Genomic DNA, 120,465 nt, shown 5'->3' on the forward strand with positions numbered 1-120,465 from the left:
GAAAACGGGTGCCCCATCAACTGAACAAAAGACAAATGGAAAACCGAAAAGTCATCAGTAAAATGTTGCTTCAACGGCACGAAAGAAAGTCTTTTTCTCATCGAATTGTGACTGGCGATGGAAAGCGGATTTATTTTGAGAATCCCAACGCACAAAATCACGGGTTGATCCAGGTCAACCATCAACATCGACTGCAAGGCCAAATCGCTTCGGAAAGAAGACAATGCTCTGCGTTTGGTGGGATCAGGAAGGTGTGGTGTTTTATGAGCTTCTAAAACGAGGTGAAACCGTTAATACTGATCGCTACCGACAACAAAGAATCAATTTGAACCACGAACAGAATGGGCCAGAAGGCACGGCAAAGTAATTTTGCTTCATGATGACGCACCATCACACACTTCAACACCAGTTCAAGACACGTTAAAAGATCCTGCCTGGGAGGTATTAACCCACCCGCCGCATTCACCACACCTCGCTCCTTCAGATGACCACTTGTTCTGATCCATGGCACACGCACTGTCTGAGCAGCCCTTCAGAACGTACGAAGAAGTGGGAAATTGGGTCTCTGAATGGTCTGCCTCAAAACAAGGAAAGTTCTAACAAGTGCCCAGGTGCCACGGATGCTGCTGGTTGGGGACCTCGCTTGCAGGATCGCCTCCCTACCTGAAGGGGGCGTTGGTTTCCCCAGCGCCAGCCTGCAGTTAGTTGCCTGGGGGAATAGGACCTAAGGCCGCCAGCTCTCCCAAGTTTTGGGGGGATTGTCTTAGGGCAGCAGGCAAGCGCGGCCTTACACACGGAAAAGCCGTCTGACCACTGGAGATTGTAACCAGCGCTCCTTCCCTGTGTCTCCGGACGCAAAGAATCTGAAACTCTGTGAACACGGGCAGTGACAGCTTCATGGGGCTTTCACCCGCATTTCTCTCACGGCTGATTGTGCGAACTGTATTTTCAGGTGCGTGTTGCCACGCCGATAGTCTCTTAGGTCTGTTCCTGCCTTTTGTCCAAATTTTAAGGAGTTGTTTGCCTTTTTTTTCCTGACACTTTCGTTGGGGAGGGTCTAAAAAATTATACCCAGTTGCTCCAGGACCCATTTCTTGGTATCCATGAACATGGTATATATCTCTCCCTTTCTCGCATATACCTCTGTGTCTTTTACAGAAGTTTCGTCTTTTTCCTGGAATAGACTTGGGTTATGTCTCACTAAGTTCACACCCACGATTTGCTTTTTCTCCCTCTTTTGGATGAGGTTTTTTTCCTTGTTTCCTCATAGAACTGTAGGCCCCTAGCTCTTGCGTGTTGATTTGTATAACCTGCAACTGTACTGAATTCTGTGATGGTGTGTGTTCCTTGTCACGTCAATTTTGGGCAGCTTTTCCAATATATGATCATCTTGTTTGCACAGAGGTAGCTTTTTTTGCTATTTCCTTTCCCCAAAAAATTCTTTTGTTTGCAATGATTTCCTTGTTTGGTTGCTTTGCCTCATACTTCCAACACAACTTGATACCATTTAGGTGATGGTGGGCATCTTTGTCTTGGTTCTAGTTTCAATGAAAAAGGATTTTTAGCGCAAACGAGAGCCGCACTTCTCCAACGATTGTGTGACGTTTACCCTTCGCTCTGGTAACATGCGGAATCGTATTGCTGTGTTTTCAGAACGGAACCACACTGCATTCCGGCCACAAACGCTGTTTGCTCGCAGCGCGTTCTCTTTCGTCGGTTGTTCGATTCCATTGGGCAACATTTTTCTTGAACATTTTCATATCAGTAGGAACGAGGGAGATGGGTCTCTAGTTTTAATGTTTTGTACAACCTTTGTCAAATTTTCAAAGGGGTGAAAGTCTCGGCTTCATCAATAATGGGAAGTTTTCTCTCTGTGTGTTACAGAATAGCTTATGTCGCTAACACTGGTATTGTCTGATTTTAAGGTTTGCTATCATTCCCCCAGGAAACCATTAGGGTTTCATGCTCTTTGGGGGTACTGGGGGGCTCTAACGACTTTCTCTATGGCTTCTGCATAATTGGTCCGTTCCGACTTTTTGAAGAAAAGGGGCCGTTTCTCGTGGATGATGACCTGCAGGAACTTGAAGGGGGGAAAAATACTAATATTGTTTGTGGTTCAGAAACTATGAATATTGGTTTTTATCGGGATATGACTTTGTTTTTAGGTTGCAAACACCGAGAAAGAAGAGTTAATTCTTCCTCGCAGCTTGCCTTCCATCATCTTGGAATTACAATATCATTGATTATATGTGGTGAGATAGGAAGTATTCGCTAAGCCCTCTCTTTCCTTGGGCACAAACATCTGCCTGAATATTTTGGGGTGCACATATCACAGAACAGTTCGGGTCCCCAAACTACTCATTGCATAGTTCAATATCATGTCCCTGCAGGAGTTAGACTTAAAAAATGTAAAGGTTTTGCCCAGCCTGCATGGCGCAGTGGTTGAGCGTCCACCTATGATGAACCAGGAGGTCACGGTTGGATTCCTGGTCAGGGCACAGGCCCCGGTTGCAGCTCGATCCCCAGTAGGGGGCGTGCAGGAGGCAGCCGATCCCTGACTCTCTCTCATCATGGATGTTTCTCTCTCTCTCTCTCTCTCTCTCTCTCTCTCTCTCTCTCCCTCTCCCTTCCTCTCTCTGGAATCAATAAAAATATACATGTTACAAAAGGATTAATAATTCATTAAAATTGACCTTTTGGACTCTCTGGTTGGCATTTGCCGAATGAGGATGGTTTCCTTTGGCTCGGGGTTTGCAGTGTTGCACTGAGAGGCACTTTGTGGGACGCCTGTGCCATGCCTCTGCGTCCCACTCCTGAGAAATCCCGCCTCTCCACTCGTCCTCCTCCGGTTTTCTCTGGGTAATATTTTCCACCACCGCTTTGGGGAGCTGAGCAGATGTATTTGGATCCCTTCGTCCAAACGAATGACTTGTTTCTGGACAGGAAAATGTTACCATCAACAGGATTTTGGGGGGAAAAAAGTACATATATATGTATATATATATATGATCCCGGGTTTGGTCCCGGCCAGCAGTGTGGGATGGCTGGGCCTCCGTCTCTGGTTTGCCAAGATGTTTCCGCGGCAGGAATGTGGCTTATGTAAGCCTGGAGGTGCTCCCAGCGCCCCCCCGCCCTCTCAGCTTTTTTCCATTAAGAAGTTGCTCTTGCCCTGGCCGGTGTTGCTCAGTGGATAGAGCGTCGGTCTGCGGACTGAAGGGTCCCAGGTTCGATTCCGGTCAAGGGCATGTACCTTGGTTGCGGGCACATCCCCAGTAGGGAGTGTGCAGGAGGCAGCTGATGGATGTTTCTCTCTCATCGATGTTTCTAACTCTCTCTCCCTCTCCATTCCTCTCTGTAAAAAATAAATAAAAAAAATATATATTTTTTTTTTAAAAAAAAGAAGTTGCTCTTTCTTTCACGATACCACAGTAGGTGGCTAAAAAAAAGGGGGGTCGTGGCTCAGTGGTTGAGCATCAACCTAGGAGCCAGGAGGTCAAGGATCGATTCCCAGTCAAGGCACATGCCCGGGTTGCGGGCTCGGTCCCCAGTAGGGGGCGTGCAGGAGGCAGCCGATCCATGATTCTCTCTCGTCATGGATGTTTCTCTCTCTCTCTCCCTCTCCCTCCCTCTCTGAGATAAATAAAATTGTATTTTAAAAAAATAAACAAAAACAAATAAATAGGAAGGTGCGGTCGGAAGGCTGGGCAGAGACCAGCGGTCACTGGGGCTGGGGCGTAACCCATGGGCCCTGCCCATTGCTGGCGGGTCCTCTCTGAGCCTCCCAATCGGCCCCTTGATCTGGGGGCCGGGGGGGAGGGGGCGGCGTGGGTCGGGGGGGTTCCCATTAGCACCATCAGGGGAAAGAGCAGGTGGGAGCCGAGCTGTTCCAAAAGTAAAAACGCACCGTCCGACTCAGGTGGGAGGGGAGACTGCGAAAGGAGGGTGCGCCCCCCGGGAGCCCCCGGACGTGTGCTGTTGGGCGAATAAGGAAGAAACCCTGCCCGCTCTCCCACGGACACTAAATCATTCCGTGCCACTGGGGACACGCGCGGCCGAGCCTAACTCTTCGCAGCTGTCCTGGGGAGACGGGGCGGGGTGATGAGAGAGAGGCAGAGAGAGAGAGAGAGGAGGAGGGAGGGGAGAGAGAGAGAAGCGTGGGGGACACGGTCACAGAGGGAAACAGAGAGAGGAAAAGAGACACAGAGACAGCGAGAGACACACAGCCCAAGACAGCCCTAGAGCAGGCGAGAGGGGAGCCCGGCGCACGTAGGGAGACGTGTGATATTAGCAGATTAAGAGGAGGCGGAGCCCTAGCCGGTGTGGCTCAGTGGAAAGTGCGTCGGCCTGCAGACTGAGAGGCCCCGGGTTCGAGGCCCCGAGTTCACCTCTGGTCAAGGGCGTGTACCTGGGTGGCAGGCCCGATCCCCAGCCCTGGTCTGGGGGGGAGCCCGTGCAGGAGGCAACCCATCCATGTGTCTCTCTCACATCGATGTTCCTGTCTTTCTCTCTCTCTCTCTCTCTCTTCCTCCCACTCTCTCCAAACGTCCATGGGAAAATACCCTCAGGTGAGGATTTAAAAGAAGGAGGCGGGAATGAAGAGGATCCCGCGGTCTGGGCGTTCCCCATCTGGGAGGCAGACAGCGGGCGGCCTGGCTCCGGCCTGGGGCCCCGTGTGCCCGGGCAGGGAGCCCACCAGCACGGCCCCTTCCCGCCCCACGTCCCCCCACGTACCAACCACGCGGCCTGTGCTCTCGGCCACTCAGGCAGGGCCTCGCCACTCAGGCTCCGCGCAGGCCGCCCTGCGGACCGGGAGCGTGAGAGTGGACAGGGACGGACCGGCCCCCCGGCCTCGGCCTCCCCTCTCCCAGGGCACGGGCCCGAGGCCCAGCCCACCCCTCCCTGGAGACCTGAGAAATCCCCCTTTCAAAGTGCAGTAGCCCGGCTGGCGTGGCTCAGTGGTTGAGCATCGACCCGTGAACCAGGAGGTCAGGAGATCTTTGTGAGTTTTTACATATGCCTAGATTCTTTAAAAAACAAAAAAATATACATTTTTATTGATTTCAGAGAGGAAGGGAGAGGGAGGGATAGAAACATCCATGATGAGAGAGAATCATGGATCGGCTGCCTCCTGCACGCCCCCTCCTGGGGATGGAGCCCACAACCTGGGCAGGTGCCCTGACCGGGACTGGAACCGTGACCTTCTGGGTCTTAGGTCAACGCTCAACCACTGAGCCACGCCGGCCGGGCTGGCTTATATTTTCTTAGACACCCAGAAAAGGACTGTGATCATTGGGGGGCTCAGGGAGGAGGGGACCCCCCGCCTGGAATGCAGGGGTGTGAGGGGATCCCACCCCTTTCTGATCTCTTCTGCCCTGTCGTCGGTCTTGCTCGTTGTTTTGGTCCGGACGCGTCCAGCACGCAGGCGTGAGGTCAGCATCTGGGCCCGGGCCGCCCGGCCAAGTCCATGACAGCATCGCCCTCCTGGGAGGGCCCGCAGCCGCCCGGCCCACGGCCACCCCCACACGGCCTGACCATCGGGGGCTGCCAGAAGGGCCCGCCCAGTCCGTCAGAGGCCAGTCCGGGGTGCGAAGGACTCCCCTGCTGCCGGCCCCACGCCTTCCGGCCTTCTCCCGTGGCCGGCCGGCCTCCCGGGTGGAGTGATGGTGGGCGTGCCCCCAGGGAGGGAGCCAGGCTGGTCTGAGGCTCAGCAACGGGCTCCAAGGCCAGCTGACCCGGCAACCAGGAAGTGGCCCAAACCCAGGGGATACTCAGGACTAATCAGGCCCTAACCGGTGTGGCTCAGTGGATAGAGCGTCGGCCTGCGGACTCAAAGGTCCCAGGTTCGATTCCTGTCAAGGGCATGTACCTTGGTTGTGGGCATATCCCCAGTGGGGGGTGTGCAGGAGGCAGCTGATCCATGTTTCTCTCTCATCTATGTTTCGAACTCTATCCCTCTCCCTTTCTCTCTGTAAAAATCAATAAAATATATTAAAATAAAAAAGACTCATCAGACTTGCCCAGTCGGTGTGGCTCAATGGTTGAGTGTCGACCTATGAACCAGGAGGTCACAGTTCGATTCCCTGTCAAGGGCACATGCCCGGGCTACGGGCTCCATCATCAGTAGGGGCCATGCGGGAGGCAGCCGATCCATGATTCTCTCTCATCATGGATGTTTCTCTCTCCCTCTCCGTCTCCCTTCCTCTCTCTGAAATCAAAACATATATATTCTTTTAAAAAACACCCCTCCTCCGACTCGTCACTTCCTGATTAATTTACCCTGTTTTATGATTGTATGAATTTATGTCTATGTATCATCTATGCCGGGCTTATGGGGTGGAAACACCATGTAGCACGTGCCGCGGCCACTCTCCTCCCAATTCCCAGCGCAGTGATGTCTAGTTGGCAGGAGTGTTTACACCACAGGCATTGGCCAAATGCTGCAACGCAGGGGCTCGCCCCTCCGCACCCTGGGAGCGCTGGTTATGAATCACGTATCGAGTTCCCCAGCATGTGGGTTCCTGTCTGACGCATCCGCCTGCCTCACACACGGCAGGCGCTCCATACGCAGCTCACATCCGCCGTGTGGAGGTATGGACCCAGAAAAGCGCAGTCCGCATTCACGGCAGCTCTTGGAATGCTCCAGAACAGTCTCCATTTAAATATTTGTCCCTGTGGCCAGAACAGAGGGCCCAGGTCGGTTTATTTTTTATTTCTGTGAATCCTCACGCAAAGACAGTTTCCCATGGATTTTTTTTAAATATATTTTATTAATTTTTTACAGAGAGGAAGGGAGAGGGAGAGAGAGAAACATCGATGAGAGAGAAACATCGATCAGCTGCCTCCTGCACACACCCCACTGGGGATGTGCCTGCAACCAAGGTACATGCCCTTGTCCGGAATCGAACCTGGGACCCTTCAGTCCGCAGGCCGACGCTCTATCCACTGAGCCACACTGGTTAGGGCTCCCATTGATTTTTAGAGAGCGTGGTAGGGATGGCAGCGAGGTGAGAGACAGAGAGAGAAACATGGATGTGAGAGAGACACATGGATTAGTGGCCTCCTGCACACGCCCCAACCAGGGCCGGGGATTGAGCCTGCAAACCGAAGTACGTGCCCTTGACCAGGCCTCGAACCCGGGACCCTTCGGTTCCCAGGCTGACGCTCTATCCACTGAGCCACACCGGCCTCGGGCCCTTCATTTCGCTTTAAATCCTCCCAGTCTAGGACACCTCAAACTGCCTTCTTATTGACAGACCTCGGGGCCTACTGTTCAAACCTGGATGGTACAGAGCCATCTGTTCCAGGGCCAGATCTAAAAAAAATTAATAATAATGATGATGATGATGATAAACAATAATCATGCAGCTCTGAAACGTTCAACATTCCTTGCCTCCGTCAGGCAGTGCAGAGCTGGGAATTCAAGTGACTCACAAACCGTGCAGCTGCCGACCCAACCCCGCTCCCCAGCTAATTGAATTAAAAAAGAGGAAAATCATAAAAACAAACTCGGAGATGCCTGGTCTCTCCAAGAAGCAAACCCTCTCCACTTCCTCTCCTGCAGCCCCCGGTGCGCTAGGCCGCGCGGGGCGCATAAAAACCCCATTTGGAGACTGACTCGCTTCCCGGGGGGCGCTGCCCTCAGTGTCTGGCCCGCCCAGACTGGGAAGTGGGGGTCTGCACGCACCTGAGAAGGAAACTGGGGGGAGGGAGGGGGTTTGCTCTATAGTGAAGTCCCTGAGACTCCAAACATTTCCTTTTTAATATATTTTTATGGACTTCAGCGAGGAAGGGAGAGGGAGAGGGGGAGAGAGAGAGAAACATCAGTGATGAGAGAGAATCGTGGATTGGCTGCCTCCTGCACGCCCCCCACTGGGGCTGGAGCCCGCAACCCAGGGCCTGTGCCCTGACCGGGAATCGAACCGTGACCTCCTGGTTCATAGGTCGACGCTCAACCACTGAGCCACGCTGGCCGGGCTCCCTTCTTCTCTTTCTAAAGAAAATAATAGTCATTAATAATTAATTACACTCTGTTGCCTAAAAGAAATGGGGGGTTGGCATAGTTTTGCTGCTGCTTAAAGCAGTAACTACACACACACACACACACACACACACACACACACACACACACGGATCTCTGGGAGTCAGACCCTCCATATTAACCCTTCCGTTTATTGTCCGTGGGAAGAGAGTCCGAGTGGAAAGATGTGGATTTCTGACCCAGCTGGTGTGACTCAGCGGCTAGAGCGTCGGCCTGCGGACTGAAGGGTCCCGGGTTCGATTCCTGTCAAGGGCATGTGCCTTGGTTGCGGGCACATCCCCAGTAGGGGGTGCGCAGGAGGCAGCTGATGGATGTTTCTCTCCCATCGATGTTTCTAACTCTCTATCCCTCTCCCTTCCTCTCTGTAAAAAAATCAATAAAATATATATATTTTTTAAATAAAACTTCCCGCAAATGCTCTTGTTTAAAATATATATATACATAATTTAAAAAGCGAAGTGGGTTTCCTCCTTCATGCACACAAGCAAGGCGCTCTGCTTTCTCCTCTCAGACCCCAGGCACGTCCACCAGCAGCTGCCCTGTCGCTGATGACCCAGGAGAAAGGCAAGGACACTGTGCCCAGCAGCCGCCACGGGGCTGTCAGGGTAACCCCGAAGCCTAAAAGACCTGGAACAGGCCGGATAGCCTCTGCCTCCCCTCCTTCCCCCCTCCCCCCCCCCCAGGAAGTGGGCTGCACCCCGCCAGGTGCTCCGTCTCCGGGGTCAGCGCTGGGCTTACACGAGGGCAGACGTCCAGGTGGGAAGCACGGCGCCCTGGCGTCCTGGGGGCCTGCCCAGAGCTCCAGATGTTTGGCGTCGACAGCCCGCAGGCCTGCGCGATGGCCTCTGAGGCTGCTCTGCGGGGCGGGGGCCCAGCTGGCCCCGGCAGCGCCTCTGTGCTCGCTGCTCTCCAGGCTGCAGCGAGCTTGGGGTCCCTTCTGAACCCCGCGACCTTGGGCAGCCAGGCCTCCATTCCTCGGCTGGGAAAAACCCGAGAGTCCCCCCACCCCCGCCCCCAGGAAGCGGGGAGAGCAGGGGCTGGCCTAGTTGGTGGAGGGGTGGGGGTACAATAGCGTTATGGGAGAGGGGGGTCCTGCACTGGATGGGGGTCCAACTGGACAATCTTTTTTAAAAATATATATATTTTTTTTATTGATTTTTTACAGAGAGGAAGGGAGAGGGATAGAGAGTTAGAAACATCGATGAGAGAGAAACATCGATCAGCTGCCTCCTGCACACCCCCCACTGGGGATGTGCCCGCAACCCAGGTACATGCCCTTGATCGGAATCGAGCCTGGGACCCTTCAGTCTGCAGGCCGATGCTCTATCCACTGAGCCAAACCAGCCAGGGCAATCTTTTTGTTGTTGCTGTTAACGTATGTTTATTGCCCGGCCAGTGTGGCTCAGTGGTTGAATATCGTCCCGTCCACAGAAAGGTTGCCGGTTCGATTCCTGGTCAGGGCACATGTCCGGGTTGCTGGCTCCATCCCCAGTAGGGGGTGTGCAGGAGGCAGCCGATCTGTGATTCTCTCTCATCATGGATGTTTCTCTCTCTCTCTCTCTCTCTCCCCCTCCCTTCCTCTCTGAAATCAATAAAAAGATATATTTAAAAATAGAATCTATGCATATGTAAAAACTCACAGAACTGATCGCCAAAAAGCGTTAATTTTATTGTATATAAATTAAAGAATTAAAAATATATATATACATTTCAAGTCATTAGATATGATAACATAAAAGTCTAAGACCGTGGTCGGCAAACTCATTAGTCAACAGAGCCAAATATCAACAGTACAATGATTGAAATTTCTTTTGAGAGCTGAAAACCAACTTCTGTGCGTGGGCCACAAAGTTTCAATCGCACTGTACGTGTGCGCCCGCACGTGGTATTTTGTGGAAGAGCCACACTCAAGGGGCCAAAGAGCCGCATGTGGCTCGCGAGCCTCAGTTTGCCGACCACTGGTCTAAGAGATAGGTGGTAGACAGGTAGGTACATAGATGGATGATTGGTTGATAGATAGATGATAGATAATAGATGGATGATAGGTGATAGGTAGGTAGATAGGTAGGTAGGTAGATAGGTAGATAGATGCTAGATAGATAAAAGTTTCAAATCTCTAAAAGCCATTATATAATACGAAATGTTCACCAATCGGCCAGACATTTTTTAAAGAAAGAAAACAAATTTAAAAAGTCATTGCAGCCCTGGCTGGTGTGGCTCAGTGGATAGAGCAGCGGCCTGTGAACTGAAGGGTTCCGGGTTCGATTCCGGTCAAGGGCACAGGCCCGGGTTGTGGGCTCCATCCCCAGTGGGGGGCGTGCAGGAGGCAGCCGATCCATGATTCTCTCTCGTCATGGATGTTTCCATCTCTCTCTCCCTCTCCCTTCCTCTCTGACATCAATAAAAATATTTATTTTTTTTTTTAAAAGTCATTGCAGAATGCTTCGTTACACGTCCCTTACTGAGGAGGAAAGTCTGTGGGGTCCACACTCCTTCCGGGGCCTGGCTTCCTCCCTGCCGGCCGCCCCCCTGGGTGTGATTAGAGGCCGGGGAGCCCTCACGGTGCTGAGAGAGGCATCTCTTTGCCGTGGGGCTGAGATGATAGCTCAGGACACGCAGCCATCCCTCTGGTTTTGGAAACGGGCGTTTGGGCTCCGACGGCCCAATTACTGAGGCCTCAGCCTCCAGCCCACGCCGCCCGCCCGCCCGCCCGCCCGCCCGCCCGCCCGCAGGGACGCTTTCCAGACCCGAGGCCAAGGCCACTTAGGCAGGACAACCCTCGCTGACGTCAGCAGGCCCAACTGGAGACAGAGGGAGGGAGAAAGGGAGGAGGGAGGGAAAGAGGAAGGGAGGAGGGAAAGGGGGAGGGAGGGAGGGAGGGAGGGACCCTCTGGGGTCCCTGGCCGCCTCGAAGGAGCTAGGTGACCTGTGGTATTCCATGTTTCTCTCTCCCTCTCTCTCTCTCTCCCTCTCCCCCTCCCTCCCTCCCTCCCACTCTCTCTAGAAATCAATGGGGAAAATATCCTCCGGTGAGGATTAACAACAACAAAAAAGTCTAGAAGGATCTCTAGCCATCCCCTCAGTCTCTCCTTCAGTTCTGGAATTTTCCTCTTGCCTCTGCAAGGGAAAGCCCCTCATTTTGGTGAAAATGTTCCCATTGGTTTATATATGTGTGTATGTATATATAATTGAATTTTTTTGAGAGAGAGAAAGAGAGAAACATCAATGCGAGAGAGCAGCATCCGTCGGTCGCCTCCCACAGGTGCCCTGACCGGGAATCGAACCGTGACCTCCTGGTTCATAGGTTGATGCTCAACCACTGAGCCACCCAGCCAGGGCCCCATTGCTTCTTAATCCTACTCACTGACGTGGCCCATGGACGTGCTCCTGTTCAGTTCAAGATAAAATTCCAAAAAGAAGGGGGGGAAAAAAAGGGAAGAAAGTGGGTTCAGGGCCAATCACGTGCCATCACTGATGCCTGAGGTCCCACCCCCCTCCCCCTTCATTTTGGGGGGATAAGTGGTTCCCACACTTTGTGGGCAGCGTGTCTCCTCGGCAACCTCGGGCTCCCTTTGTAATCACCCATGTGAGACTGCAGGGCTGCCAGCGACGGGAACGTGAGCCCCAGCCCCAGGCCCGGCCGGCATGGGGATAATTTGATGGGGTAATGACATAGGACGTGCACTCAGATGGCCCGGCTCAACCCGGGCCGCCAGACCCTGGGAGAGGCCCTGGTCTCTGACTGTGGTCTTCCGAGGGTCGCCTCGGGCCATGGCGGCAAGACTACGAGCCCCCTGGCCGCCTGGGACCCAGGTCAGGGTGCGACCCCTTCTTCCATCCTGGCCAGGACCACAGCAGAGGTGGCTGGCAGAACAGGACCCCACCTGGTAGGGGGCACATGCAGGGGGGATGCGTGGCAACTCCTGTGTGTGCCCGGCCGGCGTGGCTCAGTGGTTGAGCGTCAACCTATGAACCAGGAGGTCAGGGTTCGATTCCCGGTCAGGGCACAGGCCCGGGTTGCGGGCTCAATCTTCAGTAGGGGGCGTGCAGGAGGCAGCTGATCCATGATTCTCTCTCATCATAGATGCCTCTCTCTCTCTCTCTCTCTCTCTCTCTCTCTCTCTCTCTCTCTCTCCCCCTTCCTCTCTGACATCAATTAAAAAAACATTTTAAAAAAAAGAAAAAGAGAGAGAGAAAGAGAATTGTAGAACTTCCCAGGGAAATATTTCTAGCCTGTCCTAAGCCCCATGCCTCCATTTGAAAGAAGGAAGTTGGGTCACAAATTGTGAATGCGGGGCGAATAAATAACGCCTCGTCTCGGCGATCCACGTTTTAGAAGCCGGCGCACAAGCCGATGTCAGACACGAACTTGCTCTTTAAAGATGTGATCGCTTTGACGGCACATTGGAGCTCAGGGGGCGCGGTGTGCAGGGTTCGAGACGCAGCAGGAAGGAGCATGAATGTGGACAACCCCTGAGTGCCGGCTGCTTAGCGATGGGATCTGCGAGGAAACAGTATCAAAGCTGAGGCTCAGAGCATCGGATTCCAGGGGAAAGGCTCCGAGCAGCCGGAGAATGCTCCCCACCGAGGCAAAGAGGGTGGGAGCGCACAGGCAGTCAGTCTCAGTGTTTGTTGAACAATGAGCAGGAATGCACACCGACTGTTAGCGTGCACACCGACTGTTAGCGTGCACACAGGCTATTAGCATGCACACCGACTGTTAGCATGCACACAGACTGTTAGAGTGCACACAGGCTATTAGCATGCACACAGACTGTTAGCATGCACACAGACTGTTAGAGTGCACACAGGCTATTAGCATGCACACCGACTGTTAGCATGCACACAGACTGTTAGAGTGCACACAGGCTATTAGCATGCACACAGACTGTTAGCATGCACACAGACTGTTAGAGTGCACACAGGCTATTAGCATGCACACAGACTGTTAGCGTGCACACAGGCTATTAGCATGCACACAGACTATTAGCATGCACACAGACTGTTAGCGTGCACACAGGCTATTAGCATGCACACAGACTGTTAGCGTGCACACAGGCTATTAGCATGCACACAGACTGTTAGCGTGCACACAGGCTATTAGTATGCACACTGTTAGAGTGCACACAGGCTATAGCGTGCACACAGGCTATTAGCATGCACACCGACTGTTAAGGTGCACACAGGCTATTAGCATGCACACAGACTGTTAGCATGCACACAGACTGTTAGCGTGCACACAGACTGTTAGCGTGCACACAGACTGTTAGAGTGCACACAGGCTATTAGAATGCACACAGACTGTTAGCGTGCACACAGGCTATTAGAATGCACACAGACTGTTACCATGCACACAGACTGTTGGCATGCACACAAATTGTTAGTGTGCACACAGACTTTAGTGTGCACAGAGACTGTTGGCATGCACACAGGCTGTTGGCATGCACGCAGATTGTTAGCGTGCACACCGACTGTTAGCGTGCACATAAACTGTGCCCGTGTTTATAGGATTTTCACGCCAGGCAGGCGCTAGTCTATCCCCACCCCCGCCCCCAGGTACAGGTGTGGGAACTGATACTCCCAGGGGCTCCTGTGCCCACCAGCTCACCGTGCGGCCCTGCTCCTGGTCGCACAGAGCCACGGTCCTCTCAGAGGCGGGGGTGGGGGGTGAGGGGGGACTGCAAAGTCCCTAGGTGGCCAGGAGCCCGGGTGAGCGCCCTGCCCGCCCCCCAGGCCCTCTGTTCTCGCTATGACATCAGCCGGAGCTCTGTGATGGTGGTAACCCTATCCGCCCGCGCTTTCCCTGGGAAAGTAAATGAAAGGGGCCTCTCCTTCCCCAACCCGCTTCCCTGCCCCGCCCCCTTCACGGCCTCTGCCTGAGACGCCGCCCCCACGCCTTAGGGCCCCTGGAGCGTGGACCTGCCTCCCGTGGTTCTCTCTGGAACCCAGGCCTTGGACACGCCACTTGATGGACAAAACCCGATCGGCCTGCTTCCCGGGCTCACTCACCCGTCTACGCTCAGGGGCCCCTCTGTTCAGAGACGCTGCCGGCCAGTCTCCCACGGGGGACTCGGCCACAGGCCTTGTGGGGACCCCACAGCCTTCATGCAGGTCGGGGGACGCCAAGGGTTCTAACTGTTGACCAACATGAACATGGATTTCCCCCCATTTTATATTCACGTTCCTCTCCATAAATGGAAGACGGTTTTTTCTTACCTAAAATGAGAAGATGCATGTGGATGTGTCTGCCCTGTAGCTCACGGGGAAAATGAGGAAACAAATATTAGTTTTAAATGCACACACGTGCCCGGCCGGCGTGGCTCCGTGGTTGGACGTCGACCTATGAACCAGGAAGGAGGTCAGGGTTCGATGCCTGGTCAGGGCACAGGCCCGGGTCGTGGGCTCAATCGCCAGTGTGGGGCGTGCAGGAGGCAGCCGGTCCATGAATCTCTCTCATCATGGATGTTTCTATCTCTCTCCCTCTCTCTTCCTCTGAAATCAATAAAATATATATTAGAAAATAAATAAAATAAAATAAAAACCAATGGAAAAATATCCTCGGGTGAGGATTAACTAATAATAATAATAATAATAATAATAATTACTCTATAGCACTGAAGTCAGGCATGGGGGACCTTATCCTGAATGGAACAAGCTGCCCTAAGATCTATACACAGCTGTGTCGGCTCTAAGGAGAGGAAGCTGTGGCTAGAGAGAAACAGCCCTGGCCGGTGTGGCTCAGTGGATAGAGCATCGGCCTGCAGACCAAAGGGTTCCGGGTTCAATTCTGGTCAAGGGCACATACCTCGGTGGCAGGCTCCTACCAGGCCCGGGCCCTGGTCACGGTGCGTGCAGGAGGCAACTCATCGATGTGTCTCTCTCACATCGATGCTTCTCTCTCTCTTTCCCTCTCTCTTCCTCTCTCTCTAAAAATCAATGGGAAAAAAATAGCCTTGGGTGAGGATTAGCGAAAAAAAAAAAAAGAAGGAAGGGAGGGAGGGAGAGAGAGAGGAAAGAAAGAAAGAAAGAAAGAAAGAAAGAAAGAAAGAAAGAAAGAAAGAAAGGAAGGAAGGAAGGAAGGAAGGAAGGAAGGAAGGAAGGAAGGAAGGAAGGAAGGAAGAGAGAGAGGAGACCCCCAAGGCCACGTACAAGGGGTGACCCAGCAGGTCAGACGCTCCATCCTGACCTTGAGGCTGAGGGACGGGGAGGACCCAGCCGTTCCTTCCAGCCGGCTCCGGGCATCTTAGGGGCCTTCATGGACACCCCCTCCGCCCCCCCGGAACTGGGGTGGCTGCCGTGATCGCATGTAATCCAAAACACATTGGCCACGTCCCCTTATAACCTAACCCAACGCACACCGGTGGGGAGGGAGAGGGGGGAGAGGGGAGCTCCCCGGGGTGCTCGGGACCCGATGATGTGTGTCCGGAAAGAATGCACACCCAGGGGCTGGCGGGGCCGCTGCGGGGCCAGCCACCGGCCAAGGGAAACAGCGCGGGGAGACCCACCACGCCACCAGGTCGAGGGTGGAAAGGGCCGGGGCTGCGGGGAGTGGAGCCCCGCGAATCCCTCCGGAGCTGCATCATCTCTCCCCCCATTGCGTCATCGAGGGGGAGTGTGGGGGAGCCGTCAAACCCCATTACCTAAGGGAGCGCTCAGGGTTTATAGGTTGTGGGTGCACGGCCAGCAAAGCCACGTCGGTTTTCGGTTTTCGACGTCACGTTTCTTTACGATCAGAAGCAACGCCCTCCCCCGGAGACGCCGAGCAGAGCAGGGAGGCGGCTCGGAGGGTAGGATCATCCAAGAGACTCTGGACATAGAAAAGATAAGGGGGCGGGCCTGGCCGGCGGGGCTCAGTGGCTGAGCGTCCACCTAGGAACCAGGGGGTCACGGTTCCATTTCTGCCAAGGGCACATGCCCGGGTTGTGGGCTTTATCCCCAGTGGGGGGCGTGCAGGAGGCAGCCGATCCATGATTCTCTCTCATCATGGATGTTTCTCTCTCTCTCTCCCCCTCTCCCTTCCTCTCTGACATCAATAAAAATATATTTTTTAAAGAATTTAGCCCCAAAGTAGAAAATAGGCATGTGCAAGCCCAGAATTCAGGAAACTGGGCTCAAAAGAGGCATTGAGCTTCCCCTGGGTTTAAAGGCTTTTTTTTTTTTTCTTGTGAATTCTCACCCGAGGATATTTTTCCATTGATTTTTATATTTTTTTAATTGATTTTTTACAGAGAGGAAGGGAGAGGGATAGAGAGTTAGAAACATCGATGAGAGAGAAACATCTATCAGCTGCCTCCTGCACACCCCCCATCGGGGATGTGCCCGCAACCAGGGTACATGCCCTTGACCGGAATCGAACCTGGGACCCTTCAGTCCTCAGGCCGACGCTCTATCCACTGACCCACACCAGTCAGCGCTCCATTCATTTTTAGAGAGTGGGAGAGAGAGGCAGAGACAGAGAGAAACATCGATGTGAGAGAAACACATAGATGGGTTGCCTCCTGCACGTGCCCCGACCAGGGCCAGGGCCGGGGAGGAGCCTGCCACTGAGGTCCGTGCCCTTGACCGGAATCCAACCCGGGACCCTTTGGTCCACAGGCTGGAACTCTATCCACTGGGCCACACTAGTGGTTCTCTCTGGAATCCAGGCCTTTGATTTCCTGGGTTCGAAGGGAAAAACCAAAGGTGCTCACACCACCCCAGATAACCCTAACCTCGCAGCAAACGCAGCGCCAAGTCCCGGGAGGAGACCGTGACTTCCTGTCTTATCTCCGCCATCCATCTGGCCTGTCAGGCCTGTCGCACACCTGCCGCCCACAGCCTGGGCACCGGGCACTTTGAAGTCCCGGGGGCCGCTTTATCTCGGGGAATTTTCGCCAATTCTTACCGCTCCTATGTAGGACGCTCAGAGATCCCGGGAATGAGCGAGGGCTTTGTCTGCCTGGATCAGAGCCATTTGCAAGCTTCCCTGAAGGGACACGGTGGAAGAAAGGGACTGTGGGCTGGGGTCTCTCAGCAGCACGGGACCTGGCCCCACAGCACACTCCCCCGTTCCGGATGGCCCAGGCCTCGGCGCTCAGGCAGGAGCGCGGTGGGCACGTGGAATTCCTCAGAGCCACGCAGGAGAGCGGCCCGCATGTGACTGGCTTCATCCTAGATTTATTCATTTATTTTTGATATCGTTTTATCGATTTCAGAGAGGAAGGGAGAGGAGAGAGAGAGAGAGAGAGAGAGAGAGAGAGAGAGAGAGAGAGAGAGAAACATCCATGATGAGAGAGCAACCTGGATCGGCTGCCTCCTGCGCGCCCCCTACTGGGTATCGAGCCTGCAACCCGGGCATGTGCCCCGACCTGGAATCGAATTGTGACCTCCTGGTTCATAGGTTGAAGCTCGACCATGGAGCCACGCCAGCCGGGCTGGATTTGTTTAATTTTTTAAATTAAAAAGGTAATTCATTCATGGAGAAGAAGAAAGTGCAGTTGCACCATCAACCGTGTCTCTCGCTGTCCTGGATTCCCCGTCGGGTCCTCCCCCTCCTCCTCTGACGAGTCATGGTTGCCCAATGTGTGTGGGTGTGACTATTCTAGGAATTCGCAAAGAGCCTCACCCGCCTTCCCCAGCAAAGGGAGGCCGCCCACCTGCTCTCTGCGCTTGTCTGTGTGTGTAGGTTATGCCTTCACTGTAACAATGGCCAACTCTTACCTCTTCTAATGATGTACTTGGCTATAAATATAGTATATATACACACACACACACACACACACTGAGTGGCCAGATTATTATGATCTCTGAACGCATAATAATCTGGCCACTCAGTGTATATCCTATATAATAAAAGGCTAATATGCAAATTGTCCCCTCAACCAGGAGTTCGACCAGCAGGCAGGCAGGCCAACTGCCCATGTCCCCTCCCCCTGGCCAGGCTGGCTGGACCCCACCCATGCACGAATTCATGCACCGGGCCTCTAATATATATACACACACATTGAGTGGTCAGATTATTATGCGTTCAGAGATCATAATAATCTGGCCACTCAGTGTGTGTGTGTGTGTGTGTGTGTGTGTGTGTGTGTGTGTCTAGGGAAATGAGCAACCTGATTCTCCCCCGGCTGCCCTTTCAAATTAAAAGCCCCCTGAGACGCCATTCCAGAAACTGGGCAGCACCCCTGGCAGCAGGCGGGTGGCGGTGAGGAAGCCTAGTTAAGCGGATTCACCAGGTTCCCAGGGTCATAGCGGCCTGCGCGCTTCTCGGAGACACGTAACTCGGGGACGATGATCGTGTCCCGTGTGTGGTTGCGCCGCCTGAGCAGCACGCGTGGGAGCGTGGAGTTTGTATGTGATGCAGAGAGCGGTGTGTCCCTGGCCCTGACCTCCGGGTCCCCAGGCATCTCACGCTGAACCTGTGCTGCGTAGACACAACCGACAGGTGGTATCCATCCAAAACGGGGCCCTCGATGAACCCTGCTGTGTAGGTACTGGGGTTTCTTCACAGAGGCGCCCGCATCTGATGGTTGATGTTCTCTGGCTAAATGCATGCTTTTTCTTTTCTTTTTTTCTTTTTCTTTTGAATATATATTTATTGATTTCAGAGAGGAAAGGAGAGGGAGAGAGAGAGAAACAGCAATGACGAGAGAGAATCATGGATCGGTTGCTCCTACACGCCCCCTACTGGTGATGGAGCCTGCAACCCGGGCATGTGCCCTGACCGGGAATGGAACCGCGACCTCCTGGTTCATGGATGGACACTCAACCCCTGAGCCACGCCGACCGGGCTGTATGCGTTTCTTAATGCTCTTGATCTCCAATAAATCTTCTTCTGATAAATTAGATTAACAGCCATTCCTACCCATTGCCGGCTGAGTATCCAATTATATACATTTCATTCTTACAAATCTTTGTTAATGCCTAGTTACTTACAGATTTATTTAGTTGATAGAGTAGTGCTATAATATAAATCTTTACTAATGTGCAGTAACTTATAAATTTATTTCATTGATATAGTAGTGCTATCATATAAATCTTTATTAATGCCTGGGTACTTATAGATTTATTTAGTTGATATAATAGTGCAATAACATAAATCTTTATTAATGTGTAGTAACTTATAGATTTATTTAGTTGATCTAGTAGTGCTATAATATAAATCCTTATTAATGTGCATTAACATAGATTCATTTCATTGGCATAGTAGTGCTATCATATAAATCTTTATTAATGCCTAGTTACTTATAGATTTATTTAGTTGATATAATAGTGCGATAATATAAATCTTTATTAATGTGCATTAACATAGATTTATTTAGTTGATAGAGTAGTGCTATAATATAAATCTTTATTAATGTGCATTAACATAGATTTATTTCATTGATATAGTAGTGCTATAATATAAATCCTTATTAATCGGTAGTAATGTATAGGTTCATTTAGTTGATACAGTAGTGCTATAAATTCAAAAATCGCTGGAGAGATATGAATTAATACAATATGTTTAGGCAAAACCTGTCGGCACTTTTATGCAATTATGTTCTCCAAGTCCCCAGTTCTATGGCCCTCCCCAGTAAACGTGGAGCCATCGATTTCCAACACCCTTCCCTGATGGCCTTCGTGCTCCCCCGCGGACCTATTTGTTCTGGCTTCAGCGTCGCACACACTGACAGCCATTAGGAAGAGGAACTCGGACGGAATCATGTGGGGCATGGAAACTGTCTGGGGTGTTATCCTTAGAGCAGCGCCAGCAAAACTTGCTGGTGACCTTGACCTCGGAGGTGGCTGCGGCCGGCAGCCTGTTGTCTGCGGTTCTCAGAGGGCTGAGCGCTGCATGAACGAGCTGGGCCTCCCTCCCCCCATCCCCCAGCCCCCCCACTTCCTCCCCCCCCCCCACCCCGCTTTGAGTTTTCCCAGTTACTCTGCGAATCAAATTACGGGCACCTCGGCCGGTTCTCCCTGAGAAACAGCAGATCGTACTGTAACCAAATCGGACCCTCTCGGAAAAGCCGCGTGCGGCCGCCGAGGACTCTTCCTTCTCAGGCCGAGGAGAAAAGGGCCTTTGTTTTGAGGATCAGCACCTGGAACACGTTATCCAAGAGGGGGGTTGGGGCGGGGGGGGGAGCTCCCCGGACCCAATCACACCCCTGCCTGTGGAGGGCCCGCCCGCCCAGAGCGTCCTCCTGGCTCTGGCTCCCTGGGGCCCAAGTTCATCAGACCTTGCAGAGGGCAGAAGCCACGTGCAGAGGGAACCGTGCATCTACACGGGAAGGATGGCCCGGCCGCGGTGGCTCAGTGGTGGAGCTTCGACCCAGGAACCAGGAGGTCACCGGCTCGATTCCCTGTCAGTCAGGGCACACGCCCGGGTTGCAGGCTCCATCCCCAGGAGGGGGCGTGCAGGAGGCAGCTGATCCCTGATCCTCTCTCATCATGGATGTGTCTATCTCCCTTCCTCTCTGAAGTCAATAAAAATACATTTTTTATTGATTTTTTTTTCTTTTTTTAGAGAGAGGGAGGGAGAGAGAAACACCAATAATGAGAAAGAAACTTCATCCATTGGCTGCCTCCTGCATGCCCCCTCCAGGGATGGGGCCCACAACCTGGGTAAGTGGCCTGACCGGGAATCGAACCGGGGACCTCCTGGTTCATCTCCTCAGGGCGATGCGGTACATGAAAAATCTTCCTAATTCTATATTTTAGCAGGAAACCAAAGAAAGGACCAGGAGAGTCACCGTGCCAATCTTGGGGATAAATAAAAGCCAACGCGTGGGCGTGGGCCCTAAATAAACGGGTCCTATATTTTAAAACGCCTCATCACATATTTGCCGAAGGGATTTCTGCACCGCGTGGTAAACATAACAGACGTCATATATGTTTTCCTCTGAGAGCTATAAACATAAAATTAAATATAAAACACTCAAATGTTTGTTTGTTTGTGTTGCTATTAATCCTCACCCGAGGATATTTTCCTATTGGTTTTTAGGGAGAGTGGAAGAGAGAGGGGGAGACAGAGAGAGACATCGATGTGAGAGAAACACATCGATGGGCCCGGGCCTGGTCGGAGCCGGCAACCGAGGTACGTGTCCTTGACCGGAATCGAACCCGGGACCCTTCGGTCCGCAGGCCCGGCGCTCTAGCCACGGAGCCACACCGGCCAGGGCCAAGCACTCCATTTTTTAAACATGGTGTAGGGAGTTCCAGTCCCTAAGGTTCATTTTTCTTGGGGTTTGTGGCTTGTGTGACCCGGTCTAGGCACCGGGACTTCGTGTAAGAGTTCTAGTAACAAAACCCCAAGAAACGAGAGGGGCTTGTCTTTGTGTCTGGGGGTCCCACCTCCCAGCCGTCCACCCAGCGCAGAGCACATGCCTTCCGTGGGCACGGGGACCGCGCATCGCGAAGCCGATCTCTCATCGTCCTTGTCCCATCCACGTCCCGCCCACAAGCCCAGGGACCCGGCCCCCTCCGAAGGGAGTCCGCGTCGCCCGGCCGCCAAGCTCGGTGACACCGGATCTGGAAACCGAGCAAGCGAGGCCGGCCGCCCGACGTGGGCTCGCTGGGAACGCAGAGCCGCAGGTTCGATTTCAAAGGGCACGGCCTCGTGACCGTCTGTGCCCGGCCCTCTCGGCGTCCCGTGAGAGTGAACATCCTTCTAACCCAGGGACGAAGCCAACGTGCTTGGAGGCAGGATAAAGCGTCCGAGGTGTGTCCTGCTCGTGACACCGGCTTAGACGGGTGAAAAATCGCACCAGGCGCCTGGAAGCAGAACCCTGGGCAGGAAATAAATAATAGCACCCCGGCCCATGTTGTTTTACTTTATATTCTTTACTGATTTCCGAGAGGAAGAGAGAGAGAGAAACAGCAATGATGAGTGAGAGAGAATCATGGATCGGCTGCCTCCTGCGCACCCCGACCTGGGGATCGAGCCCACAACCCAGGTAGGTGCCCTGACCGGGAATCGAACCCGAGACCCTTCGGTCCGCAGGCTGATGCTCTATCCACTGAGCAAAACCAGCTAGGGCTAAAGTCTCCTTTTAAAAAATATTTCTTTATTGATTTCAAAGAGGAAGGAAGAGGGAGAAAGAGAAACATCGATGATGAGAGAGAATCATGGATCGGCTGCCTCCTGCACCCCCCCCACCCCCCATTGGAGATGGAGTCCGCAACCCGGGCATGTGCCCTGACCAGGAGTCGAACAGTGACCTCCTGGTTCACAGGTCAATGCTCAAGCACCGAGCCACGCTGGCCGGGCATCTCTGTGGGTTTGAAGCGCCTACGTTTCGGGTGTTGGTTACTGCAGCAGAACCAGACCTATACTGACTAACACGGGATACGCAGGCATCTCCCATTCCGCCACCTCCATCTCGTCCCACTTTGGGGGCCCCAGGAAAGCCAAGATGTTCCTCGACGTCGGGGGGATCCCACCCTTCCTGTGGGTCGCCTCGAGCCTCCTCCCGGAGCGGGATGGCGGGCTGGGCACTGTGCCGCGGCTCCTGTGACTTGCTCCCCGGTGGATGGATGGGGAGAGCTTGCCCCCGAGTCAGAGGAGCGGGAGGTGCTGGCTGCGGGCGGGACCCAGCTCCCAAGGTGCACGTCGACACGGACTGACCCTTTTGCTTTCTTTTCTGGAACCTCCGAGGATGCGAGGGGCGGGGGGGCAGGGTGGGGGGAGAATTCCTACGTGGCCGCCCAGCACACAAAGGCCCGTTAAGATCCGTTCTCTTTCCTTTCCTTCCCCATCCGTCCCCCAGGATCCGTGTGGTTTCCCACTTCCGACTCCGCGGGTCCTGCCCTTGTCCGCACGCCCTGTGGCGGCCCCTCCCGGCCCCTCCGCGGCCCCCTCGCCCTCCCAGCCCCCGCAGAGCCGCAGCCTCCTCGTTAAGAAGTGTCGGAAAACTGCGGGCGTGAGTAATGAGCCTGTGGACGCCCGTGTCCTAATTCAAGGTCAACGGGGAGAGTGATGAGAGGCGGCGGGGAGGAAAGGGGTGCCCGGGCCCTGGGCCCTTGTGCCCTCGCAGAACCAAAGCCCCCGTCGGTGGGCGTGTGTTCAACCCGATCCACCGGCATGGGACCCGGTGCCCAAAGCCCAGCTCCCAGATGCCATCCCGGCTCAGGCCACCGTTTTTTTTTTGTTTTGTTTTTGTTTTAAACCCTCCCCCAAGGATATTTCTCCATTGCTTTTTAGGGAGAGTGGGAGAGAGAGGGAAAGACAGAGAGACACAGCGATGTGAGAGAGACACAACCATGGGCTGCCTCCTGCACGTGCCCCAACCAGGGCCCGGGCCGGGGAGGGGGTCTGCCACCGAGGTACGTGCCCTTGGCCAGAATCGAACCCGGGACCCTTCGGTCCGCAGGCCGGCTCTCTATCCACTGAGCCACACCGGCCAGGGCTATGCCACACCTTTTTCTGCAGCCCCGTCCGTCCCAGCCCAGGGGCCCCGCTCAGAGCTCAGGGCGCCCCATCCCAGCGCAGTTCCTCCACAGACACCTTCTGCTCTCAGACGCACTGTTGTGCCCGGCCGCCTTGGCTCAGCGCTGGAGCGTCGACCTAGGAACCAGGAGGTCACGGTTCGATTCCCGGTCAGGGCACATGCCCGGGTTGTGGGCTCGATCCCCCGTCGGGGGCGTGCAGGAGGCAGCCGATCCATGATTCTCTCTCCTCGTGGATGTTTCTCTCTCTTTCTCTCCCTCTTCTCCCTTCTTCTCTGCTATCACTTAAAAAAGTAATAACAGCCCTGGCTGGTTTGGCTCAGTGGATAGAGCGCTGGCCTGTGGACTGAAGGGTCCCAGGTTCGATTCCGGTCAAAGGCACATGCCTGGGTTGCGGGCTCGGTCCCCAGCAGGGGGTGCGCAGGAGGCAGCTGATCAATGATTCTCTCTCATCATTGGTGTTTCTATCTCTCTCTCCCTCTCCCTTCCTCTCTGAAATCAATAAAAATATATTTTAAAATAAAAGTAATAACAATGATAAGATGCATTGTTGTGCCAACTCCCTAAGCTCAGGAATGAGGGCACGGAGCTCCCCTGGCATGGCCGGTCCCTGCGGGCATTGCCGCTAACGAGCTGGGCGGGGCGGCCGCCCCAGGCCCAGCCGGGCCTCACCCATGCATCGAGCTGTTGCATCCGAACGGGGCCGAGTCAATTTCCCCCCGAAAGCGACCCGGAGCCCGCTTCCTGGGAGAGACACAATGCAGCCATTGTCTCTGCCCTCCCCTCCGCCCGCCAGCCCCAAGCACGGCCACCACCCTGTGCAGAGCCGGGCTGCTGTGCCCGAGCCCCCCCCCCCCGCCCCCCCAGAAGCAGGCTCTCCCCCAGGCTCTGTTCCCACACTGGCCACGCGGCCCGGGGAGACTGTCTTCCCATCTTAGGAAGGAGGCCGGCTTGCGACACGGGACCCTGGCGGCCGGGGCATCTCCGGGGGAGGCCACAGGCACCCCTGGGTCTGGGCAGAAGCCAGGCTGCTGAAAGCCGGGGAAGAGGCTCCGGGGGCCGGGGGGCCCTGGATGAGGACAGAGAGCGGGCCCCCAAAGCAAGCTCCCTGCCAAGGCGCCGGGCCGCTTACCCAACCGCTCCCTCCTAACCATCGCCCGGTCCCAAGGGCGCGGGCCGGTTTCCCAGAAATGGCTGAGACGAGAAGGAAATTCCTTTCACACCCATCCGATGCCCCCCCGCCTCGCCCCTTATCTCTGGCGCCCTACTTGGCGTCCTGAAGCATCAATGTGGGGAGAGAATGGGCCAGGGGAGCCCCGAGGTGGGGAGGTGGGCAGAGGGGGGCCTGGGGCAGGCGCAGAGCCAGCACAAGGTGAGAAATGGGGGAAACCTGCCCTGGCCGGTGTGGCTCAGTGGATAGAGCGTTGGCCCTCGGACTGGGGGTTCTTGGGTTTGATTCTGGTCAAGGGCACATACCTTGCTTGCAGGCTCCCCAGCCCCGATAGGGGTTCATGCAGGAGACCACCCATCGATGTGTCTCTCTCACTTTGATGTTTCTCTCTGTCTCTCCCTCTCCCTTCCACTCTCTCTAAAAAAAAAAAAATCAATGGCCCGGCCGGCGTGGCTCCGTGGTTGAGCATCGACCTAGGAACCGGGAGGTCACGGTTCGATTCCCGGTCAGGGCACACGCCCGGGTTGCAGGCTCGATCCCCAGTAGGGGGCGTGCAGGAGGCAGCCGATCCATGATTCTCTCTCATCATGGGTGTTTCTCTCTCTCCCTCTCCCTTCCCTTGTGAAATCAATAAAAAATATATTAGAAATAAACAAATAGATAAATGGAAAAATATCTTCAGGTGAGGATTATCCACCAGTCGATGCTCCATCACTGAGCCACCCCGGCCGGCCGGGCGGGGGGAAGGGTTTTGCGGGGGGAAATGAAGTAGACACGAGGTGACGTCTCAGGCAACGTGTTGCTTATAACAAGGGTAGAAGCACCTGCTACCTTGCAGGGTGGGGTTGGCCTGTCTCTCTGCAGCCGTCCCACCTCCTCCTCCGCCCCCCTCTTCCCCTCGCCCACCCCCCATTTTGCAGCCCGCTGTGCACGGTGGGCACTCAGAAAATACTTTGACAATGAAGCCATCCCGAAGGGGCCGGCCACCCAAGGGCCCGCTCGCTCAGCTCACTCTTGGACGCTGGCAAGGGTGAGGTCAGCCGCCAGGCATTCCTCGCCGTGTGTTTCTCCTTAACGATCTAAGGGAAGGGTGGACGCACAAACGCAGCCCAAGAATCCCTTGGCTCCGGCCCGGCGAGATGAAACTTTACAAAGTGATTTAATGCGGGGTTCGGCTGTTGCCTGTTAAAGCCGTGTCCTGCCTCCGCGGAGACGGGAATCAGACCCCGATCGCGACGGCGTGGACGCGTGTTTAGGGAGTTTCAGCTCACCGTGCAAAGGAGACACAGTAAGCGGCTTGCCCGAGACTGGACAGCAGCCCAGACCTTTCATGCGAGTTGGAAATACAGCCCGGCCGGCGTGGCTCCGCGGCGGAGCGTCGACCGATAGACCAGGAGGTCAAGTTCGATTCCCTGTCAGGGCCCATGCCCGGGTTGCAAGCTTGATCTCCAGGAGGGGACGTGCCCGAGGCAGCCGATCCATGATTCTCTCTCCTCATGGATGTTTCTATCTCTCTCTCCCTCTCCCTTCCTCTCTGAAACCAATCAAAATATTAATTAAAAAAGAAGAAGAAGAAGCAGCTAGTGGGCTTTGCGGGCTAGCCTGGGCACGGGTACCAGGTAGCGCTGGCTCTGTGTCTGTGACCCAGTGGGAGTGGGGGCGGTTCTGATGCCAAGGAGCTTGTGCAACGCCCCTGACTGTCCTGGGGGAATTCCTGCTTCTCACCTGGGAACCAACTTCCCAGGCCATTTCCTACTCAATTTGGTCTTGCGACACCTCGTGGCCAACCGGAGAAGTGCAGCGGGATGGATCCCTGGGCTTTGCAAGCAGGTGCAAGGGCTGGTGCTGCCTGGGGTCGAGGGTGGGCTGAAATTCAGAGGATCTGAGGGGTCCGTGGGATCTATAAGACGCACGTGGGGACCACGCACAGTCTGTGATTCTGGGTTGTGTTCCTGATATTGATGCTTCTTTAAAATGACCGGCGAAAAGCCCACCTTGTCCAATCCATTGCCTTTAAATTGATCAACGATGTTTGATGATAGAATAGAATAGAACAGAACAGAATAGAATAGAATAAAACAGACTAGAATATATAACTAATGTAATATTATATTATGTTATGTATAAGTAATATAATATATAAATAATATAATATATAAGTAATATGGGATAGATTACAAACTCAATGCTTCCAAGCATGCTCAAAATAAAAAGCACTATAGATTTGAAAATGCTATATAGGTAACTAATTAATCTATTCCCTTGTGGGTGGGTGGTTGTTTTAAGGTCACCCTAATGCCAGATCAAAAAAAAATTATATAAGCCCAGCTGGCCTGGCTCCATGGTGGAGCATGGACCTAGGAACCAGGAGGTCACGGTTCGATTCCCGGTCAGGGCTCATGCCCGGGTTGCAGGCTTGATCCCCAGGGGGGGGGGGGCGTGCGGGAGGCAGCCGATCCATGATTCTCTCTCGTCATGGATGTTTCTCTCTCCCCCACTCCCTTTCTCTCTGAAATCAATAACAATATATATTTTTAAAAACTGGATGAAAATGGACATAAGTTGGCATCCCATCTGTTATGCCTCCATGTATGATAAAACGTGTGATGTATAGAGTCTTTCTGATGCCAGGGGACCCTCAAGAGGACTGTTTGGGTGACTCTGACCCCACAGAGGCACCACGACATACAAAAGCCACACACACACACACACACACACACACACACACACACCAGGCTGTCCCAGGAGAACACAGATCTTAACAGCTTCTCCACTCCCCACCCCGTGTCCACCCCAGGCTTGGAATCGGGGCAAACGTCCAACGGAGATTATTCGATAATGGACACTCCTTTACAAGGCGTCCGGCTAGGAGGCAGAGGGAGGTCTTGTCTCTGTGGGGCTGGGGTGGATGGCCAGGCCCAAAAGTGATTCTCCAGACGAACACACTCAAATTTGCTTTCAAATATTTGGGGTTTGGCAGTGGCTATCTTGCCACGCCCCCTTCCCCGCCGACACGTTCTCGGTACCCTTGTGGATTCCCAGGGAAATGGAATCTGTATGTTTCTGATTCCCTTCGGCTCCCCTCAGCACAATCTGTTTAGCGAGAGCCACTTTGTGTCCAAAAGAATCTTCTGGAACTCTTTTCTCGGCCCCGAAAAGGACTTCCCTTCTAACCAGGAAGTGCATTTTGTCCCGAGTACATTGAACTCAAACCCCAGGACCCGTGGATTTTGAAGAGGGTTGGAGAGTTTGCCAACACCTTCTCGCATCACTGAGAAAGTCCGGTGATGGTCTGGAGAAGGGGGAGGGGGGCGTGTTACATTTAGGGAGCTTCAAAATGGAAAGTCTGGCCCTGCCGGTGGGGCTCAGGGGTTGAGCATCGACCTAGGAACCAGGAGGTCACAGGTTCGATTCCCGGTCAGGGCCCACGCCAGGGTTGCAGGCTCGATCCCCAGTAGGGGGCGTGCAGGAGGCAGCCCATCCATGATTCTCTCTCATCATTGAGGTTTCTATCTCTCCCTCTCCCTTGCTCTCTCTCTAAAATCAATAAAAGCAACTTTAAATAAAAAAATATAAAGAGAGTTCACCTGGGGTTCATTTTATTTTTTTAAAGGTGCAGCGTGGAGGGACGCTGCTAACATTTTGTACCGGCACCTTCGCTGGGCTCGGCCCTGCCCCCTTGACCTGGGGCTGCAGGACAGGGGGCTCCCCGCGGTGAAAGAGGGGTGCAGAGGGAGGCAAGAGACGCCCCTGCGCCGCGCCCTGCGCCGCCCACCCCCACGCGTCTGTCGGGCCTAGGTTCCTCCCCTCGCGGGTGGTGTCTGGGGCAGGTGCCCACACGCCTCTGCTTACTCACCTGGAAAATGGGCAGAAGCGCCTCTTGCATCCCTCCCACCGCGGGGCCAGGCGGGAGCAGAGGTCGCTGCTGGTCTCGACAAGCCCGGAACCAGGCCGGTCCTCTGGTGTCCGGGGACGAAGGGAGGCCACCTGCATCCCTGACCTTCCTGGTGAGCCAGTGGCCAGCGGCTGTCCACCCCCTCGGGGCGAACAGACTCCTGGAGACCCCGCCCTGCCTGCCTCCTCCCCTCCATCCATCCGGAAGTTAATTCATGAACAGCTTCCTCTACACATGTTCAGATATTTTTCAAAAATATATATTTGTATTGATTTCAGAGAGGAGGGGAGAGGGAGAGAAACATCCATGATGAGAGAGAATCATGGATCGGCTGCCTCCTGCACGCCCCCTACAGGGGGATGCAGGCCGCAACACAGGCATGTGCCCTGACCAGGAATCGAACCGTGACCTCCTGGTTCCTAGGTGGACGCTCACCCCCTGAGCCAAGCGGGCCGGGCCCACCTATCACCCATAGCAGCTCAGGACCCTGTCACTGGGCCAGAGGGCGGGGGTCTGATGAAGGGTTTGCAAAAGCTTTTAAGCTCCCTCCTCTACCCAGAGCACCCAGCAGCGGGGAAAGGAGAGATGGGCGGGGGGGGCAGAGATGGGCACTGAGCCCCCCAAAACAAACAGGAGGAGCCTCGGACAGCAAGGAGCACCCCATCACTTGCAATTACTCCCGGAAGGAGCCGGACTGAGGGGCTGAGCATGGCTTTGTCCCCGAGGTCAGGCCCCATGCCATTGTCCCAAAAACTGGAGGGAGGACATGTATGAGACGGGCTTCCTGTCTCAGATGGGAGCTGGGGTGCATCGCTGCATTGCTGGGGCACCTCTTTCTTTTTTTTTTTCTTTTTTCTTTTTTTTAAGTGAGGGAAGCAGAGCCACGCCCTGCCCCTCTCCTGTGGCGCTTTCAAAAATGCCCACCGCCCGGCCCGTGTGGCTCCGTGGTTGAGCATCGCCCTAGGAACCAGGAGGTCGCGGTTGGATTCCCGGCCAGCGCATCTCTTTTTTCATTAAAAAAAATAATAATAATAAATGCGGTCTAACATTGCCTCCCGGCGCGGCCCCGGGCTGCAGGGCCGTGTCACCCTCTGAAGGTCAAAGGCTCCGGTCGCTTTTCCTCCGCCTTTTGCCCTCTTGGCGCGCGAAGGCCCCCGGGCCCCGGGGGAACTCCTGGCCAGCCAGCCCGCCGTCCCCGCGTGCGGATCCCGGACGGGCGCGGAGCGGGCCCCCCGGGCGGCCGGGCGCGCACGGCTCGAGCGCGGCGCCGGGACCCAAGTTGGCCAAGTGCGCGCGGCGGCGGCGGCGGGCAGGGGGCGCAGGTGCCGCGGGCGCATCCGGCCGACTTCGGGGAGCCAGCCGGGCGCTGCGGTCTGCCCTGGCCCGCTGCCCGCGCCCGGGGACTTTCGGGATCCGGTGGCGCTTCGGGGAGCTCCCTCCAGCGCAGCCGCCTGGGCGGGGGAGCTGGCGGCTGAGTGGCCCGGCTCCCTCCGGGGCGGCGGGCGGGGTGGGGTGAAGCGGGCCAGCCCCCTCCCCTCCCTCAGGCCCTCCCTCCTTCCCATCCTGCAGCCAATTAGACGGCCCCCGCGGGTGGGAGGCGTGGGGCTCTCCATAAAGCCGGCCGAGCTGTCACCCCACGAACAGACTGCGCAGCGCCCCGGACGGAGCCCTCGGTGCGGACTCGGGCGGGCGCCGGGGGCCGGAGGAGCGCGCGGGGGAGCCATGGCCACCGCCAACGGGGCCGTGGAGAACGGGCCGCCCGACAAGAAGCCGCCGGCCCTGCCGCGCCCCATCCGCAACCTGGAGGTCAAGTTCACCAAGGTGAGCGGGCGCCCAGCCCATCCGACGGCAGCCGGGCCGCGCGCGCTCGGGACACCCGGCCTGGGAGGAGCGGGCGGGCCGGGACCACCCCCGCTGCTCCGTCCCCTCCGAGGGCGCCGGGCGCTGCGGGCAGCCGCTCTCCGCTGAATTCCCCGGCGCTCGGCACCGCAGCCGGGGTCCCCGCCTGGGCCGGGCCGGCCGGGCGCAGGGCTTCCGAGGCGGGAGTCTGGGTCCCGCGCGCGCGCACGCGTCCACCGCGCACCCCGAGGGGCACCCCGCGGTTCCCACCCCCGGATGATGGGCTTGGCTGTTGGGCAGCAACGCTCAGCGCTTTCAAACTTTTTTTTCTTTTTTTTAAAGAATATGTCATTATGGATTGGGGAGAGGGAGGGCGATAGAAACTTCCATGGTGAGAGAGAATCATGGATGGGCTGCCTCCTGCACGCCCCAGCCTGGGGATGGAGTCTGTAACCCGGCTCGGCTACATGCCCTGAACCGGGAATCGAACCTGCGACCTTTCAGGCCGGCACTCTAGCCACTGAGCCAAACCGGCCAGCTTCGGCGCTTTCAAACTTTCAACCTCAAAACCGGGCAAGGGAGGGCGCCCGGCTCCGAGGGCGCTGGGCTCCCCGCAGACTCTGCTGCCGGCTTTGCGGCCTGAACCGGTGGGCCTTCGGGAGGGGCAGAGGGTGCCCGCGAACGCGAAGAGAAGGTCTGAGCCCTGGCCGGTGTGGCTCAGTGGATAGAGCCTTCCGCCTGCAGACGGAAGGGTCCCGGGTTGGATTCCGGTCAAGGCCAGGTACCTCGGTGGCAGGCTCCTCCCGGGCCCGGGGCCTTGGTCGGGGCGTGTGCAGGAGGCAACTCATCCATATGTCTCTCTCACATCGATGTTTCTCTCTGTCTCTGTCTCTCTCTTCCCCTCTCTCAAAAAAAATCAATGGAAAAAATATCCTCGGAGGAGGATTAATTTTTTAAGAGAGAGAGAGAGAGAGAGAGAGAGGTCTGAGGTCTCGGGCTCTTCTGGAAAGCTGCCACGGGAGCGAAGGAGAAGCCTCAGGCAGCTCTGTGCTTGGCTTGCACCTGGCTGGCCAGTCGAGCAGCGAGGGGAAGTGGGAAGAGGCTCGTCGGAGAAATGGCTCAGGAGCCCCGAGGGCCTGGTGCACGCCAGACTCAGATCTGGGCCTGGGGAGTCGGGGGGATCAGGGCCCCATCATCCCGCAGTCCCGAGGCGCTCTGCCTTTTGGGGAGGCAGCCGGTGGGGCGGCTGGGGTGTCAGCTAAGCAGTGAGATGACCTGCCCGGGGCAGCAAGGGAGATGGGGAGGCCTGGAGCCGGGCTGAGCGCGGCCAGGAGCCCAGCGGCCTGGACGGAGCGCGTCCCCAGAGGCGATGAGGCTGTGTGGAGGCCTGGGCGGGGGCCGGGGGGCCTATGAAGGGGCTCGGACCCAGAGTGCAGTTGGCTTGATTTGGGCGTCCCCCTAGGTCTCCTTTATCATCCCCCCTTATCCGCAGCCCCCGAGGCCAGCTGACGCAGCCCTGAGAAAATTCCCCCATCCATTTCGTTTTCCAAAGTAGCAATTACGCCTCTCAGCCCGTCTGCGTCGGGCGGGGGACGCTGCAGGGCCTCCGAGCCTGGCCTTCGGAGCTGGGTCTCCGGGCACTTCCTGTCGGCTGGGCCTCCGCGCCCATGACATTGGCATGAACCGTGTTCCAAGGGGGGGGCTCTGTCCTGCACAGAGGCGCCGCACCAATCAATGCCGGGGTCTGTTCTGTTGTTGTTGTTGTTGTTGTTTAAATACATTTTTATTGATTTCTGAGAGGAAGGGCGAGGGAGAGAGAGATGGAAACATCCGTGATGAGAGAGAATCACGGATCGGCTGCCTCCTGCACGCCCCACACGGGGGATCAAGCTCGCCACCCGGGCCTGTGCCCCGACCGGGAATCAGACTGGTTCACGGGTCCATGCTCAACCACTGAGCCACGTGGGCCGTGCTGGGGGTCGTGTTCAATGTAGTTTCCTTCTCAGGATCAGCTTCGGGGTGAAAATCCCAGCACGGATTGTGTGGGCGCGCCCACCCGTTGGTAGTGGTGATGGTGTTTTTATTTTATTTTTCTTTTATAGGGTTTTCATCAAAACAATCTAGAGATCTAGAAATTACATATACGAGCGGGGGGGTCCCATCAGGGATGCAACTACATATGGAAAGGTTCTGTCTTTCTCTGCAAGTCCATCCAGCGTATAGAAGGCAGCATCTTAGCCGGCCGGCATGGCTCGGTGGTTGAGCGTCGACCTATGAACCAGGAGGTCACGGTTCCACTCTCGGTCAGGGCACAGGCCCCGGTTGCGGGCTCGATCCCCAGTGTGGAGCGTGCAGGAGGCAGCCGATCCGTGATTCTCTCTCATCACGGTTGTTTCTCTCTCTCTCTTCCTCTCCCTTCAATAAAAAATATTTAAAAGGAGAGAGAGAGATGGAGGGGAACGGAGAGGCGGGCTCCCCAGGGGTTCCCAGGTTCCAGTACCACCTTCCCTGTGGAGGGCAGGGCCTCTGCAAGCTCCCACCTCTGCAAAGGCCTCCCCCCAGCATCTGTGGAGCCCAGCAGCCGGTGCGGTGTGGCTGAGGGTGGGCGGCCGGGGGAGCCAGGCCTGCGGAGCCTCTGGCCGGAGAGGCAGCCGGCAGAGCCCAAGAAAGAGGCGGGGAAGCAGAACTCCTGCGTGGACGCCCTCGAGGCCCCAGGCAGGCCTTTGAGATGGGGGTGGGGGGGGGGGAGCGTATGAACTGGCAACGGTCTGTTATTTTTCAAATCGGATTCTTGGCACTTCTCGCTCGTGGAGGGTGCGCCAGAGACGGTGGGCCTGAGCCCGGGCCTGGAGGGTGGCATTTCCCAGGGCGAAGTCCAAGCCCACTCTTCTGATTTGGGGTTCTGAACGATGCAGCTAGCGCCCTGGCCGGCTTGGCTCAGTGGATGGAGCGTCGGCCTGCGGACTGAAGGGTCCCAGGTTCGATTCCGGTCAAGGGCATGTACCTTGGTTGCGGGCACATCCCCAGTGGGGGGTGTGCAGGAGGCAGCTGATCGATGTTTCTCTCTCATCGATGTTTCTAACACTATATCCCTCTCCCTTCCTCTCTGTAAAAAAAATCAATAAAAATATATTTGAAAAATAAAAAAAGAAAGCTGCTTACCTTTAAAAAAAAGAGAGAGGGAGGGGGGGAGGGAGGGAGGGAGGGGGGAGAGGCAGAGAGAGAAACATCGATGTGGGAGAGACACATCCATTGGTTTCCCCCCTCGCGCAATACCGGAATCGGAGATTACTGCAACCCGGGTCCGTGCCCTTGACCAGGAATCGAACCTGGGACCCTTCCGTCTGCGGGCTGGCGGTCTAACCACTGAGCAGCCCGGCCAGGGCGCCAGCTGTATCGTTTTTGAACCCCAAATCAGAATAGCGGGCCTGGGGAAGAATCCCTCCCCCTGGGTGTGAGACAAGTCTTACAGAAGCTTAAACTGAGCTGACACTGAGCGGCGGGCGGGATGCAGGCTGGACCGCGACCCCAGGTTCGATGGGTGCGTGCAGGAGGCAACCGGTCGGGGTGTCTCTCCCAGCGCTGTTTCTCTCTCTGTGTCTCTCCCGCTCCCTTCCACGCTCTCTAAAAATCAATGGAGAGCCAAAACCGGTTTGGCTCAGTGGATAGAGCGTCGGCCTGCGGACTCAAGGGTCCCGGGTTCGATTCCGGTCAAGGGCATGTACCTTGGTTGCGGGCACATCCCCAGTGGGGGGTGTGCAGGAGGCAGCTGATGGATGTTTCTCTCTCATCGATGTTTCTAGCTCTCTATCCCTCTCTCTTCCTCTCTGTAAAAAATCAATAAAATATATTTAAAAATCAATGGAGAAAAAAAAGAAAAAAACACCCTCCGGTGAGGATGAGCCACCAATAAAAAAAATTAAAGAAAAAGAGAAACAAGGCAGCGAGCGGAACCGCGGGCAGGCCACGCCGCCCGGCCCCTCTTCATCTGTGTCTTTGTCTTCCTCCAGAATCCACAGTGGAAACCCCTTGCAAGTGGAGTCCAAAGAAAAAAACGTTGTAAATTAGAAACATCACGATGGGAAAAATACGGCTGCAGCTGAGCCGTCTGCATTTTATTTTATTTTTTTAAGTTGCTGGCTAGAGGCCCGTCTGGCGAGGCTCAGTGTTTGAGCATCGACCTATGACCCAAGAGGTCACGGTTCGATTCCCCGGTCAGGGCACAGGCCCGGGTTGCGGGCTCCATCCCCAGTAGAGGGCGTGCAGGAGGCAGCCGATTCGTGATTCTCTCTCCTTATTGTTGTTTCTATCTCTCTCTCTCTTCTTCTCCCTTCCTCTCTGAAATCAATAAGGAATATATTTTTTTAAAAAACAAGAAGTTGCAGGTTAGAGAGGACTCACAGATCAATGTCATGACCGACCAGGTGATTTCTGGGGGGGGGGGGGGGTGTAGGAACATGCGTGGAGGGGAAGTCTGACAGACACCCGATCGCTCCCTCCCCTTTATTTATGTTCTCTCCTGCCACCTTCTCACTTTCCGCCCGCCCCCTCGGAACTGATACGAGGCAGGCTCCGGATTCAGCAGTTTTCGCTGGCGGCCTCTATTATCTGAGCCACGAAATTCCCGCTGGCTGCCCTCCCCTGCCCGGGCCAGCGCCTCCCTGCCCGCTGATTAATTTCTCGCTGCTGCTCCCCGGCGAGGGCCAGGCTGGATGGCGAAAGTCAACGCTCGGATTCGGTTTCAGCTGGAAGAATAAGCCTGTAATTGAAGCCCGGCCCCCGGCCCTCCGTCCGAGGGCGGGTTTCCCTGGGGGCCTGGTGCTGCGCTCCCAAAAGTCGGAAGGGCACACTCTGGATCCCACACCGCGTGGGGGCGTGGGGGGGCGGTGGGGGGCTCTGCCCTCCTGCCCAGTCAGAGCCGGCCTCTGTCTTTTTTTTTTTTTTTAATCTTCACTCGAGGATATTCTTCCATTGATCTTTAGAGAGAGAGGGAAAGACAGAGAGAGACATCGAGGTAAGAGAAACACATGGATGGGTTGCCTCCTGCACGCGCCCTGACCAGGGCCCAGGCCGGGGAGGAGCCTGCCACCGAGGTCCGTGCCCTTGATCAGAATCGAACCCGGGACCCTCTGGTCCGCAGGCCGATGCTCTCTCCACTGAGCCAAACTGGCAATCCGGGACCCCCCCTGTGGGGTGTCGGACTGCTGGTTTAGGCCTGATCCCCACAGACCAGGCCGAGGGACCCCACCAGTGCACAAATCCGTGCATGGGGCCTCTAGTATGCATATAAGGTCTTTGGTTAATCTCCTCCTGCCTTTCTCCCTCCCCCCTTTCCTCTGAGATTCATCAGTCTGTTCCATGTTTCCATGCCTGTGCGTTGAGCGTCTGCCCCCTGGTGGTCAGTGCATGTCATAGCTACTGGTCAAATGGTCAGACGGTTGCTTAGGCTTTTATATATATAGATATAACTCAGCTATTCCTCTGTGATCCGTGCTGTTGCTTAACAAAAAAAAAGAGAGAAGATTTTAGAATTATTTTTGAATATTTTTTGCTTTATTATGACAAAAGTTATTCTCTGAACATGAGACAGTGTGGCTCAGTTGGTTGGGCATCGTCCCGTGCACCAGGGGGTCACCGGTTCGATTCCCGGTCAGGGCAGGTGCCTGGGTTGTGGGCACGATCCCCAGTACCGGGCATGCAGGAGGCAGCCGATCCATGTTGCCCTCTCACATCAATGTTTCTCTCCCTACCTCTCTCTCTCTCTGAAGGTGGGTAAACAATTCTTTGGGGGAAAAAAAAATAAAGAAAGATATAAAAACTTTGCCCTGTCCTTAGATGATTGTGCTGTAAGCCTAATGCCTGACAACTTCCTTTCTTGGGTAGATGTTCATCAACAACGAATGGCACGAGTCCACGAGCGGGAAAAAGTTTGCCACATGTAACCCTTCAACGCTGGAACAAATCTGCGAGGTGGAGGAAGGAGATAAGGTGGGTGTGCCCTACCCAACCCCAGGTAACTCAGTTCCGGAGGCGGAAGGATGAGGAGGGGGGTTGGCTCAGGTGTGAGATGGGGCTGGTCCCCTCTCAGGTAGGACCTGGGTTCGCTGCTTCTCAGGCGCAGGGCCCAGGATGGGGTCCATGAGGGACCATGGGCTGCAGAAAGCTGCTCACCTTCGATGGCCGTTTCCGCATCTCGGGGGATGACTGCATCCTCCTCACATGGCGAGAGGGAAGGTTTTGATTCCCAATTCCAACCTGCGGGCATTCAGGGATCTTTCCCCGAAGCATTGCCGGCTGCTGTGTTTCACCAAAGACAGCATTTTGGCAGGAGACATTTAAGAAAAAAAAAAGAAAAAACTTGAAGGAAAAAGACTTGCTCACCAAGTCGCAAAGCGGTAATAATGTCATGCAATTGCCAGATTTCTTTTCTGCCTTCCCACAATGCCCAGAGGCCCCAAGCAGCTGGGGTGGTGTGGAACGCCTGCGTCATCCCCATGGCGACGACGCAAGCATCCTACCCCGGCCCCGGCCGCTCGGTGCCTGCGTATGCAAATTAACCCACCATCTTTGTTGGGTTAATTTGCATGCTCACTCCTGATTGGCTGGTGGGCATCACAAAGGTACGGTCAATTAGCATGTTACTCTTTGATTAGGTAGATAGGTGTTTTTTTTTTAAAGATTATCGTTTTAAAAAAAAAAAAGGAAAGAGAAAGACCGAAGATGTAAAAAAGAAAGCTGTCACGTGAAGCCCCCAGCCACCCCCTCCCTCGTCGGTCACATGTGGGACGCAGGTCCCTGCTGCTCTCTGTCCCGAACCGCAGTGTCATTGCAAGCTGACACGCTCTCTCATTTTGGCCACTCAGCCTGATGTGGACAAGGCCGTGGAGGCCGCACACGCCGCCTTCCAGAGGGGCTCGCCGTGGCGCCGGCTGGATGCCCTGAACCGAGGCCGCCTGCTGCACCAGCTGGCCGACCTGGTGGAGAGGGACCGCGCCGTCCTGGCCGTGAGTACACGCCCACAAGGGGCACCTCAGCTTTCTTATTTTTTATTTTTTTTTATTGATTTCAGAGAATAAGGGAGAGGGAGAGAGAAACATCCATGATGAGAGAGAATCATGGATCGGCTGCCTCCTGCACGCCCCCAACTGGGCATGGAACCTGCAACCCAGGCATGTGCCCTGACCGGGAATCGAACCGTGACCTCCTGGCTCCTAGGTCGACGCTCAACCCCTGAGCCACGGCGGCTGGGCGGTTCTTTCCTTTCTTGATCTGATGGAGGACCGAGCAGGCCATTCCACACGCGGCCAGGACACGGCAACTGCTCTTGCCGCTGGCGGTGTCCTGGGAACGGAGGGAGGAGGGACTCTTGCGTGCGTTGCCTGGACACCTGAGCTCTCCTTCCTCCCTCCCTGGCCGGCCCGTCCGGCCTGCTGGCCCCGCATCCGAGCATCCGAGCGAGCGAGGGCAGCTCCCTCCCGGGTCAGGGTCAGCGTGGCTCTCCCAGGAGCCTCTGGGTGCTTCCTGCAAAGAGGGCCCCGTCTCGGGGCTCAGCTGCCAAACTGGCTTCCTCAAACACGTTTCTGTTGCCCCCATGGCGAGTGGTGAGCTCATCCGTCTGCAATGTGTGTGCGGCCTCGGAGCCCCGGGCACCCCTCCCCGTCCTGTCCTCAAGTGTCATCGTGGGGAGCGGGGACCGCAGGGCCACCGTCCCCCCCGGAGATTCCCCCCCCCCCCAATGTCTGGCAGGACTGGGTTGTGATGGAGACCTCGATGCCCACGGGATCATAAGCACCCGCGCTTGGCCACATCATGAAAGCGACAGGACGCGGTTGGCAAACACGGTTCTCCTGTCTTTGCTGTTGTTGCTGTTAATCCTCTCCCCCGAGGACATGTGTTTTCCCATTGATCTTTAGAGAGAGTGGCAGGGAGGGCGGGGGAGAGAGAAACATCGATGTGAGAGACACACATGGACTGGTTGCCTCCCGCATGCGCTCTGATGGGGGACGGGGCACGAGCTCACAACCCAGGCACGTGCCCGTGACCGGGAATCAAACCCGAGACCCTTCGGTCTGTGGGCTGACGCTCTAACCACTGAGCAAACTAAGCCAGGGTGCAAATACAGGTTGTTTTTTGTGTGTGTGTGTTTTAAGTATATTTTTATTGATTACAGAGAGGAAGGGAGAAGGAGAGAGAGATAGAAACATCCATGATGAGAGAGAATCATGGATCGCCTGCCTCCTGCACGCCCCGCACGGGGGAAGGAGCCCACAACCCGGGCCGGGAATCGACCCGTGACCTCCTGGTTCCTAGCTCCGTGGTCGGCAAACTCATGAGTCCACAGAGCCAAATATCAACAGCACGACGACTGAAATTTCTTCGGAGAGCCACATTTTTTAAACGTAAACTTCTTCTAACGCCACTTCTTCAACACAGACTCGCCCAGGCCGTGGTATTTTGTGGGAGAGCCACCCTCCAGGGGCCAAAGAGCCGCCTGTGGCTCGCGAGCCGCGGTTTGCCGACCGCGGCCCTAGGTCGATGCTCAACCACGGAGCCACGCCGGCCTCTCTTCCTGAATAAATCCTCCTCCTCCTCCTCCTCCCCCCGCCGCAGCGGCTCTAAAAGGAGACTGCAGCCCGGGGTATGCGTCCGGGCGGCCACTTCCTGCGGAGCCGGAGGGCGGGCAGGGTCGGGCCTGGGCTCCGCGGGGGCTGCTTGTCTGAGGGACAAAGGGGACCTCAGAGACCCCGGCCGGAAATGGAAAAGAATCCCCGCCATTGAGGAGCCGCGATCGCCCCCCAGAATGGCCTCCCCTCAGCGCCGAGGCCAGGGCGAGCCCGCTCCCTTCCCCGGAGCGTCCGGCCTGGCAGCCCAGCGAGGGCCATTGTGTCTTTGTGCCGGTGGCCCGGCCCTCTGGGCTCCGCCCGTCACTCTTTCCTCTACGTGCCGGTCGGTCGGCTGGGCCACGAAGGAGGACACTGTGGCCCCTCTCTCTCTCTCTCTCTCTCTCTCTCTCTCTCTCTCTCTCTCTCTCTCTTATTTATTCCATTGATTTTTAGCGAGAGCGAAAGACAGAGAAGCATCGATGAGAGAGAGACACACTGATCGGTTGCCTCCTGCAGGCGCCCCGACCAAGGGCCCGGGCCGGGGAGGAGCCTGCGACTGAGGTACATGCCCTTGACGGGAATCTAACCCCGGACCCTTCGGTCCTCAGGCCGACGCTCTATCCACTGAGCCACACCGGCTAGGGCCTCCCTCTCTGTCTTGTTAGAGGAAGCCAGCCCTCTCTCCAGCCACCCGCTCTCTCCACCTAACCTTCCGAGAGCTTCCGAAGAGGCAGGGACCCACGGGGCCGGGTCACACGGCGGAGGCACCTGTCTCCAGAGAGGAGACAAAATACCCAGGTGCCTTAGCGAGGCTTCAGACCAGCCTCGTGTCCACTGTCCTCTATGGGGACACGTCCCCATGCGCTGGCCGACCCCTCAGCTTTAGGGGTTTTAAGATACATGCATCCTGATACGGCCCGGCCGGTGTGGCTCAGTGAGTTGAGCATCATTCCATGAACCAGAAGGGCGACGGTTCGATTCCCAGTCAGGGCCCAGGCCTGAGTTGTGGGCTCTGTCCCCAGTAGGGGGCGTGCAGGAGGCAGCTGATCGACATTTCTCTTTCACGTTGATGTTTTTCTCACTCTTTCCCTCTTCCTTCCTCTCTCTGCAATAAATAAAAACATTTTTTAAAATATATTTTTCAGAGAGGAAGGGAGAGAGAGAAAAACATCAATGAGGAGAGAGAGCCGAAACCGGTTTGGCTCAGAGCGTCGGCTTGCGGGCTGAAAGGTCCCAGGTTTGATTCCGGTCAAGGGCATGTACCTTGGTTGCGGGCACATCCCCGGTGGGGGGTGTGCAGGAGGCAGCTGATCGATGTATCTCTCTCATCGATGTTTCTGGCTCTCTATCCGTCTCCCTTTCTCTCTGTGAAAAATCAATAAAATATATTTAAAAAAAAAAAAAAAGGAGAGAGAATCATGGATCGGCTGCCTCCTGCACGCCTTCTACTGGGGATCGAGCCCACAGCCCAGGCATGTGCCCTGATTAAGAATCAAACCATGACCTCCTGGTTCATAGGTTGACGCTCCACCACCAAGCCTTGCTGGTCGGGCAATAAAAACATATTTTTTTTAAAAAGAAGAAAGAAGAAAAGGAGCCCTAGCCAGTTTGGCTCAGTGGATAGAGCGTCAGCCTACAGACTGAAGGGTCCCGGGTTCGATTCCGGTCAAAGGCACATGCCTGGGTTTCAGGCTTCTGGCCCTGGCCGGGGGCATGCGAGAGGCATCCGATAGATGTGTCTCTCTCACATCCGTGTTTCTCTCTGTCTCTCCCTCTCCCTTCCACTCTCTCTAAAAATCAATGGAAAAAATATCCTTTGGTGAGGATTAAAAAAATAAATAAATAAACAAATACTATAAATAAAAATATTTTTTAAATCCTATATAATAAAAGGCTAATATGCAAATCGACCGACCAGCCGAACGACTGGTTGCTATGATGTGCACTGACCACCAGGGGGCAGACACTCAATGCAGGAGCTGCCCCCCGGTGGTCAGTGGGGTCCCTGCCCCCCTACCCCACCCCACCCCCTATGGCCCACCCGCTGTTCCTAACCCCCTGGCAGGTAAAAAGAAGGATGTCTGAGGCTCATGTCTTGTCCTTGCAGACCCTGGAGACGATGGACACGGGGAAGCCGTTCCTTCACGCCTTCTTCATCGACCTGGAGGGCTGCATCAAAACCCTCCGGTACTTTGCCGGGTGGGCAGACAAAATCCAGGGCCGGACCATCCCCACAGGTGAGCCGACACGGGGTGCCGAGCCTCCAATGGAGTCTTTGGGGGGGACCCTGGCTTTCCCTTCCTCTGCTGGCCTCTGGCCATTTCCCCTGTCCCCCCAGAAGAGATGGCACTGTGCCCCTCCTTCTGCTAAGGAATTTTGCTTTTTTTTAAAAAAAAAATTTTTTTATGGATTTCAGGGAGGAAGGGAGAGGGAGGGAGGAAGGGAGAGAGAGAGAGAGAGAGAGAGAGAGAGAGAGAGAGAGAGAGACATCCATGAGGAGAGAGAATCCTGGATCGACTGCCTCCTGCACGCCCCCTACTGGGGATGGAGCCCGCGACCCAGGCATGTGCCCTTGACCGGGAATCGAACCGTGACCTCCTGGTTCGTAGGTCAGCACTTAACCCCTGAGCCACACAGGCCGGGCAGGAATTTTGCTTTTGGAATTGAGTGTAACACCGCCTCTCTGTGTAATAGGCCAGACTCAGAGCAGACACCTTTGTGCCCTGTCTTGTTCCTCCTTGAAATTCTTTTTTTTTATATATATATTTTATTGATTTTTTACAGAGAGGAAGGGAGAAGGATAGAGAGTTAGAAACATTGATGGGATAGAAACATCGATCAGCTGCCTCTTGCACACCCCCCCTCAATGGGGATGTGCCTGCCACCAAGGTACATGCCCTTGACCGGAATCGAACCTGGGACCCTTCAGTCCGCAGGCCGACGCTCTATCCACTGAGCCAAACCAGTCAGGGCCCTCCTTGAAATTCTTCATCTGGATTCATGTGTCTTCCCCTCCCCCGTGTTCCCTCTCATGCAGATGACAACGTTGTGTGTTTCACCCGGCACGAGCCCATAGGTGTGTGTGGGGCCATCATTCCTGTAAGTACAGGGTTCCCCCCGCTGCTCTCATGGGCCCATTAGAACCAAGGTTTTGGGTTTTGGGGTGTTTTTTTTGTTGTTGTTTCTTTAAAATATATTTTTATTGATTTCAGAGAGGAAGGGAGAGGGGTAGAGAGAGAAACACCAATGATGAGAGAGAATCACTGATTGGCTGCCTCCTGCAAGCCCCACACTGGGGATCAAGCCCAAAACTCCTACAGGACTTCTCAGAGCCTTTAAGGTGCTGATGTCATTGTACGTAAACCTCGAAGGGGAGGAGGTAGTGCACGCACAGTAGAATCTCTTCTACCAAAGAATAACTCTTGGCCTTCCCCAGAATTCATGTAGGAAGCACCAGGCTGGGATGCAATTCTGATCATTGCAAACTCCTATGTTACCCGTTACGCCCCAAAGCAAGTGCCCTCTATGATCCCCCACGTCCCCTTGTGCCCTGTTGCAGTGGAACTTCCCTCTGATGATGCTGGTGTGGAAGCTGGCGCCGGCGCTGTGCTGTGGCAACACCATCGTCGTCAAGCCGGCCGAACAGACGCCCCTCACCGCCCTCTACCTCGGCTCTCTGATCAAAGAGGTGAGACGTCCAAAAGGGAAATATCATGTGTTCTCGGTAACATCCCCACTCCCAGGGAGCAGGCCGCCGGCGCGAGATAAAGCTGCCCGGCCGGGCTGGGCTGTGCGTGACCGCAGAGCCGGCTCACTGCGAGTGGGAAGGGGATGACGCCCGTTTCACTTGGCAAGAGCCCCTTCGTTCTCCCTCCTGCCAGTGGTCACTGACCCGGGAGAAGCAATTCCGCTCCTCCCACTGACCTGCCAGAAGCAATTCCGCTCCTCCCACTGACCTGCCAGAAACAATTCTGCTCCTCCCACTGACCTGCATGAGACGATGTAACTGGCATTATGGGCTCAAACCTACTTTAGGAGCAGGCGTTTTCGCTAAAGAATTTGCAGAAGAGTCACCTGGGAGGGAACTCAACACTCAGAGGTTCTTCGGGCCTGGCATTGGTGGGGTCATCTGGGCAGCTCCCCTAAGTAGCTGTCCCCCAGCCAGGCTCACCCACGATCATTCGCTCCCCAGGCAACCACCATTCAGGGAAACCAGCAGCCCCAAGGGACCCCTCCCTCCCAACTCCCCAGGCAACACGGCTCAGTCACTCTGTCCCCAGCGTCTATGTTGCAAAGGGAGAGAAGGGCCCCTCGTGTCACTTCCGCCGAGCTAATAGGATCAGATGCATGACCTTTTTAAAAATAAATATATATATATATATATATTGTTATTGATGTCAGAGAAGAAGGGAGAGGGAGAGGGAGAAACATCAATGATGAGAGAGAATCATGGATCGGCTGCCTCCTGCACGCCCCACACTGGGGATCGAGCCTGCAACCCGGGCCTGTGCCCTGACCGGGGATCGAACCGTGACCTCCTGGCTCATAGGTCGACGCTCAACCCCTGAGCCACGCTGGCCGGGCAGGCCACCACTCTTTTTGCTCAGAGGCCTTTTCAGGGTGGAAAATGCTGCCCGGAAGGAGGCGTGTGCACCCCACCCCGGCCCCTGGCCGACCGGGTTTGGGTCCTAGGGTGGATGGGTGACTTCACAGTGGGCATCCCCTCTGCCGGGGGCCATCACTCAGCCAGGACCCTCTGGGCCCACGCGTGGGCACCATGGTGGACGCCGGTCCCTTCCCGTCCTTCAGTGCCCTCTCGGTGTCCTCCCAGGTCGGCTTCCCTCCGGGCGTGGTGAACATCGTGCCCGGGTTCGGACCCACCGTGGGAGCCGCCATGTCCGCCCACCCTCGGATCAGCAAGATCGCGTTCACCGGCTCCATCGAGGTAGCCCCCTGGCGGGCCGTGGGCGGAGGGCCGGGGACCGGGGCCCTCTTCCTGGGAGAGGCCGGCCTGGGACCTGTGTTCCGTCGAACCCGGACCGCGTCTTTAGTGCGCGAGCCGTCCGTCTTCGGAAGTCACTGGGCCAGTTTCCAAACGGAATAGATCCTGAATGGGACCCAGGAGCCCTGGCAGGAAGCATGGCTCGAGGAGATAAAAGTAGGACAAGCAAGGTCGTGGTTAAGGCTAAACAGTAAATAACAGCCCAGCCGGCGTGGCTCCGTGGCTGAGCGCCGACCCAGGAGCCAAGAGTCCCAGTCAGGGCACAAGCCCGGGTTTCCGGCTCCATCCCCAATAGGCATTTGATCAATGATTCTCTCTCATCAATAAAATAATTGTTTAATTAAAATAAAATAAAACGCACTCACACCTCATTTGGGGGAACAGACCCAGCCCCGCCTCATTTTTTTTGTTGTTTTCAATCCTCCCCCGAGGATATTTTCCCATTGGTTTCCAGAGAGAGCGGAAGGGAGGGGGAGAGACAGAGAGAGAAACATCGATGTGAGAGAGACACATCGATGGGTTGCCTCCCTCACGGGCCCTGACCGGGGCCGGGGATGGAGCCTGCAACCGAGGTACGTGCCCTTGACGGGGACCGAACCCGGACCTCCTGGTTCCTAAGTTGACGCTCAATTACTGAGCCACACCGGCCGGGCTGCACACAAGGTCTTTGGTTGATCACCTCCCACCCACCCGCTCTCCCTGCCTTCCCTCCAAGTTTCTGCATCCATAGAACTGACCCTCATCCTGAAGAGCAGCCCCCCGAATTCCCTAGTTCTAAGGGGCTCCCTCAGCTTATACCAAAGCGTCTGATAGAAGGATCTCCATCCCTATCGAGGGGTAGGCAGCTGCCCCCATGCCCCGGGAGCCCTTCTCAGAGGGGCGGCCACGGGACAGGGCGGTGGCTCCTCCCCTGCCGGCTGTGTGTGTGTGGGGGGGGGGAAAGAAGGGGGGTTTGAATCGCTGGGCCTCAGGCTCCAGCTCCGCCCTGTGGGGGGAGCAGCTGGCCAGGGGTTCCGGCCAGGCCAGCGTCTCAGGGTGCTGGGAGCGGCCGAGGGAGGGAAACGCATGTGTACTTGGGCCACATCCGGCCACGTCCAAGGTTCAGTCCGGGTCGGGTTTGTGTTCCGTTTTTGTTTTTCCATCCCGAAGGTTGGCAAGCTGGTGAAAGAGGCCGCGTCACGGAGCAACCTGAAGAGGGTGACGCTGGAACTTGGGGGGAAGAACCCCTGCATCGTGTGTGCCGACGCCGACCGTGAGTCTCTCCCTGCACGTTAGGGGGCTCGGGGGGGTCTCCAGGCTTCCTGCACCAAACTCAGAACCTAGGGGAACACACGCACATGCACACGCGCACACACACACACACACACACACACAGAGGCACACACAGGCACACACACATGCACACACACATAGGCATACACACACATGCACACACATGTATACACACGTGCGCGTGCACACACACAGGCATATACACACACAGGCACAGACACACACAGGCACACACACGCACGCTTACATAGGCACACACAGAATCACACACAGTGGGGTGCTTTTCCACCTTGGGCCCTGCTCGCCTAAACAGAGGGAGATGAAACACAAGTTCCATTGGATGCCCAGCCAGTGTGGCTCAGTGGTTGAGTATCAACCTATAAACCAGGAGGTCAAGGTTGGATTCCCGGTCAAGGGCACATGCCCAGGTTGTGGGCTCGATCCCCAGCAGGGGGCGTGCAGGAGGCAGCCGATCCATGATTCTCTTTCATCATGGATGTCTCGCTCACTCTCCCTTCCTCTATGAAATCAATAAAAATATTTTTTTTTAAAAAAAAGCTCCAAGGGAGGGAGGCATGTCCAGGTGGTCGCCAGGGGGCTGCCTGATTCTGCCCTCCAAGGTCAAGTTGACCTTCCCATCCCCGTGGAGTGGGAGCCATGAGAGCAAGGCCAGTTTCCTCTCCAGACGCTCCGGCCCCAGAGTGGGAAGGGGGCTGGGGTCAGAGGAGGAGGAACAGGCCAGGTGTGTCCCACTCCTAGGCATTCATCGTTCTGCCCTCCCTGCTGCTTGGGGTCATATTTATGTCTTGCAAAGAACAGCCTCCCCACCTGCCCATTAGGGCCAGAAATTCCTTTCTTGAGGAACAAAGCCTTCCATTGCGCATGCAGATAAAGGCTGGAATTGCAAATAGCCCTGAGACAAACCCGCTATTTCTCACTAAGGTGTAAATGACTGATAGCACGGTCCTCTCCTGGAAGCTGGCTTGCCCTGGGAGAGAGGCCTGTGGAAATGAACTGTTTATGGTGTTCCCGAGTGGGTGTTCCCTTGTGGGAGCATCATCAGCGTTGCTAATGGTTTCGGGAGCCACGTGGGTGTGGCCCACGGTGACCCACACCCAGAGCTCCAAACGCCCGTCTTAAAGAGCCAGGACTCCCATTTGGCTGAGTGCCGCCATGGCTGGGTACCCCATCTGCCCCGCAGCTCCCCCCTCTTTCCCTCCCGGGGAAGAGAATGACAATGAAAACACAAGACTCCTGTTGGACGGTTGGTCGGACGAGGATCGTAAACACCCTACATCGCCATCTCCTCTTCCTGTGGGCAGGGCCAGGCCACAAAATTAAATCCTGACGCAGCTGGCATCCCAGGCATGCTATCAACGAGAACACGCCGCCGTTCCCCGCCACGGCGGCCCCCACCCCGGCTCCCGGCAGGAAATGAATGAGTTGTTTTGGATGAAGGGCTTTTTAAAAAAAATATATATATATATATTATTGATTTCAGAGAGGGAGAGGGAGAGAGAAACATCCATGAGGAGAGCGAATCATGGATGGGCTGCCTCCTGCACGCCCCCTCCTGGGGATCGAGCCCGCAACCCGGGCATGGGCGCTGACCGGGAATCGAACCGTGACCTCCTGGTTCCTAGGTGGACGCTCAACCACGGAGCCACGCCGGTCGGACCAGTCCCTGGTTTTAATTCAAGGCCAGCTCAGCTCTGCAGCTCAGGGTCAGACCCTGCCAGGCAGGGCCCAGGCTTTCTCTCCTCCCTAACTCTCCCAAGTCCCGCATGGGGTTCTGCTCCCTAATAGGACCCTTCTGTTGGAGAAGGAGAATGCCCAGATTGCGGGCTCCATCCCCAGGAGGGGGCGTGCAGGGGGCAACCGATCCATGACTCTCATCATAGATATTTCTGTCTCTGTGTCTGTCTCCCTCTGCCTTCCTCTCTGAAATCAATAAAGATATCTTTTTTAAAAAGGGAAGGAGAAGGGGTCCCTGAGCAAGTGAAACGGGGCCTGGGACCGTTCTCTGCGCTTATCCGCGTCATAAACACACTGACACGTCCTGCCGTCGGGACCCCAAACGGTGTCCCATCCTCCGTGCGATTGGGAAACGCTGGGAAGGAAATTAATTTCCAAAGCCCGGGAGCCTGTTTCCTTGTGTGGGTAGAGCTGTAGCTGTGGCCAGTCCTGCCCTAACGGCTTCATTGCTTCCTCTGCCCCCCCCCCCCCCGCACGCCCCCCTCACCGCCGTGCCGCCTCGCCCTCCAGTGGACCTGGCCGTGGAGTGCGCCCACCAGGGAATATTCTTCAACCAAGGCCAGTGCTGCACGGCTGCCTCCAGGGTGTTCGTGGAGGAGCAGGTGTACCCCGAGTTCGTCAGGAGGAGCGTGGAGCGCGCCAGGAAGCGGCCCGTCGGGGACCCCTTCGACGCCAGAACGGAACACGGGCCCCAGGTAACCTGCGGGTGGGCCGCCCCTCTGGCCCCCGGTGTGGCTGCTCTGTGCTGGGTGACCCCGGGTCCCTCCTGGAGCCTGAGGGGTGCTGAGGTGCCCTCCCACCGAATGTGTGGTTTTGTAAATTAAATCTTTATTGTTGAGGGTATTACAGCCCGGCCGGCGTGGCTCAAGGGTCGAGCATCGGCCTACGAACCAGGAGGTCACGGTTCGATTCCCGGTCAGGTCACATGCCCGGGTTGCAGGCTCCGTCCCCAGTGTGGGGCGTGTAGGAAGCAGCTGATGCATGATTCTCTCTCATCGTGGATGTTTCTCTCTCTCTCTCTCCCTCTCCCTTCCTCTCTGAAATCAATAAAAACATATTTAAAATAAATAAATAAGCCCTAACCGGTGTGGCTCAGTGGATAGAGCGTCGGCCTGCGGACTGAAAGGTCCCGGGTTCGATTCCGGTCAAGGGCATGTACCTTGGTTGCGGGCACATCCCCAGTAGGGAGTGTGCAGGAGGCAACTGATCGATGTGTCTCTCTCATCGATGTTTCTAACTCTCTATCCCTCTCCCTTCCTCTCTGTAAAAAAAATCAATAAAATATATTTAAATAAATAAAAGAAAAAAGAAAAAGAAGCCACAGAACCCCAGTGCGGAGAGCTCCGGGGTGGGGCCTGGTGGGGGCAGCCAAGGACAGGGTGAAAATGGCCGTGACCACCGGGTTTTACAGCCTCGTTAACGGGCACATCCTGTATGGCTGTCTCACTGGTGACGCAGGCCGGGCCGGGCGTGGGTAAAGATTGAAGCGGGCCGCCTGGCCGTCCCATGCATGATTGAAGCCGGCCTCCCCTGCCCACCGCATGGGCGCCGCGTGTTTACCCGGGAGGCTGGGGGTCCGGGCATGCGGGTGTCTCCACACGGGACGTTATGAACGTCGCAAGCTCCCTCCAGACCTCAGTTGCCCCGACTGGAAAATGGGAGTCATCGAAGGCTCTTTTGAAAATTTCAAGGCACCCAATACGTTGTTATTATTTTATTTGTTTTAAACATATTTTTACGGATTTCAGAGAGGAGGGGAGAGAGAGGGAAACATCAATGATGAGACAGAATCATTGATTGGCTGCCTCCTGCACGCCCCCTACTGGGGATTGTCCAGGCTTGACTTTTTTTTTTTTTAAGGGGCTTTTTAAAAATTTTTGTGCATATTTTATTTTATTTACTTTTTGTTTTTTGTTTTTTTATTGTTGGTAGTATTACAGATATCTCCAATTTGCCCCCTCCCCCTTCCCCCCAGTATTTTATTTTTTAAATATACTTTTTATTGATTTCAGAGAGGGAGAAAGAGAGAGGGAAAAGCATCCATGATTTGAGAGAATCATGAATCGGCTGCCTCCTGCACGCCCCCTGCTGGGGATGGAGCCCGCAACATGGGCGTGTGCCCTGACCGGGAATCGAACTGTGCCCTCTTGGTTCATGGGTCGATGCTCAACCACTGAGCTCACCGGCCGGGCCGCCTTTATCATTCTGCACGCATTGCCAAAACCCCTCCAAAGAGGATGTCTCCACTCCTGCTCCTACCAACCTGCAGCCTCATTAGCAGGCTTTGGCCTTGCGCCCATCCGATAGCTACACGTGGCATCTTGCCTGGCATCTCGCCTGCCTTTAATGTGCGGGTATCTCTCATCGTGAGCGAGGCAGAACGCCGTATCCAGTGTGCACAAGCCGCTGGCGTTCCCTCTTCTGTCAGCGGTGCGAGCGGAACACGCTGTGGCGTCGCCCACCATTTCCCTTCCTGCGAGGACGAACGCTTTGTGGCCTAGAAAGATCGGCTCTGTCTCTGAGATCTGACTTGTTGAATTTCTCCAGTTCATTTTGCCCTTTGACTTCGCATGGGATGTTGTTGCTTTTTCTTTTTTTTAAAATATATTTTATTGATTTTTTACAGAGAGGAAGGGAGAGGGAGAGTTAGAAACATTGATCAGCTGCCTCCTGCACACCCCCAACCTGGGGATGTGCCCGCAACCAAGGTACATGCCCTTGACTGGACTCAAACCTGGGACCCTTGAGTCCGCAGGCCGACGCTCTATCCACTGAGCCAAATTAGGGCGCTTTTTTTTTTTTTTTTTAACATACTCAAGTTTATTGGTGTTTTCTGGTGTGGATTTGTTGTTTTATGATTTGTTTCTGGATTCTGCCTCCTCTATGCCATCATTCTCCTTTCCTTCCTTGTCCCCTTGTCATTCCTTTCCTATAAAGTGAAAAGCTTTGCCCAGCCGGCGTGGCTCCGTGGTTGAGCATCGACCTATGAACCAGGAGGTCACGGTTCAATTCCCGATCAGGGCACATGCCTGGGTTGTGGGCTCATCCCCAGTAGGGGGCGTGCAGGAGGCAGCCCATCCGTGATTCTCTCTCCTCATGGATGTTTCTCTCTCTCTCCCTCTCTCTGCTCTCTGACATCAATACAAATATATTTAAAAACAACAAAAAACTCCTGGCTTTTCTTCCTGTTGTGCTTTGCAGATTGACCAAAGCCAGTTCGACAAAATCCTCGCGCTCATCGAGAGCGGCAAGAAGGAGGGGGCCAAGCTGGAGTGTGGGGGCGCGGCCATGGAAGACAGGGGCCTCTTCATCAAGCCCACCGTCTTCTCGGAGGTCACGGACACCATGCGGATCGCCAGAGAGGAGGTGCCGGGGGCTGCGGGAAACGCCTCAGCCCAGGGGCCTGGCGCTGAGCTGAGGGGAGGGACTGCTGGGGGTCCTCTCTGGGGCTCAGCGACCCCAGATATCTTGTGAGGCGGGGGGGGGAGGGGTGCTTTTCTTTTTTAAATATATTTATTTATTGATTTCAGAGAGGAAGGGAGGGGTGGAGAGAGAGAGAGAGAAACATCCATGATGGGAGGGAGTCACAGATCGGCTGCCTCCTGCACGCCCCCTACTGGGGCTCGAGGGTGCAACACGGGCCTGTGCCCTGACCGGGAATCGAACCGTGACCTCCTGGTTCAGAGCTGGGCACTCAACCACGGAGCCACGCCGGCCGGGTGCTCACCGCCATCCCTGCGATCGATTTCTAGATCTTTGGGCCGGTGCAGCCGATCCTGAAGTTCAAAACGATGGAAGAAGTGATCAGAAGAGCCAACAGCCTGGAGTATGGGCTCACGGCGGCTGTGTTCACGAAAAACTTGGACAAAGCCCTGAAGCTGGCGTCCGCCTTGGAGTCGGGCACCGTCTGGTGAGTGTTGGGGGGTTGGGGGGGGTGTTTCGGGGTCCCGGGCAGCTGGCCGGCTTCGTGACTCATGGAATCGCAGTCATATCTTACGGGCCAAGCACTGCCTTTACTTTGCTGGGTCCTCGCGACCGCCGTCTGTGAAATGGGTACCATTATCGTCTCCAGTTCGTGCCTGAGAGCATGTAGGCTCAGAGAGGTGCAGTGACCTGCCCAGGGTCACACAGCATTCTCTGAAATCTTTTTATTTTTTATTTTTATTTCTTTTAATGTTTATTCATTTCCTGAATTGTTGAAAAAAAATAAGAGAAAAGCTTTGTGCTAGGAATATTCAAATCTCCGTTTCAGCTGGGTAGCCTAGAAGGCAGACATTGAAAGCACATGGTGTCCGTGATTAAAACTCACAGCCGGGGCGTGCAAAAGCCAGGGGGGTCCCCGCCGGTAACCGTGGGCTTCGTCTCCTTCTCTCTCCAGGATCAACTGCTACAACGCCATCTACGCGCAGGCTCCGTTCGGCGGCTTCAAAATGTCGGGGAACGGCAGAGAATTGTAAGTGCACCCGTCCCTCCACGCCTGTTCCTGCCTGTCCAGCTGGTCATGTGGGTCCGTTATTATTTATTTACCAGAGGCCCGGTGCATGAAATTCGTGCATGGGGGGGGGTATGTCCCTCAGCCCAGCCTGCACCCGCTCCAATCTGGGACCCCTCGAGGGCAGTCGGACATCCCTCTCACAATCCAGGACTGCTGGCTCCCAACTGCTCCCCTGCCTGCCTTCCTGATTGCCCCTAACTGCTTCTGCCTGCCAGCCTGATCACCCCCTAACCACTCCCCTGCCAGCCTGATTGATGCCTAACTGCTCCCCTGCCAGCCTGTTTGTACCTAACTGCCCTCCCCTGCAGGCCTGGTCCCTCCCAACTGCCCTTCCCTCCTGGCCTGATCGCCCACAACTGCCCTCCCTTGCAGGCCTGGATCCCCCACAACTGCCCTCCCCTGCTGGCCATCTTGTGTCCACATGGGGGCAGGATCTTTGACCACATGGGGGCAGCCATCTTGTGTGTTGGAGTGATGATCAATTTGCATATTACTCTTTTATTAGATAGGAATGTTAAAATTATATTTTTTAATTGATTTCAGAGAGGTAGGGAGAGGGAGAGGGAGGGAAAAACATTAATTATGAGAATCATGGATCGGCTTCCTACTGGGGGTCAAGGGCACAACCCGGCATGTGCCCTGACCGGGAATCGAACCGTGACCTCCTGGTTCCTAGGTCGATGCTCAACCCCTGAGCCACGCGGGCTGGGCTGCATGTCTGTGTTTTGGGCCCTTGCTGTATATTTCCCAAGGCTTTTGATTAAGTCCTCGGCCATAACTCACAAGGAGCCTGGACCCGGGCTTGTAAACCGATTTCCGCGTTCCGCTGTCTCCAGTGAATGTCTTCATGTTGCCAGAAGTTCCCCTTTTCCCCTCTGGCACACGGCTCGGTGAATTCCATGGTTTTCCCCAGCCCCGTCGCCCGGGCTGGGCTGGCAATTTGCCGCCCACCCACGGGCCCTCCGGGGCCTGTGCCTAGGCTGGCCTTAAGAAGAAGCCTGTAATTTCTCTTTCTTCAAGGTGCTTTTTAAATTTATTTTTTATTTTGTTGTTGTTGTTAATCCTCACCCAGGGATATTTTTCCATTGATTTTTCCCCCCCAACCCCCATGGATTTATTTATTTATTTATTTTTTTTAGAGAGAGTGGAAGGGAGGAGGAGAGACAGAGAGAGAAACATTGATGTGAGAGAGACACCTCTATGGGTTGCCTCCTGCACGTACCCTGACCAGGGCCGGGGATCGAGCTTGCAACCCAGGTACGCGCCCTTGACTAGGAATCGAACCTGGGACCCTTCAGTCTGGGGGCCGACGCTTTAACCAGAGAGCATAGCCTCACAAAAGCCGAGCTAACCCCAAAGGGCCGATTCCGGGTCGGGGCACAGGCCCGGGTTGCGGGCTCGATCCCCAGTAGGGGGCATGCAGGAGGCAACTGGTCCATGATCCTCTCTCATCATAGATGTTTCTCTCTCTCTCTCTCTCTCTCTCTCTCTCTCTCTCTCTCTCTCTCTCTCCATTTTACACACTCCTCTCTCTCTCCTGTGACTGCAGAGGTGAATACGCGCTGTCGGAATATACCGAAGTGAAGACGGTCACCATCAAACTGGACGACAAGGACCCCTGAGGGGGTGGCTGGGCTCTTTCCTCCGACATCTGAATGTGGCCCGTCCATCACACCTGCCCCGGCAGACTGACCTCGCTGACCCCTGGCCCTCTTCCTCCTGAACACCTGACCTCCCCTGGACGGGAAAGACGGTCCTTTTCCTCCTCAATCCTGTCCCACTGACCCGCAGGTTGGGGGGTAAAACTGCAGCTCTGCCTGGAGGTGGCGCTGTGGAGCTTTGCTTTCTTTCTTTTTTTTTTTTAATTTTTTTAATCCTTCCCCGGAGGATATTTTCCCATTGATTTTTAGAGAGAGTGGAAGAGAGCGGGGAAGACAGAGAGGAACATCGATGGGTTGAAACACATCCATGGGTTGCCTCCTGCAGGTGCCCGGGCGGGGGAGGAGCCTGCCACCGAGATACGTGCCCTGGACAGGAATCGAACCCGGGACCCTTCGGCCCGCAGGCCGGTGCTCTATCCACTGAGCCACACGGGCTTGGGCACCTGCTCCCCTTTTCAACCGGGTCCCCGGGGGACCGTGAGGCGGCTCAGGGCGTGGCCAACAGGAAGTGGCGTGCGAAGTCTCCAGCAGCCGCTTCAAAATGCTTTGCTGACTCGACTCCAGGAAGAAGCGTCCCTGAGTGTTCTAGAAACCTGGCCCTGTGCCTGGGGGGTCCCTCCCGTTTACCTGTCCCTCCCATTTGCAAGCCCCTCCTACCTTTTATATGGAAAGGAATAGCACTAAGTTAAAAAAACAAACAAACAAACAAAAAAAACACCCAAACAAACAGAATTGCAAGGATCCACAAGGGGGCGCTATTGGGAAGCAGGTCCCCTGCACGGTTACTGAAGGTCTTGGGTGTGAAGGGGCGTAAGTCTTCCGGGACTACATTTTGACCTTGACCTTGGGACTCAGCTTCAAACGATCCTGCCTTTGGAATAGGACCCAATCAGCAGCCCAAAGACCACGGTCCCTGTGACCGGTCCATTGTCCTGACGCTTACAACAGCGGAGCAAATCCGAGGGTCAATAAGTCCCGCATGTCCCCAAGCAGGGCCATCTCTCACTTCGACAAAGGATGGGTGTCCATCTCTTGGATTAGTGGCTGAGCATCCTGTACCGTTTTTCCTTTCCCCCAGTTTAGACGTGCAAAGCATACACCGCTCCAGAGGCTGCTGTTCTAACATAGCCCTGGTTTTGTAGAGTCCTATTTTTATTTTATTTTTTTTTATTTCAGAGAGGAAGGGAGAGAGAGAGAGAAACACCAACGATGAGAGAGAATCATGGATCGGCTGCCTCCTGCACGCCCCCACCTGGGGATCGAGGGTAAACCCGGGCATGTGCCCCGACGGGGAATAGAACCGTGACCTCCTGGTTCCTAGGTCGGCGCTCAACCACTGAGCCACGCTGGCTGGGCCAGGGTTATCATTTTTTTCCCCCCCCAGAAATATGTAATCCACCATTCACTGTCTCCTCAGCACCGGTTAGTTCTTACCACTTACACTGTCGGTAACTTGTGAAATCAGGACTTAACTCATACACTGAATTTTCAGGATTTTATCTTAAGTAATTATAGACACTAACCTTGATAGGAATACGTTAGAGGGTTCTCATTCTGTCACTGTACAATAATAACGCCTTTAATATGAAGTGGGACATTATTTATAATGGATATCGTTAATGTATCTTTTTATAGTTGTAAGTAAGCAGAGGTGGTATATTTAACCTTCTGTAATATACTGTATGTAGAAATGGAAATCTATATAGGCTTAGATTTCACTCCTTCGAAGGTTTACTCCTGTGGTACGGTTTTAAAAGAAAAATCTATTGGCCTGGGAATTCTGATCCTAACTGCAGAATGTGTTAACAACGCAACAACAATAAAACACAGTTGGATATTTGAGAAATGCCATGTGTTGTTGTGGTTTTTTTTTTTAAGGACCAAATCCACTTTATGTTACGGCTGACCTTTCTCTTTCTTAGACCTTCGGTACAAAACGGCTTATGATAAAATAGAATCAATCACAAACTAGCCAGTTTAGCTAAGTGGTTAGAGTGTCAGCCCCGTGGACTGAAGGGTCGCAGGTTCAATTCCCGGTCAAGGGTATGTACCTGGGTTGCAAGTTCGATTCCCAACCCGGTTGGACATACTTCTATTAGGTGGAAACATGCATGGGGGAAGGGGGAGGTAACCATTCGATGTGTCTCTCTCACATCAATGTTTCTCTCTCTCTGTCTCTCCTCCTCCTCCCTTCCACTCTCTCTGAAAACCAATGAAAAAATGTCTTCGGGTGAGGATGAAGGAAAACAAAGTAACTTGAGAACAAGATTACAGTTGCTCCCCTGAATTTAGCCTGAGTGGGGCATTTTGGGGAGTACCACTTAGTCCAGACCGGCCAGTGTAGCTCAGTGTTGTAGCATCTGTACCCATGAACCAGGACGTCACCGTTCGATTCCCAGTCAGGGCACATGCCCGGATTATGGGCTCCATCCCCAGTAGGGTGTACGCAGGAGGCAGCTGATCCATGATCCTCTCTCTCATCATTGATGTGTGTCTCTCTCTCCCTCTCCCTTCCTCTCTAAAATCAATAAAAAATATATTTTAAGTAGATAGATGGATAGATAGGTAAACAGATGGATAAATTAATTAATTAAATACATTAAAGAAAGAAAGAAAGAATGAATGAATGAACGAATGAATGAATGAAAGTTGAGCTGCTCCCATCCCCAGTGGCCACGTCTGCTCCTGTCTGCCCAGGCACTGCACTGGCGTGCACTTCCTCGAGGCGCCGCTAGATGGCGCAGCCGCACGCCCTGAAGGCGCCGCACCGTGGTTGGGGGGGTGGGGGGGGGCTCCCTCCGTACCGTGGCCGCCACGCCCTGCCATTAGGGACTCTGCCCCGGGAATCCTACTGCCGGTGGCTTTTGTCTGTTGTTTATTTGCTTGCAAGCTGGAATGAGGACCGCCGTGGCGGGACGGGATTGCAAAGCTGCACCCCTCCTTCTGGAAGGGCGTCCCGTGGCTGGAGAGCTGGAGGGGCAGCCGCTTGGGAGCGAAGCCAAGCTGCCCCCCTGGTCCCCTTGCCCGCCAGGAGGGAGCGGGGGGGGGGGGGTGTCGGCGAGGTCGTACGGCGCTGGAGGGAGGGAGAAGGGACGTGGGGGGGGGGGAGGGCGGGGGACCTGGGGATGCCCGGCTTTTGTGACATGACAGTGAGGGAGGTGGCGATTTGTCTGTGCCTGGCGCTACATCTTGGGAATGCCCCAGGGAATGCCAGGGTGGAAAACCATCACCATTCTTCTTCCCCTCCCCGAGCCGGCTTCTCTTTCCCCCGTGGGCACCTGGAGCCCCGAACCGGATGCCCGCCCGTGGCGCGAACGTGCGTCTTTAGGAGGTGCGTTCGCGTCATGGCCTCAGTGGTGTGATGGACACACTTCTCTTCGGTGGAAACATGCATCGTAAATTGCCGACATCCCTCTATGTTTTATCTACACCACCACCCACCCCCTCAAAGAACAGCAATTTATTTGTGTGTGTTTTTTAAGTATTTTTAAATTGATTTTTAGAGAGAAAGAAACATCGATGGGAGGGATCGAGCCTGCAACCCGGCTGGCCGGGAATTGAACTGGCAACCTTTGGTGCTCAGGACATGCCCAACCAACTGAGCCACACCGGCCAGGGCAGGAACCCCAATTTAAAATAGCTCGCCACTCTCTAGCCGGTGTGGCTCAGTGGACAGAGCGCCGGCCTGCAGACTGAAGGGTCCCAGGTTCGATTCCCGCCCCAGGGCACATCCCGGGTCCCCAAGTGTGGGGCGTGCAGGAGGCAACCAATCCATGATTCTCTCTCATCATGGATGTGTCTCTCTTTCTCCCTCTCCCTTCCTCTGTGAAGTCAATAAAAAAAATACATCTTTAAGAGATGTATCATCATAAGATAAATCTTTTTTAAAAAGATAAAATACAACGATCCACCCAATAGTGACACCTTGGTGTACAGCCATCATTAAACTAGCAAATTCCCGGAGTAGAAGGGGCGCGTGAGGCGGGTTCCGGATCAGCCGCGGCCACTCCCGGCCCTGCGCGCCCTACGCGCCGCCTGCGCGCCCGCCTCCCCGGCCCCCGCCGTCCCCGCCCGCGGCGGCCTCAGGATTGAGGAAGTGCGTCTGGCCCGGCCCGGCCCCCGCGCGCGGCCGGAGCGCAGGGGGCGGAGGGCAGTGGCACCGCCAGGCCCCGGCCCGCGGGTGTCCGCCTGGCCCTGGCGCCCAGCCCCGCCGCCGCCGCCGCCGCCGGAGCCCCAGGTAAGCGCTGCCCCGGCCCGTGCCACGCGCCCCGCGCCCCGCACGCTGCGCCCCTCCGGCCGGTCCGCGTGGAGCCCTGGGCCCGGCGGCTCAGGCCCGCGCTCCTGGGGGCCGCCGAGGGCGCAGGGCAACTCCAGCCTCACGGCCTCCCCCCCTCCACCCCGCTCAGACCCCAGGCAGCCCGGGGGGCGGGTGGGCGGCGTGCGGGGCCCTGGAGCGCATCCCAAAAGCCCCGTGCGTGCGCGGGACGGTGCGGAGCGGTGGGGAGCAGAGGCAGGAACCAAAGTAGGAAAACACAGCTTTTGGCGCAAAACCCTTCCTTCAACTTGGAGCGCGCCCCTGTGAGCGCGCGTGTGCTTGGAGTGAGTGTGAGTGTGAGCGCGCGTGTGCATGTGAGTGTGGGCGTGCACGTGCACGGAGTGAGTGTGGATGTGAGCGCGCGTGTGCATGTGAGTGTAAGTGCCTGCGTGTGGCGAAGGGACCCCTAGGAGTCCCTCTCGGCCCAGGGGGCGGCCTGGTGATGCAGGAGGGCCCAGCACACCTGCACCCCCAAAGTCTGAGGCCTGCTGCGTGCCCAAGCGGGGAGTCTCTGGTCCCTACAAACAGCCCTCTCTAGGGGGACTCTGCCAGCGACCTTCCCTGCGAGAGGTGAGTGCTGTCCGCACAGGGGGAGCCAGGTTAGGCTGCAGGTGTCAGAGAGAGAGAGTGATGGAGAATTGGGGGGCCTCTGGGGATCAGAGGGAGATGGTGATGGAGAACTGGGGGACTCCTGGGCGTGGGAATGAGAGAGAGACTGGGGATGGGGGACAACCTGCCCCTTCACAGATGTTTTTTTTCTCACAAACACGTCCCCACGCAGGTGACAGAGGTAGAGGTACAGGTGCCTCGCCCCAAATACCCTGCTTCTCCGGTTCGCCCCTCTTCCTCTCAGAGTGCCCTGGACATGATAAGGGGGATTAGAACAGGCACAGTGTGGGACCCTGTTAGCATCCGGTGCCTTCTGTAACCTGACTTCTCTTTGCTTGTGTCCTGGAAGAATCAAGAAGTGAAATGGAAAACATAGCCCTGAAGTCAATACAAAATAATGTTGAATGCAAACTGTCCTTGAAAAACAACAATTTAGAAGAAGTCAGAACGCAAAAACAGCGCGGCCGGCGGGGCACCGTGGTTGAGCGTCCACCTAGGAACCAGGAGGTCAGGGTTGGATTCCCGGTCAGGGCACATGCCCGGGTTGTGAGTTCGATCCCCAGTAGCGGGTGTGCAGGAGGCAGCCGATCCATGATTCTCTCATCATTGATGGCTCACTCTCTCTCTCTCTCTCTCAAATCAATTTTTAAAAAATTTTAATAATAAAAATAGGTAAATCAGCCCTAGCCAGTGTTGCTCAGTGGGTAGTGTCGGCCTGAGGACTGATGGGTCCCAGGTTCGATTCCAGTCAAGGCCACGTACCTTGGTTGCAGGTTTCCTCCTGGTCGGGGGGCATGAAGGAGGCAACCAATTGATGTGTCTCTCTCACATTGATGTTTCTTTCTCTCTCTCTCGCTCTCGCTCTCGCTCTCGCTCTCGCTCTCTCTCTCTCTCTCTCTCTCTCTCTCTCTCCACCCCCCTCCCATTTACTCTATTAATCAATGGAAAAATATCCTTTGGTGAGGATTAACTCTACACACACACACACACACACACACACACACACACACACAATAGATACATCAGCCCTGACCGGTTTGGCTCAGTGGATAGAGCGTCAGCCTGTGGACTCAAGGGTCCCGGGTTCGATTCTGGTCAAGGGCATGTACCTTGGTTGCGGGCACATCCCCAGTAGGGGGTGTGCAGGAGGCAGCTGATCGATGTTTCTCTCTCATCCCTCTCCCTTCCTCTCTGTAAAAAAAAATCAATAAAATATATATTTTTAAAAAATAGATACATCAGATAGTCCTGCTCGTCAGCTTGGGACCCTTCCGTCGTTTCTCCTTGTGAGTGGCATGAAATCCTGGAGGCCTTCCCTTCACACCCCCAGCTGGTCTGGCCATGGCCCCCAGCCCCCCTGGCCCATCTCCATCCCGTGGCCTCGCTCCCCACCCACCCCTCAACTCCACAGGGCCAGCACCCCCTCTAAACCCAGCCTCTCTCTCCCTCTTTCTGTGTCCATCTGAGGGTCTCTGCTGTGTTCCTACTCGATCTGTTCCACTCTTTTTTTTTTTAATATAAATTTTAAAAAATATATTTTTAAAAAATATCTGGGTGACATTAGCATTTGCAACGTGCTTAACTTCCAAGTGTCTTCCAACTGATTTTTCAAAAAAATTTATTGATTTCAGACAGGAAGGGGGAGGAAAAGAAAGAGAAACATCCATGAGGAAAGAGAATCATGGATCGGCTGCCTCCTGCACGCCCCCAACTGGGGATGGAGCCCGCAACTCAGGCATGTGCCCTTGACCAGGAATCGAACCCGGGACCCTTCAGACCTCAGGCCCGGCGCTCTATCCACTGAGCCAAACCGGCCAGGGCTCAGCTTCCTTTTTAAAGTCCTTTTTCATTAAGTACTCCGGTTTCTTCCTTAGGGAGAGTTGGCCAAAGAAAATTGGTGTGGTTTTCAAAAGTGTGAAAGGAATGATTTTGGCAGGAAACCCCAGGACGCCCTCGTTAGGGTGTCTGTACCAGAAGGAAAAGAAAAATGTGTCCTTTCCAGCCACGACCTGTGGCCTGGGTCCCAACCCCAAAGGCCGTGGCAGGGCGCTTGAGCCCCGCGGAGTGACCTCCTCTTAAAACTCCTACCTTAGCATCTCGCCCAAAACACAGACCCTCATTGAAAAGCTGCTCCCTCCGGGGCACACAACCTCCCCTGGTGAAGTGATTTTCAGAAGGAAACTGAAAATGGAAAGAGGAACAGAATGTGCTGGGTGAGGGGTGGCCTGAAATATTTTAAAGGTTAAAAAAAAAAAAAACACAAAAAAAACTTCAACACATCGGAGGGGAAGACACTTCTCTTTTCAGAAGGGGCGTCCGCCAGCATTTGGGGTTTGGAAATGGGTGGGATTTTAACAGGTTAGGACCGTGGCCGGCAAACCGCGGCTCGCGAGCCACAGGCGGCTCCTTGGCCCCTTGAGTGTGGCTCTCCCACAAAATACCACGGCCTGGGCGAGTCTGTGTTGAAGAAGTGGCGTTAGAAGAAGTTTACGTTTAAAAAAATGTGGCTCCCCAAAGAAATGTCAATCGTTGTGCTGTTGGTATTTGGCTCTGTGGACTCATGAGGTTGCCGACCGCTGGCAGGAGCAGAGAGCAACAGGTTCCTCTTTGATTTCTCAATGTTACGGGAGGCTTGGTTTTCTTTGTTTTGTGTGTATTTTCTGTTCATCCTCACCCGAGGATATTTTCCCATTCATTTTTAGAGAGAGTGGAAGGGATGGGGAGAGACAGAGAGAGAGAGAGAAACATCGATGTGAGAGAAACACATTGATGGGCTGCCTCCCGCACGCATCCCGACCAGGGAATCCAACCCGGGATCCTTCGGTCCAAGGGCCGATGCTCTATCCACTGAGCCAAACCAGCTAGGGCTGGAGCCGTGGTTTTTTTTGTTTTTTTTTTTTTTTAATATATTTTTATTGATTTCAGAGAGGAAAGGAGAGGGGGAGAAAGAGAGAGAAACATCCACGATGAAAGAATCATGGGTCAGCTGCCTCCTGCACGCCCCCTACTGGGGCTGGAGTCTGCAACCCCGGGCACGTGCCCTTGACCGGGAATCGAACCAGCAACCTTGTGGCTCAAACGGAGGTTCTGTTGTGCTTCTCCTCCCTGTCCCCATCTCAGGCCCATTTGGCTCAGGGGCCGTTCTAGAACCTCTCGCCGGGGAGCCGGCCGAGCTGGCCCTGTTGCAGGAATCTTAAAACCTCACAGCAGCCCGGCGAGCTTGCCCGGGAGGAGGATGAGCAAACGGAGGCCGTTGTAAGTTTCGCCTTGAGGTTACGCTGCTGGCACGGGACACAGATGCATCCACGCCTTTGACCTTCACGCATCATTTGCATGACCTTCATTTTTTTATATGTTTTTTTTTTTAGCTGCGCAATATCTCTCTCCGTTTCTGAGGACGGTTGCTAAATCACTGATGTTTCTCTCCCTCTCATCCTCTCTCTTCCTCTTTGAAATCAATAAAAATATACTTTAGCCCTAGGCCGTTTGGCTCAGTGGGTAGAGTGTTGGCCCACAGTCTGAAGGGTCCCAGGTTCGATTCCGGTCAAGGGCTCCCCGGCCCTGGTCGGGGTGCGTGCAGGAGGTAACCAATCGATGTGTCTCTCTCACATCAATGTTTCTCTCGCTGTGTCTCTCCCCCTACCCTCTACTCTCTCTATAAATCAACGGAAAGATATCCTCGGGTGAGGATTAACAAAAAAAACAAAAAACAAAACCCAAAAACTAAAAAAAAATAATAATAAATAAATATATTTTAAAAAAAGAAAAGCTTTCTGATTTTATGATGGTTTTTTTTTTACCACCAGAGCGAGACGACCTTCTGCTCAGCCATGACCGAGCGTCCGTGCCTTCGACCCCGCCTCGGGCAGCCGCAGCGGTGACCACGGCCAACGCGGACTTGGGGGAGCCGCCACCCCGAGGGTTGATGGCTGGCATGTCGGGGCGACCGCCCAGCATGTACTGGTGTGTGGGGCCGGAGGGGTCAGCCGTGAGTCCAGAACGCGCCATGGACACGCACAATGGTAAGGACGGGACTGGTTGAACCTGCCACGCGTGTCCCAGGGGGAGCCCAGGCCACGTGAGAGCACGGAAAGATCTAGCATGGCTGTGATGGGGTGAATTGTTTATTATAAAATGTATCTGGGGGTTCTCACTTAAATTCTAAAAATTAGCCCCAGCCGGCGTGGCTCAGTGGTGGAGCGTTGACCTATGAACCAGGAGGTCACGGTTCGATTCTTATTCAGGGCACATGCCCAGGTTGGGGGCTCCATCCCCAGTAGGGGGCATGCAGGAGGCAGCCTATCAATGATGCTTCTCTCTCATTGGTGTTCCTATCTCTCTCCCTTTCTCTCTCTCTGAAAATCAATGAAAATGTATTTTAAATATCTATATATATAAAAGCCTAATATGCAAATTGTCCCCTTGGGAGTTCGACCGGAAGACCGGGAGTTCGATCGCTCGCTATGATGTGCGCTGACCACCAGGGGGCTGCACGGAATGAAGGAAGGCCCTGGCCAGCAGCCAGAAGGCCCCGATCGGCCCTGATCACCGGCCAAGCCTAGGGACCCTACCCATGCACGAATTTCATGCACTGGGCCTCTAGTTTTTAAATAATAATAATAATAAAAACACTTGGAGGTCGCCATGCTTTGGAAATGATGTTGACATACCGTTTTGGGTTTTTTTTGGTGAATCCTCACCTGAGGATATTTTTCCATTGATTTTTAGAGAGAGTGGAAGGGGAGGGGAGAAACAGAGAGACAAAAGAATCCTTCCAGGTGGAGTTTAGAAAAATATCTAAACTGGAATGAAACACAGTTTTACTTTGGGGTGTTTTGGTGATGTGTGTGTGTGCGCGCGCGCGTGCAGGGTAGGTGGTTTTCTTCACACTGCTACTTGTTTTTCTTTGTTTGTTTTTAATATTTTTAATATTTTTTAAATTGATTTCAGAGAGGAAGGGAGAGGGAGAGAGAGAGGAGCATCAATGATGAGAGAGCATCATCGATGGGCTGCCTCCTGCACGCCCCCGACTGGGGATCGAGCCCACAACCCAGGCATGTGCCCCGACCGGGAATCGAACCTGGAACCCTTCAGTCCGCAGGCTGATACTCTATTCATTGAGCCACATCGGCCAGGGCCACTGCTCCCTGCTTTGACCTGTACAACCCCTACCCCCCCCCCCCCACTGTGACTGTGTAGCACGGTTCACCCTCCCAAAGGCCGGGGATGTGTGAGCGCGTGCCCTGCCGGCTGCCCGGTGGCGCCCAGCTGGTGTGTGTGTGTCTGTCCTGTGTTTCGGCCTCACGCTCGTCTCCCGGGAAGGAAGGCGTGGAGGTTGTTAGGGCTGTGCCCTCGCCTGAGCCCTGGGCCAGGCCTGCAGGGCACTCCATCCAGACAAACAGGCCGTGACACATTCCTGGTCCATCTGACACGTGGGAGTGGACAAACCCGTCCGGCCAGCGGGGGAGGCTGCCTGGAAAGAGGAGAAGGGGGGAAACCGAGAGCCTTCAGGCCCAGACCCCCCGGGGAGCAGACTTCTGGGCATGGAGGGTGAGGGGTGCTCGGACGGACAGAGGGACGGACGGACATCACCAGGGTGGCTCCCGCCCGCCTCCGCTCTGTGAGGGGTCCTGACGCCAGCTTCCCGCCGCTGGGAGCATGGTCCTCCCCTCCCCCGGACACAGCATGGACCACAGAAGGACAAGGAACATTCTAGAAGGTCTGCAAGTCCCAATGTCCTTTTCTTGTTCCTTTGGCTTGTTCAAATCTGTGTTTTTTTAAAAAACAATTCTTGCCCTGGCTGTTCGGGTCAGTGGATAGAGCATCAGCCTGCGGTCTGAAGGGGCCTGGGTTCGATTCCAATCAAGGACACATGCCCGAGTTGCGGGCTAGATCCCCAGTAGGGGGCACGCAGGAGGCAGCCGATCAATGGTTCTCTCTCATCATTGATGTTTCTATCTCTCTCTCTCCCTCTCCCTGCCTCTCTGAAATCAATAAAAATATATTTTAAAATAATAAAAACTTCTTGCCCTAGCTGGTTTGGCTCAGTGGATAGAGCGTCGGCCTGCGGACTGAAGGGTCCCGGGTTCGATTCCGGTCAAGGGCATGAACCTTGGTTGCGGGCACATCCCCAGTAGGGGGTGTGCAGGAGGCAGCGGATGGATGTTTCTCTCTCATCGATGTTTCTAACTCTCTATCCCTCTCCCTTCCTCTCTGTAAAAAAATCAATAACATATATATTTTAAAAAATAATAATAACTTCTTGCCCTGGCCAGTTTGGGTCAGTGGTGAGAGCATCGGCCTGAGGACTGAAGGGTCCCGGGTTCAGGTCCCGGCCAAGGGCATGTACCTCGGTTGCAGGTTCGATCCCCGCCCCCAGTTGGGCAGCGTGTGGGAGCCAGGCAGTCCATGTGTCTCTCGCACATTGATGTTTTTCTCTCTCTCCCCCCCCTCCCTTCCACTCTCTCTAAAAAAAAAAATCAATGGAGCCCTAGCCAGTTTGGCTCAGTGGATAGAGCGTCGGCCTGCGGACTGAAGGGTCCCAGGTTCGATTCCGGTCAAGGGCATGTACCTTGGTTGTGGGCACATCCCCAGTAGGGGGTGTGCAGGAGGCAGCTGATCGATGTTTCTCTCTCATCGATATTTCTAACTCTCTATTCCTCTCCCTTCCTCTCTGTAAAAAATCAATAAAATATATTTTTTAAAAATTAAAAATGGGGAAAATATGCTCGGGTGAGAATTAACAAAACAAAAAAAAAAGAGGAAATGCCGGCTCTCCGATCTGATAAGACCCGGCCTCGCTTTATCTCTGGTCACTGCCCACTTCCCCTTGGGGACTCTGAGGCCCAAGACCTGCCCCATCTCCCCCGGCCCCGGGGGGTGCTGCTCTCAGGGGTCCCGGGTCCTTGGCTCCATAAGCTGGAAACTCGATTCCGTTTTGCTTTCTGCGGGGGGAGGAGGCGGTTGGCGGGCGGGCGGGGGGGGGCGGGGAGAACTCTCTTCCTGCCGCTCCGGTGCCTGCCCAGCCTGCAGGCTCTGTGGGTGAGGTGGGCATTTCTCCTTTACGGCATTCATCTTCCTCAAAAGCTGGGGGAACGCGCCTGGGTGCTGATCTTCTGTTGGGATTCCCCGCCGCTGTCTGGGAACGCGGCCCGGTCCCTGCAGCCCGCAGCGAGGGGAGGGAGGGAGGCTGCGGTGGGCTGCCTTGGGGGTTTGCCTGGACTATTTCTTAAAAAAAAAAATAGCCCTGGCCAGTGTGGCTCAGTGGATAGCGCGTCAGCCTGCAGACGGAAGGGTGTCCTGGGTTCGATTCTGGTCAAGGGCACGTACCTCGGTGGCAGGTTCCTCCCCTGCCGGGGCCCTGGTCGGGGCGCGTGCAGGGGGCAGCCGATGGATGTGTTTCTCTCACGTCGATGTTTCTCTCTGCCTCTCCCTCTCTCCCTACAAATCAATGGGGAAATAAAAATCAGTGAAATTCCGTTACAAAGGGTGTTTCGCACGGTTTCCTATGCGTTTCTCGTGTGTAGTAAGGGAGGTTCGGCGTGTCTCAGCATGTGTGACATTGGTTGCATCTACTTTCATCTAACTTCCCCCGCACCCGGAGGTTGTGGGTTCGATTCCCGGTCAGGTCACAGACCTCGGGTGCTGGTAGGAGTTGGAAAGCCCCAGGGTCCTGTCCGGAGGCAGCCTAGCGGTTGACCTGACATGAACCCCACCGCCTGTGGGCCGCAGCGGCCAGGCCCCAGGGCAGGTGGTGCGGACGTGGGGCGTGGGACCCGCGTGGAGCTGTTCTCGGAAAGCAGGACCCAGCGGGGCCTGAGGCATGTTTGTCCTCACGGAGCAGGAGGGTCTGTGCCCGTGGGCCGTCCTGAGGGAGGCAGCCGACAGCCAGGGTCACAGGCCAGCATTTCCGTCACCCTGGGTTCCGGCGCAGTTCACTGTTCTCGGTAAAAGAATCCGTGATTCTCTCTCATCTGGATGTCTCTCTCTCTCTCGCTCTCTCTCTCTCTCTCTCTCTCTCTGTCCCTCTCCCTTCCTCTCTGGAATCAATTAAAAACATATATTAAAAAATATATTGGTGTCTCGCTCTAAATGTCCCTCTGCATAGCGATTGTGTCTTCCTTCCCTTGTGCCCAGCTTTGCTAATAGCGAGTTGAATTCAGTTAGAAATATTGCTTGCATAAGCTGGAAAGTATACACACACACACACACACACACACACACACAATGAGTGGCCAGATTATGATGATCTCTGAATGAATAATAACCTGGCCACTCAGTGTATATCCTATATAATAAAAGGCTAATATTTAAATTGTCCCCTCCACCAGGAGTTTGACCAGCAGGCAGGCCGGCCAACCGCCCATGTCCTCTCCCCCTGGCCAGGCTGGCCGAACCCCACCCATGCACGAATTCATGCACCGGGTCTCTAATGTATATATATAATAATCTGGCCACTCAGTGTGTGTGTGTATAATATATATATCACACACACACTAAGTGGCCAGATTATTATACGTTCAGAGATCATCATAACCTGGCCACTCAGTGTATATTTTTATATACAATAAATTGTTATTGATTTCAGAGAGGAAGGAAGAGAGAGAATCATGGATCGGCTGCCTCCTGCACGCCCCACACTGGGGATCGAGCCCACACCCCAGGCATGTGCCCTGACGGGGAATCGAACCCTGACCTCCTGGGTCACAGGTCGATGCTCAACCACTGAGCCACGCGGGCCGGTCCTGATTGTACCTTTGATCTCCAGAGGAAAGAGCGGCTCTCTGTGCTGTCGCCCGGCGTGATGGGTTCCCGTCCCCAGGGCCGGGGAAAGGAGGTTCCCACCGCAGCCCGGAAGACAGTCCCTCGTAAATAAATAATGAGCCGAGAACCAGCTGTGTGTCTCGCGCACTCACCGCTGTCAGCCTCCTCATGCCCACCCGGGAGCGCCGTCCATCCGCCCTTGACGTGGCGTCCCGGGGCCAGGTGGGGAGACCCACAGACAGGCTGTCTGTCTGGGCGGCGAGGCTGGGCTGGCCTGGGTGTGACGTGACTGCTGTGTGTGAGGGAGCCAGGTCCCCGGTGAAGGCCACTGCCAAATGCTCCCCCGATGCCCGGGGTCCGAGGGGCCCCGCGGGGTGGGGCCGGGCCCCCGCCATCTGGAGCCGGGGAGGAGTGACCGCGAGGGTCACCCTGGGGGTCACGCCGCCCTCCACAGCCTGAGCATCTTCCCCGGAGGAAGGAAGGGTTGGGTTTCACCGTAATCCGACCCAGAGGTGACTCTGCTGTGCAGGCTGAGCCTCCGGAGCCAGAGTTGGCTAAGGCGGCAGCATCCCCCCAAGAGGAAGCCTGTCCAGTCGGGGCTGCGGGGGGCGAACCCCACGGGCCCAGGAGGGTGTGACCTGGCTGCAGGCTCCGGCCCCCGACCCCCCACCCCACCCCTTCGGCCTCGGCCACATGGGGACTCTCCGGAGGACATCCCGGGAAGGTCGTTAAACAATTATGACCAGGTCAGTCGCATCCTAGGGGTGACTTGTGTGTGTTCTGCGGTGAGCTGTGCGTGGATAGATAGATGTTTATTTTATTTTATTTTATTTTATTTTATTTTATTTTATTTTTTAAATATATTTTATTGATCTTTTACAGAGAGGAAGGGAGAGGGATAGAGAGTTAGAAACATCGATGGGAGAGAAACATTGATCAGCTGCCTCTTGCACACCCCCTACTAGGGATGTGCCCGCAACCAAGGTACATGCCCTTGACCGGAATCGAACCTGGGACCTTTCAGTCTGAAGGCCGATGCTCTATCCACTGAGCCAAACCGGTTTCGGCTATTTTATTTTTTTATTATTATTTTCGTTAATCCTCGCCCGAGGGTATTTTTCCGTTGATTTTTGGAGGGCGTGGACGAGAGAGAGGGAAAGACAGAGAGAAACATCGATGTGAGAGAAACACATCCATAGGTTGCCTCCTGCACGTGCCCCGACCAGGACCCTGGGCTGGGGAGGAGCCTGCCACCGAGGTACGTGCCTTTGACCAGAATCGAACCCGGGACCCTTTGGTCTTGCAGGACGACGCTCTCTCCACTGAGCCACACCGGCCAGGGCGGTAGATATATTTTTGCTTCCTGCTGCCCTGTGGATGGAGGTGACGGTGATTTTTAAAACGTGATGGGTGTGCACGTAAGATCTGGGTGTCTTTGGTAGGGTGTACAGGCAATGCCACAGATTTTGAATCGACTGGCAGCGTTTACTCACGTTTTCTTTGGTGAGGATGAGAGAATTAAATGTTCTATGTATACATATATAGATGGAGCCCAGCCGGCGTGGCTCAGGGGTTGAGCATCGACCTAGGAACCAGGAGGTCAGGGTTCGATTCCCGGTCAGGGCACATGCCCAGGTTGCGGGCTGGATCCCCAGGAGGGGGCGTGCAGAAGGCCGCCGATCCATGATTCTCTCTCATCATGGATGTTTCTCTCTCTCTCTCTCCCTTCCTCTCTGAGACCAATAAAAATATATTTTTTAAAAAAACCAAAAACCTTTCTAATGATTCCTATGAGCTAGCAGGGATGGTAATGCCGAGTGTGCCTTCCTCCACCCAGGTGCTGGGGACATGGGCAGCAAGCTGGCCACACCGGACGGCGACCCCACTGGGCGGTGTCCCGGGACGGAAGACATTCACGCCGCGTACAAGCGGGGAGACCCCGGCAGAGCCCGCCGCCTGCTCAGGGACGCCTGTGATGAGTGTGCCTCCCAGCGGGAAAAGGTAAGGTCCATGCCGGACCCTCCGGCCAGCACGGCGCGCCCAGCGTGGACGAAGGCTGCTGCTCAGATTATAGATACACGTTATAGATACTAACATCAAACTACTGGTGTGGGTTTTTTATTTTTTATTTTTAATATGTTTTATTGATTTCAGAGAGGAAGGGAGAGGGAGAGGGAGAGAGAGAAACATCCATGATGAGAGAATCATGGATCGGCGGCCTCCTGCACGCCCCCTGCTGGGGACCGAGCCCACAACCCAGGCCTGTGCCCCCGGCTGGAATCGAACCTGGGACCCTTCAGTCCGCAGGCCGATGCTCTGTCCACTGAGCTAAACATGCTAGGGCTGGTGTAGTTTTTTAAAAAATATATATTTTTATTCATTTCAGAGAGGAAGGGAGAGGGAGAGAGAGAGAAACAGCCATGATGAGAGAGAATCATGGACCAGCTGCCTCCTGCACGCCCCCCCACTGGGGATGGAGCCCACAGCCCGGGCATATGCCCTGACTGGGAATCGAACCGTGACCTCCTGGTTCAGAGGTCGCGAAGATCGACCACTGAGCCAGTGGGGCCGGACTAGCGTGGCTTTCTTTCCAGAAGGGTGTGGGAGGTAGAGGTGTGGGCGGGGGGCTGGTGGTCCTCATTTTATACTTGTTTATGCTGTTGGAATTAATTTTTTTGGAGGGGTTCATCTTCACCCGACAATATTTTCCCATTGATTTTTAGAGAGAGTGGGAGAGAGAGGCAGAGACAGAGAGGAACATCGATGTGAGAGAGACACATCGATGGGTTGCCTCCTGCACGCGCCCCGACCTGGGCCCCGCCCGGGGAGGATCCAGCAACCGAGGTACGTGCCCTTGACCGGAATCGAACCTGGGACCCTTCGGTCTGCAGGCCGACGCTCTATCCACTGAGCCAAACCAGCTGTGGCATATTTTTAAAAAATATCTTCGAGTGAGGATTTAAAAAAAAAAAAGATCATCATTTTAAAGGTAATTCATCTGTACTAATAAAAGAGTAAGATGCAAATTGACTGTACCTTCGCGACGCCCACCAGCCAATCAGGAGTGAGTATGCAAATTAACCCAACAAAGCTGGTGGGTTAATTTGCACATACAGGGGCCGAGTGGCTGGGGGCAGGCGGGACGCTTGCATTATTGCCATGGCGACAACGCAGGCGTTCCGCACCACCCCAGCCGCTCCGGGCCTCTGGACAATGTGGGAAGGCAGAAAGGCGCCTTGGCCATAGTGAAGGCGGTGCCAGCAGCCAGGGGAAGGAAGGCCCATTCTTGAACGAATCTTCGTGCATCGGGCCTCTAGCATTAACATAACAATTATTGATGAACTCCTTTGCCTTTTCTTGGACCATGTCTTGGAAATCACGTGTGCCTTCCCACCCTTGGCACCTCTGGTTTTGCGCGGGCCACATTTCAAGTCCTCCACAGCTGCATGTGGCCAGGAGGGGGCGCCCTCCCACACAGCTTGGCTCTAGCCTTACCCGTGGGCTTCCTAAAGCACGCAGAGCAGATCCTCTTGGCGATTTCCAGCAGCGCCGCCCTCCCTGAGGTCCCGTTGCTGTTTGCTCTGACCAGGGCCAGCTCCTGAGCATCGCAGCGGCTTATGGGGACCTGGAGACCGTCCGGTATCTTCTCACCGAGAGGCAGGTGGAGCTGCCGACGGAGCCCACGGACGACAACCCCGCGGTGGTGGCGGCGCACTTCGGGCACACGGATGTCGTGCAGGAATTGCTCGAGTCTTTCCGAGGCAAGTCCCACTCAGGGGACCCTCTTCTTTAGGTGTCAGACAGGCATTGCGGGGAGGCTGCACCCCAAAATGCTTATTCCTTCTCACGTTTACCCATCTTGAGCTCCCGTGCTTACACTGTAGGAATCTATGTTCCCTTTTTATAAAATCTAATGGAGAATTCCCATATCCCGCTCTCCCCGCAGATCCCCCTTATTTACAGTTTGTATGAATGTGCTACGTTTGTTCCAGTGGTTGAACCCATATTGATACATTACGACTCACCAAAGTCTCCTCCAGAGCTCAGTTCCTTTTATCACTGAATCATGGTACCTGTTTTGGAGGTGCCACGTGATGTTGCTTTTTTAGTCGCAAGCAGTTTTTTCTTCTGGTAGACTCGGGGTGCTCCGGTCTCCTTTAGTTTCCCATGGCGGCCTCGGATCTGCCATACCGTACAAGTCCAGGCATCGCTGCAATTATAGGCTGAGGCGTTGCCATACCAGTGGTCATTGAAAATTAGGGTATTTTGGGGGGTGTAGGGCAGGCTTCAAGGACGTGTACCAGTGTAGCCACACATTACCCTTTGCTTACAAGGGCCCCCACACGTGGGTCCGATGCTCAACCACTGAGCCACACCCGCCTGGCACAGTATCTAATGTTCTGAATGCTGCCTTTCCTCACTTGGCATTCTGGGATGAGTGGGTGGGTTTATTATAATAATATGCAAATTCGAGAGGGACTGTTCCAGAAAACACGATCAACGTGGCAGAAGCGAATTCCGTCTGGAACAGGACCGCTGGGTTTCACTGATGGTCCAAGGGGGCGGTCTGAGTAGGAGCCACCAGTGCCCTTTGGGGCCACTGTCCCTCTGCCCTTCCGTCTCCCGCCAGGTCCCTGCAGCCTCCAGCGACTGCTGAACTGGATGCTGGCCCTGGCTTGCCAGCGAGGCCACCTGGGGCTGGTGAAACTCCTGGTCCTGACCTATGGGGCCGACCCCGAGAGCTACGCCGTCAGGAAGAACGAGTTCCCCGTCATCGTGCGCTTACCCCTGTATGCGGCCATCAAGGCAGGTGAGGCCCCCGTGCAGTCCCGCCCGCGGGAACTGGCATGGTTTTCAGATCTGAGACAGTGTCTCTACCCTTACCCCCGCCTGTCAGCTACCTGCTCCGTGGAGACATCGCAACTCCTGCTATTTGTTTTTCTGTTTGTTTAACGTGTTTTTATTGATTTCAGAGAGGAAGGGAGAGGGAGAGAGAGATTAAGGAAGAGAGAGAATCACTGATCAGCTGCCTCCTGCACGCCCCCTGCTGGGGATCGAGCGTACAACCGGGGCATCAAACCAGTGACCTCCTGGTTCCTAGGTTGCTGCTCAACCACTGAGCCGCCACGGCTGGGCCATTTCTTTTTCCAAATGTCTGCATCCTCCCTTATGCCAGCCCAGCATCACCCCGTCAGGGGGTTTCAGGGACAGGGGCCGGCTGTGGCCAATGGGACCGTTGCAGGCGGTCCTGCTCAGGGCAGAGTCCCTGACACATTCACGCGGATCGACGGACCCGGGAGGGCACAGAGACGTTGACCCAGCACACGTTGAACATGTTTCGTGTTCCGTGGCTGTGTGCCTCAGCGCCCCCTCCTGGCCACGGGTGGTTGTTCGGGATGGGTGCGGCGTCTGAGACGGCCTGAGTGTCCCCCGTCTGCCCCTCCCACCCAGGGAATGAAGACATCGCCATATTCCTGCTTCGCCACGGGGCTTTCTTCTGCTCCTACATCTTACTGGACAGCCCCGACCCCAGCAAACACCTGCTGCGGAGGTACTTCATCGAGGCGAGCGCCCTGCCCAGCAGCTGCTCAGGGAAAGTGGTGAGTCGTCCCTGCCCGTGGATAAGCCGATAGAGAAGACGGGATAGAGCCCGGCCGGTGTGGGTCAGTGGTTAAACATCAACCTAGGAACCAGGAGGTCACGGTTCGATTCCCCGTCAGGGCACATGCCTGGGTTACAAGCTCAATCCCCATTAGGGGACGTGCAGGAGACGGCTGATCCATGATTCTCTCTCCTCACTGATGTTTCTCTCTCTCTCTCTCTCTCCCTCTCCTTTCCTCTCTGAAATCAATAAAAATATATTTTTTAAAAAATAGAAAAGAGCCCTAACTGGTGTGGTTCAGTGGATAGAGCGTCGGCCTGCGGACTGAAAGGTCCCGGGTTCGATTCCGGTCAAGGGCATGTACCTTGGTTGTGGGCACATCCCCAGTATGGGGTGTGCAGGAGGCAGCTCATCGATGTTTCTCTCTCATCGATGTTTCTAAACTCTCTCTCCCTCTCCCTTCCTCTCTGTAAAAAATCAATAAAATATATTTTTTTAAAAATAAAGAAGAAGACGGAATATAACCCGGCCAGCATAGCTCAGTGGTTGAGCATCGACCCATGAACCAAGAGGTCGCTGGTTCGATTCCCAGTCAGGGCGCATGCCCGGGTTTCAGGCTCGATCCCCAGTGGGGGGCGTGCAGGAGGCAGCCAATCTGGCTCTCTCTTCGAGATAGATGGGCAGTGATTCCAGCACAATGGGTACCATGAAGCTTTCTTTTCCCTCTGAATGGAAATGTCACCATCGTCACTTTCCCCACGATACCCCTGTGTGCCTCGTGAGGCCTGTGTACTGATCCCCTGGCCTATTCATCGGTTCATGCCAGTTTTCTAGTTGTTATTGGATTTTTTTCAACACTATCTTGACGGCTGCTAAATATTTGTTCTTCCATTTTGTGCATTGCCCGCGGCGACTCGATCGATGCTCATTTCTGTCCTTTAATGACATTGCGTCGTTTTCTCCATAAGGGCCCTGGGCCTGTCTTGCTCATTTGTGTCTTCTTGATTGATTTAGGCACTATTTGAATGGCAATACAGAATTCTTTATTTTTCCCTTTTCCGCCCTGATGTGACTGGAGAGAAGTTCTTTCGTTTCTTGTTTGGTTGGTTGCTTTTTAAAAATAGTTTATTTTTATTCATTTCAGAGAGGAAGGGAGCGGGAGAGATATAGACATATCAATGGTGGGAATCATTCATCAGCTGCCTCCTGCACGCCCCCTACTGGGGATCAAGCCCGCAACCCGGGCATGTGCCCTAATCGGGATTCAAACCGTGACCTCCTGGTTCCTAGGTCGGCGCCCAACCACTGAGCCACACCGGCCAGGCTTCTCTTATTGGATCTAATAGTTTTTAGAAGCGTTCCTGGAGGTTTTTAGGTATCGGATCCAGTCATCTGCAAATTGCAAACCGGTTTGTCTCGTCTCATATGTATACGCCTTACTTTAGTTCAGGTCTTACTGGGAATAACCAGACAGGTCAAAAGCGGACTCATCCTATTGGTACATCTGTCTGTCTTGTTCCTGATTTTAAAGGTCCTGGCTTCGGCACGTTACGGGCGTGTGCTGTAGATTTTCTGGAAAATTATAGAGTGTCGTTAGACGCAGGTGCTTTCCAGGTTATTTCTTTTCGCTCAGAGCTTTTATTAGGGAAGTTTGCAGGCTGCTGTCAGACCCCACGTGGGCGGCTAGTCCTAGATTTCTGGCGGTTTTCTGCTTTGCTTGTTCATGGGATGAATGAAGGTGACAGATGTTGGCTCTCTCGTGTCTGTAATACATGCTAATTGGCTTTTTTACTGTTGGATTGGGCCCATTGGTATTTTATTGACAGTTTTTGCATCGATAACGTATAGCTGAACCGATCTACAGTTTTGTGTTGTTTCTGAGACTTTGCCTAAGGCTACGTGAGTTTGACAAAACGACTCGGGGAACTTTCCGTCTTATCCGGGAAGTTTCATTCGAATTTGTATTGTTAAAGATGACATTTTGCCTGGCCGGCGTGGCTCAGCGGTTGAGCCACCACCTAGGAACCAGGCGATTTCGGTTCGATTCCCGGTCAGGGCACATGCCCGGGTTGCGGGCTCGATCCCCAGTAGAGGGCGTGCAGGAGGCAGCCGATCGATGATTCTCTCTCATCATGGATGTTTCTCTCTCTCTGTCCCTCTCCCTTCCTCTCTGAGATCAATACAAATATATATTTTTTAAAAAGAATGGAAGTAGTTGGCATCTACATCTGTGATCAGACACAGAAAGAGGGCGTGGCTTCCCTCTCCCCGGCCCTTAGGCGTAGACTCCGAAGGGAAAATGAAACTGAGGTGCGGCTGCTGTCAGAAGGGCCCCGGGCTTCCCCAGATCACCTGGGGCTTTTCCCTTACTGTTCAGTGACTTTCCGAAGGCGGGCGCCCTGCGGTGGGCGTGTCCGGCTGCCCGGGTCTCGAACCTGGGACAGCACAGTCCTTCTGAGCGGCCGGCAGAGGGAGGGCTCAGTCCACAGGGTCCAGCAATGAGTCAGGAGCCGGAGGTAGGTGTGCCTGCCTCTCCAGGTGCCCGGGGGGGGGGGGGGGGGGTGGAAGCGGCATTTGGGGTTCGGAATGTTAGGCAAGGGCAAGGCATGAGAAGGGTGCTTTGCCCCCGTGTAGGTACAAGGCTGGAAAACGCCCTTGACTCGACTGGCACTGACCTTGCTGAAGTAGTTGTCTGGTTCTTGTGTGTGTGTGTGTGTGTGTGTGTGTGTGTGTGTGTGTGTGTGATTCTCACCCAAGGATTTTTTTTCCCCATTGGTTTTTAGAGAGAGCGGAAGGGAATGAGGAGAGAGAGAGAGAGAGAGAGAGACACATCTTTGTGAGAGAGACACAAGAATTGGTTGCCTCCCTCACACGCCCCACCGGGGCCAGGGGTCGAACCTGCAACCCAGGTGCGTGCCCTTGATGGGGAATCGAACCCGCCACCGTTCAGTGTGAGGGCTGGTGCTCTATCCACTGAGCAACACTAGCCAGGGCTTTTTTTTTCTTCTGATTCTTTTTAGAGAAAGTGGAAGGGAGGGAGGGTGGGGAGACAGAGAGAGAGAGAGAGAGAGAGAGAGAGACATTGATGTGAGAGAGACACATCTATCCGTTGCCTCCCTCACACGCTCCGACCAAAGCTGCAACCCAGGTACGTGTCCTTAACCGGGAATTGAACCTGCGGCCCTTCGGCGCACAGTAGGTCCGATGCTCTATCCACTGGGCCACACTGGCCAAGGCGAGGTGGTGTTTTTTTTCGTGTCATCCTACTGCCTCTGTGGAGACAGGCCGGTGGAGCCCAGAGCCCTCCTGCGTGTCTCCGTGCCTCCCATCGCCTGGTTCTCGGGCTTCTAGAACCTTCCTCGGACAGCAGACAGGGGACTGCAGAGAAACCCCCCCGTTGATCTCCACGGTCTACTGAGGTTATAGCGTGTGTGTGTTTTTTTAAATATATTTTTATATATTTTTATGGATGTCAGAGAGGAGGGGAGAGGGAGAGAGGGATAGAAACATCAATGATGAGGGAGAATCCTCGATTGATCCGCTGCCTCCTGCACGCCCCACACTGGGGATCGAGCCCGCAACCCGGGCGTGTGCCCTGACCGGGAATCGAACCGGGACCTCCTGGTTCTTAGCTTTGAGAGGGTGTCAAAGACGGGGCGTTCTGAGTCAGATTACTTAGCTAAGGAGTTGCAGACAAGACACGCACCGCCACCTAGTGGCCAGATAGGGAAGTGCGCCACTGCAGCCGATTTTTCTTTTTTTTTTTTTTAATATAGTCTATTGATTTTTTACAGAGAGGAAGGGAGAGGGAGAGAGAGTTAGAAACATCGATGAGAGAGAAACATCAATCAGCTGCCTCCTGCACACCTCCTACTGGGGATGTGCCCGCAACCAAGGTACATGCCCTTGACCGGAATCGAACCTGGGACCCCTCAGTCCGCAGGCCGACGCTCTATCCACTGAGCCACACCGGTTAGGGCACCGCAGCCGATGTTGAACAGCCAACTCATGGCCGCGGACGGGGGTCTCCTCACCCCGCCGTCAGCCCGCCGGGGACACTGTCCCTCCCGGGAGGCCCTGATGCCTGTCTCTCTCCCTCTCCGACGCGCCCAGCCTCTCCGTGTGAAGTGGGCCCACCTCAAGCTGCCCTGGGTGGACATCGACTGGCTCATCGACATCTCCTGCCAGATCACCGAGCTCGACCTCTCCGCCAACTGCCTGGCCTCCCTCCCGTCCGTCGTGCCCTGGGGGCTCATCAACCTGCGGAAGCTGAACCTCTCGGACAACCACCTGGGCGAGCTGCCCGGCGTGCAGTCCTCCGACGAAATCATCTGCTCCAGGTGGGCTCCCTCGCGGCCGGTGTGCGGGGTGTGAGCCGGGGCGGGGGTCTACACCCCAGTTGCTGGCACCAACTTCTACTGCCTGTGGTCCCTGGCTGTATGTTTATTTTTAAAATACACTGAGTGGCCAGATGATGGTGATCTCTGAACGCATAATAATCTGGCCACTCAGTGTATATATATATGTATATATTAGAGGCCTGGTGCATGAATTCGTGCATGGGTGGGGTCCGGCCAGCCTGGCCAGGGGGAGGGGACATGGGCGGTTGGCCGGCCTGCCTGCTGGTCGAACTCCTGGTCGAGGGGACAATTTGCATATTAGCCTTTTATTCTATAGGATATACACTGAGTGGCCAGATTATTATGCGTTCAGAGATCATCATAATCTGGCCACTCAGTGTATATTTTTATTGATTTCAGAGAGGAAGGGAGAGGGAGAGAGAGAGAGAGAGGGAGAGACATCCGTGATGAGAGAGAATCATGGATCGGCATGCCCCCTGCTGGGGACCGAGTACGAAACCCTGGCATGTGCCTTTGACCGGAATCGAACCCAGGACCCTTCAGTCCGCAGGCCGACGCTCTGCCCACTGAGCCAAAGCAGCCAGGGCTGTAGTCTGTGGTTTTCAAACAAATGTTCAGCCCTGGCCGGTGTGACTCGGTTGGTTGAGAATCGTCCCAGGCACCCAGAGGTCATGGGTTCGATTCCCAGTCAGGGCGCATGCCCCGATTTCAGGCTCGATCCCCAGTAGGGGGCGTGCAGGAGGCGGCCGATGGATGAGATTTCTCTCTCACCCGTGTTTCTGTCTCCCTCTCCCTCTCCCTTCCTCTCTCTCTCTCTCTAAAAAAAAAAAAAAAAAGTCAACTAAAATGAGAGAATGCACAAGGTGAATGCAGAGGTGGGTGGTGTGTGTGCCCCCCATTTACACAGCTCACTGGCAGCCTTGCCCACCTGCTTGCCCTCGATGCCCAGTCTGGGTCCTGCGGGAATGAGAGCAAGGCCCAGAGGCCTCGGCTTTTGTTTTTTCTTGTAATATACTTTATTGATTTTTTACAGAGAGGAAGGGAGAGGGATAGAGAGTTAAAAACATCGATGAGAGAGAAACATCCATCGGCTGCCTCCTGCACACCTCCTACTGGGGATGTGCCCGCAACCAAGGTACATGCCCTTGACTGGAATCGAACCTGGGACCCTTGAGTCCGCAGGCCAATGCTCTATCTACTGAGCCACACCAGTTAATACTAATATTTTTATTAGTATCAGCGCAGAAGGGGGGGGGGAGAGAGAGAGAGAGAGATAGAAACATCAATGATGAGAGAGAATCATGGATCAGCTGCCTCCTGCACACCCCACACTGGGGATGGAGCCCACAACCCAGGCATGTGCCCTGACCGGGAACCGAACCGGTGACCTCCTGGTTCCTAGGTCGACGCTCAGCCACGGAGCCACGCCGGCCGGGCTCCTGCTGCATTTTGCATGCACCCACTCTTTGAGCCTCGCGCCAGCAGAAGGAGAAAGGGCGCGCCTCCGTGTCTTCAGGGACAGCGAACAGGAGCGTTTTCCCTCTTCCTTCCGACGCCTTCACCTCCCTCTTCCCCGCCTCAGGCTCCTGGAAGTCGACATCTCCAGCAACAAGCTGGCCCACCTCCCGCCGGGGCTCCTGCACCTCTCCAAGCTGCAGAAGCTGACGGCCTCGAAAAACTACTTAGAGAAACTGTTTGAAGAGGAAAGTGGTATGTCCCGCCCCACCCCCACCCCCCCATCACCGGGCTCGATCGGTCCTTTCCTTCCTGAGGGGGATCTTTTGACCAAGGCACCCTTGTCCTCCCCCCCCCCCCCCCCCCCAGCCACGAACTGGATCGGCCTGCGGAAGCTGCAGGAACTGGATATTTCCGATAATAAGCTGACCGAACTCCCGGCGATGTTTCTTCATGCTTTCAAGTCGCTCCACTGCCTGAACGTCTCCCGGAATAAGCTCAAGGTGTTTCCAGAGGCCTGGGCCTGCCCGCTGGTGAGTATCAGACCGGCAATGCCAGAGGGCTCCGTGCGCGGCCTCTGGAGTGTCCCTCACCAGAAATGTCACTCAGGCCCGGCCGGCGTGGCCCCGTTGTGGAGCGTCGACCTAGGAGCCAGGAGGTCACTGGTTTGATTCCCGGTCAGGGCACGTGCACGTGTTGCAGGCTCAGCTCCCAGTGGGGGGCGTGCAGGAGGCAGCCAATCCATGATTCTCTCTCATCACTGATGTTGCTCTCTCTCTCCCTCTCCCTTCCTCTCTGAAATCAATAAAAAATAGGTTAAAAAAAAAAGAAAAGAAAAGAAAGACAATGTCACTCAGCATCCAGCAACTGAGTGTCTGAGGCAGGTAACTCACCTGAAAGCCAGACCGTGTGGCTCTGGGCTTGAGATTTGCACCGTCAGACCCACAGACGTTTCCATGGTGACAGCGTGCACAGGGGGCATCGGATGACTTCCCCCAAGAAAGGGGGGCTCGGTTCCTTTCAGACGGCTCTGAACTGAGAATAAAGCAGAGCCCTGGCCAGTGTTGCTCAGTCTTTAGAGTATCAGCACTCCCACCAAAAGGGTCTCGGGTTCGATTCCCAGTCCAGGGCACGTACCTGGGTGGCAGGTTCATCCCTGGCCCTGATGGGGGCGCGTGCAGGAGGCAACCAATGGCTGTGTCTCTCTCTCATCGATGTTTCCCTCTCTCTCCTCCTCCCTCTTTTCCTTCCACTCTTTTTTTAAAAAAAAATAAATACATTTTTATTGATTTCAGAGAGGAAGGGACAGGGAGAGGGGGAGATAGAAACAGCAATGATGAGAGAGCATCAGGGACCGGCTGCCTCCTGCCCGCCCCCTCCTGGGGATGGAGCCCACAACCCGACCTCCTGGTTCATAGGTCGGCACTCAACCACTGAGCCACACGGGACAGGCCCTCCCACTCTCTCTAAAAACCAATGGGAAACATATCCTCGGGTCGAGGATTAACAAAATGAAATAAAGAAAGAAAGAAGGAACAACCCGCCTCCGTCGTCTCACTGCCCGAGACATGGTGTCTGTTTCTCGGGAAGTTTGCTCCTTAAAGCGGACGGAACGGCAGAGAGACTCTTCTCGCCGCGGATTCAGAGCCAGGAAACTCTCCGTCCGCAGCGCCGCCGTTTCCAGTTTAAACATCTGCGTGTGGGAATCCGGCTGCTCTCCCGAGCCCCGGCCTGAAGGGTCCCATTATCTCCAAGGACAATGGGCCAGATGTTCTGGGCGGGAGGAGACGGGCCAGGAGTCCCCCCCCACACACACACACACCCCATCTCTGTCCCTTCCCCAAGCGGAAACGGGGCAACCACAGTCTGTCCCCTCTTGGTGAACTGAGTCCCGTTTGTCACAGAGCCACGGTCTTATTGTTATTTTGTTTTTAATCCTCACCCGAGGAGGTTTTCCCACCGGTTTTTAGAGAGAGTGGAAGGGAGGGAGGGAGAGACAGAGAGAGAGAAACATCGATGTGAGAGAGACACAGCGATTGGTTGCCTCCTGCACGTGCCTCAACCGGGGCCGGGGATCGAGCCTGCAATGGAAGGATGTGCCCTTGACCAGGAATCGAACCCAGGACCCTCTCTCAGCAGGCCAACGCTCTATCCACTAAGCCAAACCGGCTAGGGCTAGAGGTCTGATTTTTTTTTTTTAATCAAATTTGGAACGTCTTTCTCGTAGGCACCATCATGTTTAAAAAGCGAATTCAGCCCTAACCGGTGTGGTTCAGTGGATAGAGCGTCGGCCTGCGGACTCAAGGGTCCCAGGTTCAATTCCGGTCAAGGGCATGTACCTTGGTGGCGGGCATATCCTCGGTGGGGGGTGTGCAGGAGGCAGCTGGTCGATGTTTCTCTCTCATCGATGTTTCTAACTCTCTCTCCCTCTCCCTTCCTCTCTGTAAAAAAATCAATAAAATATATTTTAAAAATAATAATAATAAAAATAAAAAGCGAATTCAGCCCTGGCCAGTGTGGTACAATGGTTAGAACGACGGCCCGCGCACCCAAGGGTCATATGTGTGTTTCCCAGTCAAGGTGCCTGGGTTGCAGGTTCGATTGATCCTCAGCCCCAGTCTGGGTGGGTGGGGGAGGCAACCAATCGATGTGTCTCTCTCACATCGATGTCTCTCTCTCTCTCTCTCTCTCTCTCTCTCTCTCTCTCTCTCTCTCCCTCACCCTTCCCACTGCGCATTCTCTCTACAAATCCAGGGCGGGGGGGGGGGGGGGGAATAGCTAACTCACGTCTTTCTCTTTCTCGGCAAACTGCTAGAAGTGCTGCAAGGCGTCCCAGAATGCCCTGGAGTGTCTGCCAGACAGAATGGCCGTGTTCTGGAAGAACCACCTGAGGGACGTGGATTTCTCCGAAAACGCACTCCGAGACGTCCCCCTGGGCCTCTTCCAGCTGGACGTGAGTCCCCGCGCGCCCCCGCGCCTCCCTCGCGGTGCTGGGGGGAACGTCACCCCGTTCGCTTCTCCTGCGGCTCCGAGACACGGGGGGTTAAGGGAAGCTCAACTCCTGTCCCCCGGCCGGCGTGGCTCAATGGTTGAGCGTCAACCTGTGAACCAGGAGGTCACGGTTCGATTCCCGGTCAGGGCACATGCCCGGGTTGCGGGCTCCATCCCTGGCCGGGCTAATTTCCCGAATCTTAAGACATTCTCGAGCCCTAGATGGTTTGCCTCAGTGGATAGAGCGTCGGCCTGCGGACTGAAGGGTCCCAGGTTCGATTCCGGCCAAGGGCACATGCCTGGGTTGCGGGCTTCATCCCCAGTAGGGGGCGTGCAGGAGGCAGCCGATCCATGATTCTCTCTCATCATTGATGTTTCTATCTCTCTCTCCCTCTCCCTTCCTCTCTGAAATCAATAAAATATATTTTTTTTAAAAGACACTCTCGAGCCCACACTATGGAATCTCGGCCAAGGTACGTCTGTCATGACCTATGGCTGCCCTTGGCCGGGGAACTGACTTCTCTCTTCGGCTCTCCCTCCCTTTGGCATTTTTTAAAAAGATACATATTTTTATTGATTTCAGAGAGGGAGGGAGAGGGAGAGAGAGAGAAACATCAATGATGAGATGAGAGAGAATCATGGATCGGCTGCCTCCTGCACGCCCCCTAGTGGAGATGGAGGGTACAACCCGGGCATGTGCCCCGACTGGGAATCCAGCCCTGACCTCCTGGTTCCTAAGTTGACGCTCAACCACGGAGCCACGCCGGCCGGGCTCCCTTTGGCGTGTAACGGCGCCTTCGCCTCCCTCCCTCTCTGTCCCAGGCCCTGGTGTCCTTGAAGTTGCAGGGCAACCAGCTGGTGTCCGTGCCGCCTCCCGAGAAGTGGACCTGCACTCAGCTGAAGACGCTGGATCTCTCCAGAAACCAGTTTGGCAAGTAAGCGAGCCTCTGTCCCGCGGGTTCTGAGACGTGTGTGGCCCCGCCCAGCCGTCCCTCAGAATAGGTCTCGCTTCCTGGGTTAGTGGCCATCACAAAGTGACCCAGGCCGGCGGCTTAAACATCGGACATTTGCCCGGCTGGCATGGCTCCGTGGCTGAGCATCGGCCTATGAACCAGGAGGTCACGGTTCGATTCCCGGTCAGGGCACATGCCCGGGTTGTGGGCTCCATCTTCACTAGGGGGCGTTCAGGAGGCAGCCGGTCCATGATTCTCTCTCATCACTGATGTTTCTCTCTCTCTCTCTCCCTCTCCCTTCCTGTTTCTGTAATCAATAAAAACCTATTTTAAAATAAATGAATAAATAAAATGAATATTTTTAAATAAATTAATAAAAATGAATAAAGGGGCAAAAAGTTTTAAACGTTTTTGCCAATTGCTAAGCAATATGTGTATAGATTGAATGATTTTCAGAGAGAGAAGGAGAGAGCGAGAAACATGGAGGTGAGAGAGATGGAAGAAAAAGGTGAAAATCTCCCAGCTGGTGTCGCTCCGAGGTTGAGCGTTAACCTGGGAACCAGGAGGTCGCCCACCGGTTTGATTCCTGGTCGGGCATATGCCCGGCACTGTTTCAAACTAAATAAATAAAAACATCTTTTTGAAAATATACGGAAGCTCAGCGGAACGTACGCCCCCGGAGAGAGCATCCGTGGCGAGATTCGCCTTCGTAAAAGCGGATCACACCTGCCTGGGGTGCAGAAGCTGGGAAATGGGAACCCGGGGTCAGACCTGCGTTAGGTCACCGTCTCCAGCTGTTTCTTGCCCCAAAGACTCATGCCCACAGCTGGCCTCATCCGCAGGCTGTGCCTGGGGACGCTCCCCCGTCCGGCGCAGGGGGCCCGACCTGGGAGTCTCGGTGGAATGTCCTCCCTTCTCTCTGCATGCTCGGGCATCCGATCGTCCCGGCCCAAAGAGTACGGGCTTTGTCCTGCTTTCCTCAAATCTTGACTCCTTTTTTTTTTCTTTTTTTCTCCCCTCCCCACAGAAATGAAGATGGACTGAAAACAAAGCGCATTTCCTTCTTCACCACCAGAGGGCGCCAGCGGTCGGGGACTGAGACAGGTGTGTGTGTGGTACTGGGGATGAGGATGCTGGGGATGAGGATGCTGGGGATGAGGATGCTGGGCGGGTGGTACCTTGCTTTCTCCCCCTCCCCCCTCCCGCACTGCCCTGTGGGAATGCCGGAGATGTCCACGTTTGGCTGAAAACCCTGGAGGTGAACAGTACCCATCGCTTGTGGGACAGGTGAGGCCTGAAATTATCCTGAAACCCCTCCGCTGTTTACAACCGGATGAGTCTTGTAGCTGCTGTTTGTGGGTGGCTGCTGCCTGTGAGCACTGCCGTAGTGCATTAAATATGTTAGTCTTTCTTTTTTGTTAACATTTCTATTGACTTCAGAGAGGAAGGGAGAGGGGGAGAGAGAGAAACATCCGTGATGAGAGAGAATCACGGATCGGCTGCCTCCTGCACACCCCCTACTGGGGATGGAGCCCGCAACCCGGGCCTGTGCCCTGACAGGGAATCCAACCGTGACCTCCTGGTTCCTAGGTTGACGCTCAACCACTGAGCCACGCCGGCCGGGCCATCGTGACATTCTTACAGCCACACTGTGGGATCTTGTGAAATCTACATGCAAACACGGCCACCCTCGCCCCCCTAGGGCATCCTGGCTGGGCTGACATTCCAGAGGGAGTTAGGGTCTTCCCCCCCCCCCCCCCGAACTCATCAGAAACAGACTTTTTTGCTAGGATGTTAGTGCTGGTCGCGTGACAAGGCCAGTTGAGCGGAGACTGTTTCTCGAAAACCAGTTCTTGTTCATTCTCTTCTGTCAGGTGAGGTGGGGAGGTGTGGACCTGTCTCTTAGATTAACCAGCCTTGCATTTTTTTAAAAAAATATGTTTTTATTGATGACAAGGAGAGGAAGGGAGAGGGAGAGAGGGATGGAAACATCTGGAACGTTGAAGCCCTCATGGGGTGAAAAGAAAGAGACCCACCCTAACCGGTTTGGCTCAGTGGATAGAACATTATTAGCCTGTGGACTGAAGGGTCCCGGGTTCGATTCCGGTCAAGGGCACGTACCTCGGTTGCAGGCTCAACCTGGTGGGGGGTGGGGGGTGTGCGGGAGCCAACCAGTTCATGTGTCTCTCCCCCAGCGACGTTTCTCTCTCTCTCTCTCTCTCTCTCTCTCTCTCCCTCCCTTCCACTCTCTCTAAAATCAATGGAAATATAGCCTCGGGTGAGGATTAACAAAGTTAAAAAAAAAAAAAGAAGCACACAGCACACCTCTCCCCTCAGTGCTGTTATTCTCTGGGGCTGTTGATCCTGGGGAAGGAATGAGCCGTAAAAGATAACTTGTTTGCAGAAGGATAGTAACATTCCAAGCTCATTTACGCGCATTCAAATAGTCATATTTGCGCAGCGGCCTCGTCCAAAAATAATTTGGAGCGGCCGGTTTTCCGGTAACACGCAGACCCGCGGAGCCATAAATAACTGAGGGATACATAATTGCCGTTCATAAACGCCCCGAGCTGTGCTCCGCCGGCCGGGCGGGCCGGGCGATCCAGGACAGGTGCCGCCCAGCACCTCCTCCCTCCGTCTGCTCCTGAGGTGATCATTCTTTTCACTGAAGAAAAAAAAAAAAAAGACTTAAAAAATGTATATGCCCATATATAATTTTACTGATTTCAGAGTGGACAGGAGAGGGAGAGTGAGAGAGAAACATCAATGATGAGATGAGAGAGAATCATGGACCGGCTGCCTCCTGCACATGCCCTACAGGGGATCGAGCCCACAACCCGGGCATGTGCCCTGACCGGGAATCGAACCGTGACCTCCTGGTGCGTAGATGGACGCTCAACCCCGGAGTCACAACCCCTTTCTTCTTTGTGATGGGCTTCGGGGTGAATGAGGGCAGGCTAAAGTTGGTCGTTCTTTTTCATTGATTAAAAAACAAAGGGTTTCGGGGGGTGTTTTTTTCATACTCACTTGAGCATTTTTTTCCATTGATTTTTAGAGAGAGTAGAAGGGAGGGGAGAGACAGAGAGAAACATCGATGTGAGAGAGACACATCGACTGGTTGCCTCCCCCACACGCCCCAGCCGGGGCCAGGGATTGAGCCTGCCACCGAAGTATGTGCCCTTGGCCGGAATCGAACCCAGGACCCTTCATTCCGTGGGTCGACGCTGTATCCAGGGACCCAAACCAGCTAGGGCGATCGTTCTTTTTAAATTAAAAAATAAAAATAAAAAAGGCTTTTTGAGCATTTCCTTATGGAGCAGGGTGGTCCGGTACCAAGCCATTCCTAAGTCGGTTGCACGCTTGTTCCCCCAGGGGGCGCTGCCCGGCGTCCCACTCAACACCGCGGCTAACCAGGCGGCTCTCCGGGCACCGGGTTGGGTATTCCGCTACCGTCTCCCCCGGAGCAGTCTCAGAGGCCAGGTTACCCTGTCCCCATGGACGCTGCAGCTCCGTGTGTGGGAAAAGCCAGAGTTGGGGGGGGGGGGTGGAGAATGGGGGAGATGCTGAGATGAAGGGCTGGGGAGCATCCTTTCAGCCCAACAAGAGGGTCTGGCTCCTCCCTCTCGCTCGTCTGGCAGAGACCCAGGCGAAAGGGGGGCCCTCCGGGGCAGGCACCCCGCCCCTCCCCGCCTCGGGACGGGGGATAAGGCGCTTCGGAGATTCTGCCGACACCCGGCCCTCTGATTCCCACCCGTGTGGGTTCCCAGCCCCCAGCCAGGCCCTCGCTCCACTCACCGCTCCGGGCCCGGGAAAGGCAGGTCGGATGTGACTGTCCTGCTAATGGCATCATTAACGGGTGAACGAACTCGCTTAAATAGGGGAGAGTTGGCTTGTGGGGTTTTCTTATTTGTTTGTTTGTTATAAATATGGTTTTATTGATTTCAGAGGAAGGGAGAGAGAGAGAGAGAGAGAGAGAGAGAGAGAGAAACATCAATGATGAGAGAGAATCATGGATCAGTGCCTCCTGCACGCCCCCTACTGGGGATCGAGCCCGAAACCCGGGCACGTGCCCTTGACTGAAATCTAACCTGGGACCCTTCAGCCTGGGGCTGATGCTCTATTCGCTGAGCCAACCGGCTAGGTCCGTGGTCAGCAAACCTCCGCTCGCGAGCCACACGCGGCTCTTTGGCCCCTTGAGTGTGGCTCTTCCACAAAATACCACGGCCTGGGCGAGTCTATTTGGAAGAAGTGGCGTGAGAAGAAGTTTAAGTTTAAAAAATGTGGCTCTCCAAAGAAATGTCAGTCGTTGTCCTGTTGATATGTGGCTCTGTGGACTCATGAGTTTGCCGGCCACTGGGCCAGGGCCTTGTCCTCCCATCTTTGCCGCATCTCCAAGGCCCCCCGGTGGAGGAAATGCTGGATGAGCATCCTAGGTCGGCGACAGGAGCGTCTTTCTCTGAGGTGGGGCCAGTCCCCCGCCCACGCGGCCCCCGCGCCGGGATGGCCCCCGGTTCACCTCAGACCGCCCTCCGCTCTCCGTGTCCCCGCAGCGTGCCCGCTGGACTTCCCCGCCTTCCTCAGCGAGTCCCTGGAGGTCCTCTGTCTCAACGACAACCAGCTGGACGCCGTGCCGCCCTCGGTGTGCCTGCTGAGGAGCCTGTCGGAGCTCTACCTGGGCAAGTAAGTGCGTAGCCGGGAGGCAGACCGTCCGTCCGTCCGTCCATCCGTCCGTCCCTCATCCACCTGCGGGCACGGCCTACTGGGAACTGAGCCCGCAACCCCGGCATGTGCCCTGACCGGGAATCGAACCGTGACCTCCGGGTTCCCAGGTTGATGCTCAACCACTGAGCCCCGCCGTCCGGGCGTGATGGATCATCTTTAAGGTGGTGACCAGACGAGAAAGTGGGGGGAGGAGGCCCCGTAAGAGCCGCCCCTGACTGTCCAGGGAGAAAGGCTCTGGGGTGAGGATTTCAGTGGAAAGCTCGAAATAGGGGCCCACGATGTTGGGCTCGGGGTGCAGGCTCTCGGTGGCCCCTGCCGGCCTCCGAGGCTGACCGGCTGCTGCGTGTGCATGTGCGTGTGCGTGTGCGTGTCCCGTGTGCTGTCCTCAGCAATCCTGGCCTAAGAGAGCTCCCTCCCGAGCTGGGGCAGCTGGGCAACCTCTGGCAACTGGACATCGAAGACCTGAACATCAGCAACGTGCCCGCGGAGATCAGGAAAGAAGGTGAATTTAGCCGACGAGACAAAATAGACCCAGAGACATAGAACCCCTGCAGCAGCCTGCGGGATCTCAGGATCTCAGAGGGGTGGTGAGGGTGCGGGAAGGCGGGGCAGGTGGCGATTAACGGGGGAACTTACGTGCATACATGCATAGCCCATGGACACGGACAAGAGTGTGGGGAAGGCTAGGGAGGGGCGGGTGCAGGGAGGAGGGGGTGAATGGGGAGAAAAAAACAATAACAACAATAAAAGGGACCTCTGTAATACTTTCAAATAAATAAATAAAAGTCGGGCCCGGCCGGTGTGGCTCAGTGGTTGAGCATCGACCTATGAACCCGGAGGTCACGGTTCGATTCCTGGTCAAGGGCACACGCCCGGGTGGTGGGCTCGATCCCCAGGAGAGGGCGTGCAGGAGGATTAGGGTTAGCGTTAGACTTAGGGTCCGACGCTCTAAGGCTTCCATTGATTAACAGAGAGAGAGGAAGGGAAGGGGAGAGACAGAGAGAGAGAAACATGGATGTGAGAGAGACACACCGATTGGTTGCCTCCTGCACGGGCCCCCGACCGGGGGCGGGGAGAGGGGGCCTGGGGATCGAGCCTGCAACCGAGGTGCGTGCCCTTGACTGGGAATCGAACCGGGGACCCTGCTGCTCGAGGGCCGGCGCCCTGTCCCCTGAGCCTCACTGCCCTGCGCTCTGTGCCCAGGCCCCAAGGCCGTGCTGTCCTACCTGCGCGCCCAGCTGCGGAAGGCGGAGAAGTGCAAGCTGATGAAGATGATCGTGGTGGGGCCCCCGCGCCAGGGCAAGTCCACGCTGCTGGAGATCCTGCAGACGGGGCGCGCCCCCCAGCTGGCGCACGGCGAGGCCACCATCCGGACCTCCAAGTGGGAGCTGCAGCGGCCCGCGGGCGCCAGAGCCAAGGTCCGGGATGGTCTGGGTGCAGAGGCCCTGGGGGGTGGGAGGCAGCTTCCCCGGGCACCTCTCCTCCTCGGCAGAGCGCCCAGGCGGCCCCCGGCCTGTGTCTGCGGCCCAGGACGTGGGCAGGGCCCGCCCCCCCCCCCCCCCCCCGGGTGCTGTTTCCGCCCAGCTCCTGCTGGACGCAGCGAATTTCTTTCTTCCTTTCTTTTTTAATATATTTTTATTGATGTCAGAGAGGAAGGGAGAGAGAGAGAGAGAGAAGCATCAGTGATGAGAGAGAATCATGGATCGGTTGCCTCCTGCACGCCCCCCACTGGGGATGGAGCCCACAACCCGGGCCTGTGCCCTGACCGGGAATCCAACCATGACCTCCTGGTTCATTGGTCACCGCTCAACCTCGGAGCCACGCCGGCCGGACAAGAGCAAGGAATTTCTTAAATGTGACCTTGTAGCTTCTCTGTTAGAACTAAGTTGAGACTCCGGGCCATTGGCTCTCAGTCCTGGCTGTCAGTTATATCTCTTTGATGAGCTTCTATGTATATTTTTTAGATATGTTGTTATTGATTTCACAGAGAAAGGAAGGAAGAGGGAGAGAGGGAGGGAAACATCCACGATTCTCTCTCACCACGGATGTTTCTCTCTCTCCCTCTCCCTTCCTCTCTGAAATCAATAAAAATAATTTTGTTTCGAAAAAGGCAAACTCTTGCCCCGGCTGGTGTGGCTCGGTGGATAGAGCGTCGGCCTGCGGACTGAAGGGTCCCGGGTTCGATTCCCGGTCAAGGGCTCAGGCTCGGGTTGTGGGCTCGATCCCCAGTGGGGGGGCGTGCAGGAGGCAGCAGATCCATGATTCTCTCTCATCACGGATGTATCTACCTCTCTCTCCCTCTCCCTTCCTCTCTGAAATGAATAGAAAATATATTTCAGAAATGAAGAATAAAAAAGGCAAACTATTAAAAGAAGGAAAGGAAGGACAGCCCCCTCATCTCTCTGTCACGGAGCCCGGCCCTCCGGCCAGCGGAGAACAGCTGTCCGCATTCCTCTTTCTGCAAAGGCAGGTCAGGGCCGCCCCCCCCCATGTCCCCCCCTTCCCGGGCAGCTTCGTGGGAACGGCGCTCGGCTCCAGAAAACCGCAGCCGGGCCAGACGCTGACCTCACAGCGCGATAGAGAAGGCCCGTGTACACAGCCCTTCCTGGCAGCCCAACAGGCGGCTTTTGTCTCCTTCCCGCGGGGGGGGGGGGGGGGGACCGGTCCCCCGCCTCCTGGGGGGGCGCCGCCCTCTGACCTACGTGACTGAGTCCGGAGGCCCCTCTCCTCCGCCTTGGCCTGGGCCTCGCTCAGACTCAGACGGAGGTTGAGCCTCCGGGTGACATCAGCACCGGGGCTCCCAGCAGCGGGATGCCTCCCAACCGTCTGCAGCCCGGATGGAGGCCGGACCATGCCCCCCGATGTTCCGCAGACACGGGCGGACTCGGGGCTCAGGGCCCGGCCCCCTGCGCCGTGAGCAGGGGATAGAGGCCCCCCTAAACCCACCTCTACCCTCCCACCCCCGCGGGTCCCTTCCCCTCACTTGGGTTACGGTCTCTGAGCACAAACAGCCAGACAGGCCAAGCTTTCCAGGGTTGTGCCTTTTGCTGGTTTTTGTTTTTTTGCTGATCTTCACCTGAGAGTTTTGTTTTCCACTGATTTTTAGAGAGAGTGGAAGGGAGAGAGACAGAGAGAGAAACATCCATGTGAGAGAGACACATCCATTGATCTTGCCCCAACCAGGGCCGGGGATCCAGCCTGCAACTGAGTTACATGCCCTTGACCTGGATCGAACCCAGGACCCTTCAGTCTGCAGGCCAGTGCTCTATCCACTGAGCCAAACTGGCTAGGGCTCCATTAATTCCTTTTAAACATATTTTATTGATTCTTTACAGAGAGGAAGGGAGAGGGATGGAGAGTTAGAAACATCGATGAGAGAGAAACATCCATCAGCTGCCTCCTGCACACCTCCTACTGGGGATGTGCCCGCAACCAAGGTACATGCCCCTGACCGGAATCGAACCTGGGACCCTTGAGTCCGCAGGCCCACGCTCTATCCACTGAGCCAAACCGGTTAGGGCTCCATTAATTTTTTAAGAGAGAGAGTGGAAGGAAGGGAGGGAGAGAGAGAGAGAGAGAGAGAAACATCGATGTGAGAGAGACACATCGATTGGCTGCCTCCTGCATACATGCCCGGAACCAGGGCCGGGGATTGAACCTGCCACACCCAGGCACGTGTCCTTGACCGGGAATCGAACCCGAGACCCTTGGTGTGCGGGCCGGTGCTCTAACCACTGAGCCACGCCGGCCGGGCCGCCGGGCCTTGGTTAGGCCCTAAACACAGCGTTCCGAGCGATGGGCCGTCTCGATGGGACCGCCTGGGACCCGGGTGTGTCATAGGCCCCTCCCCGCCCCCGCCTTGTTGCTCAAGTAGGTTGAGTCCATCGAGTTCAGCGTGTGGGACATCGGCGGCCCGGCCAGCATGGCCACGGTCAACCAGTGCTTCTTCACGGACAAGGCCCTGTACGTGGTGGTGTGGAACCTGGCGCTGGGCGAGGAGGCTGTGGCCAGCCTGCAGTTCTGGCTGCTCAACATCGAGGTGAGAGACCCCGCCCGTCAGGCCTCAGGCCTCGGACATCCCGGGGTCCGGCCGCTTCCCTAGGGTGTCCCCCCTCCCCCATGGACAGAGAAGAAGAAAAAAAAGAAAAGAAAAGAAATCGTTAGGCATCTTTTGTTGTTGTTGTTACTCCTCACCTGAGAATATTTTTCCCATTGATTTTTAGAGAGAGAGTGGAAGGGAGGGAGGGAGGGAGAGAGAGAAACATTGATGTGAGAGAGACACATCCATTGGTTGCCTCCAGCATGATCCCCGACAGGGGCCAGGGCATCAGACCTCAAAGCTGCAACCTAGGTGGGTGCCCTTAACCAGGATTCAAACCACAGCCCTCCGGTGCGTGGGCCGACGCGCTAACCACGGAGCCAACTCGCCAGGGCGCTTGGCCTTTCCTTTTACTTAAACTTACTGTTTTTTGTCGTAGTTGTTTGTTTTTGGTTAATCCTCACCCAAGGAAATCTTTCCATTGATTTTTTTAAAAATATATTTTATTGATTTTTTACAGAGAGGAAGGGAGAGGGATAGAGAGTTAGGAACATTGATGAGAGAGAAACATCGATCAGCTGCCTCCTGCACGCCCCTTACTGGGGATGTGCCCGCAACCAAGGTACATGCCCTTGACCGGAATCGAACCTGGGACCCTTCAGTCCGCAGGCCAATGCTCTGTCCACTGAGCCAAACCGGTTAGGGCTAACCATTGGTTCTTTTTAGAGAAAGTAGAAGGGAGGGAGGGAGAGAGAGAGAGAAACATCGATGTGAGAGAGACACATCGATGGATTGCCTCCCGCGGCCGAGGTACGTGCCCTTGACTGGAATCAAACCCGGGACCCTTCAGTCCACGGGTTGACACTCTATCCACTGAGCCACACTGGCCAGGGCCCTCTCCCTTCATTTAAAGGCCCCTCACTATTGGGGAAAAGGTGACAGGACTCCCCTCTCTAGTGGAAAGGTGACAGGGCCCATATGCAGCTGCACTGTCTGCCGAGATCAGAAACCCAGCCCCCGGGAGAGTCACGGGGGGCCCCATGCACCCCTCAGCCAGTGCCTGACAGCCCCCAGGGGTTTGCAGACCGGAGTGCCCAGGCGGCCCTGGGTGAGGGACAGGCTCGGGCCCACAGGTGTCTGGTCTCACCTGCGCACCTGGCAGGGGGCTCCCCTCCTCCGTGCCGGCGCCGCGGCAGGTGCTCAGCTCAACCCGGGGCCGGGGGGCCCTCCGTTGCAGGCCAAGGCCCCGAACGCCGTGGTGCTGGTGGTGGGAACGCACCTGGACTTGATCGAAAGCAAGTTCCGCGTGGAGAGGATCGCAACGCTGCGGGCGTACGTGCTGGCGCTCTGCCGCTCCCCCTCGGGGTCCCGGGCCACGGGCTTCCCGGACATCACCTTCAAACACCTGCAGTGAGTGTCCCCGCCTTCCTGTCGCGCGCTCTGACCTCACCGGTGGCTGTGGCGGCGGGTCCCTCTCTTGTCCACCTTCCCTGCAGTACCTGGGGTCCGCCTGCAGGGGGCGCCCAACCAAGGGCTGGGCTCCTCTGGGGCGTCTTCTGGCTTTAAGGGTTGCAGACAGGGGCCTAGGGAGGGTGAGGAGTAGCGAGGGGTGTGGCAGGGCGAGGTCTGCTTGCTGGGTCCCCCCACCAGCCCTGTGGCCAGCGCTCAGCCTGCCCATCCCATTTGGGTTTTTGTCTTAAGACGTTTGTATTGCTTTCAGAGAGGAAGGGAGAGGGACAGAGAGAGAAACATCCATGATGAGAGAGAATCATGGACCGGCTGCCTCCTGCACGCCCCCTACTGGGGATCGAGCCCACAACCCGGGCCTGTGCCCTGACCGGGAATCGAACGGTGACCTCCTGGTTCATAGGTTGACGCTCAACCACTGAGCCACGCCGGCCGGGCCCACCTTCATGAATCGCTGATTAAGAACACACCCCTGGTCCTCACATGGGGTCTGGGGGGGGCCCCACGGGGCTGGGATGGGCGAGGGGGGCCACTGGGTGTTGAGCAAGATGGGCCAGTGCGTGTGGGGCCATGGCTGTGGGCTTGTGCCTTCTCCCGCCTCCTGTCCTTGAACTCTCACATCCGCCCTGCAGGGTTCACGTCGTACCCATTGTGCAGATGATGAAACTGAGGCTCAGCGAGTTTAGTACCCTTCTCTGACGAGAATACAGCCTGCGTGACTACGGCTGCACGCGCGGTTTGGGGGGTTCCCTCCCTCTGTGTGGCGTTCCGTGAGCGTGGGAGCCCAGGTGGCCTGGGGACACCCCTTCCCGGCTCAGGAGGCAGAATCCCTCCCGTGTCCTCGAGAGCGGTCCCCTGGGGTCTGTGACCACAGGAGCCCGAGCTCTGGGCCGACGGAGACCTGGGCTCGCCCTGAGTCTGCTCCTTGCACCTCACCTTGCTCCTCTGTGAAATGGGCGCGTTGGGAAGACAGAGGGGAGGGAGCTGTCGTGGTGCTCTCCGCACCATGTTCTCCACCAAGCACAGCCCCAGGGAGCGTCTCTGTGTGCGTGTCTCACGCCTTCTCTCCACTCCCCATCGTTGGGGGACAAAACACTCGGGAAATCAGAGACGCCCCGATGCTTGTCAGAGAGGGAGGTCCGCCCGGCTAGTGTGGCTCAGGGGTTGAGCATCGGACTGTGACCCAGGAGGTCAGGGTTCGATTCCCGGTCAGGGCACATGCCCGGGTTGCGGGCTCGATCCCCAGTGTGGGGCGTGCAGGAGGCAGCCGATCCGTGATTCTCTCTCATCATGGATGTTTCTCTCTCTGTCCCTCTCCCTTCCTCTCTGAAATCAATACAAAATATATTTTTTAAAAAGAGGGGTGGGGGGGGTCTCTTGCTCTCACAGCGAGATTTCCTGCAAGAGCCTGGAGGGCCAGGAGGGGCTGCGGCAGCTCATCTTCCACGTCACGTGCAACATGAGGGACGTGGGCAGCACCATCGGCTGCCAGCGGCTCGTGGGGAGGCTGGTGGGTACCGCAGGCTCCTGGTCCCAGTGCGGCAGATTCCGGGGGAGCGCGGGGGGGCTGGGCAGTGAGGCACCCACCTGCTCAGGGCTCAGGAGGGCAGCGGGCGGGCTGGGCCGGGCCCCGTGGGACGGGAGGGCTCAGGCCTGCCCCCCCGGCCCCAGGTGCCCAGGAGCTACCTGAGCCTCCAGGAGGCCGTGCTGGCGGAGCATCAGCGCCGACGCCTGAGCGACGACGTGCAGTACCTGACGGACAGGCAGCTGGAGCAGCTGGTGGAGCAGACGCCGGGCAACGACATCAGCGACTACGAGGACCTGCAGTCCGGTGGGCGCCGCGGGCAGGGAGGGGGCGAGCAGGGGTAGCTGTGGGCAGGGAGAGGGAGAAAGAGAGAAACATCAATGATGAGAGAGAATCATGGATCGGTTGCCTCCTGCACGCCCCCTACTGGGGATCGGGCCTGCAACCCAGGCTTGTGCCCCTGACCAGGAATCGAACCGTGACCTCCTGGTTCATGGGTCAGTGCTCAACCACTGAGCCACGCCGGCCGGGCCACCAATCAATTTTAATGAATGCATGAATTTGCAAAGATGGAATCCAGCCCTAGCCGGTTTGCCTCAGCGGATAGAGCCATAAGCCCGTGGACTGAAAGGTCCCGGGTTTGACTCCCGGTCAGGGCACATGCCCGGTTGCGGGCTCGATCCCCAGTAGGGGCGGCGTGCAGGAGGCAGCCAATCCGTGATTCTCTCCCATCATTGATGTTTCTCTCTCTCTCTCTCTATCCCATTTCCTCTCTAAAGTCAGTAAAAGTAAGTTGACATTAAAGAAGACGGACTCTGGGAAAAACGGGATCAATCGTTTCAGCACGTTGGCTCCTGTAGGGGGCAGCCAGCTGGAAGGGCCACGTGTTTGGCTGCTTCCTCGGGGAATGTGTCACCCCCGACTCCCTTTTCGCTCGGTCTGATGCCTTCCCCCCCCTCCCCGCTCCCGTGCGCAGCCATCAGCTTCCTCATCGAAACGGGCGCGCTGCTGCACTTCCCCGACACCAGCCACGGCCTGCGGAACCTCTACTTCTGGACCCCATCTGGCTGTCCGAGTGCCTGCAGCGCATCTTCCACATCAAGGGCTCCCGCTCCGTGGCCAAGAACGGGTGATCCGGGCCGAGGACCTCCGCCTGCTGCTGGTGGCACCGGCTTCACGCAGCAGACCGAGGAGCAGTACTTCCAGTTCCTGGCCAAGTTCGAGATCGCCCTGCCCGTGGCCAACGACAGGTGCGTCCGTCCGTCCGTCCGTCCGCAGCCCCGGGCTGGGCGGCGGCTCCAGGGAGGAGGAGGAGGGAGGGGAGGAGTCGGGGGCCGTGGTTGCAGGGCGCTCGAACCAGGTTCCCCGGGGATGGGCCGTGGTGACCCTCCGGCCTGTTCGGCGGGCTGTTTCTTTCCGTGCACGGCTGTCTTTTTTTGTTGTGGTGAATCCTCAGGGGAGGATATTTTCCCATTGATTTTTAGAGAGAGCGGAAGGGAGGGAGGGAGAGAGAGAGAGAAACATGGATGTGAGAGAGACACATCGATGGGTTGCCTTCTGCTTGCGCCCGAACCAGGGCCCGGGCCGGGAGGAGCCTGTAACCGAGGTACGTGCCCTTGACCCGGAATCGAACCCAGGACCCTTTGGTCCGCAGTCAGGGCACATGCCTGGGTTGTGGGGCCTGATCCCCAGTAGGGGGCGTGCAGGAGGCAGCCGATCCTTGATTCTCTCTCATCATGGATGTTTCTCTCTCTCTCCTTCTCCCTTACTCTCTGAAATCAATAAAAAACTTTTTTTTTTTAATCCTCACCCGAGGGTATTTTTCCATTGACTTTTAGAGAGAGTAGAAGAGAAAGGGAAAGACAGAGAGAAATATCGATGTGAGAGAAACAAATCAATGGGTTGCCTCCTGCTCATGCCCCGCCCGACCAGGGCCCGGGCCGGGAGGAGCCTGCAACCGAGGTACGTGCCCTTGACTGGCATTGAACCCGGGACCCTTCAGTCTGCAGACTGAACCTCTGTCCACTGAGCAAAACTGGCTAGGGCTCAATAAAAACTTTTGAGCCCTAACCGGTGTGGCTCAGTGGATAGAGCGTCGGCCTGCGGACTCAAGGGTCCCAGGTTCGATTCCGGTCAAGGGCATGTACCTTGGTTGCGGGCACATCCCCAGTAGGGAGGTGCAGGCAGCAGCAGATGGATGTTTCTCTCTCATCGATGTTTCTGGCTCTCTATCCTCCCCCTTCCTCTCTGTAAAAAAATCAATAATATTTTTAAAAATATATAAAATAAAAACTTTTGAATAATATAAAAAATAATAAAAAGGAAAGAAAGAGAAAAATATATATATATAGGTAAAGGTTAAAAAATAAAGCAATCATCAACAAATTTATATGATCTGAAGATTGCATTGAAAGAAAGAAAGAAAGAAAGAAAGAAAGAAAGAAAGAAAGAAAGAAAGAAAGAAAGAAAAGAGAAGGAAGGGGACACGCCCAAGGCTCTGCCCAGAGCCTGCCCCTCGGGGCCACTCTTGGGGGACCTCCCATTCCAGCTGTTTTCAAGTGACCACAGCCAGGAACAGCTGAGCGACTCGGTGATGCGGCGCTTTTATGCAGAGCGGAGCGCGCCCACCCGACGCCCCTCTTCTGCACAAACAGCCTCCTCTGACTTGAAAGGCGGCCCTGCCGGCTCCATTCGCCAAGAGCAATAAACAGCGTGGGGAGCCAGGAGACGCTGCTCTGACCCCAATATCGGCATTGTCCCCCCGACACCCCCCCCCACCTCCCCGGCCCCGTGCAGCTGTGTTTGTTTTTCCTCGGCCCTGTCCCAAGTTCATTGTGAGCGGGTCCCGCCGCCCCGGCCCAGGGTGCAGGGCAGCTGCGGCGACGGGCTCTGTCTGGCGCGTTTGGGACCACGGAGGGTTTCGTGTCCTTTGCCAGCCTCGGTCTCGCCTCTGTCTCGGCCACCTCGCTAAATGCGTTCACCGTGCCCATCTTTGTGTTCTCTTGGAGCACGGATTCTTTTAAAAATATATGTGTTTGTTTGCTTTTTATTGATGTCAGAGAGGAAGGGAGAGGGAGAGAGAGAGAAACATCCACGATGAGAGAGAATCATGGATCGGCTGCCTCCTGCACGCCCCTCACTGGGGATCCAGCCCGCAACCCGGGTATGCATCCTGACCGGGAATCAAACTGTGACCTCCTGGTTCCTGGGTCGATGCTCAACCACAGAGCCACACCGGCCATTGGGGGAACATTGGAGCATTTATTCCTAGCATATATACTGCTCTCTTTCTAAAAATACAATTCCAGCCCTAACCGGTTTGGCTCAGTGGATAGAGCGTCGGCCTGCGGACTGAAGGGTCCCAGGTTCGATTCTGGTCAAGGGCATGGACCTTGGTTGCGAGCACATCCCCAGTAGGGAGTGTGCAGGAGGCAGCTGATCGATGTTTCTCTCATCGATGTTTCTAACTCTCTATCCCTCTCCCTTCCTCTCTGTAAAAAATCCATAAAATATATTTAAATAAATAAATACGAAAATAAAATAAAAATAAGATTCCAAGGCCTTAGAAAGAAGCCACCTTTCTACTGGGGTTAGGGATCCTCCCCTCCCCCCCAGAACTGGGTCTGAAGATTCACAGTGCCATTTATTTATTTACATATTTATTTATTTATATTAATGGGATACTTTTTTCATTTTTAGAGAGAGCGGAAGGGAGGGGGAGAGACAGAGAGAGAGAAACATCGATGTGAGAGAGACACATCCATAGGTTGCCTCCGGCACGTGCCCGGACCAGGGCCAGGGGTCGAGCCTGCCACCGGGGTACGTGCCCCTCCCCGGGAATCGAACCTGGGGCCCTATGAAGGCTCACAGAGCCCTCCCGTGTGTTTCAGCTACCTCCTGCCGCATCTGCTCCCGTCCAAGCCGGGCCTGGACACGCACGGCATGCGGCACCCCACGGCCAACACCATCCAGAGGGTGTTCAAGATGAGCTTCGTGCCCGTCGGCTTCTGGCAAAGGTTCATCGCGCGGATGCTCATCAGCCTGGCGGAAATGGACCTCCAGGTAGTGGTGGTGTCTTCGCGGGGACGGGGGTTGGGGGGGGTGGGGGGTGCCCAGGTAAGGCACCTGCCACGGTGGTGTCCTCCTCGACGGGGAGCGATGCTCTTGGCTGGAAGGGTTTGACCAAAAACCATTTTCCCTCCCGGCCAGCGTGGCTCGGTGGTTGAGCGTCGACCTAGGAACCGGGAGGTCACGGTTCGGTGTCAGGGCACAGGCCCGGATTGCGGGCTCGATCCCCAGTAGGGGGCATGCGGGAGGCAGCCGATCCATGATTCTCTCTCATCCTTGACGTTTCTCCCTCTCCCTCTCCCTTCCTCTCTGAAATCAATAAAAATATATTTTTATTAAAAATTAAAAAAGAAAAAGAAAAAACCACTCTTTCCCCAGCGTCTCAGTCCAGGAGGGAAAGCGTGTGTGCCCTGACGGGGAATCGAACCGTGACCTCCTGGTTCATCGGTTGACACTCAGCCGCTGAGCCGCGCCGGCCGGGCTGTATTGCCCTCATTTCTTCCTCTACATTTTTGCTTGTAAAATCAGGGAGGGGCAGCCCTCACTGGTGTGGCTCCGTGGATAGAGCGTCGGCCTGCGGACTGAAGGGTCCCAGGTTCGATTCCGGTTAAGGGCATGGACCTTGGTTGCAGGCACATCCCCAGTAGGGGGTGTGCAGGAGGCGGCTGATGGATGTTTCTCTCTCATTGATGTTTCTAACTCTCTATCCCTCTCCCTTCCTCTCTGTAAAAAAACAAACAAAAAAAAAATCAGGGAGGGACAGACTTGAGCAGTCCCTGGGGGAAGACCCTCGCTCGAGCCCACAACCCGGGCACGCATTCGCAGGGATCCCCCGGGGCTCCTTCCCGTCACGCACACGTTGTGGGGGAGGACGGGGTGGGGGAGACCGTGATCGGTAGTCACGACGGGGCCCGGCTGCCGGCTGCGGCGCTCTGCCCGGGGCCGGCGAGGCGCTCGGGGTCCTCACGCAGGGTCTTTCCGTCGTGGCAGCTGTTCGAGACGAAGAAGCACAGCAAGAGCCGGCACAGGAGGGTCACCATCTACAGCTTCGCCGGGAGCCAGCGGAACCGCTGCAGCACCTTCCGAGTGAAGAGGAACCAGACCATCTACTGGCAGGAAGGTCTCCTGGTCACGTTCGATGGGGGCTACCTCAGGTGGGGACCCGGGGCGGGGGCGGGGGGCTGGCCGCCGGGCGTCCAGTTCTGCTCCCCAGAGCCGCTCATGATGGCAGCTGGTGAGAAAGAGGGTTCCCCGGGAGCCCACGGTTTGGGAAACATTGGGAGGATGGCGCACGCTGGTAGGGCGTGGGAGCTCCGAGCTTTCCCAATGGGCCTTGCTCGAGGCATCGCCTGCCTGTGGCCGCTCCTGTGGACTAGCCTTATTTTAAAAAACATATTTTATTAATTTTTTTACAGAGAGGGAGGGAGAGTCAGAAACATCAATGAGAGAGAAACATCCATCAGCTGCCTCCTGCACACACCCCACTGGGGATGTGCCCGCAACCAAGGTACATGCCCTTGACCGGAATCGAACCTGGGACCCTTCAGTCCGAAGGCCCACGCTCTATCCACTGAGCCACACCAGTTAGGGCTGGACTAGCCTTTTAGAATGACCGGTGCTCTCGTTCCTACACTTGTAAACGACACTTGTAAACGGTCCCCAGCATCCGTCTACCAGGAAAAGAGGATGTTCCAAAAGCGCCAGAGTGGTTTTATCAGTTTCCGTGGGGGGAGCAGCGTGGCATTTATTAGACCCGGGAGAAAAGATGGCCCAGGAAGCCACTGTTTTAAAGGAAGCACTTACGCCCTGGCCGGTGTGGCTCAGTGGATAGAGCACCGGCCCGAGGACTGAAGGGTCCCGGGTTCGATCCCGCTCAAGGGCACGTACCTCGGTTGCAGGATCGATCCGATGGCCCTGGTCTGGGAGGCAACCAATCGATGTGTCTCTCTCCCGTTGATGTTTCTCTCTCTGTGTCTCCCTCCCTCCCGTCCACTCTCTCTATAAATCAATGGAAAAATATCCTCGGGTGAGGATTGACAAAATAAATAAATAAATAAATAAATAAAGGAAGAACTTACTGCTGTGCTGGAGGAAGTTCCTCACAAAGAAACGTGGGAGGAAGAGGGAGGGAGAGAGAGAGAGAGAGAAACATCCATGATGAGAGAGAATCATGGATCAGCTGCCTCCTGCACACCCCTTACTGAGGATCGAGCCTGCAACCCGGGCCTGTGCCCTGACCGGGAATCGAACCGTGACCTCCTGGTTCATAGGTCGACGCTCAACCACTGAGCCAGGCAGTCCAGGCTCGTCTACAGCATTTACAATGAATTTTTCAAAATATTCTTCCGTGAGAAAAGAAGGGCGTGGGGGAAAGTGACTTCCTCCGAGGGCCTGACCTGGTCCATCCTCGGTGCCTGCTGCCTTCACGGCGATGTTTCTAGTTCAGGGTCACGGTGGCCACGTGGCCGGTGAGAATCCCGTGGTTCCGGGGAGAAAGAGCGTTCCCAGGTCGCACCCAGGGCCCAGCCTGCTCATCCCTTGCTGCAAAGCCCTCAGCATGTCCAGGTCCTCGTGTCGGGGGCCACATGGGGACAAGGCAGGGCCATGCACACAAATACACACATGCAGGATCCCCCCCCCCTCAACCCTCCCCCGACAGTCCTGCCCGGGCACAGGGAGCCTGGGGGTCCCTGGGGGTCGGTGCTCACCCCGGAGGCAAGGGGACGTCCCAGGGCCCTGCACGGCCCGATCACAGCGGACGCCTCCTCGTCTCTGGGGCAGCGTGGAGTCCTCGGACGTGAACTGGAAGAAGAAGAAGAGCGGAGGGATAAAAATCATCTGCCAGTCGGAGATGAGGGACTTCTCGGCCATGGCCTTCATCACGGACCATGTCAACTCCTTGATCGATCAGTGGTTTCCCGGTGAGAGAATGTTCGTTTGTTTGTTTGTTTGTTTGTTTGTTTAAATATTTTTTAATGATGTCAGAGAGGAAGGGAGAGGGGGAGAGAGAGAAGCATCAATGAGGAGAGAGAATCATGGATCAGCTGCCTCCTGCACACCCCACACTGGGGATGGAGCCCACAACCCGGGCATGTGCCCTGACCGGAATTGAACCGTGACCTCCTGGTGCATAGGTTGATGCTCAACTCCTGAGCCCCAAAGGAACTAAGAGAAAGTTCTTGAATTCCGTCTTTATTCGTGTTAGTGTAGAGCCCCTTGAACAATGTGGATTTAAACCGTGGGGGTCCACTTATATGCCAATTTTTGTTGTTGTTCACCCTCAACCAAGGATTTTTTTTCCATTTATTTATTTATTTTTTATTGATTTTTTACAGAGAGGAAGGGAGAGGGATAGAGAGTTAGAATCATCAATCAGCTGCCTCCTGCACACTCCCTACTGGGGATGTGCCCACAACCAAGGTACATGCCCTTGACCAGAATCGAACCTGGGACCTTTCAGCCCGCAGGCCGACGCTCTATCCACTGAGCCAAACTGGTTACGGCTCCATTTATTTTTAGAGAGAGAGAGTGGAAGGGATGGAGAGAGAGAGGGAAAGACACAGAGAGAGAAGCATCGATTGGTTGCCTCCCACACAAAGACCCGACCAGGGCTGGGGACTGAGCCTGCCACTGAGATACATGCCCTTGATGGGAATCGAACCCAGGACACTTCCGTCCACGGGCTGACGCTCTATCCACTGAGCCAGACCGACGAGGGCTGGGGAGCCCGCCGATGGAGCCACACCTGCCAAGGACCCGCCTTCCCCTTCCCCGCCTGCCCCCCACCCCGATCCCACAGGGGCTCAGCCACCCACACGGCCCTTTTCAAACCCTTTGACTGTCCGCCCAAAGAAAATACTCTTTGAAGTGACGGTTCGGGCCCGCTGTCTGTTTGTTTTGCTCCGGGAGCAGACACGGAACCACGGGGTGTTCTCCAGGGAGGAGGCCATGGGGCAAAACCGGGCTGCCTCCTCCCAGGGAGCACTCCCCCTTCCCTCTGAGCGAGCAGGGAGTGGGTGTGAGCCCGGCCGGTGTGGCTCAGGGGTTGAGCGTCGACCTAGGAACCAGGAGGTCACGGTTCGATTCCCGGTCAGGGCACATGCCCGGGTTGCAGGCTCGATCCCCAATAGGGGGCGTGCAGGAGGCAGCCGATCCATGATGCTCTCTCATCATGGATGTCTCTCTCTCTCCCTCTCCCTTCCTCTCTGAAATTTATAAAAATATTTTTCAAAAGCAAGCTCAGTGCAATGGTCATGTTTCAGGCACAATCTGGGGGCCGGGCGAGAGCACACAGATCGCCCCCCCTTCTTGGAGGGCCCCCCCAGGCTGGGTTTGCAGGTTCTGCTCCGGGACCCCCCTGCAGCCGCCGTTCTCCGAGCTGTACCCCCTCTGTCCCCCTGTAGCCCTGACGGCCACGGAGAGCGACGGGACGCCCCTCATGGAGCAGTACGTGCCCTGCCCGGTCTGCGAGGCCTCCTGGGCCCAGCGCGCCGACCCCGGCGAGAAGGCGGAGGGCGTGCAGTACTTCGACATGGAGGACTGCGTGCTGACGGCCATCGAGCGGGACGTCATCGCCTGCCCCCGGCACCCCGACCTCGCCGTGCCCCTCCAGGAGCTGGTGCCCGAGCTGTTCATGACCGACTTCCCGGCCCGGTACGCCACCCTGCATGCTGGCGGCGGCTGCAGCCACCGCCTCCTGCCCTGGCCCAGGGGACTTTCATTTATCTATTTAGTTATTTATTGGTTAATCCTTACCCAGGGGTATTTTTCCATTGATTATTTAAAAAATATATATTTTATTGATTTTTTACAGAGAGGAAGGGAGAGGGATAGAGAGTTAGAAACATCGATGAGAGAGAAACATCGATCAGCTGCCTTCTGCACACCCCCTACTGGGGATGTGCCCGAAACCAAGGTACATGCCCTTGACCGGAATCGAACCTGGAACCCTTCAGTCCGCAGGTCGACGCTCTATCCACTGAGCCACACCGGTTAGGGCTCCATTGATTTTTTTTAAATGTATTTTTATTGATTTCAGAGGAAAGAAGAGGGAGAGGGAGAGAGAGGAACATCCATGATGAGAGGGAATCATGGACCGGCTGCCTCCTGCACGCCCCCCACTGGGGATCGAGCCCGCAACCCGGGCGTGTGCCCTGACCGGGAATCGAACCATGACCTCCTGGTTCCTAGGTTGACGCTCAACCCCCGAGCCACGCCGGCCGGGCTGCAGCGTGGTACATAAATGGGGTCCTTGTCCAGGGGTTGAGGAACCTGGCGGTCTGAGCAGGATCCAGGGTCCAGCACAAGGCTCTCTGGGAACTTCAGCTGGGGCCCAGCCCCGCCCGCAGAGCGCCACCCTCCTCCCCTGGGAGCTCGGGCGGGTGGGCGCCTGTTCTCACCGCAGCCGTGTCCCCGCAGGCTCTTCCTGGAGAACCGCGAGCTGGAGCACAGCGAGGACGAGAGCAGCGTCCTGGGCCAGGGCGGCAGCGGCACCATCATCTACCGCGCCCGCTACCAAGGCCGGCCTGTGGCCGTGAAGCGCTTCCAGATCAAGAAGTTCAAGAACTTCGCTAACGCCCCAGCCGGTGAGCAGGGCCCTGCCTCCTTGCTTTTCTTTTCTTTTTTCCTTTTTTCCTTTTTTTAAATACACTAGAGGCCCGATGCACAAAAATTCATGCAAGAGTAGGTCTTCCGTCCCCCGGCTGCCGGCACCGGCTTTCCTCCGGCACCTGGGACCCCGGCTTCGCTCTGGCCCCGGCTTTGCCTGGAAGGATGTCTGGAATGACGTCCGGAAGGACATCCGGTCTAATTAGCATATTGCCCTTTTATTATTATAGATATACACTTTTTAAAATGGATTTCAGAGAGGGAGAGAAATCAGAGGTTCTAAAAAGCATATAGCCGGGCCGGTGTGGCTCACTGGTTGAGCGTCGACCTATGAACCAGGAGGTCAGGGTTCGATTCCTGGTCAGGGCACATGCCCGGGTTGTGGGCTCGATCCCCAGTGTGGGGCATGCAGGAGGCAACCAGTCCATGATTCTCTCTCATCATGGATGTTTCTGTCTCTCCCTCTCCCTTCCTCTCTGAAATCAATTTAAAAAAAAAATTTTTTTTAATAAAATGCGTGTGAACTGACGCCGCGCCGTCCCCCGCAGACACCATGCTGAGGCACCTGCGGGCCACGGACGCCATGAAGAACTTCTCGGAGTTCCGGCAGGAGGCCAGCATGCTGCACGCCCTGCAGCACCCCTGCATCGTGTCCCTCATCGGCATCAGCATCCACCCGCTCTGCTTCGCCCTGGAGCTCGCCCCGCTGGGCAGCCTCAACACCGTGCTGTCCGAGAACGCCAAAGGTGCCCGCCGCTCCCGGAACCTTCCATGGGGGGCGGGGGGCAGGTGGCTGCTCCTGGGAGGCCCGAGAGTTCGTGGCTTGCCCAGCCGGCGTGGCTTGGTGGTTGAGCGTTGACCTATGAACCAGGAGGTCACGGTTCGATTCCCAGTCAGGGCACATGCCCGGGTTGCAGGCTTGAGCCCCAGTAGGGGGCATGCAGGAGGCAGCCAATCCATGATTCTCTCTCTCTCTGAAAATAATTAAAAATATTTTTTTAAAAATGAATAAATAGGAAAGAAAGGAGGACAGTTGTGCTGATGATCATTTGATGTGTCTTTCTTGGCCAAGATTCTTCCTTCATGCCCCTGGGCCACATGCTCACCCAGAAGACCGCCTACCAGATCGCCTCGGGCCTGGCCTACCTGCACAAGAAGAACATCATCTTCTGTGACCTGAAGTCGGACAACATCCTGGTCTGGTCTCTGGACGTCAAGGAGCACGTGAACATCAAGCTGTCGGACTACGGCATCTCCAGGCAGTCCTTCCACGAGGGCGCCCTGGGCGTGGAGGGCACACCCGGCTACCAGGCCCCGGAGATCAGGCCGCGCATCGTGTACGATGAGAAGGTACCCAGCTCGGGACCCCGGGCCCGTGTCAGGCAACCATGGATGGATGGATGGATGGATGAGTGATGGATGGGTGGGTGGGTGGATGGAGAGATGATGATGATGGTGGGTGGGCGGGTGGATGGATAGATGGATGATGGATGGGTGGGTGGATGGATGGATGGACAGATGGATGATGGGTGGATGGATGATGGATGGATGGGCGGGTGGATGGATGGAGAGATGGATGATGATGGGTGGGCAGGTGGATGGAGAGATGGAGAGATGGATGATGGATGGGTGGGTGATGGATGGGTGGATGGATGGACAGATGGGTGATGGGTGGATGGATGATGGGTGGGTGGATGGATGTTCAGATGGGTGATGGGTGGATGGGTGATGGATGGGTGGATGGATGGATGGACAGATGGATGGGTGGATGGATGGATGTTCAGATGGGTGACAGGTGGATGGGTGATGGATGGATGGGTGGGTGGATGGATGTTCAGATGGATGATGGATGGATGGATGATGGATGGGTGGATGGATGGACAGATGGGTGACCGGTGGATGGGTGATGGATGGGTGGATGGATGGATGGGTGGATGGATGAACAGATGGGTGATGGGTGGATGGATGATGGATGGGTGGGCAGATGGATGGACAGATGGGTGACCGGTGGATGGGTGATGGGTGGATGGGTGATGGATGGGTGGGTGGATGGATGGACAGATGGGTGACGGGTGGATGGATGGATGGATGTTCAGATGGGTGATGGGTGGATGGATGATGGGTGGGTGTATGGATGAACAGATGGATGATGGATGGGTGGGTGATGGATGGGTGGATGGATGGACAGATGGGTGATGGGTGGATGGATGATAGGTGGTGGATGGATGTTCAGATGGGTGATGGGTGGATGGGTGATGGATGGGTGGATGGATGGATGTTCAGATGGGTGACAGGTGGATGGGTGATGGATGGGTGGGTGGGTGGATGGATGTTCAGATGGGTGATGGATGGATGGATGATGGATGGATGATGGATGGGTGGATGGATGGACAGATGGGTGACCGGTGGATGGGTGGATGGATGGATGGGTGGATGGATGGACAGATGGGTGATGGGTGGATGGATGATGGATGGGTGGGCAGATGGATGGACAGATGGGTGACCAGTGGATGAGTGATGGGTGGATGGGTGATGGATGGGTGGATGGACAGATGGATGATGGATGGGTGGATGGCTGGACAGATGGGTGACGGGTAGATGGGTGATGGATGGGTGGATGGACAGATGGGTGATGGATGGGTGGATGGATGGATGTTCAGATGGGTGATGGATGGATGGATGATGGATGGGCGGATGGATGGACAGATGGGTGACCGGTGGATGGGTGATGGATGGGTGGATGGTTAGATGGGTGGATGGGTGATGGATGGGTGGATGGACAGATGGGTGATGGATGGGTGGATGGGTGATGGATGGGTGGGTTGGTGAGTGCCTCCCTGTGAACAGGGCCCACGACCTCCTTGCCTAAAGGTACCTCTCTTCTCCGTCCACCTGAGGGCCAGCTGGCGAGAGCAGCTGGGCCAGGCGGGGGGGGCCCTGACTCGGCGTGCCTCCCCGCCCAGGTAGACATGTTCTCCTACGGGATGGTGCTCTACGAGCTGCTGTCGGGACAGCGGCCGGCGCTGGGCCACCACCAGCTGCAGATCGCCAAGAAGCTGTCCAAGGGCATCCGCCCGGTGCTGGGGCAGCCGGAGGAGGTGCAGTTCCACCGGCTGCAGGCGCTCATGACGGAGTGCTGGGACACCAAGCCCGAGAAGGTACCGGGGCGCAGGGCCGGCGCCCAGCCCCTCCGGCTGCTGTGGTGGGTGGAGGCTGTGGGTCTCCCGGGGCCACGGGACAGCTGCCCCTGCCCAGCCTTCCCGAAGGGCTGAGAACCCAGGGAGCCACTCCTCCCCGCTCACCTCTTCTAGAAAGGGGGTCCTGACTGCTCCTCAGACATTCAGATCCGTTCCACGGGGTGCGTATCACTCTCAGGACACGTGAGCTTGCTCTTCCTCCCCAGCGTCTGGGTAGCATCATCGTGCGGGGAAAGCATGCCGGCCCCTGGATGGCAAGGCGGTCCCCGTGCAGGAGCAGGGAACGTAGGGGGGCTCTTCGGAGAGTAACGAGGAGCAGGTTTGCTCGTGAGAAACAGGAGCCTCATGGTCATTTTAAAGCGAGTTGCTGTCCATTCAGTGTGGCTCCGTGGTCAGGGCACAGGCCCGGGTTGCAGGCTCGATCCCCAGTAGGGGGGCGTGCAGGAGGCAGCCGACCCAGGATTCTCTCTCATGGATGTTTCCGTCTCTCTCTCTCCCTCTCCCTTCCTCTCTGAAATCAGTAACATTTAATGACTAGATCCGTGGTCGGCAAACTGTGGCTCGCGAGCCACAGGCGGCTCTTTGGCCCCTTGAGTGTGGCTCTTCCACAAAATGCCACGGCCTGGGCCAGTCTATTTTGAAGAAGCGGCGTTAGACGAAGTTTAAGTTTAAAAAAGTTTGGCTCTCAAAAGAAATTTCGATCGTTGTACTGTTGATATTTGGCTCTGTGGACTCATGAGTTTGCCGACCACTGGGCTAGATCACCCATAAAGCGAGTTGTTTTCAGAAAAAGCCAGTGGTTTCGAGTTTAAGCCACACTTACCACTTTCGAAAGCGCGAGTGTAATGTATTGGCAGTCGATGAGGTGTGAGAACGTTTCCTTACAAGATTCAGTGCTTCTGCACTCCTGGGCTTGGGGGATGGGAATACCCGAGTTTAGACTAACCTGGTCACTGGAGCTCTAGTTGCCATGGACAACGGTGACCCCGATGCCTCGGAGGGTCTGCTTTTGGTGTCTGTTTTGTCTCTTGTTTCGGTTGAGTCTTGTGTTGTTTTTTTTAATTGATTTCAGAGAGGAAGGGAGAGGGAGAGAGAGATAGAAACATCACTAATGAGAGAGAATCATGGATCGGCTGCCTCCTGCACGCCCCGTCCCCCGGGCACGTGCCCTTGACCAGAATCGAACCTGGGACCCTTCCGTCTGCTCTATCCATTGCCGACGCTCTGCCCGCTGAGCCACACCGGCTGGGGCTCAGTTGAGTCTTGAATGCGTCGAGTCCACTCCTTCCTCCCCGGTTCAAGGCCGTTGGTTTCGTAGGCAGAATGGACATCCGTCTGGTTGTTCAGGGACCCCGCTCACGGCCATGGCGGCCTCTCTCCCTCAGCGGCCGCTGGCCCTGTCCGTGGTGAGCCAGATGAAGGACCCGACCTTCGCCACCTTCATGTACCAGCTGCCCTGTGGGAAGCAGACCGCCTTCTTCTCGTCCCAGAGCCAGGAGTACACAGTGGTGTTCTGGGACGGGAAGGAGGAGTCCAGGTAAGGCCTTGAGGCGTGCCACGCCCTGCTGGTGTCAGAGAGGGGGCGGCCGTGGGGTTGGGGGGCCGTCGGGGGTGACCATGGTGAGAGATGTTGAGTGCATGATGGATTGGAAGCCTGGTGGAGACTCCTCAAGAGAGACAACTGCCCCGGCCGGTGTGGCTCGGTTGAGCAGCATCCCATGAACCAAAAGGTCGCCGGTTGGATTCCCGGTTTTGGGCTCGGTCCTTGGTTGGGGCACGTGAGAGTGCGGGAGGTGGCCGATCCATGTTTCTCTCTCGCATCGATGTTTCTCTCTCTCTCTCTCTCTCTCTCTCTCTCTCTCTCTCTCTCTCTCTCCCTTCCTCTCTCTCTTAAAAAAAAAATCAATAAAAACATATTTTAGCCCTAGCCGGTGTGGCTCCGTGGATAGAGCATCGGCCTGCGGACTGAAGAGTCCTGGGTTCGATTCCGGTCAAGGGCACATGCCCAGGTTGCGGGCTTGATCCTCAGTAGGAGGCATACAGGAAGCTGACCAGTGATTGATCTCTCATCATGGATGTTTCTCTCTCTCCCTCTCCCTTCCTCTCTGAAATTAATATTTTTCTAAATATTTTATTGATTTTTTACAGAGAGGAAGGGAGAGGGATAGAGAGCTAGAAACATCGATCAGCTGCCTCCTGCACGCCTCCTAACTGGGGATGTGCCCGCATCCAAGGTACATGCCCTTGACTGGAATCGAACCTGGGACCCTTCAGTCCGCAGGCCGATGCTCCATCCACTGAGCTAAACTGGTCACACATATTTTTTAAAAAAACATATTTTTTTAAAAAAAGAAAATGGAGTCCACACATATAGACATGCACATTCAGGTCTGTGATTAAGAGAAGCGAAAAGGCATGGCCGGTGTGGCTCGGTGGTTGAGCGTCAACCCACGAACCGGGAGGTCTGGTCCCACCCATCGCCCGTTCTCCTCCTCCGCGGTTGCCGGGACGAGGGAGGCGGCTCCCGGCCGCCCTGAGCTGACCGCACGATCGCCGCCCGTTGTAGGAACTACACGGTGGTGAACACGGAGAAGGGCCTCCTGGAGGTGCAGAGGATGGGCTGCCCGGGCATGAGGCTCAGCTGCCAGATCAAGGTCCAGAACGCCCTGTGGACGGCCACCGAGGTACCCCCCCCCTCTCCACCCCACCCCATCCCCGAGCCCCCTCCCCATGCAGGGCTCTCGTCAGGCGGGCAACCCTGGGAGCCAGGTCTACGCCCTCTAAAGACAGGACACCGGGCCCGGCGGGCTCCGTGGTGGAGCATCAACCTATGAACCAGGAGGTCATGGTTCGATTCCCGGTCAGGGCACGTGCCCGGGTTGCGGGCTCGATCCCCAGGAGGGGGCATGCAGGAGGCGGCCGATCCATCATTCTCTCTCATCATGGATGTTCCTCTCTCACTCTCCCTTCCTCTCTGAAATCAATAAAAAATATATTAAAAAAAAAAAAAAGAAAGAAAGAAAATGGGTGCCTCAGACCCCAACAGCGGGGCTTTCTCTGGGGAATAGGGGATGAGCAGTTTCACTTTTCCTCGTTAGACAACCCTGTCGTTTTCCCAGTTCCTACAAAGGACAGAGGTGTGGAAACACACGACCAGAGAGCCTGTTCCTCTCCAAGGCCCAGAGGGATTCCCAGGCGGGGCGGGCCCTGTAGGGTAGGGACGTCCGGCCCGTGTGCGCCGGGTCTCACGCGGCCCGTCTGCCTCTGCAGGACCAAAAGATCTACATCTACAGCCTCAAGGGCATGTGCCCCTTAAACACGCCGCAGCGCGCCTTGGACACGCCGGCCGTGGTCACCTGCTTCCTGGCGGTGCCGGTGTTGAAGAAGGTGAGGTGTGGGCGGGGGAAGGTGAGCGCACAGGGTCTGGCTCTCCCTGCCGGGTCTTTGGGGGTCGGGAGAGCATAGCCACACCCTCCTGGACAGACCACCAAGCCCAGGTCACGGTCAGCCTTAACCCAGGGGACCTGGGCCGTCACCAGGGCCCTGCCTGTTGGGGAAAACCCATGTGACCAGTAAGACGAAGGGAAAGCTGTCCATGCACATACCACAGCCCCAGATTTTGGCAAAATGCTTTTCTATGTATATACTAGAGGCTCGGTGCATAGATTCATGCACCGGTGGGGTCCCTCGGCCTGGCCTGCGGGGATCAGGCAGAAACCGGCTCTCCGACATCCCCCAAGGGGTCCCGGATTGCGAGAGGGCGCAGGCCAGACCGAGGGACCCCACTGGTGCACAGTCAGGGCTGGGGAGGGACTGTGGGAGGGCTCCAGGGCGTGTCCAGCCCATCTTACCCAGTCCCAACCAGCCAGACCCCAGCAGCAAGTTAACCTACCGGTCGGAGCGTCTACGCCCTGGTGGCCAGTGCACATCATAGCAAATGGTCGAATGAATAGTCAGACACGTAGCATATTAGGCTTTTATTATATAGGATTATATAGGACTAGAGGCCCGGTGCATGAAATTTGTGCACGGGGGTGGGGGGTCCCCTCAGCCCAGCCTGCACTCTCTCCAATCCGGGATCCCTTGGGGGATGTCTGACTGCCAGTTTAGGCCCAATCCTGGGGATCAGGCCTAAACCGGCAGTTGGACATCCCTCTCACAATCCTGGAACGCTGGCTCCTAATCGCTCACCTGCCTGCCTGTCTGGTTGCCCCTAACACGCTCCCCTCCCCCTCCGCCCCCGCTTTGCTGGCCTGATCAACCCTCACTGCCTCTGCATACTGGCCTCATCGCCCCTAACTGCCCCCCTGCCGACCTGGTCGCCTCTTACTGTCCCCCCGCCCCCATCGGTCTAGTCGCCCCATGCAGCCTGTTTGTTCAGTCATTTGGTCGTCCCTCACTAACCCCCCTGACGGCCTGGTCGTAGGCAGCCATCTTTGTGAGGGTGTGAGGGTCAATTTGCATGTTCCCTCTTTATTATATAGGATATTTATTTTTTTTAATACTTTTATTGATTTTTAGAGAGAGAGGAAGGAAGAGGGAGAGATAGAAACATCAATGATGAGAGAGAATCATTGATTGGCTGCCTCCTGCACACCCCCTACTGGGGATCGCCCACAACCGGGCATATGCCCTTGACCAGATTCGAACCCTGGACCCTTCAGTCCGCAGGCCAACGCTCTATCCACTGAGCCAAACCAGCTAGGGCTATTTATTTATTTTTAAGTTTCCTGTTTTTATGTTTTTATTTAATTGTATTTTTTATTGTTGATAGTATTACAGATATCTCTCATTTCCCCCCTAGATATATATATATATATATATATATATATATATATATATATATATATATTTATTTATTTATTTATTTATTTTTATTGATTTCAGAGAGGAAGGGAAAGGGAGAGAGAGAAACATCGGCTGCCTCCTGCACACCCCCTCCTGGGGATGGAGCCCACAACCCAGGCACGTGCCCTGAAGGGGCTCTTCCACTCTCTCTTAAAAAGAAGAAGAAAAACCGTGTTGGCGGCCATCATCCAATGTCAGTTTTCCCATCTGTGAAATGGGCACAAAAAGAGACTGTGAAGAGGGTCTCTGGGGGTTACGTACCCAGAGCTTCAGGCCGTGGCGCTGGGTGAACACGAACGTATTCGTCCTTTCCGAGGGTCCCAAAATATATGCTCTCTGCCCTCCCCCCGAGCACAGGTTCCTTTCTTTAAAAAAAAGAAAAAAGAAAAAGAAAAAGTCTGAACTCAGCCTTAGAGTCACTTCGGACGGCGGGCCCACGGGCGAGGCAGGGGCAGCTCGGGCCCCGAGTGCCGGAGAATAGGACACAAAGCGTCATTTCAGGCCACGGCCGGGCCCGAGCCCCCGAGCCAGGGCACCACCGCCCGCACGACCAGAGGGAATAAAGCCGGCTCTGTGCGGAGCCTCCCGCCCGGGTACCTGCCCTCGGAGGCCGCGGACGGGGCGGCAGACCCCTGCATTCTTGCACGCGCGCTCACACCCCGCCGGGCCTGCCGCTCCTGCCCGGGCTGGGGCCTGCACCGGGGCTCCGTAGAGACACAGCTCCTGTTTGCCCGGACCGCTTTCCTGTCCTTACACCCGACGGAGGATTCCGATAGGCATGTCTGTTGTTGTTCATCTTCACCTTCTTTTTCTTTTCTTTTCTTTTCTTTTTAAATAGATTTTTCTTGATTTCAGAGAGGGAGAGAGAGAAACATCCGTGATGAGAGAGAATCGTGGATCGGCGGCCTCCTGCATGCCCCACACTGGGGATGGAGCCCGCATCCCCGGGCATGTGCCCTGACCAGGAATCGAACCAACGACCTCTTGGTTTATTGGTTGATGCTTAACCACTGAGCCACACCGGCTGGGCTGCCTGGGCAGGTTTCTTTCCGAAAACCCTGATGAAGGATTTCGATAAATGTTCTTTTTTAAAAATATATACTTTTGCCCTGGCTGGTTTGGCTCAGTGGATAGAGCCTCGGCCTGCGGACTGAAGGGTCCCAGGTTCAGTTCCAGCCAAGGGCACAATCCCCAGTGGGGGGCGTGCAGGAGGCAGCCGATCGATGATTCTCTCTCATCATTGATGTTTCTCTCTCTCTGTCCCTCTCCTTTCCTCTCTGAAATCAATAAAGAAATATTAATTTTAAAGAAAAAGAAGAAAAAATATATACTTTTATTGATTTCAGAGAGGAAGGGAGAGGGAGAGAGAGAGAAACATCAACGATGAGAGAGAATCATGGACCGGCTGCCTCCTGCACGCCTCCCACACTGGGGATCGAGCCCCCAACCCGGGCATGTGCCCTGACCAGGAATGGAACGGTGACCTCCTGGTTCCTAGGTCGACGCTCAACCCCTGAGCCCCGCCGGCCGGGCACCCCTGCCTTCTCAGGACCCGCTCCCCTGTTCTCCCGGCAGAATTCCTTCCTGGTGCTGGCGGGCCTGGCGGACGGGCTGGTGGCTGCGTTCCCCGTGGCCCGGGGCGCCCCCGAGGACAGCTGCTCCTACCTGTGCTCGCACACGGCCAACAGGTCCAAGTTCAGCATCCCGGACGAGGATGTGCGGCAGAACCCCTACCCCGTGACGGCCATGGAGGTGGTGAACAGCGGGTCCGAGGTCTGGTACAGCAACGGGCCGGGCCTGCTGGTCATCGACTGCGCCGGCCTGGACATCGGCCGGCGGCTGGAGCCCTACGCGGCCCCGTCGGCGGTCGCCTCGCTCGTGTGCAGCTCGGACTGCGGGGGCGAGGAGGTGGTCTGGTGCCTGGACGACAGGGCCAACCTCTTGGTCATGTACCATGCGGCCACCTACCAGCTGTGCGCCCGCTACTTCTGCGGGGACCCCAACCCCGGGAGGGACCTGTTTCCCGTGCGCCCCTCGGGCCTGGAGCCGCCGGACGGCCACGTGGCCAGCGGGCAGGAGCCCGAGGCAGGCACCATCGCCGACGTGAGCATCATGTACAGCAAGGAGCTGGGCACGCAGATCCTGACGCACCAGGACTCCCTGACCGACTACTGTTCCGTGTCGTCGTACGCCTCGTCCCCCCCGCGGCAGGCCCCCCTGTCGCCGGACAGTTCCTCCAGCATCCTCTTCTCCACCGACGGGGAGGGCTCGGACCGGCTGCTCGAGCCCACGGCCGGTTCCGACAGGTCCGAGCAGGAGCTGAGCCCCGTGGACGGGGAGGCTTTCAGCCAGCACCTGCAGGCCGTGAAGGTCTTGGCGGTGAAGGACGTCATCTGGGTGCCCAGGTAGGTCTCTCCCCCTGCCCCCTGGCGGGGTGCGAGCTTGCGGGTACCCGCCACTCGCTCTGACTTCGGGGGCGAAGTGAAGGAAGCTTGGGGACACCGTGGCCATCCATAGGAGCTGCGCCCCTTGTTCTGAAATTGGGAGTGATCTCTCTCTCTTTTTTTTTAAGTATGTTTTTATTGATTTCAGAGAGGGAGAGGGAGAGAGAGAGAGGGAGAGAAACATCTATGATGAGAGAGTATCACGGATCAGATGCCTCCTGCACGCCCCCTAACGGGGATGGAGCCCACAACCCGGGCACATGCCCTGACCGGGAATCGAACTGTGACCTCCTGGTTCCTAGGTCGATGCTCAACCACTGAGCCATGCCGGCCAGGCCAATCTCTTTTTATTTTTTTTAATAGGTTTTTATTGATTTCTGAGAGAGAGGGAGGGAGAGAGAGTTAGAAACATCAATGATGAGAGAGAATCATGGATCGGCTGCCTCCTGCACACCCCTCACTGGGGATCAAGCCCACAACCTAGGCATGTGCCCTGACCGGGAATCGAGCCATGACCTCCTGGTTCCTAGGGCAGCACTCAACCACCGAGCCACACCGGCCGGGCTGGAGCGGTCTCAGTGGCAGAGCCGAGAAGGGCTGTGCTAGGGCGCATCTCCCCCCGCAAGAGCGGAGGGCGCCGTGGGCACGTGCGATCGGGTTTCCTCCTGGGAGGGTGCCTGTGGCCCCGCTCCGGCGCCCTCTGCGCCCCTCAGTCCATTAGCAGAAACCCCTCGTTTGTTGCCCGGCGGCCTGCGTGCCCGCCAGCTCCATTTCCCCTGGCGAGCCCAGCCCCGGACAAAGCGCTTCCCCTCGCGGGCTCTGGTTTCGCAGGCGCGGCGGCGATGTTATCGTCATCGGCCTGGAGCGGGACGCGGGCGCCCAGCGGGGCCGAGTCATCGCCGTCTTGAAAGCCCGGGAGCTGACTTCAAGGGGGTAAGACTGCACGACCCTCGACCCTCACTCCCCGGGCCGGGCGGAGGGGGCGGGGGGGAATCGAGGCCTCCTGGCCCGGCCCTGCACGGTGGCCACCGTCTGCCCTCCTGTCCGCCCCCAATAAGCATTCCTCCCACCGCCCTGGCCGGTGTGGCTCCGTGGATAGAGCATCGGCCTGCAGACGGGAGGGTCCCGAATTCGATTCCGGTCAAGGGCACGTACCTCCGTTGCAGGCTCCATCCGAGGCCCTGTTCTGGGCGGGGCACGTGCGGGAGGCAGCCAATCAATGCATCTCTCTCACATCGCTGTTTCTCTCTCTCTGTGTGTCTCCCCCTCCTTTCCGGTCCACTCTCTGTAAAAATCCATGGAAAAATAGCCGCGGGTGAGGATTAACCAGAAATAGTGCCTACGGTTAGGACTTGGTGCAGGGTGTTCACCTAAAATCCATTGCCCTGTGTCCCCTAAGTTCTCACGTGGACACGCAGAACTTCGGGAACAGAATCCTGCCCGGGGCAGGGCCGTTGAGCTCAAGCCCAAATCCGTCCTGGGCCCTCGGCGAGCAGGAGTTCGAGTAGGTGGTGTTTTCTGGGCCCTTTGGGGCCTGAGACACATCACGAAACACAGCTGTTCTGATGGGATCGGGGTCCTTCCGAGGAGCCAGTCCCTGAACTAATGCCCTTGGCTTGCCTTTTTATTTTATTTTTTTTAGTATATTTTTATTGATTTCAGAGAGGAAAGGAGAGAGAGAAACATCCATGATGAGAGCGAATCATGGACCGGCTGCCTCCTGCACGCCCCACACTGGGGATCGAGGACACACATGCCCTGACCTGGAATCGAACCGTGACCTCCTGGTTCACAGATCGGTGCTCAACCACTGAGCCACACGGGCCGGCCTTACCCATCTTTCGATGGTACAAGGCCTCTGCCCACAGGCCAGGCCACCGGGGAGAAGCAGGGCACCCGGGCACGTGGGTGGGGCCAGGCCTGACCTGGTGGGCACCCCTGTGGGTTGTCTCAGGCCCCGCCCCCTCTCCGCAGGGCCCTCGTGGATGCGGCCGTGGTGGCCAAGGACACGGTGGTGTGTGGCTTTGAGGACGAGCACGGCGAGTGGTGCCTGGCCGTGTGGCGGGGCTGGGGCACCCGGGAGTTCGACGTCTTCTTCCAGGCCTTCGAGGAGCTGGGCCGGCTGGAGGCCTGCGGGCGCAAGAGGAGGTAGTGCCCGCGGCGGGAGGAGGAGCGTGGCTGGGACCTGGCTGGCCCAGGCCTGCGGGCTGCCCCCTCCGCCTGCCGCCGGCCACAGCCCTCCTCGGCGGACCCAGAAGAGAAGCCGAGTTCTCCCGCGAACCGCTTGCTGCTAAGAAGTGCGGAGACGTCCCCGCCCAGCCCTGGCCAGTGTGGCGCAGTGGCTAGAGCGTGTCGGGCCTGCAGACAGAAGGGTCCCGGGTTCGATTCCGGTCAAGGGCACGTACCTCGGTGGCAGGCTCCTCCCCGGCCCTGGGGCCCAGGCCCTGGTTTGGGGCTCGTGCAGGAGGCAACCCATCGATGTGTCTCTCTCACAGCGATGTCCCTCTCTGTCTCTCCCACTCTGTCTAAAAAGCAATGGGAACCGGTGTGGCTCAGTGGATAGAGCGTCGGCCTGCAGACTGAAGGGTCCCGGGTTCGATTCCGGTCAAGGGCACGTACCTTGGTTGCGGGCACATCCCCAGTGGGGGGTGTGCAGGAGGCAGCTGATCGATGTTTCTAACTCTCTATCCCTCTCCCTCTCTGTAAAAAAAATCAATAAAATATATTTTAAAAAAATAAAAAATAAATAAAAAGCAATGGGAAAATATCAGTGGGTGAGGATTCACCAAAAAAAAAAAAAGAAAATGAAGTCCCCACCCCAGCCATGGTTTCGGGGTTCTCCGCTTCTCCAGGGCAGTTCCCTGGATACACCCCCGCGTCCCCCCGCCCCCCATTGCTGCTTTTACAGCCCAGGGGACGACGCTTTCACTTCCAGGAGAAGAGGGGGCCCCTGTTCTGGGCCGGACACAAAAGAAGGGGGGCTGGGCCTCTCCAGCATCCATCCAGGGCCCGGGATGGAATTACACGAGCCTCTCTCCGTTGGGAGGCGCGCCGTGACCCCTTTCCCTTCCCCTGGTGCCCCCCCTCCCCCCAATTCTGAGTACATTTCACAAGCTCCAAGTCCCCCAGGCCTGGGGTCCTGCCAGGGGAAGCTGCCCGCGATCATGTCTCCAGCTCAGGGAAGTCTGCGTGTGAGAAACTCCGAGCAGGACCCTCGGGGAGCGACACGAGGGCCCAATCTGGGGGATGAAGACGTTTCTTCACGCGGCCCCCACCCCTCCCAGGGAGAGCCAGGAGCAGGCCCAGCCGGCTCAGCCTTTGCCGGTACCTCCCTCTCCTGCCGGCACCCCGGCGGCGGGACGTGGAGGAAGGGCCTGTGTTTACAGTTCTGTCCGATCGACGGGGGCGCAGCTGCCGCCCCAGCCCCGTCCTGTGTGCACAGAACCGCCTTGTTTACGGCTCCGGCAGATCGCGGGCTTGTGCGCGGGCCGTCGGGCCTCTGGTTGAGAAATCGCATCCTATGGGGTTTACGGCAAATGACGTGTCTGCTCCATACACGTGGACCACACGCACCAGGCCCCGCAGAGGAGGAGACGGGACACGGTCAGGGGCGTGGATGGGCGCGCACAGGGATGGATGCGCGTGGTTTCCCAGGTAACCGCCCGAGGCTGCTGAGACCCAGGGCGGGAGCGTGGACGGTTGGCCCATCGCACTCCCTGTCCAGGTGGTTAGCCTTTTTTCCAGAGTTTAATTATGAAAATCAAACTAGAGATGTTGGGGGGGGGGTGCGGGCCCAGGGGAACTCCTTTTATCTGGAAATAAACAGACTCCCCTGGCTGCTGTGGCTCAGTGGATAGAGCGGCGGCCTGCAGACCAGAGGGTCCCGGGTTCGATTCCAGGTCAAGGGCACATGCCCGGGTTGCGGGCTGGATCCCCAGGAGGGGGCGTGCAGGAGGTGGCAGATCCATGAATCTCTCTCATCATGGATGTTTCTCTCTCTCCCTCTCCCTACCTCTCTGAGATCGATAAAGATATATATTAAAAAATAAAAAAGAATGAAGGCTTGGTCGTCTCTGTAGAGCTCTTAGAATAGCAGCCCGGGGCCCACCCACCGGGACCCACTCCCTCCCCTGGAGCGAAATGGTTCGGCCCCCACGCCGGCTGCCCCCATAGGAGTTTGGGGGGAGAGGGGCGGCAGAAATAGCCAATCTGTCCGTCTCCCCACTTCCGCTTACTGGCCAGGGTGGCTGAGGGTCTGTGCGTCCTGCCGGCTCTCCCACCCTGGCTCCTCAGCAGGGCCCCTCCATGGGAACCCCTCCCCTCCCCCCAGAACCCCACCATGGCCCAGTAAACCCCCCAATGCAAATTGGATCCTATCCTTTCCCCGCCCCGAATCTGCTCCTCACATCACCTGCGGCCAGACTGCTATGCCCACGGGGCCCCCACAATCCAATCCCAGCCTGTCTTTCCTACTGGTTCCCTCGGGGTCCTGACCCTGATCCTGACCCTGACCCCGACCCCACCAGGGCCAAGCTTCCCTGAGGAATGGCCTCCAAGCGCCAGCTTCGGGAAGAACTTCATCCCGAAAGTTAGAAGCCACACAGGACATGGCGAATGCACCTGACTCTAAAAGTAAGGAACATACTTGGGAAAATGATCTCCAGGTCAAAAAATGGAGAGTCAGCGGGGGAAAAATAATAATAAAAAAGATCTTTGGGACAAGTGAGAGACAAATAGCCCACTTACCTTGTATATAAAGAATTTGTATCCCCGGCCGGTGTGGCTCAGTGGTTGAGCGTCGACCTATGAACAAGGAGGTCACGGTTGGATTCCCAGTCAGGGCACATGCCCTGGTTGCAGGCTCCATCCCCAGTGCGGGGGGCATGCAGGAGGCAGTTGATAGATGATTCTCATCATTGATGTTTCTCTCTCCCCCTCTCTCCCTTCCCCTCTGAAATCAATAAAAATATATTTTTAAAAAAATACAAGAGTGTCTCTCCCTCCCTGGAGTCCAGGGGAGGAGGGGCGCTGATGCTGGTCTCTGCACCCCCATTCCTAGGAACGCCCCCCACCCCCCAGCACCAATTTCACTAGATTCTCAGGAGCAGTTCCCTCACCCGCAGCCAGGGGGCGCCCCCACCCTCCTGCCTGGCCCAGCCGGGACAGGACTGGGGAAATGGATGCCCCAGACCTCCTGGCATCCGAGAGAGCTTGTGGGCTTGGTGAGTTTACTTTGCTGAGTAGTCCCAAGTACGATCCGCTTGTGGCTGCGTGTTGTGTGGACGTATGTCAACATGGATACCCACGCTGCCGGGGCAGGCGGGTGGCTAAAAGCGGGCATGGCCACTAGCTGAGCTTGCTCTGTTTCTATTTTTTTTAATTGTTTTCCGAGAGGAAGGGAGAGGGAGAGAGAGAGAGAAACATCATTGATGAGAGAGAACTATGGATCGGCTGCCACCTGCACGTCCCCTACTGGGGATCGAGCCCGCAACCCCGGCGTGTGCCCTGACCAGGAATCGAACCGTGACCTCCTGGTTCCTAGGTCCACGCGCGACCACGGAGCCACGCCGGCCGGGCTGTTCTATGCGTCTGTGCCTGGTGGATGAATGGAGACTCGAGTCACGGGTTCCCACAGCAACCAAGCCCTCACAAGAGGCCGGGATAAAGCCACACACGGCCTCCTCTGTGGAGCGGGGAGCTTGGAGCGGGCACGGGACTTCCGTCTGCCCTTGCTTCCTGGCCTGGGGTCTGCCCTGCTCTCCGCCAGCTACTCTGACTGCCCAGGAACGGATGGGTGGATGGGTGGGTGGGTGGGTGGGTAGATGGACAGACGGAAATCTCCGGGACAGGGGACCCTGGACAAGAGCTCACGGTGAGGGGGTCCGGATGGCCCTCTGTAAACAGAGACCGGCCGGGCGGTCAGCAGCCGTCTTCATTGACCCTGGGATGAATGGTTGCCAGGCAACAGGCCCTGGGAACCCCCACGCACATGCCTTCTTCTCCCGCTGTGATGCTGGCCGGGGAACTCATCACCAAGAGAGAAGAGCGGGGAGGAGGCTGGCCTCCCAGAATGTGCAGCCGGAAATGACCTTGACCTTCTCCCACCCCCGTGGTGCTCAGGGGAAACAAAGGCCCCGAAAGGAGCAGCCAGCCCCAAAGAAGTGTGTCGTTACCGGGGCAACGCGGCCCCGGCGCTCGCTGCCTCCCAGGCCTGGGAATCTGTCCTTGCTCCTCAGTGGGTGGGTGTTTGTTTCGTTTTCTTGTTTTGTTTTAAAGACTGAACCGGGTCGGTTTTTAAAATGCGGCTCCGGGACCGGGCACCCCTGGCAGGCAGCCTGAAAAGGCGGATTGAGGCGGAGA

The 120,465-nt window shown here is 56.0% G+C and overlaps 2 protein-coding genes across 2 annotated transcripts; both read left to right on the forward strand.

Annotated features, from left to right (window-relative positions):
• The first annotated feature begins 30,168 nt into the window (after positions 1-30,168).
• ALDH1A3 (aldehyde dehydrogenase 1 family member A3) lies at positions 30,169-54,959 on the forward strand. The gene is made up of 13 exons (XM_079763907.1): positions 30,169-30,333; positions 36,235-36,339; positions 37,215-37,355; positions 41,062-41,191; positions 41,992-42,053; positions 42,514-42,642; positions 43,786-43,899; positions 45,106-45,208; positions 47,494-47,678; positions 50,185-50,349; positions 50,736-50,893; positions 51,362-51,436; positions 53,028-54,959. Exons 1-13 carry the CDS (start codon positions 30,235-30,237, stop codon positions 53,098-53,100), a joined length of 1,539 nt encoding a protein of 512 aa, XP_079620033.1. The 5' UTR covers positions 30,169-30,234; the 3' UTR covers positions 53,101-54,959.
• Positions 54,960-57,230: 2,271 nt separating this feature from the next.
• On the forward strand, positions 57,231-116,838 carry LRRK1 (leucine rich repeat kinase 1). Its single transcript, XM_079763987.1, is given in 37 exon segments — positions 57,231-57,376; positions 61,870-62,085; positions 68,664-68,827; positions 70,416-70,587; positions 71,457-71,636; positions 72,278-72,426; positions 76,542-76,768; positions 78,372-78,499; positions 78,614-78,777; positions 81,060-81,197; positions 82,058-82,170; positions 83,216-83,292; positions 86,739-86,868; positions 87,300-87,412; positions 88,114-88,328; positions 90,785-90,949; positions 92,187-92,359; positions 93,806-93,926; positions 94,088-94,247; positions 94,918-94,992; positions 94,995-95,069; positions 95,072-95,101; positions 95,104-95,191; positions 97,832-98,003; positions 99,000-99,163; positions 100,791-100,930; positions 102,413-102,662; positions 103,428-103,594; positions 104,165-104,362; positions 104,689-104,966; positions 106,580-106,774; positions 108,199-108,350; positions 109,380-109,497; positions 110,084-110,200; positions 113,237-114,066; positions 114,937-115,038; positions 116,080-116,838. Coding segments are annotated over 36 exon segments (6,015 nt in total). The 5' UTR covers positions 57,231-57,376; positions 61,870-61,988; the 3' UTR covers positions 116,258-116,838.
• Positions 116,839-120,465: the final 3,627 nt, after the last annotated feature.

The sequence above is a fragment of the Cnephaeus nilssonii genome (assembly GCF_951640355.1).
Source record: "Cnephaeus nilssonii genome assembly, chromosome: 24".
Taxonomy (NCBI): domain Eukaryota; kingdom Metazoa; phylum Chordata; class Mammalia; order Chiroptera; family Vespertilionidae; genus Cnephaeus; species Cnephaeus nilssonii.

Excerpts from the sequence above, each read along its gene's own strand:
- ALDH1A3 (XM_079763907.1), top strand. The coding sequence starts at position 30,235 with ATGGCCACCGCCAACGGGGCCGTGGAGAACGGGCCGCCCGACAAGAAG. Across the intron at positions 45,209-47,493 it reads CGTGTGTGCCGACGCCGACC|TGGACCTGGCCGTGGAGTGC; the intron begins GTGAGTCTCTCC and ends CTCGCCCTCCAG. Across the intron at positions 50,894-51,361 it reads TTGGAGTCGGGCACCGTCTG|GATCAACTGCTACAACGCCA; the intron begins GTGAGTGTTGGG and ends TTCTCTCTCCAG.